This window comes from Chanodichthys erythropterus, chromosome 3 (assembly GCF_024489055.1).
Source record: "Chanodichthys erythropterus isolate Z2021 chromosome 3, ASM2448905v1, whole genome shotgun sequence".
Lineage (NCBI taxonomy): Eukaryota > Metazoa > Chordata > Actinopteri > Cypriniformes > Xenocyprididae > Chanodichthys > Chanodichthys erythropterus.
Genome location: NC_090223.1, coordinates 24,212,193 through 24,356,371, shown reverse-complemented (window position 1 = coordinate 24,356,371; position 144,179 = coordinate 24,212,193). Strand labels below are relative to the sequence as shown.

General features: G+C 37.7%; 2 protein-coding genes across 5 annotated transcripts; both read left to right on the top strand.

Annotated features, from left to right (window-relative positions):
• The first annotated feature begins 50,561 nt into the window (after positions 1–50,561).
• Positions 50,562–108,251, top strand: sdk2a (sidekick cell adhesion molecule 2a). The gene is made up of 46 exons (XM_067372292.1): positions 50,562–50,764; positions 54,176–54,282; positions 55,084–55,231; positions 56,337–56,470; positions 57,634–57,636; positions 59,869–59,980; positions 60,126–60,316; positions 61,991–62,074; positions 62,167–62,361; positions 65,296–65,412; positions 65,602–65,769; positions 67,152–67,254; positions 67,688–67,864; positions 68,605–68,741; positions 68,833–68,980; positions 75,149–75,289; positions 75,475–75,656; positions 76,863–76,978; positions 77,156–77,351; positions 77,455–77,553; positions 77,642–77,833; positions 80,147–80,268; positions 80,353–80,462; positions 80,547–80,697; positions 82,369–82,606; positions 83,346–83,461; positions 83,549–83,738; positions 83,825–83,923; positions 85,377–85,571; positions 85,656–85,857; positions 85,964–86,067; positions 86,337–86,407; positions 86,520–86,655; positions 87,490–87,546; positions 89,348–89,449; positions 89,631–89,746; positions 92,507–92,693; positions 94,309–94,446; positions 96,566–96,727; positions 96,831–96,956; positions 97,039–97,203; positions 97,296–97,440; positions 99,402–99,423; positions 100,176–100,276; positions 103,654–103,783; positions 107,850–108,251. Exons 1-46 carry the CDS (start codon positions 50,562–50,564, stop codon positions 108,249–108,251), a joined length of 6,540 nt encoding a protein of 2,179 aa, XP_067228393.1.
• An 8,121-nt stretch (positions 108,252–116,372) lies between these two features.
• Positions 116,373–141,716, top strand: cdc42ep4a (CDC42 effector protein (Rho GTPase binding) 4a). Of its 4 annotated transcripts, none has more exons than XM_067381440.1 (3): positions 116,373–116,539; positions 128,829–128,885; positions 138,145–141,716. In XM_067381440.1, the coding sequence occupies exon 3, from the start codon at positions 138,313–138,315 to the stop codon at positions 139,321–139,323; it is 1,011 nt and encodes a 336-aa protein (XP_067237541.1). In that variant the 5' UTR covers positions 116,373–116,539; positions 128,829–128,885; positions 138,145–138,312; the 3' UTR covers positions 139,324–141,716. The 4 variants fall into 4 exon arrangements, with proteins under 4 accessions (XP_067237541.1, XP_067237540.1, XP_067237539.1 ...); XM_067381439.1 differs by lacking the exon at positions 128,829–128,885 and adding an exon at positions 122,727–122,906; XM_067381438.1 differs by lacking the exon at positions 128,829–128,885.
• The last annotated feature ends 2,463 nt before the right edge of the window (positions 141,717–144,179 follow it).

Here is a 144,179-nt window from a genome sequence, read left to right as displayed (position 1 = left end):
ATACCCGCTGGAGGAAATAGAGGTGAGAAACAAGCAGACGAATTACATCGTGGTCCAGTTGTGGTGAAAGGTGCCGTGATGTTGTGATGGATCTGTGCCATGGATATCTGTTCATCTGTTCGTTGACTTACACCATATTATTGTTATCCCGCTAGATCATCCTAATCCCTTGGTTTTAGCCACCTAATGCGTATGACAATAACAGTAAGGGGGGGATGTTCGATTGCACTGCCCTTCAGAAGGGAACAGGGGGTCTCAATTTGTCATCAGAACAATGATGAAAAAGAAATTAGTATGGACAACATTTCTTGTCAAATATATCTGGCAATATAAAATTACAAAAATAACAGTGAATGTGCTCAATGTTTCAGCATGGTAATGGACTAATTTCAAAATCCCTTCTAGTCCTGTGACTTGTGAGTCTGATTGTGCTCTATTTTTTTTTTTTTTTTTTTTTTAAATTGCATCATTGTTTTAATGAAACCATTGTTAAAATGGTAAGTTTGATTTTTTTTTTTTTTTTTGGGAAGAAGAATTAATTAAAAAAATGTAAAAATTGATTTAGTGTTTCATTCCCTTGTGGAAAAGACGCCTATGTGAGCGCTTCGGCAGTCCAACTTTTTTTTTTTTAGTTGAGATGCTTTGCTTGCTTTGATATGGAATATCCACAGAAATGTTGCTAGTATCTCATTTCGCAGATAGTTTGTTTCTGTACTGTGTCTATATAAAAATGTCTATACAATGTAAAGTATTTGCTCTGACTCTTGTTTTAAATGATCTTGTTCCGTTATTGTGCTTGTTGTTGTCATCTGTTGGCGCTGTACAAGCAGAATGTAGCGGTTGGTCAGTGTTGTATTTGCCCTGCCCCTCCTCCACTGTGATTGGATGTTTTATCCAAAGTTGAACATTCTTCAAATCTTGGAGACTGGTAAAAAAAAAAAAAACGCAGAGTGTTCAGCGCTTGAGCATGAAAAAGATGCTCAGTACCTCGTTACGCTCCTGCCGTTTAAAAAAACGCGGTGCTCCTGTAACCCCTCACCCAGGTCCTCCTCGCCCCGCTCTGCGCGGGCCTCGAACCTGGGTCTCCGGCGTGGGAGTCAGACACTGTAACAAGGAGGCCAAAGGCTGCAACCTGTAGCATCAGTCGCTAGAGCATCTTTTGAGATCAGAGGAGTGAGGTTTACTCGCACAGCAACTACTGGCTGGCCTCCATTACACTCACCCCCCTAAACTTCACTCCCATCCGGGTCACGGCACCAATGTAACCCCTCACCCAGGTCCTACTCGCCCCGCTCTGTGCGGGCCTCGAACCTGGGAGTCAGACACTCTAACAAGGAGGCTAAAGGCTACAACCTCTAGCATCAGTCGCTAGAGCATCTCTTGAGATCAGAGTGAGGTTTACTCGCACAGAGACTACTGGCTGGCCTCCGTTACACTCCCACTGAAAGCAATTGGAAAAGTACGCTAGACGCTGGAAAAATGCTTTGGTGGACACACGGCCTAACTTGGTAAATAAGTATATTTCAGCAATCTTTTGTTGTGCTTTAAAGTGTAGCGTGTGTTCTGTTTTGGTTTAGTTTCATTGTGTTTTGGTTCCCAGTTCTGGTCTGCCTTTGTTCCCTAGTTAGTTTCCTTGGTTGTTAATTAGTTCTATGCACCTGTTTCATTGATTACTTCCCTTATATTTAAGCCCTCAGTTTCTTTTGTTCCATTGTCTGGTATTGTTTATGTTAAGCGTGGTTATGTCCTGAGCTTCTTCCCTGTGATTCTCCTACATGTTCCTGGTGGAATTTACTATTAAAGACTCCTTTTGTTATTATCCTTTGTGATCATGCACTTAATACAGCCTACACCTGACATAAAGAAGTATTTTGATGTGTTGACACATTTAAAGATGTCAACATATATTTAAATACATGAATTACAAGTTTCAGTAGAAATGACAAAGCATATTTTAGTTTACCATAAATGTATGTAAGTACATTCAGCAGTTTGACCAAATTTCAAAGACAATATAAGTAATTATGAAATTACATGTAAATATGTACTACTTAAGTGGGTCAAAACATTTTTATTCAGTTGCACAATAACCCCACCCCACTCATTTCCCATCTCTTTGCTCTTCTCAGACAGTTTTGAGCAGTTCTCCACATTTCTAAACTGCCAGAGGTGATCCTCCTAGCTCCCTCCTTTTTGTATTCGAAACTCCCAGCACACCTTTCCGTCTCACTCCATCCTCTCTGTTTTATTTTTACCATCCTGTCACTGGGGATCCGACTGGAGGCCTGCAGAGAGAAACAGGATCATCTAGTCCAACTGCTAAATGTCATCAAAATGATTTGCACAGTGCTCTCAAAGACGCTCTCGAAACTATTTAAATGGAGCTCCTCCTCTCAGACTCCAGAAGTGTTTTTAAATCAAAGTCATTTGTAATATTTTTCAAATAGGAGATGGGGACTCCACAGCCGGAACAGAGCACACATGGGCAGGGAATATAGAAGTGCAAATAATTCCCTCATGTGGAAAGTCTGCAATTAACTGGGGATGTCAGCCTTTGTAAAATGTAATTGAGTTCAGGAAGAAATGAATGTCTCTAATCCCAACGACAGAGCACTGTCAGTCAGAGTTTTCGGATTCCCGAACCCCAAGTGTCATGCTTGTTTATGCATTTCTGGCTGATATGAAGACTGCATTTCACTTGTGACAGTTCCATTCTGCCACATGGATGGCAATGTGTCTTTTTGAAGCCGTTCAGGGTCTATTTGCGCTAATAACGCTTCCTCAAACTGTAATTTGCCTCCTCTTTACAATAGCAGTACAGTTTATGTTACTTGAATTAAAAGCTACTCACGGTAATCGCATCAAATGGTTTGCTGTATTGGAAAATTTGCTTGATCAAGGCCTTTTAATTTTTTTGCAGAGCTGCACATTTTAATATACTATGTAGAGAGGTTGTGTGTTAGCATTGTGCCTCACCTCAATTCCAAGGGTCAGTAGCAATCATACTTTTACCTGAACGTCCAATCGATAGCCTCCTATTCTGATGTAAGAGGAGTGAATTACTCTTTAACCATCAGGCTTTTCACCGTGGCATCTCAAAGACTCGCCTTTGGAAATGTCAACAGCTAAAGGCACTCAAATATCTTCTGTCAACCGAACAAGAAAGAGCGGCAACCTCAAAGTGTCTCCTCATCTTTTCCACTTATGACACGATTGTTTTGTCCTCTCTAATTTCTCTTCATCCGTATCCTCTGGCCTCTGTTTAAACTTTGGGTTCTTGATTGTACCACTGTCATTGGTTGGTGAAGAGTGAGAGATCACGTCAGCCTTTGTGTAAAGCGTTCAGAAAGCTATTATGTGGTTTAATGTCTTGAGCACTCTCCAGGGGTCCTTAGGCTGTGTCCACATTAATCCATTTGAATTTAAAAACGCATCTTTATGTATTGAATTTTCATCCACACTGAGATGGTGTTTTTGTCTGATGAAAATTGCGCTTTTTAAAGACACTTACCAACATGGATACATTTGAAAATGCAGTAGTGTGGACTGTGGGTAACTGTGATTTTGCCAAGTAAGATGCATTCCTGGGTCAACATATTTTGTTGATCTTAGAACAACATTCCTGTCTGCAAATTTAGTCCTAAATCTATTCCTACCCCTAAACCTAACCCTATCCATAACTTATCCCTAAAATCAGAGGAAAATGGTAGGTGAATAACACTGAAGCACCTAACCCTGGTTGTAAGCCTAAACTTGACATAAACTGTAAACTCTAACCCTCAAATCTGATTGGTTGATTGGAATGTTGTTCCAGGATCAACAAATATGTTGATCCATATGGAAGCTTGTTTCCGCCATGAAATAAAGAATAAAAAAGGCGACTTTTTATCTTACAATTCTTACTTTTTTTTCTGAATTGCGAGATATAGCAAGATTATAAAGTCACGAGTTATAAAGTCTCGAATTATAAAGTCAGAATTGTGAGTTATAAAGTCATAATTGCGTGATATAAAGTCATAATCTCATGATATAAAGTCAGAATTAAGAGATATAAAGTCAGAATTGTGAATTATGAAGTCAGAATTGTGAATTATAAAGTCAGAATTGCAAATTATAAAGTCAGAATTGTGAGTTATAAAGTCAGAATTGTGAGATATACAGTCAGAATTGCGAGTAATAAAGTCAGAATTGCGAATTATAAAGTCAAAATTGTGAATTATAAAGTCAGAATTGTGAGTTATGAAGTCAGAATTGCGAATTAGAGTCAGAATTGCGAATTATAAAGTCAGAATTGTGAATTATAAAGTCAGAATTGCGAATTATAAAGTCAGAATTGCGAATTATAAAGTCAAAATTGCGAATTATAAAGTCAGAATTGTGAGATATAAAGTCAGAATTGTGAGATATACAGTCAGAATTGTGAGATATAAAGTCAGAATTGCGAGTAATAAAGTCAGAATTGTGAGATATAAAGTCAGAATTGCGAGTAATAAAGTCAGAATTGTGAGATATACAGTCAGAATTGTGAGTAATAAAGTCAGAATTGTGAGATATAAAGTCAGAATTGTGAGTAATAAAGTCAGAATTGTGAGATATAGAGTCAGAATTGCGAGTAATAAAGTCAGAATTGTGAATTATAAAGTCAGAATTGCGAATTATAAAGTCAGAATTGCGAATTATAAAGTCAAAATTGCGAATTATAAAGTCAGAATTGTGAGATATAAAGTCAGAATTGTGAGATATACAGTCAGAATTGTGAGATATAAAGTCAGAATTGCGAGTAATAAAGTCAGAATTGTGAGATATAAAGTCAGAATTGCGAGTAATAAAGTCAGAATTGTGAGATATACAGTCAGAATTGCGAGTAATAAAGTCAGAATTGTGAGATATAAAGTCAGAATTGTGAGTAATAAAGTCAGAATTGTGAGATATAGAGTCAGAATTGCGAGTAATAAAGTCAGAATTGTGAGATATAAAGTCAGAATTGCGAGTAATAAAGTCAGAATTGTGAGATATACAGTCAGAATTGCGAGTAATAAAGTCAGAATTGCGAGTAATAAAGTCAGAATTGCGAATTATAAAGTCAAAATTGCGAATTATAAAGTCAGAATTGTGAATTATAAAGTCAGAATTGCGAATTATAAAGTCAAAATTGCGAATTATAAAGTCAGAATTGTGAGTTATAAAGTCAGAATTGAGAGTTATAAAGTCAGAATTGTGAGTTATAAAGTCAGAATTGTGAGATATACAGTCAGAATTGCGAGTTATAAAGTCAGAATTGTGAGATATAAAGTCAGAATTGCGAGTTATAAAGTCAGAATTGTGAGTTATAAAGTCAGAATTGTGAGTTATAAAGTCAGAATTGTGAGTTATAAAGTCAGAATTGTGAGATATAAAGTCAGAATTGCGAGTTATAAAGTCAGAATTGTGAGATATACAGTCAGAATTGCGAGTAATAAAGTCAGAATTGTGAGATATAAAGTCAGAATTGCGAGTAATAAAGTCAGAATTGCGAATTATAAAGTCAAAATTGCAAATTATAAAGTCAGAATTGTGAGATATAAAGTCAGAATTGTGAGTTATAAAGTCAGAATTGTGAGTTATAAAGTCAGAATTGTGAGTTATAAAGTCAGAATTGTGAGTTATAAAGTCAGAATTGTGAGTTATAAAGTCAGAATTGTGAGATATAAAGTCAGAATTGCGAGTTATAAAGTCAGAATTGTGAGATATACAGTCAGAATTGCGAGTAATAAAGTCAGAATTGTGAGATATAAAGTCAGAATTGTGAGATATACAGTCAGAACTGCGAGTTATAAAGTCAGAATTGTGAGATATAAAGTCAGAATTGCGAGTTATAAAGTCAGAATTGTGAGTTATAAAGTCAGAATTGTGAGTTATAAAGTCAGAATTGTGAGTTATAAAGTCAGAATTGTGAGATATAAAGTCAGAATTGCGAGTTATAAAGTCAGAATTGTGAGATATAAAGTCAGAATTGCGAGTAATAAAGTCAGAATTGCGAATTATAAAGTCAAAATTGCAAATTATAAAGTCAGAATTGTGAGTTATAAAGTCAGAATTGCAAATTATAAAGTCAGAATTATGAGATATAAAGTCAGAATTGCGAATTATAAAGTCAGAATTGCTAATTATAAAGTCAGAATTGTGAATTATAAAGTCAGAATTGCAAATTATAAAGTCAGAATTATGAGATATAAAGTCAGAATTGTGAGTTATAAAGTCAGAATTATGAGATATAAAGTCAGAATTGCGAGTTATAAAGTCAGAATTGCAAATTATAAAGTCAGAATTATGAGTTATAAAGTCAGAATTGTGAGTTATAAAGTAAGAATTGTGTGTTATAAAGTCAGAATTGCATGATATAAAGTCAGAATTATGAGTTATAAAGTCAGAATTGTGAGTTATAAAGTCAGAATTATGAGATATAAAGTCAGAATTGCGAGTTATAGTCAGAATTGCAAATTATAAAGTCAGAATTATGAGTTATAAAGTCAGAATTGTGAGTTATAAAGTCAGAATTGCTAATTATAAAGTTAGAATTATGAGTTATAAAGTCAGAATTGTGAGTTATAAAGTCAGAATTGTGAGTTATAAAGTCAGAATTGTGAGTTATAAAGTCAGAATTGTGAGTTATAAAGTCAGAATTGTGAGTTATAAAGTCAGAATTATGAGATATAAAGTCAGAATTGCGAGTTATAAAGTCAGAATTGCAAATTATAAAGTCAGAATTATGAGTTATAAAGTCAGAATTGTGAGTTATAAAGTCAGAATTGTGAGTTATAAAGTCAGAATTGTGAGTTATAAAGTCAGAATTGTGAGTTATAATGTCAGAATTATGAGATATAAAGTCAGAATTGCGAGTTATAAAGTCAGAATTATGAGTTATAACGTCAGAATTGTGTTATAAAGTCAGAATTGTGAGTTATAAAGTCAGAATTATGAGATATAAAGTCAGAATTGTGAGTTATAAAGTCAGAATTATGAGATATAAAGTCAGAATTGCGAGTTATAAAGTCAGAATTGCAAATTATAAAGTCAGAATTATGAGTTATAAAGTCAGAATTGTGAGTTATAAAGTAAGAATTGTGTGTTATAAAGTCAGAATTGCATGATATAAAGTCAGAATTATGAGTTATAAAGTCAGAATTATGAGTTATAAAGTCAGAATTATGAGATATAAAGTCAGAATTGCGAGTTATAGTCAGAATTATGAGATATAAAGTCAGAATTGCGAGTTATAGTCAGAATTGCAAATTATAAAGTCAGAATTATGAGTTATAAAGTCAGAATTGTGAGTTATAAAGTCAGAATTGTGAGTTATAAAGTCAGAATTGCTAATTATAAAGTTAGAATTATGAGTTATAAAGTCAGAATTGTGAGTTATAAAGTCAGAATTGTGAGTTATAAAGTCAGAATTGTGAGTTATAAAGTCAGAATTATGAGATATAAAGTCAGAATTGCGAGTTATAAAGTCAGAATTGCAAATTATAAAGTCAGAATTATGAGTTATAAAGTCAGAATTGCAAATTATAAAGTCAGAATTATGAGTTATAAAGTCAGAATTGTGAGTTATAAAGTCAGAATTGTGAGTTATAAAGTCAGAATTGTGAGTTATAAAGTCAGAATTATGAGTTATAAAGTCAGAATTGTGAGTTATAAAGTCAGAATTATGAGTTATAAAGTCAGAATTGTGAGTTATAAAGTCAGAATTGTGAGTTATAAAGTCAGAATTGTGAGTTATAAAGTCAGAATTATGAGATATAAAGTCAGAATTGCGAGTTATAAAGTCAGAATTGCAAATTATAAAGTCAGAATTATGAGTTATAAAGTCAGAATTGTGAGTTATAAAGTCAGAATTGTGAGTTATAAAGTCAGAATTGTGAGTTATAAAGTCAGAATTGTGAGTTATAAAGTCAGAATTATGAGTTATAAAGTCAGAATTGTGAGTTATAAAGTCAGAATTGTGAGTTATAAAGTCAGAATTGTGAGTTATAAAGTCAGAATTGTGAGTTATAAAGTCAGAATTGTGAGTTATAAAGTCAGAATTGTGAGTTATAAAGTCAGAATTGCGAGTTATAAAGTCAGAATTATGAGTTATAACGTCAGAATTGTGTTATAAAGTCAGAATTGTGAGTTATAAAGTCAGAATTATGAGATATAAAGTCAGAATTGTGAGTTGTAAAGTCAGAATTATGAGATATAAAGTCAGAATTGCGAGTTATAAAGTCAGAATTGCAAATTATAAAGTCAGAATTATGAGTTATAAAGTCAGAATTGTGAGTTATAAAGTAAGAATTGTGTGTTATAAAGTCAGAATTGCATGATATAAAGTCAGAATTATGAGTTATAAAGTCAGAATTATGAGTTATAAAGTCAGAATTATGAGATATAAAGTCAGAATTGCGAGTTATAGTCAGAATTGCAAATTATAAAGTCAGAATTATGAGTTATAAAGTCAGAATTGTGAGTTATAAAGTCAGAATTGTGAGTTATAAAGTCAGAATTGCTAATTATAAAGTTAGAATTATGAGTTATAAAGTCAGAATTGTGAGTTATAAAGTCAGAATTGTGAGTTATAAAGTCAGAATTGTGAGTTATAAAGTCAGAATTATGAGATATAAAGTCAGAATTGCGAGTTATAAAGTCAGAATTGCAAATTATAAAGTCAGAATTATGAGTTATAAAGTCAGAATTGTGAGTTATAAAGTCAGAATTGTGAGTTATAAAGTCAGAATTGCAAATTATAAAGTCAGAATTATGAGTTATAAAGTCAGAATTGTGAGTTATAAAGTCAGAATTGTGAGTTATAAAGTCAGAATTGTGAGTTATAAAGTCAGAATTATGAGTTATAAAGTCAGAATTGTGAGTTATAAAGTCAGAATTGCAAATTATAAGGTCAGAATTGCGAATTAATGTTTTTTTAATGTTAGTTTTTTTTTTTTTTTCCTCCACCACATTTTTAATGCTCAACTAATGATAACTAATTGAACCTTATTTGGACCTAGCGATAAATGTTATTTTGTACAATCTTCATATTACATTCCTGCAAAGATGACAGAATATTTAGTTGCAGTTGTTGTCCTATGGCAAAACATGATGGCAGTTGCATATAAGACAGGGAATGGCGATTGAGTGCGACCTGCATCCGGATGAATGTGGACATAGCCTTAGAGGACACATGACCTGACATACAGAGACAGAGAGGGCTCACGTCACAGCTGATTAATGTCCTATTGTCTTGTTGTTTTATTCTCCACACTTAGTTTTAATCATACAATGGGATCATGCCATGGACAGTATGGCGGAGCAGGTTGCTACATTAGCTGCAGATTAATTGCACTGTTATCCCCTGGTGTGCACCCCTTATGACTCCTGGGTGACAAAGTCATTGCCACGGCAACTCACTCAGATATAGTGCCATGGTAATGGAATGAATAATCCTTCTTTGTTGAAATTCGCTGTTTTGTCAATGGACAAGCTTGCGGTAATTATGTTTATGTGCACAATGGTCGGCATTCTGCAGATGCCACGCTGATTTAATGGATGGACTCCTACATTGCCAGGCAACATCAATGTACATATGATGTGAATAAAGTAGTCAGATATCATAAATGGCCAAGGACAAGCTAGACTATGTTTATATGTGCAACAATGATTTTCCCCTGACATAACATTCAAGATTTACACAGATATTTATTTATAGATTTATTGATATTGATTGATTGATTGATTGATTGATTGATTGATTGATTGATTGATTGATTTATTGATAGAATCACTATCATGCCTTACCTGTCAAACTCCTATAAAGACACATTTTACTGGGGTGCCTAGCATTTTTTCTTGGAGATACTAAATGTGTAACTGCTGTATTTTTAAAATAGTGTAAGTGTATTTTTATCACCTGAGTTTGTTTTAGAATTTATGTATTGTATTAATCTTAAATGTCTTATGTTGTGTGTGTTTTTTTTTATATTGTTGCTGTTGATTGTACACCGAAAGACAATTTGTGTAGAATTTACTTTGAAACAATTTTCAGAAATCACTCTTGACTGAATAGCTTTTGTAACTTAAATAATCTTTATTTAACTATTCAAAGAAGTTTATATGCAGTGTTATTTTATATTTGATTACTTTATTCAATTTCTGTACCTGAAAGCTGTTAGATACCTGAAAAACCTGTAATGCATTGTTTATTTCATTTGTATCTTAGCTCTCATGTAATTATTTGTGCTGTTTCTTCTAGTTAGATTACATGTTTTTATTTTCTTTATCTTTATTTGACAATTGTCCTATTTTTTGCTGAACATAGCACATACCGAACTGTACTGAAACCGTGACCCTTCAACCGTGATACAAACCGAACCGTGAGAGATCTGAACCGTCCCACCCCTAATATATATATATATCTGTCAAATTCAGTTATTGCTTTAGTTTCATTTTTATGGACTTTTAGTTTCATGTTTCCTTCTGTTGTCAGGTTGCTAAGTATATTTTCTTTTGTTGTCATGATTACTCATTTTTTTCATTGATTCCACACACCTGATCCTTGTTTTGTTTATTTGTTTACTCTATATATAGGGGTTTTCGCACCCAATAGTTCTAGGAACTCAGTTATAGAAACTAGCCACTAGGATAATTTCTTTAATTTCGAACTATTTTCTCCCCTGGGGCATGTTCCTGGTTGCATACGCACCGGAAATAGGAACTCTGAAGTGGCCGACAATGGCGTCTTTAAGTGCGGCATTTACACACGGTTAAAAACCAGTGGATGGAGGATGCCGTGATCGGAGCTGTGTTTGTTGTGTGATGTGAGTTTCGTGATAATGAAGATGGAATGTAAACGCATAATTTACACGACTGAAACAGCAAAAAGTGGGACTAAAAGACGAAATCTACTATGATACCTTTTTTAGTATTACATATCATCGAGGCGGAGAAAAGAGCACAACCCTGCAGCCACCAGCTAAATGCTGTTATCGCTGTTTTCCATGTTCGTGAGGTAAATATTGAATTGGGTGAACTATCCTATTAAGAAGTCAGTAATAAAACTCACCATGAACGTCCAGTATTTTTGGATGACCATGCACATTGACCACTTAGACCAGCACCAGACAGGCATGAACCATCTTTTCAGCAAGGCCTTTCATTTCATTCCAGGTGAAACAGTGTGTGCATCTGTGTGTTTTTTCCAACTTTTCACACACTTGTTTGCACAGGTTGCACAGGTTCAATAATGAGGTCCACAATTCTGAAGGGCCAAGCGGGGTGCTAACGGTCCAGACTTTGAGGTCATCAGGTGCTTCAGGCGTGTGGTGCAGCTGCTGAGAACTTTGTAGCAAGATGAGTAAGAAGTGCAGAAAATCACAATTACACAGCATGGGTGAGCTTGCTTTATCCATCTCTCCTATTGACTAGCTGTTTTCTTTTAGTGCCCCAAAAACCTTGTTCTTGTTGTTCCTTCACACGGTCCACGAGGACAGCGTCATTATCAACCTGAGAGTCCACCTCAGCTGCAATAACATCATGACCCCCTTGAACAGAAAATTGACTCCCGTCCATCCCCACCAAGTTATCTTAATAAAAGCAGTGGCCTGATGCAGTCGAGCATGTACACAATTTCTGCAGACAACCATTTTGTGTGATTTTGCAATTACTTTCATCCACTAAATGCGGGTCTGTAGTGCCCGATTTACCTTCTGTAGCGGAAAAGAACCGGGAGAATGGTGTGATTCATAAACTTCCGTAGCTCTTTCACCTTAACACTCGCCCACTGTTCTCTTTAGAGCCTTAGCGATTCACAGTCCAGCATCTCATCCTATTGTCTCTGCGGCCTTGCACTCTCTGTCCTACTTGTCTGCAAGCATCGCTGCAGCAATTATGGAAGAGTGCCATATTCTCCTCATGACTTGATCCATCAGGCTGTGCCATTTAAGATGCTAATAATATTGGAAAGCTCCCAGTTTTCGTGTTTGCATACACACAGCAGAGTCTGTTTGTGCCGTGCTGGATTTCTTAGAGTGTGTGTGTGTGTGTGTGTGCGGTGGAGCTGTCCTGCAAGGAGCTGAGAGTAAGCTTCCAAGATCAAAAGAGAAATGATACACGACAGCAATCACTTTATATTCGCCCAGCAGGCCAGCTGGAGCGTGCTGTGCTGGTGATGGAGGACTGCAGAAACCACTCGAAATCTGACGGACTGCATTGAGCGGTTGGTGGGCTGTGATTCAACGGTGCTGTAAGCGATTTTGACGTTAAGCTAGTTTCTATGGTGTAGCCACTGAATTAGACTCCGCCCTCTTACTAAACCACATCCCCAAAGATGATGTCAGCCAGTTTGAAGTTTTCAGAACACCTATTTTAGTGATATCTGACAGGTGGTAGGAACATTTTATGTATTCCATTCCAAAATGAATACATACACACTACCATTCAGAGGTTTATTTTTGAAAGAAATGCATTTATTTGATCAAAATTACTGTAAAAACTGTAATACTGTGAAATATTACAATGTTAAATTTTTTTTTATTTTAATATTTTTTAAAATGTAATTTATTCTTGTGATAGTGTAACCCCTCCTTTTTGAGCCGCCCGCTCTAAGTGGGATTCGAACCCGGGTTGGGTGCTCTAACAAGGAGGCTAAAGACCACAGTCTGTAGTGTCAGTCTCTAGAGCACCTCTTGAGTTCAGGGGAGTGAGGTTTACACGCGCAGCTTTTACCAGTTTACGTCCCTTACACTCACCCCCCCTAAACCTCACTCCCATCCGGGTCATGGCACCAACGTAACCCCTCCTGTTTGAACCGCCCACTCTAAGCGGGACTCGAACCCAGTTCCGCCGGCATGGGAGTCGGGCACTCTAACAAGGTAAAGACCGCAGTCTCTAGTGTCAGTCGCTAGAGCGCCTCTTGAGATCAGGGGAGTGAGATGTACATGCACAGCTCTTATCAGCCTATGTCCATTACAATAGCAAAGCTGGATTTTCGGTAGCGCTTTATTTTACAGTCCTGTTTCGTATGTACATACTATATACTTATGGAAGCAAATGACCCTTAGCCAGGAGTTTGATTGATAGGTGATCTAACCAATCATTACGCCAATGATCATTTCATGAGCCTCTTGAACTGAGGCACTACAGCGACACATTAAAGAGCCACAAAACAGTACTTATTGTTTAAATTCCTTTAAAAATGAGAAAATTTGAGACTGTTTCATATCAAATGTTACCTGCTCTATCTTGTTTGCTGTCAATGTCCTCTAAGCTCAGCGACGCATTTTTCACTGAATATTTTTCAGCATCATTACTCCAATCTTCAGTGTCTCATGAAATCATTCTAATATGATGATCTGACGCTCAAGAAACATTTCCGATTATTATCAATGTTAGAGTTAGGGTTGGTAAAGTTCAAAAGGACAGCATTATTTGAAATAGAAAGCTTTTGTAACATTATAAATGTCTTTACTGTCACTTTTGATCAATTTAATGCATCCTTGCTGAACAAAAGCATGTATAATAGTATATAGTAGGTGTAGTTTTGTCTATGTTTGTGATGATCACAGATGTCTAGATTAACACACCACTACATTGTGGCACTCGTGGTTACTAGGTGGCTTGATGGTTTTATTAAGCCTTGTTAAATCGTAAATCTTCTTTTATTTAAATCAGATTATAATGGGCAGTGTGCATATGGCTTGAGTGCATTTTGGTTGGCGCTGATTTGTGGATTGTTGAAGAAGATACTTGGAAGATGTTCAAAAACATACATCTTACCTTTTTCATTTTGTTTATATAAAAAAATCTAACACATATAAATATAGTACATAACATCTTATAAAACTAAGCTGATTCACTAAAATAAATTAGACTACCTAACGCTATACTTGAGAGAGAAAGATAATATTAAAAAAGCATGAGTTTGATTATTCAATGAGCTAAAAAAAAAAAAAACTCTGTGTTTACCATATCCCAGATGAAAAAAAGTACACTTCCATAATGTACTTAAAGTGCTCTATTTTCGCACATTAATTTTGAACTTGTATTTAGTTACCACTTGTATTACACTTGAACCCATGTTAGTTACTAGTGGTAACTAAATATATATATATATATATTTCCGTCCGACTTACTCTCCAGCAAAGGAGGTGTGATTGCACTAGCACACATGCGGGCCTTTGATAGTGTCTGTACACACAATTCCACCAGGAAGTTGTTCATTATGACTTACAATACATATCTTTGCTTACTGGAACTATAGTTGTCTTTGAGAAGAGCAAATAGACTAAGTATGGTAAAAATCTGTCTCCCAAGAGGCTTAAATGGGAAGTGGCAGCACAACAATCTGAGGATTACATACTGGATTTGAGTGAGAAGCTCCGGATATTCCTCTTTATCCATTTATCACACCGAAGAGGGCAAGGTTCGGAGATGAAATTCAGTGACCACTTGTTTTTGAAAGTGGAAGTCTGGAAATCTCGATAAGGATGTGCAGGGGCTGAATTAAGGTTGCTTCAAAAATGGATTTCATTAAGTCCATATAGAAATATTAGGTTAGAAGAAAGCAAACGAGGCAAGAATGTTAAGTAGCGATACTTCAATTTTATGCTGCTAGTAAATTAAAAGCCATTTGCCTTTAAATGAACCCTGACTTGAGAGTCTGAAGAAAATGGCATTCCCTAGTCCTCGGGGAGCACTGACTCCAAGTAGTTTTTGTCTCTCTGGTTTTGTGTGTCAGTATTTTTTTAAGCAATTCCATAAGCCTGACTTAGGTCAGAGACAAAAGATACTATCCTTAAAGAACAGAGGGAAAAATTCTCTCCAGTGAAAAGATATGGAAGATAATTGAAGAACGTTCTTGAGCGTTTCTGTAGAGAGAAAGACTGAGAAGGCTGCCACAGTGATAACAGTAAACACCCATTCTGTCCTAGGAGACTTTATTCTGACCAGAGACAGCACAATTGAGACCCTGATGAGGAGCACATGCAATTACTCTCCCTTAATAAAATCTCATAGTTCCAATTATACCCCAGCACAATGGCCACCGCGCTTGGCTGCTGATTGAGTTCGGTTCACGTGGGACTTCGAATAGTGCTCTTCCCACTCCCTCCCCTGCTGTTTCTGTCAGCTGGATCCTTTTACGCTGCAAGTCTCTTCACCTTCTACTTTTTCTATAGCTTCATTAGATCTTTACAAAGGCTTGAATCCCAACCCACAGTCCATCCATTTGATCCAGTACAATCTAAGCATGATGCTCGAGCGCTTTGAAGAAGTATCTCTACCAGAGTCTCAGCCTCAGGTGGTTCGCCCACATACTGCCCATAGTACAGACTGCATGTTTCTTACACCTTGAAAACATCTGAATATTGTAAGTGTTTTTGGGTGTATTTAATATAAGTCATACCACTTTATCATAAAACGGTCAATTATTCAGGCATTTCAAAAGACTTCTTGACCTTGACAACAGTCAAGAAGCTTTGTAGGTGGTATTCTCGGTGATGTAACACAGAGACACGATGCGATAAGATTCCAGCGATGGGCATTTTGAGTGTCCACACTAGACAATGAGAAGCCATAAAATCAATCAAAAACCACAGCCAATCAGAAGAAAGTGTGGGCGGGCTCTCTTGGTAAGAGACAATGAAATGCAGACACAATGAAATAGGCAAGTACATAGTAAAATTCATTAATATTACATCATTTAAACATTATTTAATGTACATACAGTATGGAGTGACTGAACCAATCTTTGAATACACTTGTTTCTTCACATTGAGTTGACAGTTTAAACGTTCTTGTGCCCATTTATTTATTTTCAAGATCTGAGGTGAATTAGCCAGTGTTGTTTTCATTACAGCTAAAAAGCTGGGAACATAGAATGATATTCAAACTCACATTAGATGCTTTTAACATTAAATAAAGCACATAAACAGTACCTGAGATCATCATCGCCATACTTTGTATTGCTGTTCCAGCCGTGACATTTCGGAGAAACTGAAACCGTTTCTAAAATAGAAACTTTGCTTGTCGTCGCCGCGGCTGGTAAGGACAAAAACTCAGATTAACATGGAAAAGATACCTTTTATCACGTGTCGTGGCGTCGCATCGCGGCTGATTATGACACAGTGTAATTGTTTGGTTTGTTTTCTGCATGTTTCTGCATTTTGGTTGAATCTTGTGAAGTTTGTAGACATAAGTTTTTCAAATTTTAATAACCAGTGAAGAACCAGATTTCAGTGGAGAAGAACTCAAATACTAATCAATGAAAGTGCAAAAAAAAAAAAAGTGGTCACATGACCCAACATGTGTACATGTCACATGGCTCTGCATTTTCTCCAGTGAAAAGTGCATTTTTCACTTATTTGTGTCCAGTTAAAGGTGCTAAAGAGAATGTTTTGTTTTATACATTTTTGCAATATTACTTGAAACTGTCTTTACTAACTGACAAAAGACTATTTATTAGGTGCACTGAAAGGAATAATATTAATATACATCATCTGTGCACGAGGTAGGGCTTTAAAAACATCAGCCAATCGTTTACGCGATCATTGCATAAACGATTGGCCCTCTGGCTTGTCAATCACTGCCATTACGTTCCTTGTGAGAGACTTTCCACACTCCACAGGCGCCGCATGCAATGTTTTTGTCAGGAGACAGGAGTAACAACTGCAGATTATGAGTTACCTGCGGTGAGTCCCACATAATGAATCCACTAACACGATACAGCGAATGCCGGTGGTAAACACTCGTGTTCCAATACTCGTGCACAAGTTTTAGGAGGCGTTCCCTCGAAATGAGCTGTGAAGGAGGGGGGTTGTTCTTACGCATGTGCTCATTTCAAAAACTCACTAACAGTCTTTGGTTTCTCAGTTGATGAAAAGATCCTCTTTAGCACCTTTAATCACCGACAAAAATATGAGTTACCTCCGCTGGTAAGTAAAGAAGTATTTTCAAGAACTTTACATTTATATATCATCAAATGTTTTAGAGGATATTGGCTACAAGGCTACATTGTACCATAATGGAATCACATTACAAGGCCATACCAGGCATACTAGGTTTGAATACAAATAAATTGCGTTTGTAAGGAAAAGAGTTATAATTATCTATATATCATTTTTACATGGTTTTGTAATGCACTTATAAGAATGGTAATTCACATACTATATCTGCATATATTATGATCTGCACATTTCCTATTGGTATGGAATAGAAAAAGGTATAAAACAGGTGGCACTGCCAGTTGATGAGGGTGAGGATGAGGGGTCATACTGTGATGAAGAAGATGAGGTCACAGTGACAGTCCATCAGGGAGAGAATGAGGGTGAGAGCGAAGATGGAGATGGAGATAAAGATGAAGACGGATATGATAGCTTGATATGATAACATAATGATATGATGGTTTGGTAATACTTGTGTTCCTCGATGGTACAGTGTTGCCTGAGAGCAACAGCTGGATATGAAATGTTACTTTTTATTAAAAAGGAAATTTGTAATATGTTGAATACTGGATAAATTTGTTTGTTCAAGTGTCGGGTTAAAGACATTGATGTTTTCAATAAATGTATTTCTTTATTTTTTCTACATGAAAATATCAAATGTTTCACTTTGTTCATTGTGGTACAATGCTGCCTTGAGGCAACAAACTTTTAAAAAATAAATTAATGAAAATGTAAATCGATATTGTTAAAGTGTCCAGTTTTAAGCAGGCAAAACAACACAAATATTTTTTTATTTTTCCATCATTGATATTGATGTGTACCATAGAAGGTTAAATATTTTCCCCAGCCCTAATCGGTGAATAAATTAAGATGAATGGCTTGTCTTAACTAAGGTTAGGAGGGCAGTACTTAGAAGTTACCCTTGGGTGTGGTGTAATCTAGTGGTTAAAAATCTGAGCTATTAATGGGAAGGTTACAAACTGAAAGCCCACAAGTGGTTGGCGGTGAACTATTACCGTTGTTTCCTTGAGAAATCATGCTATCAAAGCATCAGATAATGACAAAGTAGAAAGAAACAGGAGAGGGCTGGTTTGAATAAACATGTGATGTCAAAGAATCCCAAAGGTGGGAGCAAGTCACAAGTAACCCAGCAGGGAACATTCTCAGGTCTGTCTGTCAAGGTTCGCTTAAAGATAGGAACATGTTCATGACATTTTTGTCATTACCATAAAAATAACCTGTAGCCCATCTGAATTATATAACAATTAGGCTATCGATCATCATAGTGAAAACCATGTAGCCTATGTGAGTGTGTAAGCAGTATGTATGCACGTTGTGCAGCCGCATATAGGCGCATATTACTAAAGCGCTCTTTAAATAACAAAACAAATATTGCGCCATTGACTTTAGACCAGGTTTCAGTTGCAGTCTATTTCAGTTGCCTCAAAATAGTAACGCACCAAAAATGCGCCTGAACACACTTCGTTTTCAGACCACAAATGGGCCCATCGTATTTCTTGGCACACTCGTTTTACGCGTATGTGGCGCCACCTGTTGTTGTGGGTGTATGTAAAAGTCTAGACCCTGAATACTATCAGCTTAACCTTTTTTTTTTTTCATGTGTATTTCTAGGAAAATGTAAGTTATTTAATGTATTTCTTATATTCAGAACAATATGGTATATACTTTGCTATTGTTTACTCATTCTTAGTCATAGTGCATGGCAGGGTCAAAGTGAATGCCCTTGAAAATACAAATTCTATTATCAGACTCTGAAGTGAAGGGCATATCTTTTGAGGTTCAACAGCAGTCAACAAGAGTTGCATTTTTTTCCCTGCTGTGGTGGTGCTGTCAGCACAGCCGATGGTACAGCAGCCAAATCCTATCACACACCTGCCCACAGCACAGAAAGCTGCAGCTCATTGTTGCCATTAATGAAAAACAAGAAGTATATGAGCATCCACAACATAATTAACTGGCACATTGCTAAACCTGCTCTTGGTCATTTGCTGTAACAGAGCTAAACGCTGTGAAAGCCCAATTTCCCCTACAGAGTCTCCACAAGCTGTCCTGGACCACCCTACTGAAAACATCAGCTTAGACTAGCTTGAATTAACATGCTGATCCAGGCTGGTTTATGCTGGTTTGGTGCTGGTCTAGCTGGTTGATTTGCATAGCTATGCTTCTCACCAGCAGAACTCACTGTGCAGTACATAAATAAATGTAATTTTAACAGTAAAGCATTATAAAAATGCTAGGACAAAAACCTGTTAAAGGGTTAGTTCACCCCCAAAAAATAAAAATAATAAAATAAAAAAATATATATATATTTTACAAAACTGCATCACTTCACTTCAGAAGGCCTTCACTAACCCCCCGGAGCCGTGTGGAGTATGCTATGGAGACACTTTCTTGAGCTCATACTTGTTGATCCCGCTCACTGCCATTATAAAGCTCAGATGCATCAGGATATTTATTAATATATCTCTGATTGTGTTCATCAGAAAGAAGAAAATCAAATACACCTAGGATGGCTTGAGTGTGAGTAAAGCTTGGGCTAATTTTCATTTGAAAGTGAATTAATCCTTTAATTAAATTTCATTTTTGAGTGAACTAACCCTTTAATTTGTTAACAATAAGTACCCTTATATACTGTATGGGGGAAACTGTAATAGATCTGACACAATAGTTCATGTAATTTTACAGTCAAATGCAGAACGTTTTCTCAGAAAACTTCTTCCAAAAATGTTTGGAAGTGAAAAAGAACAAGTCATCTTATAATTCACCGAGAAAAGAATTCACAGAGTTTCCCGTGTGACACTTCACATGTTTTTCATTTGAGTAATTCTCTCTTTATAGTAATACTTCTATGTATATCATGTATGTTACATCTTATGTTGTTAAATGAATGCTAATTGCATTATTTTAGTGTCATGTGTGCTATCATGATGGTGTTTTGTATTTGTGTGTATGACACCACACACCTTCTATATATTAGTATTTACTTCAGCTTGTGGAAATGATATCCATCCATCCATCCATCCATCCATCCAACCAACCAACCAACCAACCAACCAACCAACCAACCAACCAACCAACCATCCATCCATCCATCCATCCATCCAACCAACCAACCAACCAACCATCCATCCATCCATCCATCCATCCATCCATCCATCCATCCATCCATCCATCCATCCATCCATCCATCCATCTATCCAACCATTCATCCATCCATCCATCCATCCATCCATCCATCCATCCATCCATCCATCCATCCAACCATCCATCCAACCACCCATCCATCCATCCATCCATCCATCCATCCATCCATCCAACCGCCCGTCCATCCATCCATCCATCCATCCATCCATCCATCCATCCATCCAACCGCCCGTCCATCCATCCATCCATCCATCCATCCATCCATCCATCCATCCATCCATCCAACCGCCCGTCCATCCGTCTGACCGACCATTGTTAAAGTGTCAAGGTGTTTGGGATACAGAGTGTCTGAAACCTGAAATAATGCTGCAAATTCTGCCTATATCACACAAGCCTGTGTGTGCCTTTCAGCAGTTGGTGATAAGACTAAAAATGCGGCCTGATGGAACAGTTGAAAGAAGTAAATTAATTTATACTTTTTTCAATTCATGTTTGCTAATGTTCTGAGGAATAAGCATAACAGTCATTATATATCCACTTTGATATCTCTAAAGCTCATTTGAATTTGTTTTAGATCATTAAATGTGACCATTATGGTGCTTTCATCTAAGAACGCTGCCTGTTAAGTCATTGACTGTTTGGTGACCATCATTCAAAACACAGCATTTATTAGTCCTCTCAGCAGGACGTTGTTGGTTACAAGCTTTTCCACTGACCCGGGCCGACGGGAAGTTTTCTTGTCGAATTTATCATTGGCGCTCCGATATAGGTCAGAGGCGTCGTGTTCAGAAACTCTCTCCCCGAGTCTGCTGTCAGCTGATTATGTCAGATTAATTTCATATGGACCTTTGAACAGGCCCTCCTTTGATGTGCTTTGATTCACTTTGATTCACTGAGATTTATTTATTTGACTCAGTGCGCTCACTTCGCGTGGACCATGATAGCATGATGATAAAGGCCGAGCATTAGATCTGTCGGGTGCCATGCTGTATTTCCTCTTGACAAATCCAAAGAAGTTCCAGCCTCTCGGTCCTCTGCTTGGATGACAGCCTGAGCTCTCAGACAGAAGGGATGGACAGCTCACAATGCAGCTGCGGGAAGGACGGAGAGAGGGAGAGAAAAAGAAAGGGGGGGGGGGGGTGCGAAAGAGAAGGACAGAAGAGGGTACAGACAGCGAAAGAATGAAATAGGGGGAGAGAGGGAGAGACGGGCAGAGAGAGAGAGAGATTGATTACTTCAGGGCTTGACACAAGCTGGCACCCATCAGTAATCCTTCAGTGACACCCTTCCGCTGTCATGAGCTCAAAGTCTGGTGCGCTCTCTAAATCCTACACATACACTTTAACACTCTTAGGAATGGCAGTCTTTCTCTGTTCTCCTGGGCTTTCTGTGACTGACAAGTGAGAGAGGAGTGACTTTGAGGAGTTTAGGCTAAATATGATGAGCTTTTCAGCAGGACGCGTAGACGCTGTCACAGATGAGCAAAGTAGGAAATTGCAATGCATCTGTTGCTGTGTAGAGAGAAACTTCAGCTCTCTGCGATTAGGTATCCTGTGTGTCTGATCCAAGTAATCAAGATTTTGCTGGCTAGCATTGTCTGCTACACAACTATATGGTCTTGCAGCAAAAATCTGCTGTTTGTCCAAAAGTAACATCTGCATTCTCACAACATATACTTAAATAGTGTCCATATACGTGTTGGATTTGTGTTTGTGTGTGTGTGTATATATATATATATATATATATATAGTGCATATTTATATATATTTTTATATGATATATAATATACAGTTTACATTACAATTTGCATTTATAGTAGTTAGTATATGCATTTAATATATGTGACCCAGGACCACAAAACCAGTCTTACTGTATGTCGCACAGGTATAGTTGTAGCAATAGCCAAAAATACATTGTATGGGTCAAAATTATAATTAATAACCTGTATAATTAATTATAATTAAGATCATGTTCCATGAAGATATTGTGTAAATTTCCTACTGTAAATATATCAAAAAATATTTTTGTGAGTGGATATGCATTGCTAAGGACTTCATTTGGACAACTTTTAAAGGTGATTTTCTCAATATTTTGATTTTTTTTTTTTTTTTTTTTGCACTCTCAAATAGTTGTATCTCGGCCAAATATTGTCCTATCCTAACAAACATCCATACATCAATGGGAAGCTTATTTATTCAGCTTTCAGATGATGTATAAATCTCAATTTCAAAAAATTGACCCTTATGACTGGTTTTGTGGTCCAGGGTCACAGAAAAGCATTAATAATTAATGAATGCATGCACATACATATAATAATATACATTAGTCTAATTCTAATACATATCTCAAATATACACTGAGACAAGTGTAAATGATTATGGATAGTTAGACTGAGCTGAAATCTTATTTTTTCCAATATTTGTTTCTGCAATATTATCTCTTTTTATTATTTTTTTCAACTTTTTTTATATTATAATATAATTATGTATAATAATTTAAAATAAATGCCTTTTTAGTAAACTGGGAATGGTAATCAATAGCTTTTTCGAGGCTGAGATAGATTTTTTTTTTTTTACATTTTGCATATATTATGAATTTTATTGCTTTTTTCTGCTATAATATGTTCTAGACTGATTGTGAGCAGGAACTTAATCATCTCACTTGCACAAAAACATTCAAATCTGTTTTTGTGCAAGTGAGATGATTAAATTCCTTAAAATGAATAAAAATAGGGAAATGCAAACTCAGAATATTACACAAACCTGCAATAATTATATTTGTTTAATTACACAAATATACTTTATGTATTTAATCTCACTTTATTAAACAATATCTTTGCTTCTGACCTTTGATGATCCAAATTCAAGAATACCAGCATCACATTTGTGTTTCATTTGTTTTAATTACTAAAGTAAGAGTAATTAAACTAAAGTAATTAAAGTGTTGAACTTCAGAATGCAATCCAGAATGGCGGAACAGCTGAAAGGTTTTGAATTTGCATTTCCTTCAAGGCTTATTCTTTTCACATTTGGCATGTGAAAAGGTCTTTACATTTGCCAAAATAGAAGTTTTATTAAAAACAAACAAGCAAGCCCAGCCCAGGTGAGAAAAAGTAACACAAAAGTAATGTAACACATTACTTCACATAAAAAGTAACTAAGTTACACAATTAGTTACCTTTTTATTGAGTAACTCAATATTGTAATGCATTGCTTTTAAAAGACACTTTACCAACACCACTTTATATTCTATTTATATACATTATATATAATATAAATTTGCTGCAGCTGACCAATTGCCTTTGAGATAACTGGAAGTGCTAATAAATCACTTTTTTTTACTATAATATATTTATATTACATGTAATATATTACATTATGTTATAATATAAATGTACTGCAGCAGCTGGGCAATGGGAATGCTAACGGATAGCTTTCACAGGACCTCTTTGATGTGAGACTGATCCCCAAATCATCCCTCCTCTGCATCCCAAAGTCCTCCTCCTCATACGTCAAACATCCCTGGAACTTTATTTTATTTGCCGCAGCGTCTCTGGACAGTACTTTCTGTTAGCGCCCTAACTCTACCTTCAGCAACTCACATAACACATATACTCACTAGGCCAATAATGATCAGTGAGCCATCTTTCTATCCTCTCCTCCAGGACAGATCCTCACAGTGGAGCGGTTCAGATTGATTGGCTGGGTATTGATCAGAACATGTGCCGGGGCTAAAAGCGAAAGGGATGGTTCTGTGCACCCCACGGCTTAATGGAGAGGAGCCCAGTCTAGCCTGGCTCTTTTGATCCACAGAGGATTAGAGGAGATTGCTGTGTACGAAAGCAGGAAGATGCTGGTCCATCAGACAGCTCGTCCAGCAGACGTGAGCAGAATGAGTCAGGGTGTGGCGCCGGTTTGTGAACGTGTGAAGAGGTTTCAGTCTGGCATTCAGATGCAGATAAACACGCATAATGTTGCAGTGCTTTTATGAGTTTTAGAGCAGGCAGCCGTGTGACTTCCTCTACCTCATTTTAGAATTAATTACCCATTTGAACAGACAGCTGGAGGATCTGACCCGTGTGCTGTGTAAACACTCCTGGATTATTCGATATTCTGAGCATGGACATCCACTGAAGAGTATCAACTACACCCTGATGAGAGTTCGCTCGCTCTCTCGCTGGTGGAATCAGTCTGTTTTCTCAACTACTTCAGCATGCCTGATTAATATCCCGCTGCAGCGTGCAAGAAAATATCTGTCTTCCCATGTTTGTTGTGACCCAGCGACGATGACTCTCAAACAATACTGTTATTGCCAGCTCAATATATAACACAGATTAGTCATATCCAGGCTGAGGCAGAATGTGTGTATTCTGAGGGAAAATATGTGAAATCTGTAGAATAGATTAAAATGTGAGAAGTGGAGCTGAAAAATACAACACTCGAAAGAACACCTCTTTTGAGTCTTTTTTATTATTTATGTATTATTATTATTGGCGAATTCAGCTCATACAGTGTGATCAGTGTAGTTTGATTTCCAAAAGAATGACTTTATGAGTCAGTCTTTTTTAGTGAATCAAAAACATACAGCACAACCAGGGTAGTCTCAGGGTACATTTAAAAAATGGAAAAATGGAAAAGGTTTTCACTTGCGTATTTCACGTATAGACGACAGTGTTGTTAAAATGATCCCCGCTCACACAGATCCGCGGAAACTACTAAAAATGCTGTATTATTCATGCCAGGCCAGTAGTTGGCGATTTTGCTTTGTAAAAAAAAAAAAAAAACACTACGATCATATAGACTGAACATGTAATAAACATGCATATGACGTCACTGCTTTCACAAATTTGCATTTTTGTAGTTTACATGGAGACAATAACGGTATCGTTTTCAAAAACTTGCACTTTTGAAACACGTTTTCAAAAGTTTGTGTTTTCAGGAACTGTTTCTGAATGGTTAGTAAATCAATTTATGTAATTGTTGTGGCGTTAAGTTGATTCAACTCATTGACTATTGTAACGGACGTAGGCCGGTAAGAGCTGTCCATGTCAACATCACTCACACACTAGAGACTGCAGTCTTTAGCCTCTTTGTTAGAGTGCCTGACTCCCATGCAGGCGGACCAGGGTTCGAGTCCCACTTAGAGCGGGCAGTTCAAACAGGAGGAGTTACACAAGCATACCATCATGAAGCAGTTCAGTGTAAATTGATTTTCGTTTTTACTGACTTTCTTGCACATTTCCTTCATAAATTTTGCATAATAGCGCCCCTTAAAACGAAAATCAGAGATGTTGTCTTGGCAACTAACTAAATTTAGATAACATTTAGTTGAAGTAGGCTTTTATTGCTGAAATAAAAATAAATTTAAGTTAAATATTACAAAATTAAAACTAATGAAATATCCCACATAACAAACATGCTATGTGCACATAAAATTAGAATAAAAACTGAAAATATAAAAATAAAAGCTAATTAAAAATATTAATAAATATTAAATTAATATATAAATAATAAAAAAAATAACACTAATGAAATTAAAGGAGTAGTCCAATTTCAAATAAAATTTTCCTGATAATTTACTCACCCCCATGTCATTCAAGATGTTCATGTCTTTCTTTCTTCAGTCGAAAAGAAATGAAGGTTTTTGATGAAAACATTCCAGGATTATTCTCCTTATAGTGGACTTCAATGGCCTCCAAATGGTTGAAGGTCCAAATTACAGTTTCAGTGCAGCTTCAAAGGGCTTTAAACAATACCAGATGAGGAATGTCTTATCTGGAGAAACGATTGGTCATTTTCTATAAAAAATAAAAACTATATACATTTTAACCATAGATGCTCATTTTGAAGTAGTTCTCTTCTTCTTCTCTATTAGAATTCCAGCAGTGTAGACACTGCTAAGTGTATTACTGCCCTCCACTGGTCAAAGTTTGTTATATACTTGCACTAGCATATTGTATATGACAGTTTAGTTCAAACTTTGACCTCTGAAGGGCAGTTCTTCTTCTAATAGAGAAGAAGAAGAGAGCTAGTTCAAGATGAGAGTTTATGGTTAAAACATATATAATTTTTTTATTTTTTTTTTAGAAAATGACTGATTATTTCGCAAGATAAGACCTTTATTCCTCACCTGGATTCATATCATCAAAAACCTTAATTTCTTTTCGACTGAAGAAAAAAGGACATGAACATCTTGGATGACATGGGGGTGAGTAAATTATCAGGAGACTTTTATTTGAAAGTGGACTAATCCTTTAAATGAGCACATCATTTGAATTTCATTTTTTTAAATATTTCTTAAAAGAACTAAAGGAATAATTAATGAAGCTGTTAATGATTCTGACTCATTAAGAGAATAATAAAAAAGAGAAATATTTTATAACAAATGTAAATGTCAAGGGATGTGTTTAACTTTATGATTGACATGGGTGAGACTACCTGTTTGTCCAAGCAGTGATGGACAGAAAGAGTTTTTAAAATGTTTGTCTTTTGAAATTGTCATTATTTTGTGCCACTTGTGGTGCAGAATCTATGCTCTTCAACTTCAAATGTGTGTTTATTACAGTTATTTTGAAAAGGCGGGGATAAAGAAACTCTGATCAATAAGCTCAGATTGATATTCGCAACAGTCAGTCTGAGGGAAGTTGGTGCGAAACGGTGTTTAAAAAAAGTTGAGGCTGGCCTTTCAATAATTAAGACAGATTTGGGAAAGAAAACATCTCGGAAAGATAGGGTAAGAGCGAGCGCTTTGATAATATCCCGCTGATTCATAAAACATTCATACACTTTTCATTCTCAAACTTGTCAGTCAGATCTCGGCACCTTGTTCTCTTCTTTTGATATTCAGGTCTTTGAGGCTGTGTGGGCTCTACGAAGATCTATAATCACAGCTCTGAGCCCTTTTCTAAATCTATTTGATGAAAAAAATAAAATTCCATTTAGAAAATAAAGGATCAAACAGCCATTATTCAAAATCATGTGGTCGCCTTTAAATGCAAATGCAAAAGGTTATCCCTGCCCTTTGACTCGGAGAATATCCCACGGCATATTATTTTATGAAGTGCACTGATCCAGTGCAGAAAAGCTGGCTGTGCTATGGTAGACAGGGAGAGGAACCGCGGATTTAGCCGCAATCTGATTTACTTTCATCGTGTTGCACGCTGTGAGATAGGCACTTAAAGTGATGAAGCAGAGCGCCAGGTTTATGTTCCTTACGACACTCGCGTAAATGACTCGTGGCATGTGATCTACGCCACAACACCCTGTAAGGGGTGTAGCAGCATCTGATAGTCTCTCAGGCCTGATTAAGGAGCCGTACGACGTATCTGAATATCTTATGTAGAAAAAAAAAAGTCACGTTGGAGTAGTAGTAGTGTACAACAGGAACCATGGGAGACGAGTGGGTGGGGTTGCTGAAGGCAGAACAGTTCACAAACCTTCAACAGCTTCGGGCTAAAACAACTGTGTTCTTTACAGGAGTGCCAAGCATACGCTGCACACAGAAGTCAGCCTTGCGTGATCAGACTTCTCAGTTGGCTTGCGAGATAGAGCTCTGTGTGTCGGCACTCTTTTCTTTCCCTTGGAATGGTCTGGTTTTCATCAGCTTTTCCATCTATGAGATGGCCCAAAGAAAAGCTGTCATCTTTCAGCTGACAGGCCATACTCCATAGAAGCTCTGAGTGAAGAGGTGTGTCTGTCTCCTCCTGCTCCTTGTCAAAGTGGCAATGAAAAAGTGGAGGGAAACCTTGAGAATCTCTCCTGCCTGGATAAGTAGAAATATTTGCATTGTGTTGTTTACAGTATGTGAAGCAACACTGCTGGTCACCAACGTGTGTTAGGCCTTTTGGAAAAAGTATAGTACACTTTAGGATACTTTTAAAAAGTGTGCTTATGGAAATATAAAGAACTAAATGTAATGTTTTCGGACAATAATTGCATTTTATTTGCTCTTAAATGAAAATGGTTTATAGTTTAAATTTATATTAAATGCAGTTAGTTGAACTTGAACATTGATTTCTGAACTTGGAGTGGTCTCTTAATTTTTTCCATAGCTGTATATATATATATATATATATATATATATATATATATATATATATATATATATATATATATATATATATATATATATATATATATATATATATATATATATATATATATATATATATATATAAAGTAGGACCCATTTTTATTTATAATTTCATAATTCAGTTGTCTTTGAATGGTTAAAATTTACTGCTGAATGTACTGACAAGCATTTATGGTGAACTAAATTATACTTCAATGTAATTTCTATTGAAACGTATGGAAGCTTGTTTCCGCCATTAAATAAAAAATAAAAAAGGTAATTGTGACTTTTTATATAAACTCACAATTGCGAGTTATAAAGTCAGAATTGCATCATATAAACTCACAATTCTGAGAAAAAAAGTCATTATAATGCAATTGCGACTTAATATCACACAATTCTGACTTTATATGCTGCAATTCTGACTTAACTCACAACTGAGTTTATATCTTGGAAAAAAAAAGTAATAATTGTGATATATAAACTCGCAATTGCCAGAAAAAAAAAAAAAACAGAATTGTGAGTCACAATTACCTTTTTTTAATTTTTTTATTTCATGGCGGAAACAAGCTTCCATAGAATTCTGACTTTATAACTTGCAATTCTGCCTTTTTTTTCCTCAGAATTGTGAGATATAAACTCACAATTGTGAGTTATGAAGTCAGAATCGTATGATATAAACTCGTAATTTTGTCTTATAAAGTCAGAATTTTTATATATGTGAGTTTATAGTACAGTACTTATAGTATAGTACAGTAAATATATAAAATCTGAAGTACACTACAAGTTCACATTCAATACAATTAAGCACACTTCTTTTTCACAAGCGAGATGCTGGTCTCTTGCGTGGCATGCTGCTGTCCTGTCAAAAATTATAAACCAGCCATGAACCTAGTTCACCAGCCCTAGCTAGTATAGAAATTGATTGTAGTCAAGCTGGTCTTTTCAGCAAGGGCAGTTGATTGTAGGTGTTCTCAAAGACAAGTCAGTTCACTCGTTGGCCATCTTGGCAACATCCCTGGCCAGATATTTTCTTTATTCTTACCCCCTGGTTAACATTTGACTGATTAGATTTGGCAGTTATCCACTGCTAGAAATGCTAGATCTCCACCATTCTTTGGGTAAAAAGCACATTTCTCCTTTGATTTGTGTATTCTGACATTTTTGACATTGTGATATTTTCTTGTATGTTTATAGAGTGATTAGTCACATGGCATTAGCATAATACTCTTACTATTTCAGTCATTCTGATTTTAGAGGAGATATTTGGATAAGACAGAGGGGGATGGGATTGAAATGGACCAAAGGCCCGGACTCAGATTGGTGCTTGGAGCGCTGCCCACAAGGCTATGGCTTTGACCCAAAATTAGTTTTAATTAAAAAATGTAAAACATGCTCATCATAGAAGAGGTATATTCAAGGTATTGCATGTGTGAATTGCATTTTAATATGTTTATGAATAAATTAATAGTTTAGTCAAAAAAATAAAAAATAAATAAGCGTGACGTCATTTACCCGTTGGTCCGAAAGTGAAAGAGAAAGTAATATGACATTTTCCAGCGAGTGCATTTTATTTCTGATCACAATCACTTGAATGCACACTGTGTTTACGATTTTCAAACTCTTAAAGGAACACTCCACTTTTTTTTGAAAATAGGCTCATTTTCCAACTCTTCTAGAGTTAAACAGTTGAGTTTTACCCTTTTCGAATCCATTCAGCCGATCTCCGGGTCTGGCGGTACTACTTTTAGCATAGCTTAGCATAGTTAATTGAATCTGATTAGACCGTTAGCATCTCGCTCAAAAATGACCAAAGAGTTTTGATATTTTTCCTATTTAAAACTTGACACGTCTGTAGTTACATACATATTATGCAGCGTCTCTCACAAATGTCTCCATGGTTGCAAGGCACGACCATGGAGACATTTGTGAGAGATGCTGCGTAATATCATTGGGCCTGCTGCACCCATGGAACGGCAGCAAAGATCCTTGATTATTACACTAGAATGATAATATAGTTCCTAGCCATATCAGCCTAGAAAATCGCAACTTTTAATTTTCCGTCGGTCTTAGTACACAATGTAACTACAGACGTGTCAAGTTTTAAATAGGAAAAATATCAAAACTCTTTGGACATTTTTGAGCGAGATGCTAACGGTCTAATCAGATTCAATTTACTATGCTAAGCTATGCTAAAAGTGGTACCGCCAGATCGGCTGAATGGATTCGAAAACGGTAAAACTCAACTGTTTAGCTCTAGGGGAGTTGGAAAATCAGCATATTTTCAAAAAAAAGTGGAGTGTTCCTTTACGTAAGACTTCTCTGGAGGATGCAGAATGATTTTTCCATTCATATTTCAACAAGTGGTTCGTCTCCTCCTCCTTATACTTTCTTTGATTTTCTGCAACGTAGCCACAGCACTACCACAGATATCATGTGCCCAGAAACATGATCTCAGTGAAATCCTCCAAAGTTGTATAGATCACAATTGATCTCTCAGTGGGATTGACAGCATGGAAGTGTTTGTCAGACGTGCACATTCCACTTGTTCATTATGACCCTTGGGGTTTGGGGTCGGTAAGACTGCGACCTCCCTCTCAGCAGAAGCTGCTGGTCAATATTAAGACGTGTAACAGAGACTGACCGCATTCACCTCGCCTGTAATTACAATGTGCCATGCACGTGACAGAAGCGTCTCCACTCTAATTAGCCTCAGGTTCATGTCTCGTAGAAGTTTCTAGATTCACCTCAGAGTTTTCTGATTGTGCGTTCACAGCCGGTGCCCAGGTTGCGTCGACGTGCCGGGGTCCTGACCTCAGCCACTCTTTGTTCCGCCCATCCATTCGGTGGGTAACTGGCGTGCATGTGTGGGCGAATGTAGACGAAGAGTGGTGTTGAATCTTTAAAGACCCGGCGCCTGCCTTTCGTGTTTAGCACGCTGCTCATGAGCGGCAAGGTTCGGATATTTCAATTAAAAGCAAAGCTGAGAACTGTGGTTAAAAGCATGGAGGCAAGCTATGCGCCACTGCTCCCCCCTCTTCCCTACTCCGTTGTTGCAGAAACACAAAGGCTATTTTCGGAGAGCCAATGCACAGTGGGGCGAGCGGGCGGGCCGAGCTACTCGCCTAAAAGCACTCATGACTTTTTAATTGGAGGCTGAGGGGCTGTCGTCCGGCGGTCGCAGAGCAGACCTAAATGTCGGTGCAAAATAGAGGGATCAAATCCTCACCCGTCAAGTTGACTCTGTCAGAAAGCGAGAGAGGGCTGAGGAAAAGAGGGGAAGGCAGGGAAGCGAGGGTGGATGGAGTTGCGAGAAGGAGCGAAAGTGTTAGATTAGTGCATTTCAGAAGTTACTCGCGACGGGCTGATAAGGAGACTGTGAAATGGCCTACAAAGGAGGACAAAGGACAAGAGACTGACAGACAGAGATACTTTGCATCGTCTGACTGGTGAACAGAGAGAGAGACGCAGAGGACAAGATGAGGACGAGCCAGCCATCTCCAGAGAAAACAAAATGATATCTCTTCCAAAAAGAGCACGCTGGCAGACAGTCTCATGGGCGTCATTCGGTATTAGCCCATCTCTGTGTCTGATTCATCTCTGGCACCTGTTTCCTACAGTACATATGCATTCTTCCCACCGCAATAATACAAAACAAATAAATATGTTTATGCCGTTCGCGCCCTGTCTGTTTCAGTTATGGCATTTCAATTCAAAAAAAGATTTATTGAGTTTGAAAAGCGGTATTTCAAAAGTGATAGACAGAGAAGGCCTGATGAATTATGTATGCCTTACGTTGAACTCGCCCTATGAGAAGTGCAAAATGGTGTTAGTATTCGAAGGAGTGCGCATACAATGTCAGGGGTGAAAAGGTAATAGGCCGTTGATTCTGAGAGCCTACGAACAGCAGTTAGAAAAATGGGTTCTCTTTAAAATGGTTCTTTTATATATATATATATATATATATATATATATATATATATATATATATATATATATATATATATATATATATATGAAGCCGTATATGTATGGACTGATAATAATTTCAATTTTGTCTTGAGTCCTCATGAAAGTAAAGCTTCAGATTTGGACTCAATAAAGCATGCTTTCTGCCATAGTGACAGCTCTTATCTAAAATCAAAATGTAATTTAGTCTATCTGAGAAAATGCTCATAAATAAATCTGAATGTATTAATATAATCCTGTGCGTGAAGTATGCATGACTGTGTTTAAGTGATTCTAATAAAATTCTGAAGCGTTTAATGTCGGTTTAAATCACGGATGCCCTACTCACCACTGTGACGCCAATGTTCCCTAATGGGTTTCATTGAAATATGTTCATTTGCGATTTTCTCCACCAATTCATTTCTATCTCGGATATTGTAGATGGAGATTATCCCTGGGATTACATTGTTTGGGGGGGTGAGGCGGGGTAAAAAAGACACTCTCGATGTGTATTTACCCACAGCTTAGTGATGTAGATGTACAAAAAATGGGTCTCGCATATGCAAAATAAAACCTTGACAATATCAGCCCAGCGTTCCCCATCTGGCTTCCTGTCAGTTTGTCATTTGCTAATATTCATTTCCAAATGTGGAGAGCTAACAGACGTTTACGATGCAAATCGTGGACTATAACTCCTGTCAGTGTGGCAAGCAGCATTAATCCTCCAAATCACTCATCCCAGAGGGCGCCAGGAACATTAGAGCCACCCGACTCTGATGGTGGGACTCCATTGCGCTTTGTGATGCCCAGCTTTGTAAAGGCCAGTGCCGGGCAAGGTCCAATTCCCCTTTCCTCAACAAAGCCATTTCATTGGCTGAGACTAAAGATACTTTGGATACTGTGCCTGATTATAGAAAGGATAGTTTAGTGGTATATGTGGACTTGAAATTAATTATGTTTTATTAACGTAGTTCAGGAGGAACAAGTCAAATAAGCTACACAATCATTATGTCATCTCATTATGTCATCTCAACCAGCTGTCAACAATTTGTAATCAACATATCTACCCAATCGGCATGAGTTCAAGCCTATATATAATCACAATCAAAGTCACCCAAGGATCCTCGACAGTTTCCAGAATCCCTCCACCACCCCGTCTCCTCACACTCTCTGGGTTACTTCATATAATCTAAAAGGAGGAGGGGGGTACTCTGTGTTCGGGCCGATTACTGAGCTCGGAGCCCTCTCCCCGGACAGCACGCCAAATACGTTTACCAATTAATTTACCTGACTTATTTGTAAGTGTGAACTCGTGAAATATATGTTAATTGCTTTGTATCACATATCACATTCTATTACCAAAGTTAGCAAACTATTAGCTTTAGCCATCAGCTTATCTTGCACTTTCGAGTAGTTAGTACAGGATATTATGATCTCTGTGGATTTCATCAGACATTGAGAAAATGAGACAAGATTTTTTCGCGACAGCACTCCATCCTAACGGCGATGTAGACAGTCCCTTTAGGCCCTGCTGAGATGGTCTATAATAAATGAGTAGTTAACTCAAGGAAAATGCTAAATAGAAAATGTACAGTGGAAGTGAGAGGCACACTGTGACAAAACTGTCAGTCTAACTTTAATCAATGAACTGAACAAATGTAGTTGTTTTGTCATACTGCTCTGCTCATTGAATCTGAAATGACATTGAATCTACATTAACATTTATGCAGCTATATAGAGGGTGACTATTTTTAGCACTTTCTCTAGAAACAAAATAAACCACTTGTCACGTTGTTGCGCTAGCAGTGGTTGTAGGGATGTTTTTATTTTAAGACTATTTTTGCACTGGCGGGGCCCATTTTAATGATCTCGCTTAGGGCCTTCACAAAGGGCAGATTATGGTCCTGCTTGACTCCAGGGAACCTGCCTTTTTAATGTCCAAAAAAAGAAGAAAAAAAAAAAAAACATTACAAATGTAAGAAAGAAAGTTTCAGTTGAGTGAAACAAAGTTTTGAAATTGTAACTACCAGAATGAGCACATATATTGAAAACGAGACAAGACTACATTACACATCGAACAACCTGGTCTCATAGGAAAGATGTACCTGTGGGAACGAGTCGCCAAAATATGTACCAATGCGTACATATCACGTTACGTGATATGCGAACGCTAGGGGCAGTAAAACAGCAAATGCTTTTAATCAGATTATGGATTAATAAAGGCTAATTTTCACTTCTCTTTGTACAATATTATGTTATGACTTCAAAATGTTTTTTTTTTGTTTTTTTTTTACCAGAATGCACAATTTGTAAATGAATTTTTTTGGACTTTGCATGGCTTAACCAGCTCCATATGTTTTGCTTTTCTAACAAGCTTGTTCGGTAGCTCAGCTGATACAGAGTTTCACGTAAGATGAGGAAGCCTTGGGCACGAATCCCATGAAAGGCAAGTTACGGCAAAAGAGCTCAAAGAGAGATATAAACAAGCTAAAACGGCTTGCATAAAACGGATGCGTTTTATGTCACATTTGCTTTTAACACTATCGGGCAGGTTTAAGTGTAGTGTTGGTGGTACGTTATTTTAAAACGCAATGGAGTGCAAATTTCAAATCAGAACTGCGGTGATTCGTATAAAAAACAACGTCATAAAAACGTACCATATTCACATTTATCTGAACACGCTTTTAGCGCCACTTAGTGGACATTTCACATCGAAACTGGTGTGATATGTACGTGTTGGTACATATTTTGCGACTCGCGAAAACATTCCCACAGGTACGTTTTTCTAATGAAACTGGGTTGGCATCGAAGCTGCAATAAACTGCTCAGGGGATGGAATAAAACTTAATAACTTTTCTAACTTAAGAATATTTTGTATTTACCAAAACATTTCTAAAGTACGTTCTTATTCTTTTTCTTAAGATTGTTCTAAAGACAACATTTTGACAACTTACGTTATAACCATAATTAAACTAAACTATACCTTTTCTGTCTTCATGCAGCATATATTCTCTGGGCTCTGTAGGCATCTTACCACAGTTCCCACATGAGCGATTTATAGATTATCATGACAGAATGTGCTAATCAATGACTTTAAGATAGTTAGCTCCATATCAGCTACAAAATTTAACATTTAAATTAATCAACTAACCATTCAGAAACATCCTGTTGCATTCTACATGTTGTCACTTCTTCAAACATGAAACATAAAAATGTAAATCAGATATTTTATTGTAAATTTAAAAACTAATGCATTACTAGTTACTTGAAAAAAAGTAATCTGATTACGTAACTAGCGTTACTTATAATGCATTACCCCAACACTCAAAATAACATGCTCTTATGAAAACATTTCAAAACTTAAGAATTTCCCCCCAAAAATGCAACTTTGCAATTTATCATAAGATATTTCTGCACTTCTTTTGTGAATCTTTTGAGAATCTTCTTCAAAGACTTTCTTGAACCTGGCTCTAGAACTCACTGTTTGTGCTGAGGTGGGGCCATTTTTAATTTCTTAATTTATTATGCATAGTGGCAGTAGTCAGTGGTAAACATTTAAGTCTGCAGTGGTTTATTTCCAATTATTAGGCCTCCTCAAAGCTAGAGGTCCCTGATAGTCCCCAGGGTACAGGCCTCATTGGCCCTGGGTAAAAGGGTTTGACTCTGGGAGATTATTAACTCAACCTTCTGAATCCTCACAAACACATTTAAATAGTGAATGGTACAAGTGGAAAAATGAAACAGTTGTATTGTTAATTTTAATTTTGTTATTTCTGTCCCTCAGGAGAAAGCTGACATTGTGTGAGAAGTAGAATTGCTGTCTCTATAATTCCCTCGCTCACTCACTATTTATCTCTCTATTGCTTGCTCTTGTCTTTCTCTTTCTTTGTCTCACTCTACCTTTCTCGCTGTCTTTTAAGAGCTCCTGAATATTTATAAGAGTATGTCAAAAATAGAGCTAACCTTGATTTTACTTTCACAACTTCAACCCTGCATTGAACCTCTCAGGCTGCAGTTTCCAATACTCTTGCATATAAATTGGATTTGTTAGTAGGAGGTTGCCAGTGTGACATCTGGGTCGGGTGGAAAGTATTTTTCCCCCCTACAGCAAGGTTTTTTGATTCTCACCTTTGCTGCAGGAAAAAAGAGAGAGAGATTTCATATAAGTGGTGATTAAACATCTAATGTTTTGGAGTTTAGCCTGACAGACAGGGAGATATGTGAGTTTGCCCTGCAGAAAAGTTCTGTGTTGTTCACCTCAAGAAGAAGTATTATCTGTAATTCACAAAGTTTTGAATATTCCCAACCCTTTATGTATTTGCTTATTTAGTTTGGCTGATTTGATTCTACATTAAGCCAGTGGTTCTAATCTGGTTGGTTCTCCTGTCTGTTCAAGGATAGCGTAGAAAAACAATGCTAATAATAATAACTAATCGTATCTAGCTAAATAAATAGCTTTTAAATATACTCTGAAATATATCTACATATATCTTGTCATACAGTTTTGGAATGAGGGTGAGTAAATAATGACAATTTTCATTTCCAGGTGAACCCTTTAAAGGTGCACTATGGAGGAATTTTTGGGGGAAAAGTATAGGCTCATACAAAAATAACACCTCTCAATCATTATTTGTGGTCCACTAGAAATGTGTGTTGTGTCTACAGAGACACTTATTTTCTTCTTAAATTCCTGTGTTCAGGATGTTTCTGGGATGGAGTGTGTCGCCCCCAGCCAATAACTAAGTCTTCGTCTGTGTCTGAAGCTCGGGATGTGAAGCTCTTGACATGTACTAGCACAAAAACAGTTTGCTAATGTTGCTATTGCCTTATTGAGTGCTATCTGTAACCCAACAGATTACTAGGCATTGTAAAAACATTTTTATAATGACACTTAATTAGAGTTTGTTAATGAGCTAGACTGAAGATGGCTAAACTTGCTTTCAAATTACAGTCAGTCATCTAACTATTAGCATAACTGTTCTTTCAGATGAGGAGTTTCATGCAAAAACCTCTAAGTCCGTCTGACAAATGAGCATTTTTTTTTACCAGGCTCCTATGTTTATGTTCAGTAATTTCATTTTAATGGCAGTGAAAAGGTTATTGAAAAGCCTTATTTTCAAAAAAATTCACTTTAGTCAATTAATTTGTATTTAAAGGTGCAATATGTAAGATTTTTGCAGTAAAATATCCAAAAAAACACTAGATCAGTGTTATATATTTTGTTCACTTGAGTACTTACAATATCTAAAAAATGTTTCCAACTATTTGTAAATCGTGAGAAAATTGCAATTTTAATCAAGGCTCCATCATAATCAAGGCTTGCGTCATACCCGCGTTAACCCTCGGTTTCCGGTTTTATTTTGTAAAAACCATGGAAACACCAAAGACGCTTTAATATTAACTGTCACCGTCCCACAGGTGGGACGTTTGCCATTACATATTTAAAACAGTAATATTCTATACTAAACCTAAACTAATCTTGACAAACTATATATCATTTGAAAGCTTAGAATCTCTAGTTTACATATTTGGTGACTGATTTTCAAAAATTCAGAGGAGCAGTAATTTATCAATTTGCAACAAGCATATTTTCATACTCGGCATGTTCAGACCTTTATTTTGAAATAGCGATGAACAAGAAAAATCATTAAAGATTGAAACATGTTTTTTTTCATGCCAAGAGTTCAAAAGATAACATCCATTCAATTTTTTGAGAAAAAAAGGTCTGAAAATGTTTTTAATAGAAAAAAATAAATAAATACATTTATGATTGTGGCGGCGATCTATAACCCATATACATGTTATTTTTATGTTTATTAGAGGTTGAATTCATATCAAATTCTGCCAAACTTCCCATACTACTTCTATATAGGATGTCTACTTCATAAATTGTATGAAAATAATGGAAATATATGGTTCAGATCACTCAAACCATATATGGAAATGGAGGCGCCTTTATATGGTCAGCAATGGAGCTTGGTTGTCATCTAGTGAAAAAGTGTGGTACTGCACCGAAACAAAATCTTACTGAAAGCTCATTTTTTGAGATATCAAACTGAAATTTTGAACACAACTTTTTTTTTATTTTTGGCTTTGATTTCCTTGCAGCTTTAGAGTAAAACTTGTTTTCTTTTCAGTGGGGGTGACAGTTAAATGGTTAATAGGCAAGGGAACAACTGTTTGGTTACGTTTATAGACAGAAAATTAATTGTTGTTATATAGCGCAACACGTTTAGTCTTATTTTTTAAATCTAATTTTCTTTTTGCGAGCACCATGCCTCAGAGAAAAACACCTTTTTGTGAAGTAGCTAACATAGCATAATCAGATGCAGCTTTATTTTTAGTAACAGTAATACAGCATTTTCTCCATCATACAATACGTTTTAAAATTAATTGCATGTCATTTATCAACACAAGCCATCCAGCATTTAATATGATATTCTAAAATCGATCAATCTTACTGCAGTGTGTAACAGTGTCTCACAGCAGCTGCTGAGCGATTGCACAGAGTAACGTTATAACATAATTTTCAACACTCTCAAATGTATCTAATATGATAAACAGAGCTGCGTTACCTCATACTCATGACCAGAATAGCAGAAGCGGTGGCGGCGACTGTGTCATAATAAAAGTTCAGCTGCTCGTGAGGCGTGTGTTGCACAATCGCTCCAGCGGCCTCGTTCAGCTCCCACAACACTCGCCCTGCTCTGCTCCATACTACAGTAACGTTAATAATCACATCCATGAACATGATTTCTTTCCGAGTCCTATCCCGATTGTTTCCACCGGCTGTGAGGTGGAGACCACATGTCCCAAGATTCCATGCTCAAACAAAAGCGGACAGAAATCTTACATATCGCACCTTTAACAAGTTTGACTGTTGTGTTTACTTGCTACTCGCATAATTCTGTCATTGCCACTGTAACGATGGACAAAACATGATAAAAACTTGCAGTTTGGCATAAGCACACGTCATTTGTCTTGAAATCATGTGATTCAATTTGCATCTTCTGATTGGTTCTTCTGTGGAGTTAGAGGCTTTTGCTGACAAAGGGAAGTGGCGTTTCTGCCAACAAACCAATCTTTCTGAATGAGCTGATGCTGAGATTTAGCAGATTTGAAGTGAAATTATTTGATGGTGTTTAGTGGCTTTTGCATCTGAACTCTTCATTTACACAAAAATAACAATATGCATAAGAAACACAATATTTGAAAAATAATAATAATAATAATAATAATAAATTTGCAAAATAGCTCATCACTCTTCTTCCCTCAGCCATTTTCTTGAGTGGGTTGGTATTCCGCCCATGAGGTTTGAGGCCAGGTTTGAATTTTGTGTTTACAAACTAAATCCTGCAGTACCTTTAAACTACCAAAAGAAGTTTAGTTCTCTCAGGTCTCACTTTTTTTTTTTTTTTTTTAAGTCCATTCCAAAGAATTCCACTCATAAATGTCAGCAGATTCCATTTGGGCCTGATGTGAACTCAATCAGTGGGTTTCTCATTCTTCCTGGATTTCTATTGCCTGGATGGCATATATATATATATATATATATATATATAATATATATATATATATATATATATATATATATATAATATATATATAAATTTAATATCCTAGCAGCTGTGCACATATTCTTTTGCATGGTAGACAACGAAAGCACTCACTCATTTAAATAAATCTGTTAATGTGCCTATCACCACATATTTCCCTTGGCCAGACCCTAAACTGTGCTGTAGAAATCTATCCCTGTGACCAGGGCACATGAATTTAAACCACATTAGTCTGCAGTTCTTACAGCAAAATGCTGATCCCAAGCAGCCTGCACCACAGTTCTTGCCCTCTCCCATGTTTGTATAACCAGATGCTTATTTAGTCTATTTTTAAAGGTGTGGTCAGTCTTACTCAAACGCCAGAATTCCAGGAAGTTTATCTATATGGGTGCCATGTTAACCACAAGCACGGAGCAGATTCCAGCCGCTGCTGCTTTATGCTGACTACAGAGGTTAATTGCACCCGGCCTCACATGCAAGACCATCGCCGGCCACTATTGTGTCCTGGCAAACAGGATAATTAGTGTTCTGAAAAGAACTCCTCTCTCCTTTTGTTTCTGAGCAGTGCTTCTCCGCTACTGATGCACAATATCTGGGTAATTGAGAAGCAAGATGAGATTCAGCGAAATGACATGTAAGACGTGTGAGAACAATGTCATTAGCATAATGTCTGAGTGTTTGGATCCATATCTGTGGTGTGCTCTACCGTCCATCTTGGTCGACCTGCATCCCCATATGCCCACCGCTTCTAGACGGAGCCAGACATAGTTAGTCTAAACACAGCTACAGGGTTCTGGCTAGAATAGAACTCTTGGTATGACAGTGGTCAGGGGTCAGAGATGAGGTGTTTAGGGATGTGGAGTGCAGTGAATGGCGACTGCAGCTGGAAGTGAGGCCATAGGTGTCACAGGGGAGGTATAATTACACCATCTCTGAGAACACCAACAGCCCTATTAAGAAGAATGATGAGGGAAAATGGTGGTCAAAAAGGTCTGTAGGAAGTGTGTGTATGTGTGTAATGGAGTGCCATTATACACTGTAGACTATCAGCAGGCTGAGATTGGAAACTGCTGTTTGTCCGCTCAAATTGTTTTGTGTACGTTTTCAAACATAAAAGTTCTTGTTTGGTCACCCAGTCTCAACTCCCCATATGTCTTGCTTGTTCCGCTTACAAAATATATATATAATATATATATTTTTTCTACTTTTGTTACTGGCTTGTGCTCCCAGATGTACAGCCATTATTCTTATTCTAGCCTCAATATTGTTTTGTCCTCTATGAGGACACATTCTTTCTCTGTTTCCTAAACTCGGATGGAAAACCCAGAGTTTTGATACTTCTCCGTTTCAAGTTACTCTGATATAAAATATGTCTGGCATACCCTTGACAGCTCAGAGCTGCATCCTTTGCTGTCCCTCCCATCTGAATCACATGTGACTGATGTTCCTAATGCGAACCGTGTTCTACACCCTCATAACAAATAAATAAACCAGTGTCCAAGCTGAGCCCTGTCTGCTTTGGAACGCAGACCGCTATAAATGTAATGAAGGCGGATGGTAATTCTTCTTTCTGTCAAAGCCATGCAGCCATTAGCATTTACATCCAGCCCTGCCATTCACTCAGTCACCTCGCGGCGCTCTAGCCAGCACACGCGCAATGATAAGAATCACAATCAGCGGCCTTTCCGCATACATATATTACAATGCAAGCCTCCAGATACAATGCAGAGCTCCTGACTATTAACAAGTGTGCTATCTCTTCAACACAGGGGTTTCAGGTGTAGGGGAGGGGTTGGAAGAATGCGGGAGGAATCCGACAGCTTGTTCTGTGCTGTTGGAGTGTCAGTATCTCTAAGGCCCAGTGAAATGACTGCTTGAACAGATGGGGCCTAGACAGTCCTTTCCATTTGAAATTATTGCCTCGGATGCCATTTAGTCATGAAGAATGCAATGTGTGATTTCCTGTAGGGGAGCCTAAAAGGGCGTATCAGACCATAATTACACTGCATGTTTGTCATTTCTGTGTTTGTTTGTTTTTTTTTTTTAAATCCTTCTTTTGCAAGCCTGGCATTAAGTGAGTGAGGTTTTGGACAGTGCCATGTCATACGTCCAGGTGCTCCACCATAATGGAGCCAGTGAAATAATAATGTGTGGATGGAATGCTTTCCCACCACCCCATCAACTAATTAGGATCTAATTATCCAGGCAAGTGTAAACAATCGCAGCAGATGGCAGAATGCGCAGAATTAACTCTAATGACCCGGGGCTCTGTGGAATTCTCATTTCGATGCCTTTGTTTGTTATTTTCCTCCATTATTCTTTGCCCTACTTTCTAAATACAGTTCATAGCTGCCTGCTCGTGCCATGCTACAGTGCTTTCCTGCCTCCGATCTTTCTTCTTTCCACTTCGTTGAGGTGTTTGCACATCTTCAACTCACATGAGGTAATTTATCTTCTCACTAAGATCAAGTGAATTCGTAGCTTGTGCTCTCATTTTCTGGTTTTGTATACCACCTACTAGCATTAAATTAGACAGGAAGACAAGCCCTAAGATGCGGTACTCTCTAAGTAGACACATAATTACAGCACACATGCCATTAAAACTTCAGTGCTCCCTCTGCTTCACTCCGGAATTCACCACTCAAGTCCATCAAAAAAGTATCTGACTTCACAGAGTCCACTGGATGAAGAGAAAAACATGCAGTCGGGGCAACTGATTGGGATTCTCAGAGGCATTGACATAAGGGTGAAAAATAGATGTGGATGAAGTATGAGGGTGCACGGCATCTCATTAATTGATGGTTGGCGTGCACAGTTGCTTCTCCGTGTTGTGCCAAGCGCTCTGGTGCCTAATTAATCTCATGGATATCAGAGACACGTCCCAGAGCGCATGCATCCCCTGGTGTTGCGTCAGAGAGAGATTGAGAACCAGAGAAGGGGAAAGGAAGGTGAAAAAAGAGGGATTGAGAGTAGAGAGAGGTGGAGAAAGATGCAAACAGAGGTGAGTAAGAGAAGGTACAGAGGAAAATGCAAGGAGACAGCATATGCATAACGCCAGAGACTGTGACAAAGTGGCAGAGAAAGAAGAAGTGACAAAAGGTAAGAAAATAGATAGTTGTTGAAAGAAAGAGAGGGCGGGGGAAGAATGTGTGCTGGCATTGTGTCGATGCCGCCTTCAGGAGGCTGTGCTCAGATAATTCAATCTGCCGACCATTGACTGCCCCCCATTCTGTCTTCACTCCTAATTAAATCTCTATTTGATAGCTCAATGCCGCCTCTAATTGTGTTTGAGTTACGTCACTGGCTGCCCGCAGCCCCCTGGATCAAAATCTCAATGCCGTGCTACATTACACCTCAATTAATCGCATCAATTACACATCCATTAACCCGCGGCAACCTACTCATACAGCAGTCATAGACAGATGTGCTGAGAAAACCTGAGGAGCTAATGAAATTCAGAGCTATGAGAGATTGCAAATTACCCCACCGATTGAATTGAAACAGAAGTCAAACAAAGTAATTCCGAGTTCTTTTATTATTCTACGCCTCATTCAACAGACCTGTGGTGCTTTTCAAAGAAAGACAACAACAGTAAAATAAAAGCTTTGTCTTCTTTCTTGTTGCTATCACAATCTGCCTAAACAAAAGAACCCTTGGAGCTTCTGAAGCGTCCACCTATTGTGCCTCACTAACGTAATTTGCTAGTCATAAATACACAAGAAGACACTGTACACATTATCATGTGACCACACTGCTGTTGCATCTGCATTGGTCTTAATGTGGTAACATGGTTGTTTGGCCTGAAGGGTAACAGGGCTCTTCACGTTGCTTCCAGGGTGGAGGGCACTTTGCACGCTTTGAGAGTTGATGAAGTGTAAATCGGCAGGGTGCCGGTTGTCACGGTGACAACTGCTACTGACAGAGTGACGGATCAGGCTGACCTTCAGCAGGGACCACGAGCACAGAGTGGGATTGTTCCTGTGCCAGTCTCATACACCCACATGGACCAGCAGAGAAAGAAACATGCACATACACTGACTTCTCCAGTATAGCACTTTAAGGCTAGGGGCATGGCCATCATTACACCTACACGTAGTACAGGAAATGTTGTGCTTCTTTTTGGCTGGAGAATACAGAGGTGACCATTGCCCCAAGTTTCTATACTGATTTCAGAAAAAGTTTTAAAAGTTTTAAAGTGGTCATGAACTGCGTGTTATTGTTTTATAATGTTTGCTGGGGTGCACTTATAAATTTAGTATGCTTTTTGCATAAAATACTGTCATAATTTAGAAATAAAAGGCATTTTTCCTACCCTGATTTTAGCACTCTGATTTGAACGCTCTGATTTAAGGAGCGTGTCTGCTGTGAGACTTCAGTGTAAACGCCCACTGCTGTGATTGGCTAACATCTTTGCAATATGACATAACTAAGTATTACTCTCTCAAAAACTTTTAGCAAGTTTTTACTATTACATCTCTCAAGGTTAACTAATTGTGAAAAGTGTTGATTATAGCGGTACACTGAAATTTATGGCATTATATTTAGATTGTGGCATGAAAGGTAGCGTTTTTTGATCGCTTTCTATGTATAATTCAATCACCATTTAAATAACAGATTATTTTCATCCTACCAAGAGAAACAATGTGAAGTTGACCGTTTAGTCACTGATTTGATTTACTGACACATAGACAAAGAACACCTGAGTGTACATGAATCATTACACATCAGATCAGGCATTAGAATTAACACAGTTACTTACATGTTGTTGCATTACTGTCGAATCCATACCGTAAAATTCGGTTTGCAAAGCCTGCACCGAAATGCGATTGATTTACCAAAGAATCCACAGTGAAAAGTACCAAATACAAATAAATAAAGCTCAACTGAGACATTAAAAAAGCTTTTATTGGACTATCAAGGAAGTTTTCAGTTCTGAAACTAACAGAATATTCTTATAGTGACCGTCTACACTGAACGCGACAAACCGACTGTTGCAAAGCACTTGTTCTGTTTACTGTGGGCAACTTCTTGTGTCGCGTTGCGCCGTGCCACATCCAGTGTAGACAATATCGCTGATTATAAAGGGTTCTATTGTCTTTTATCGCAACGCACCACTCGCTTCTGGTGTAGACACAGTGTTATTTATCAAAAGCTCAAGGAAATTAATTGATTTCTCAATGCATGACCCCTTTAAGAGCCAGAGGTTGCTTAGACCTTGCATCCATCCTTTCTAAGCCTTTGTGATGAGAGGAGCAGGATTGGCTAATGTGGTTATGCACAGGTGCCAGAGGATTAAGCGGAAATGGACATGGCCCCTACTGTGTTGGAATAAGGGAGGGAACACCAGAACAAGTGTTCAGTCCGAGCCCCGAGAGTATGATTGCATGCCAGCGTGGTGCAGTGAAAGCTCTGAGGGGTATGCTTTATGGATCCCGGCTGGTGCCTGTGGCCTTTGTCTCAGAGCTATTAAAATTCTGTGTGTGCTGCAGCAGCAGCCTGAGTGGAGCGTTGCCATTCGAGGTTGGCTGTCAGGTTAGTGGAAGTGCCTCTTTGTTCGTTTCTAAGGTGGCCAGTGGTGGCAAGGTGGATAAGGGCACAGCAGAATGATGCTCTCAGCCCGACCAAGCATGAAGAGAACATTAAATACCTCCTGACTCAGGCCAGCTCAGCTTGCCCAGTGCAGGGCTCCTCCACCGCAGAGGAACCACCCCTGTAGGTTCTCCATCTGGACCAACAATCCATGCCACCCAACACCCACACACAAACACACAATGTATCAAAGGAACCTCAACATAGTACACTTAATTCCCCCAGCGTATGTTGGTATGCTTCCTATCTCCTGCCACCTCCCATGAAGACCAGCACAAAAAGAAACCATACTTCAGCTTTATCTTTTCCTTTTTCTTCTACTTTCCAAACCACAGGGATTCTGATGAGAAATGGCACCTGCGTTATGGCTCATTAAGGCTGAGTTTAGCATCATCCTGACCCGGGGTTTCTTGCTCTCTGTGGGCATGCTCTCCTGCGGACCTAGCCCGCCCACTCAGAGCAGGATTTTAGAGAGTGAGAAACAGAGCTGCTTAACCCTGCCTGAGCCCCAGCAGATCAAAGCCTGGTGCTCAAACAGTGAAGAGGCCACAGGCACTGACTGACATTCTCATTACAATATGGAGATCGCTCTCAGCACCAAGAAGCTTCCTGTGTGAGGACAATGTCAGACCTCTGCAAACTAGTCGTGCTCTGCCTCCATTTCATGCTAACTTAACCTTTCGTCTGACATAATGGGAACCCATGGGAGTGAAATTTTTACCACACTGTGTGTTCGGCCACAAAAGCCCTGTTCATTTCTTTGTATCTAAAACAACACAGCTGCTCCAACCCTTTTGGGATCTCTCGACCATAAAGTTTAACAATTTAGATAAACAGCATAACTTTCTTCAGAAGCAGTATAATAGGAAACATTATGGAGTTCTCAGTTTTGTTTGAAGTATCAACATTTTCTCAGATGTTTCTCCTAAAATTCCTTAGAAAAAAATATACACTCAGGACAATTCGTAACCTACAGTAAGACTATAGCGAAGAGGCATTAGCTGCTATTACCCACCAGCCCTTTCCCCAGTCTGTTTGGGAACTAATGATTTAAAGATTTTCACATATTTCACATAGACAGCCTTTCATATTCTGACTGTGTCAGTTACACTTTTTTCATAAGTTGAATATGGAAGGCAGTCTGGCAGAAGCTAGATATTTTACTTTATAACTTGTTAAATATGTGAAAATCTTTAAATGATTACTTCCCAAACAGAAAGGGCTGGTGGGTAATAGTGGCTAATGCCGCTAATGCTGCTTGTTAATAAAACTTGTTGAATATGGAGATTTTTCTTACACAAACTCATCGCTTCACTTCAGAAGAACTTTATTAATGGATACTATGGATGCATTTTCTTGATATTCATACTCCTTGGTCACAATAACTGCAATTATAATGCTTAGATGCTTCAGGATATTTGTTAATATGACTTGACTCGAATTGTGTTCATCAGAAAGAAGAGAGTCAAATACACCTAGGATGGCTTGAGGGTGAGTAGATCTTGGGGTAATTTTCATTTTAAAGTGAAGTAATCCTTTAATGAAAGGTTTGATAAGAAATATTTAAATTGAGTACATTATATTTGGTATATATTGAAATCTTGGTACCAAAATTGGTACCAAATTTTGGGGTATTTTGGGGCAGTATAATAGCCTGACTACGTCAGACTTCCTACTTCCCCTCAATTTCATTTCGCTTCTGTACTCAGTCTGATACAGCGTCAGAGCTTTCTGTTTGCCACCGGTCTGGAAACAGCCGGGCAAATCAACAAACAGAGGGCGGGCTGAGAGCCGTGATGTAGATGCTAAGCGCAGAGTTTTACATTGTAGGTTAGAGAAATCGAAAACCGAAACGACTGCGGAAATGGGAAACGAGACACGGGATGCAATTCGCTCTGTTATGGAGAACATTCAACTCTTTTTCAAACTGAAGCCAGAACAAGAAGAGTGTTTGATAAACATTTGTTTTATCATGTGTTTACAACAGGTTTACAGTGGAAGTTCAATCATAGATTTGAGTTCGATGCATGATGTCTGTGCTTCGATGCGGCTGTACAGGCGCATAACATACGTCATAACTAAACATATCTGATTGGCTTACGGGTAACCAATGATTTTAAACTTCAGACAAGCGCCCCCTAGCGAGAGAGAAAACACTTCTCTATTGTGCCATTCCAGACTCTGTCTACGAAGCAAAGTGAAGTAGCAGAGTCTGGTATTACTAGGCTAGCAGTATAATACTTTGTTGGGTGATCTCAGGAGAGAAATCTTAAGGGGAAAAAAAACTGGCTCAGTTTAATCAATTTAATTAGATTTTTGTCGATTGACATATCAAAGTCAGTCTCACTCGTGGTTTTTCTATGGGCAGTCGAGATGAGACTATAAGATGGTGCAAATAATGGTGCACAGCCAAGCCACACACGCATTTGCACACATATGCACAACCGTCCATCAGTCTGATTTTGCACCTGAGGTCTCTAATGGGGGTATGTTTATAGTGCGGCATTGCTAAGTGGATGTGCCTCTCCACTGGCTGTACTGAATGGCAGTGCATTTACTGGAGGATAAAATGACTGTGGTGGCACGGTTGGCGAGCGCTGTGCACTTAGGGTGGGGTGGGGGTGTTGTAGGAAATGACTGGCAGTCTATATGTGCTCACAGAGGAATTGTTTTCAAGAGCCTGTTATCCAATGGCAATGATTTGGAGGGTTGTACCAGAATTGATTAGGATGATAACAGTCCAGCTCCTTTAGATGAAAAGAATTACCCATTCTTTTGCAGGAGAGTATGTGGGTGGTGTGCGTGTATGATTGTTTTTATGGGTATTTATATGTTTGTGCAAGATCGTAGTGATATGGCTAGATTTAATAAATATTATTATTATGCCGCGCTTTCCACAGAGCCCCGGACAGCATTTACAGATGCCCTCACCTGACCACACTGTAAAAGTTAATGTGTATCATAAGTTAATATGTATCATTTACTTGTGTATTTTTAATTTGTGTGGCGTACCTCACAAATCCAAACTACATAATTATGTATATGCTTGATGGCACCCCCTAGAGGTGAGACTTCTCAACATGTCTCTCGGTGCACCTTGCAGCACAGAGAAATTAGCAGAATGTTTAACAACCCTGCAACGGAGCTCCAGGGCTCACTAGCTTATTGCCTCAATTAATACAAGCTTTAATTGGCTTTTCACAAACACAATGACAATCAGATCCATGTCACCTACAGAGAACGACTCGGTCACGATCGATAGGTCCCATCATCTGCTCCTCATGAGGGAAATGAAAGCACTTTGTCTCTTGGCTGAAGGCACCCGCATGCATGGCTTTGTGTTTGTCTGAGAGTCTGTATAATCCGGCTGTTTTAGAAAGACTGAAGATGAATGGATTCCTCAGCACACTATAGCTCATTCTGTCAGGTTTGCAGGCGGAGCGACTGCATCTTAAAGTTATCTTCAAAACCTTCCCTCACTTAGCCCGTCAGGCCCCTGAAATTCTCACCTCACCCTCCCTCTATCATGACTTCAGATGTCTCCTCTTTCAGTTACAGAGAGTCTCAGTGTCACAACAGACAAATTGTTTCTTAAATTGTCTTTTATATTTTAAGAGGCCAAATTGAGTTTGTCAAATCGTGTTTACTTTTCGATGCTAATGGCTTCTTTTGCCTTTGTTTCTGTCTCTCTGACGCTTAGCAAGATGTGATTCAGCGGTGAGAATGTCTCATCTTTCTTTGTTGGTAGTAAACAACACTCCTTTCAAACAATCATACCTAGTTGTTTACATGGCCTGGTGGGTAGTGCACAAGCTCTGACGTGTTTCCACTCTCTATATCATAATGCCAAAAAAAAAGAAGAGAAGAAACAGTCACAGCCCCAATACTAGCTGTAAGAATCTTCATATTTATTTCCTCTCATCCCATGCGGTCATTGGCCGAGCAATACCCGGTGGTGCCATCACAGCAAGGCCACTGTTTAAAACCTTCACACTCTTAGGTGAAATGAACTTCCAACCTTCACTCGTGCCGAACAACAGAGTCCATTGGAATCCTTAGAAAGTGGCTGAAGTCACACCTTTAATGGACTTACCAATAACTTAACATCTTCAGCAGCAACTATTAAAATCAAAAAAGCAAATACAAGTCAAAGGGCCCTATCATACACCCGCCGCAAGTATTTTTTCTAGTTTCAGCCCGACACAGTCATCATTTGCACGTCCAGCGCCATGTTGTTTAAATAGCAAATGCCTTTGCGCCCAGTTGTTCACTCATGGGCGTGCTGGTATGAAAACGAGTAGTATTCAGGTGCATTGTTGGTGCGTTGCTATTTTGTGTGCCATTGGCACACAAAAGCTTGCTTTTAACTCAATGGCGCAGTATTTTTGTTGTTGTTGTTATTTTAAGGGCACGTTAGTAATATGAACCTATAGGCGGGTGCACAACGCTATGCTTTTTACAAACACAGGGAAGCGCAGCAACACACAAACATGCCAAATATTAAAAATAATAGGATTACAATGTAAAAATGTATTATTGTGTACATAAAGATAATGTCATAATGGAAAGTCATTATATGTATCGGAATTACCTATTTGCAGTAATGACGAATGAAATTGGCAAATTATTTGACCAATACACACATGTATTTAAACTGACTCGTCAGGTTGAGGGTGTCTGTATTCTTCCACGTAAATACCAATCTGCCATGGTGCAAGCTCACCTGGCATTTAAAGGGAATGGGAGATGACACTCTGATTGGTTTATTGCCCAAAACACACCCATGACTCATTAAGAGACTAGTTACAACCCTTTTGGACCATGCGCCTTGTGCACCGACCATTTTTTCTGTCGTTAAACTAGCCAAAGCGTATTATGCACCTGCGCCGTGTGCTTCAGACCATGCACTTAGATCATTAAAATAGGATCCAAAGTGTTTTTTGTATGAATGTTAGAGGGACAATGGTGAGACATACACAAAAGACTTTTGAGAGAAGAGGTAGCCAATGTGCTGCACTATTCTAATGCTCAGTCGAAACAGTCTGCTACATGATAGCTCGACATGTATTGTTTTCTCCCTTGGATTAATCTGCTTGTATTATTCTGGTTTGTAAGTTGCTTTTGGATAAAAGCTTCTGCTAAAATGAATACATGCAAATGTAAATGTAACCTCAGCCTTAAGCCTGACTCTAAATCTCACCCTTATATCGGATTGGCTGGTAGAAATGTTGTCTTAGGAATAACAAGGATGTTGATCCAGGAACATGTCCTACTTGGGTGAAACATGCTAAGCCTCTTTCTTTCTGTCTTGCTCTCTCTCCCTCCAGATGATGTCCCACCTTACTTCAAGATGGAGCCGGTGGCAACCCAGATCCACCTGGAAGGAAACCGGGTGGTTCTCACTTGCATGGCTGAGGGCAGCTGGCCCCTGGAGTTCAAATGGCTTTACAATGGGACTGAGCTGACACGTTTCTCCCTGGAGTACAGGTGACACTTCCCATCTTCCCACTGCTGTATGAGTGTTTCTGCAACTTGTAGACATTTTTAAAATGCACTTTTCACACTAACACTTAGTCTAACAGTGAACATAAATGGATCAAATGTGTCTTTTTTTTTTTCTTTTTCTGAAAGCCATGAACATTCCCAGCACAATGTCACATCTCAAATATGTATTTGATTTGGTAACATTTGTGGTGGAAATAGTGATGGTGAAGGAAATGACATTTTAAATTTGACATTTACACAAAAGAGTTTGTCCGATTTACTCCAAAAATGACATTGTCGGAATAAATCAAACAGCTCTTTTGTGTTTTGCATTTTATAAAAAATGTTTTTCACAGTTTGACAAAATTACATCTGAAATATTCTGTTCAATATTTCCTTTATATTTCTTTATTTTCCTCTCAAACAATCCACTTCTACTGTTGTAATGATTAATATTTTTACAGTGAATTTTCATATTTTAAGATTGAATGTTTGGGTCTGGGAGAACAGAAAAACAATAAAAATCTATTCAGAATAGGCATTTAAAAAAAAAATAATAATTCCAAAACCATTTTGATATGACCTTCATATTACAAAGAGAAAAAAATGAAATCTTTTGGTTTGAATAAAAACTAACCCAGATCACCAAAGTTCCTGTAGTTGAAGAAACACTCATTTAGACAGCTTTTTCACCATCACAAATACAACAGTATTCATCACAGTTTCAAATGCAACATATTTTATTCAGTTTTTCTTGTATTTATATATCTTTATTTGTCTCCTTTCTTTTTGGTGAGTCAGGAGCATTTGTGGATTGTAATCCTCTTGAATTGTAGTGCCTCGTTCCCTCCACAGCCATGAAATCACTCTCATATTGCCTCTCAGCTCACATTAAATGAGAATGAGATGTATTTTTTGAGCGATCCCTGTCGTCCATGTTTTGTTTTATGTATTCCGCATAAATGTTGTATCAGTGGTGAAGGCAGTGTGGAATTATCAATCAAGAAAGAGCAGGTAGTCGAGTACCTTGTGAATTATTTTCAGTAGCTTTGAAAGCTATATGTAATATTTATACTAGAAAAAGCAAAGTGATTTTCTCTCTCTCTCTCTGGTCACAGTGAGGTGGCTGGTCTGTATTTTTTGCTCGCATTCTTTTTGCCTGCTGACCACAGGACTCCAGATGGACTCTTTCATATTTGTACTTTCTAATGGCTAAAGTCCGCAGTGCTTACTCTTAGTAATGGTTGAGTCAGACTTTTTCTGGCCTCTTGCTGAGGTTCCTGCTTTTCTGTCTGTCAGTCAAGACAATAGGAGCGGTTTCCAACGCAGTCCACAGAGCATTTCTAAAAGATCCCTGGTGACCGAAACTTCCCAGCAGTCTCCTACCTCTTAGACACTGTGTGTTTTTTCAATAAGTCAGGACCTGCTCACTCCTTTGTATTCCTCACATCCACCGCTCAAAGAAAAAGGTTTAATCCACTTCAGTAGGTTATACTATACCTGTGACTGGTAATGCAGGAAAACTAAAATATCGGAAAAGTAGCTGGCGCTGTAAAAATGAGGCAGCGTTGACTGCTTGAATAAAAGCACCACTGCCCACATGTTCGGCTCTCTTTTTATCACTCCATTTAACTAATAGGTCTTGTCACAGGCTCGTGACTGAGGCCTTGTGCGTAGGTGTAAAAATACACTTGCCTACTTTATGTTTTCATAATGACGCCTAGTTTTAAAAAAAATATATATATATTATTATGATTATTATTTCAGCAGCATACATGACTACGACTGCAGACATTCAAAGCAAATAAATAACCCATACCCATATTTGGATCAAAACCCTTTTCCTGCTTTAAGTGACAAGGGTGACTACATAACCTACAAAAGTCTGAAAGGGATAGTTCTGTCATTTACTCACCTTTATTTTGTTTTTAACCTGTTTGACTTTCTTTCAAAATATCTTACTGGAGAAAGAAAGTCAGACAGGTTCGGAACTATATGAGGGTGAGTAAAAGATGATAGAATTCATTTTCATTTTTGGGTGAACTATCCCTTTTAGAATTCAGATGTGGATTTTTGCTGTAATATGTTTTATTAATTAATTTATTTTTAATAGGAACCCAACTTTGACTTTAAAAAATAAAAAAGTGCCTATAAATTGTGTTGAAATGGAAGTAGCAATAGATTTTTTATTCCTTATTGTGGCTGAATTGGATTATAAAAAAAGAAAAAGAAATGTTGGGCGGCAACTTCTTTTCATCAGTTTTATCGGTTTCATCGGCAGATCTGAATGCAAGTTTGCAATCGATTGTAAGAGAGGGGCAGCATTTAAAACTACAGAGTACACTTCCATATTTTTGTATCCCCGACAGGAGAGTCAGATCGACAGGATTATTTACAGAACAGGTATTGTAAGAGGTTTATGACTGAAAATTGTATTGCACTTATACTCTTTAAACAGCATTATGGTAAAAGTGGAACACTATGGCAACAGCTTTCTTAACAGTGCATGGTGCCGTTTTGCCTCAGGGGTTTGGCGGAACTGATGGAACGGCAGTTTCTTTCAGTTTGTCCCCTCTAAAACACTGTGTTTGTGGTCATCCAATTTGTTTCTCTCCATATTTACAATATTTTGCAGCCTTTGGTCACTGCCTACAACAGGCTGGATGCTTCACTGGAAACCGAAAGTAACTCACCCTTGCTAAATTCTGAAAATGAATTCTTGCACCTGGGAACAAAACAAGTCAACACTATTATAACTAAAAGTTTGCTAAGAAGTATTACCTACTAAAGCAAGGCAGTATTTGACTCTGGTCAAGTGTATCCACACATAGCTGACTGGTAGGAGAGGCCTTGGACAGCAACATTCCCAGTGCATTATGGATGTTAATGTTTTCCTACCTATTTCTTATTCTATGCCGTAAGGGGACCCGGGTCCCCCAGTGGCCAACTAGTGGTCAGCTTGCACTGTATGCAAGCATACCCTCTGGTGTTCAGCTACCTTTGATGGTCGCAGGTCACACAGCCTGATCGAGTTCAAAGGTTCAAGGGCACTGGCCCCGTCCATAATCCAACCCACATCCACATAAATATTTCTCTCGTTTGTTCTATCTGAAGTGCCAATAGCCTCTCCTGTGTTTTGTTGTGATCACAGCATCAGGGCTGCCTGAGGACTCTTATCTATTGTTGATGAGGGTTCTTACTTCAACAGGTTACCCATGAACACCCTGAGCTAGCTGAGTGTTGTGCCCTGATCTACACTTGAGCAGAAGCTAGAACTGTATGATTAATTATGGACCGATAAATAGCTCTTTTGGATCAAAGGCCATTTGTTTTAGCCAGTGCTTTGGGCTAGCTGCAAGCTCACATGCTGAGTATGAAACTTAGCAAACAATGATTCTGATTTTCTTTCACCAGGTATGTAATTTCCTCACTGGATCGCTCCCATGCAGGCTTCTACAGATGCATTGTCAGGAACAGGGTGGGAGCTCTGATGCAGAGGAGTTCACAAGTCCAAGTCGCCTGTAAGTGTCACATCACATCCTAATACAGTACAAACAATAAATCCTAAAACTTTGTAAGTATGATCATTTAAGATGCAGGCAAAATTTCTGTTGACGATAGTGTAGCGATATATGAAACACCGTTCAGGGAAGTCGCTGTCTCTCAATAAATGTGAAAACAAAGTAACTAGCTTTACTTATTTAAAAAAGTCACTCAGATATTTTGTTGTAAATTGAAAAAGTAATGCGTTAACTCGTTACTTAAAAAAGTAATCTGATTACGTAACTCAAGTTACTTGTAATGCGTTACCCCAACACTGTTGGTCAATGTGGCCAATCTATGTGACCAACTTGAACCCTTTACGAAATCTGAGGAAATTTACTGGGAAACGCGAAAAATCCTGGGGAAATCCTTCTCCCTCATGTGCAAAATAACTGGATTTCACCCTGCAAAAATTTGTCAAACAACAGTAAATGTGACCACACTTATAGTCAAGGGATGGTGATTTGAGGAACCTTTAGTGCAAACAGTTTGGGATGATTAATGTAAAACGTAGGGTTTGGGATTCTAACAAAAATTTGATTGCCATTTTTGTTGCTTCATGCAGCATTTAGCTTTATTTAGAACAGATAAATTGGCATATAAAAAGCTGATGCTACAAATTTGTCACAAGTTAGGACTAAGTATTGCCAAGTCAGTCGTATCACAAGATTGGAGCTTTGTGTTTTCTTTCAAATGACTCACAATGTACCTGTTCTGGTTTTGTACTCTCACTTTCCTTTTTCTTCCTGATTTGTGCTCCCTCTTTCTTTGTTCCTCAGACATGGAAGGCTTTGTGGAGGGTGAACGGTCTCAGGTAGTGTCCCAAGGGGAGGCGGCATTGATCTCCCCGCCACAAATCCACAGCTTCCCGCGGCCTGGGATCACATGGTTTAGAGACGGACGCAAGATCCCCCCCAGCAGCCGCATGTAATCTTCTATTCATTTCCTCAGAGTCAACTTAATGGTCCCCGTTCTCACAGAAGGGCTTTTATACCTTACAGAAAGAGAGTTCAATTCTACTCCAGAACTTCCAGAAACACTGCAGGAGTATTTATTGCAGAAGCTCTCATTGATAAAATCTCTTATAATAAGAACCCCTGTTGACTTTAGACTAAATGTGATTGAAAGCTAGAGAGGAAGCCGGCAACACAGGAGCCAATTAGACAAAGTGGACAAAAGGTCTTTATTGATGACCTTGGATGATTGACAGACTTTGCACCCTGTATGTGTGAGTGTGTATGATAAACAGTCCGTGTTAGAAAGGTCTCAGTAATCACCTGAGATCAATTTACCTCATCCGCCAGCATGAGGCTCAACAAAAACAGCTGGCGTGTTTGATGATCTATAATTCATGCTGATCGTCCGGCATGTCACATGTGACGTGAGGGTTTTAGACACTTAGGATTGTGTTCCCCCACCGCACTGACTGGAGAACATTCAGACACTGTTTTTCAGCTGGAGTATATGAGGATTCCCCAATGAGACACTGAGCAGTGAGGCAGGGGTTATATAAACATCTGAGGCTCCAGCGGTGCTGCTCAGACCTTCATTCTTTCTTGCTCTCTTTCTCTGTGTCTCTCGAGCGGCAGTAATGGTCCTATATGATGGTGAGAGGGCCTGACAGCATACGATTTGTTTGCCGCTTGTTTGTTGCCCCTTCAATGCATTGATATTCCACTGCGCATTTGGTTTGGACTCTGTGAGAGCCCTCACTCTAATTGTGCTGGAGTCGGTTTAATCTGGACTGATCAGGCTTGTGCTGACAGATACACAGGCTCTAATCTCACTGCACTCCAAGTGTCGACTCTCATTTAACCACACACACTCACGCATGACCTGCATTTTAGCTCCAGCAATCCTAAAACACTTATCCACTCGAGTCGTCAATGCAAATAACATTACCATCCCAGCCTATTGGACGTAAACAGTTTTCCTCTGCGCTCTTGTGTGTTTGAGTTGTTTACTGACATGTTTGCCAGTTGCAGTTGTGCTTTCTAGTTTTGTGACTGCTTTTCTCTCTCAAACTTCTTAGAGCCATTACTCTGGACAACACCCTTGTCATCCTCTCCGCCGTAGCCCCAGATGCAGGTCGGTACTACGCCCAGGCCGTCAACGACAAGAATGGAGAGAATAAGACCAGCCAGCCCGTCATCCTGAATGTAGAAAGTGAGTTCTGATTAAAGAATTTACACAAGTTTGGTGATGTCCAGGCTAGTTGTCTTCAAAAAAGGTCACCGAACCCTTTACCTAAAATATTTAATTGTTCCCGCCTGAGATTTTAAGTTAAAAAGTTACACATTTGCATATTTGTTGTTCTCAGATGTTGGTTTATGGTCAGATGACATACAGGTAATCAAATAACATACACTGTGAAAAATTATTTTCATGATTTGTTATCACAAATTTTTTTTTCTTTTGTCAAATCAACTTAATTAAGATGGTTCGGATAACATAATATTTTGAGTTTATGTTGGTTAAACCAATCACCTTCATTGTATTAACTCAAACTTTGAATTTAAATAAACTCAAATTGGTTTGTTTTGGTTCATTTTGGTATTTTTTTTATTATTTATTTAAGGTGTTTACTTTGAAAAAATTGGTCTTTTCCCTCTTTTATTGATACAAATAGTTGAGAGAAAACAGATGCGAAAAGATGCTAGCTACCCTTACAAGCAACACTTCACAATGTGTCTGAGCATTTACACTAGCTGCTAGACAATCTTAATTATTTGCAAATGAGCTTTTCGCACTGTCCAACAGGTGAATTGACGTAAAGATCCCCATCGCCACCTAGTGGCTGTGCATGACACCAAATGTAGCACACATATTGGGCCAGTTTTTCAATAATCAATATTTCCCAACTCGCCACGCGGTAGATTGCGAGCATGTGCCGTGTGGTGAAGTTTCATCGAGCTTTGTATGATAGCTGTGGTCCTGCAGTGCCACAATGACAGGGTGATTAATCACCCTCATAAAAACAGCCCTTCTCTTTAATAGACCCCACAAAAAAGAGAGGCAGACCATAAAGACCTTCTGTGAGACCATGGCCTACTGTAACTCTTATCCAGGGGTCTAAGTATGGAAATTGAAGCAAATAAAGGTGAATCAGATCAAGATGGAAGAGAAGAGAGATCACTGATTGAGGGCAGAGAATCAATGGGCAGCAAAAGGTTTCCAGCGTGGCATTTAATCATGTCGACGGTGTCTCTCAATCAAGCCCCATTCTGCAGCATGGCACATTAGTGAAGGTATTACAATGCACTTACAGGAGAAGAGGGTGCAGACAATTACATATATAATACTAAGCACATAATGGAGAGGGCTGTGAGGAGGTGAACAAGTGCTCTGAGCTTTAAGATTAGCTTTATGTCTGCTTTCTTTCTTTACCTTTACCTCCATCACCACCCTTTGTTTCTCTCTCTTCCAAGAAGGAAATTTTATTGCTCACAGATTGCTTGTTCAAGTGGCTTCTCTGGTTCAAGGTTTCATGGGCACCCAAATGGCTCCAGTGGGGTCAGGGAAAGGCCATCCACTGAGAAGATCACACACTTTTACAGACAACATAATGTAAAAGTGTAAAGCTGTTAAATTCATGTTAATTATATAGCTCAGGTAATTTGGGCTTGGAAGAATCCAGAGAAACGTTCATGAGTTTATATTGAAATCTCTAGAGAGATTATTATTAAGGTGTTTTTCCTCAGAAGAAAAATCTCATAAGCTAAAGAATAAAGCAAACGTCTCCTTTTGCTCTCCATTTAAATTCTCTTTGAAATGCTTTTGGTAATCCATTTTACTTCTATAATTTCACATTGTGAGTGCAAAAACAGGATATTTAAACAGAAAGAAATGAAGGTTGGAGCTGGATTTTATCCATTGGCAATTGATTATGAAAAGTTTTTCACATAGGCTCATTTACATAGTTTAATAACATAGCCAATCAATCAATCTATCAATCAATCAATCAATCAATCAATCAATCAATCAATCTATCTATCTATCTATCTATCTATCTATCTATCTATCTATCTATCTATCTATCTATCTATCTATCTATCTATCTATCTATCTATCTATCTATCTATCTATCTATCTATCTATCATCTATCTATCTATCTATCTATCTATCTATCTATCTATCTATCTTCTGATAGACTGTATTGCCTTTGAAACTTAAAAACTACTTTAAACTTCAAACTACTTAAAACTGAAAAGCGTCAAATTTCAAGCTTTTAAAACTTTGTCAAACTTTCTGGTCTGGCTTTCTCAAACCAACTTCAAAGTTTGTTTACGAACTTTATTCATGTAGTTTATTCCTGTGATGGCAAAGCTGAATTTTCCAGTCTTCAGAGTCACATGATCCTTCAGAAATCATTTTAATATACTGATTTCGTGCTCAAATAACATTTCTAAGAGTTGTGCTACCTAGTATTTTTTTCAGGATACTTCTATGAATATAAAGTTCAAAAGAACAGCATTTATTGGAAATATATGAATCTTTTGTAACACTATAAGTGTATTTACTGTCACGTTTAATAAATAAATTGAATGCATCCTTGCTGAATAAAAGTATTAAAGGGTTAGTTCACCCAAAAATGAAAATTCTGTCATGTATTACTCACTCTCATGTCGTTTCACACCCGTAAGACGTTCTTTAATCTTCAGAACACAAATTAAGATATTTTAGTTGAAATCCGATGGCTCCGTGAGACCTTCATAGGGAGCAATGACATTTCCTCTCTCAAGATCCATAAAGGTGCTAAAAACATTTAAATTAGTTCATGTGAGTACAGTGGCTCAATATTAATATTATAAAGCGACGAGAATATTTTTGGTGCGTCAAAAAAAAAAAAAAAATGACTTACATAGTGATGGCCGATTTCAAAACACTGCTTCAGGAACTTCGGAGCAAAATGAATCAGCGTGTCGAAACAGTGGTTCAGAGCGCCAAAGTCACGTGATTTCAGCCGTTGGCAGTTTGACACACGATCCAAATCATGATTCGACACACTGATTCATAATGCTCCGAAGCTTCCTGAAGCAGTGTTTTGAAATCGGCCATCAATATATAAGTCGTTATTTTGTTTTTTTGGTGCACCAAAAATATTCTTGTCGCTTTATAATATTAATATTGAACCACTGTACTCACATGAACTGATTTAAACAGTTTTTAGTACATTAATGGATCTTGAGAGAGGAAATTTCATTGCTGGCTATGCAGGCCTCACTGAGCCATCGGATTTCAACAAAAATATCTTAATTTGTGTTCCGAAGATGATTGAAGGTTTTACGGGTGTGGAACGGCATGAGGGGGAGTAATAAATGACATTATTTTCAGTTTTGGGTGAACTAACCCTTTAATTTCTTTAAAAAAAAAAAAATCGTAATAAACTCCGCTATTTCTATTAATTTCTATTAAATATTCAGAATTTGAGTAGTCTGGAAGGCTAATTTACATCTTGTGTCGCATCTTGCACTATTTCAGGCAGCAAGCCGAACCAATTTAAGAGAAACTCTTGAGATCTCATTTGTGATTTTCTTGCCTATATGCTTCTGCTTCACTTTAGACATTGGCGGCCCAGCAGACCCCATCGCTCCATCTATTATAATCCCACCGAAAAACACCAGTGTGATGGTGGGCACATTTGAAGTCACTCTGGAGTGTGTGGCCAATGCAAGGTGTGTGTGTGTGTGTGCACAAGCACACAAAATGACCTCTATCAAACTATTAAAACTCAATTCTGTTTATTTGTTTCCTTCAGGCCAATCCTATCTCTCATTCCCGGTTGTGTTTATCCGTATTTCTCTCTCGCTTTACCTCCAGGCCTCTCATTAAGCTCAGCATTACATGGCGGAAAAATGGAGTGCTGGTAAACCGAGGCCTCCGGGACTTTGGCCGCCGTCTGACCATCAGTGGTCCGTTGGTCAGTGACAGTGGATACTATGAATGTGAAGCCTCCCTCCGGAGCAGTAGCGCCCCCTCTGTCAGCGCTGGAGCATATCTGCACGTGCTGGGTAACCTCACATTCCTCCTTCCTGTCAAACGTTATGTCAGAGATGTGTTTAAAATGTGCCTTGTACAGAAAGTATTCATCCTCTTTGCATCATTTTCTTCCTTTTAATCTTCAAAAATGTCAACACAGAGGCATGCGAAAAAATTCATTCATTTTTCCAAGATGAAAGACTCATTTATGGAAGTATTCATCTCTTAGGGTAAATACTGGCCCTCTTGCAGCAATTACAGCCTTGAGTATGTCTCTTCGAGACATGCACATTTACTTTGTTTCGTTTCTGCTCATTTACCATGCATATATGCTCCAACTCTACCGAGTTTCTGTGGAGTGCAATTTTGTTGAGTGCAAGTCATACACTAGATTTCAACTGGATTCAAGTCAAAGTTCTTGTTGGGTCATTGCAAAATATTAGCCTTGTTTTTAAAATCCTTGCCTGTTGTGTAATTTTGGGTCATTGTCCTGATAGAAAATACATCTTTGAACAAAACCTACATATCTGGCGGACTGAAAGAAGTTCTGCTTCTACTGATCAATGCATGATGGTAAGGATAGTATCACCAAGGTGTTGGACCAAAGCCAGCGCTTTCCTTTCATGACTCACATAGCTCAATTTTAGGCACAAGATGTACCTTCAAAAAAGGGATTTCTCAATCGGATTTTAACAAAATCTTGGTGAATCTTGGCATTGATTTTCCTTAGAAATGTCTTCCTTCTAGGAAGGTAATTCTGTGTGTTTTTATTTATGTCTGTTCAGTTTCTGCCACTTAGATCGACAAACTGTAGCTCTTTTCTGGTTACTACTCTACAGTGATTTTCTGACAGATATTCAGGTCCAGTTGCTGAATTTGTTGAGATAGCTCAATCCTAGTGCTGTCTGGGTTGTGCTCTGTTCATTCCCATTTGTTATGATGGGCTTCACAGTGCTCCAAGGAAGATTCTAAGCTTTTCAGTTTTTTTTATAAACTTATCCAGGTGTTTTCCAAACAGTAACTTCAAGTTTTACAAATGGCTTTTGGGTCTTTTAAGTCACTGTTCTTTGTTGCACTTTTCCATAAGAGTATGAATAAGTAATACGTTAGTAGTTCAGTGGTGAACATTTTGTTTAATGTCCAAAGGGAACCTGGGTTAATTTTTTTTTTTTTTTTAAATAAATGAATAGATAAATAATGTACTATAAAATTCTAAAACTTTTTAGTGGTCCTGTCATTACAAATTAATCTTTTGTAAAATTCTGGACTGACGTTGCAAACCACTTGCTTCAAACCGGTTTGTTTCTGCAAGGATCATGTAAGCAGTGTTGCCAAGTCCGTGGTTTTCCCGTGGAATTGGGCTACTTTTACACTGTTGCCGCGGGTTGTTTTTCATGTCCACAGGCTGAAGCGACCCCAAATAACATGATATTTAGCCACTGGAATGCTAATTTCAATAGAGGAACCCCGCCAAAAACATGGATTTTACCCCCCGGAATGCGATTTTTACCGTCTTTGAGTAGCAATTGGGCGGGTTTTGTTGTTAAAACCTGGCAACTGCACGTAAGGGACATATTTTGAATTTAAAAAGGATAATTTAGATTTAGAAAATACTTTATCTACAATAATTGTGTAAATTGTTGTTGCTTTATGAGTGTTTTAGTTCAGTCTGGTCAAGTACTCTAACCCAACTGATCTCTGTGCAGAACATCCTCAGTTTGTGAAGGAGCCCGACAGACATATTACTGCTGAGATGGAGAAGGTGGTAGACATCCCATGCCAAGCTCGCGGTGAGTTTTTGCGCCTGTCGGTGTGTATGTATGTGTATGCATGAGTGTGTGTGGATGTGTTAGATAACACTCCTCTTCCTATGCCCCTGCAGGTGTTCCTCAGCCAGATATAGTGTGGTATAAGGATGCTGTACCCATAAGCCCCGTGAAGACACCTCGTTACAGAGTCCTAGTGGGCGGCAGTCTGCAGATAAATGGACTGCTCCCGGACGACACCGGAATGTTCCAGTGTTTCGCTCGCAACTTAGCGGGAGAGATCCAGACGAACACGTACCTTGCTGTCACCAGTACGTCAAAGCACCATCTGGGCCTGTCAATAACTCTGTCTTCATTTATTACACATCTCCACTACATTCATCTTCTTCCTTATCTGCTGTCAGATGTGTCATTTTATAAAGTCTGTGACTTATCAGCAGCTTTTACTTTAAGAAAGAAGGAAAGATTCGAAAGAGTGATTATTCCAAGATTAAGAGTGCAGGATCGTAAGAATAATGGATTTTTTTGTCTGCACTGGACAGGTCTTTATTATGTCCACCACTTATTTAATGCTTAATAGACAGCTTAAAAAAGACATATTTGATTTGGTCAAGTTAGGGAGCAATAGCTTTTATGTTTTTGCATTTAGATCCTCTGGAATATGTGTGTGTGTGTGTGTGTGTGTGTGTGTGTGCCTGTGTGTGTGTGGTTCTTGTATTCCCTGCATTATGGGGATCAAATGTCCACGCAAGTTTAGTAATACCAGTAAATTTTGACCTTGTGGGGACATGTTTTGGTCCCCATGAGGAAACAAGCTTATAAATAATACAGAATGATCTTTTTTGAAAATCTAGAAGTGCAGAAGGTTTTCTGTGATGGGTAGGTTTAGTGGTAGAGGTGTGTTAGTTTAGAAACAATTTAAACAATTTAAACAATTTGTACAGTATAAAAATCATAATGTCTATGGAAAGTCCCCATAAAACATGGAAACCCCCAAAAAATTCAGTTATTGGTGGTTTTAAATCTATTCAATTATATTTTTTGTAATGTGAAATTTAAAAAGCTAAATGTTTTCTGTTAGGATTGGGGGACAGAATGTACAGGTCTGCTCATACGTTTGCAGAATATGCAAGAAGGTTATAATATTAAGAAAATAAGAGGGATCATAAAAATATCATGTTATTTTTTATGTTTCACATAACAGATGTTTCACATAACATAGTCCACAAGATAAAATAATAACTGAATTGCACAATTGAAAAATTAAAAATTAACATGCCATGGAATATTAATATTGCGTGTTGTTGCTGGATGATTAACGACTGTTTTTATGTTTTGATAGCTGTTCATGAGTCTCTTGTTTGTCCTGAGCAGTTAAACTGAGCACTTACTCAAGATACTCTAGGTTCCTCACATTCTTTGATTTTCTAACATCTTCTACATATTTTAACCCTTTTCAACAGTAACTGTATGATTTTGAGATCCATCTTCTAACACCGAAGACAATTGAGGGACTCATAGACAATCTGATGCTCAAGATGGCAACATTAACTCTTAAAAAAAAGCTACACATTGGTCCATAGAGGACAAAAATGCCCATGTCAAAAAACTGTCATAAAATTTGAGCTTGGAAGACTTAAGTTTGGTCTCATTTTGACCCTTGGCAAAATCTTGATGAAGTAAAAAAAAAAAAAGGTTATAGAGGTTTATGTTTATGAAAATTATTTATGGACATTATTTTATATACAATATATATATTATGAAACATGTTGAACTCTAGAAAGCTAGAAAATCAAAACCATAAATCTAAATAGGTTGTGTTCCAAATTTGAGGTTGATATCTCAAAAAATGAGCTTTCAGTAAGATTTTGTTTGGGCACAATACCAAATTTTCTCCATTAGATGCCAGCAAAACTCCACTGGTACACACAGTGGTTGGATTTGTGAATTGCAGTAGAGTTTTTCTCTCTCAAACATTACAAGCACACACACGTACACACACACACAATGTTTTATTACACGCATGCAAACTACACTCTGACATCCATACCAACACACTCACACAATTATAGCTGCATAATTGATCTAATTGGCTCTATAATATGCATAAGCAGAAAACAAGAATAAAGTGAGTATTTGCTTCATAGGCCAAACCTGAGAAAATGGCACCATCTGATAAAAAATAGTAAATATGTACATTTTGAAGCCTTGCCAACAAAATGAAAACCTACTACCAACTTTTTAATGGGTTTCAATGGGGACATTTTTTTCCAAAAGGTCCTGAGGGGAACTATTTTCTGTACAAAATAGATTTTTTTTTTTTAAAGGAAATGGGAGTGAAATAGTAAAGTTCCAATAAAAATACACACCTGTGCCAAAATGTATGCAGTTGGCATTAACACAAGCAAAATGATCAAAAAAGAAAGAAAAAAAAAAAAAATGTCCATAAGGTCGCACAAGGGTTAAGAGCCGTGGGTTGTAAATTTTCTTGCCCTTTAAAAACCACTTGAGATATTTTCATGTCCAATTCAATCATCCATTTCAAAAAGTTTACACCCACTGGCTCTTAATGCATGTTGTGCAAAGGGTATGTAATCTTATTAGCAGAACTGCATATTGCTGGGGGGCGGGGAATGCACACATGTATCAGATTCAAAACCCATCTGTGTTTACAACCTAACCAAGAAAAATGCTACTGTGTATCAGTGGATGTTTATTGGAAACAGGGCATATTTGGTTGCTTTATTTTGTCATTTACTGGAACAGAGAGCCGGCCACAGGAACGCAGCCCAAAAGAAAGAATTGATGCTTAATGTAATGAACTTAATGAAAAGTTGTTTTTTGAGTGATTACACTTGTTAAATAGAGACAGTATATGTCCAGGATGAACGTAAAACTGAACTGGAGCACACATGGATAGATTGGATTGAATCGGTGCCAGAATATGATTCCAGATCATTCCGTACCAATTTAATTTTCTCTATAAGGATAATAAATCAAGAAGTCGCCTGCAATTAGGAGCCAGCCATCAGTCCTCACAAAGAAAATGGATTTTATAAACATAATAAATGTCTTCAGGAATATCTAAAAATACAGAAGTGTCTGTTAGATTTAGGGGAAGATGTGGAGTTAGAAAATATAATTAGCTCAGCAAGACAACATTAGAAGTCAATGGAAAGTCTCCAGTGTGTGTGTTTGGGTGAATATGTTCATATGTGTCTTACCAGCCTCCGTCTCTGCTGCAGGTATCGCCCCAAACATCACGGCCGGCCCCTCTGACAGCGCCGTGATTGATGGCATGTCTATCATTTTACACTGTGAGACCTCAGGGGCCCCGCGGCCCGCAATCACATGGCAGAAAGGTCAGTCTCCAATCAGTCATCTCTCTCAGAGAAAGATATCTCGTGGACTTATGGATTTTAATGTATCTTAGGGATGTCGGCTAAATCAAGTGTCCAATCAACAGTCTTCTGATGAGCTGGGGACCGTCTTGTCTGTTTGATCTTCATTTTCATTTCTCTCTCCCTCACCATCCCTCCATCTTTGCACAGCTGAACGGGTTCTGGCAAGCGGCTCTGTGCAGTTGCCACGTTTCACTTTGCTGGAGTCTGGCAGTCTTCTCATCAGCCCTTCTCACCTGTCTGATGCTGGATCCTACACCTGCATGGCCAGTAACTCCCGTGGGATTGATGAAGCCTCGGCCGATCTGGTGGTGTGGGGTGAGTAAATGGCTCGTCTCACTCTTTAATGGCTTGAAATGACAAAAATGTCATATGTTAACCATCAAGTAAATTACGAAGTAATAATATTTTTCGTACAATTTGAGCTAACCTTGATTTGTCATAGAACATTTGTCATATTATCTGATATTTTAAGAGACTTGTTGGCCTTGACTCAGTTTTTATGTTTTGCTGTGTTTTATTTTATTTTGTTTAGTTTTACTTTGCGTTTTGTTGTGCTTTGCTTTGTTTCATTTTGTGTTTTAAAATTGTTTTGTCTTGTTTTGTTGTGATGTGCATTGTTTTTTGTTTTGCTTTGCTTTGCTTTGTTTCATTTTGTGTTTTGTTTTGTTTCTGCACGTTGAATTCACCACATAATTTTGATGATCACACCACATCAACTGACTTTTTTTCAAAATTTTATAATCAATATAGGGTTGTATAAGTTTTGTTCATTAAAAAAAAAAAAAAAAAAAATATATATATATATATATATATATATATATATATATATATATATATATATATATATATATATATATATATATATTGCAAGTTAAAAAGGTTTTCTTTTCAAGAAGAGTCCTTGAGTCTTCTTTTTAGAACAGTTTAGAACAGAACCACCACTACATTTTTGACTATATGCCCCAAAATAATATCAAATTAAATTTTAATTGGAGAATTAAAAACATGCTCATCATAGAAGAGGTCTTTTCAAGTCATTGTATGGACTGTATGAATACCGTTTTAATGTATTGTTGAATAAATTAATAGAGCAAAAAATGTCACATCCTTGACCCATAGCGGCATGTTTCTCTCTTCACAGCTTTTCAAGAGTAGATGTGTCGTCTAACCATTGTAGAAAAGTGTGCTTAATCATACTGAAAGTACGTCTTGTGTACTTCTCATCTTAAAAGTATAGTATATTTTTAAAAGAAAAAAAAAAAAAAAACTTGCAGATAATGTAAAATTAATGAAATAAAAGATTAGAGAGATGAGAAAAATGCATTCATCACAATGTTTCTTTTAAAAAGTGCAATTTTTAATAATTATCAAATGAAAGTTTTTACTTTTAAATTTAAACCATTTTGTTTTAATGACCTTTTGCTTTAAAGAAGTACACTAATTTTGATATGTTGACTAACATACTAAAGCACATATAATGTACTTTGCACACTTTTTAATGCCACATTTTGTAATATTTGCATTGTTTTATTTTTGTAATATGGATTATTTTCTAATCTAATTTTTTGAGGAGCCACTGCCTCCTCAGTGGAAACGCCCCAAGTATATAAGGGACGGCTTTTATATGTCAAACATAAATTGGAGGGAAAAATCAATGTGATCGATTAAGGGTACTACACTGTAATTTGTGTGTTCAGCTCGAACGCGAATCACTAATCCACCCCAGGACCAGAGTGTGATCAAGGGCACCAAAGCAGCCATGACCTGCGGGGTGACCCATGACCCCAGCGTTACAGTCAGGTATGACCTCCACCCTCCTCTCCATGTCTAAATATCTACTGTCTCTCTCGCTCTCCCCCTGCCTTATCTCAGACTCCATCTTTGATCAACACTAGCTTGTTCCTTCACTTCCTGTCCTGTGTGTTTATTACATTCAGTCTCATAAGACTTGATTTAACTGTCACCTGCTGGGCTGTTGTTATTCATTTGATCAGGGAAAATGGATGAATATGTAAACAAAGCAATAACTTAGATGGAGACTTTAATTAAACACAAGACAGATGAGATTAAATGGGAAACGATGTGGTTGCAATTAAGAAGTGTTGGTGTGTATGTGTGCGTGCATATGTGTGAAGTCCACTGTGATATGTATGTGTGTGTGTTCATTAAGTAAATAGCTTTTCCATGTATTTTTGCTGTGAACAAGAATTAAACAGGCCTCCGTTGTTTATAGGCACATCTGGGAAAAAGGAGGAACGGCTATTGACGTGAAGTCGAGTCCCCGCTTGCGTCTTGACTCCAACGGCACCCTGCACATATCTCAGACCTGGTCGGGGGACATTGGGACCTACACCTGTAAGGTCACATCTGTGGGAGGCAACGATTCTCGCAGCGCTCACCTAAGAGTCAGGTACATGCCAAATACGCTGCCATCCAGCCAATTACCCACTCTTGGTGTCCTTCGCCTTAAAGATTTACATTCAGCTACCGGTTTTCACTGCCTCTTGGACATCATTTTGGATTGTATCTGTGAGCTTCTGTTTTTCTATTGGGATTTAAAGAACTGAGGAAATAGGTTGTTGGGACTGCACAATGAATAGTAAACATAACATCCAAACATTGCTCTCTTTCTTTCTCTCTCTCTCTTTTTTATCAATGTTTCATTGTTTCAAGTACAGAAGTGGATTGTGTTTTATCTGCATGATAAATAATGGTGCATTGGCAAAGCAGTTGAGGCAACATTTATGTAAACAACAGAGACAATGTTTATTATAAAAACTGTTTATCTCTCACACAACATCAGTTTGGTCTGCTTTATTGACATAACAAACAATTGTACATTTGTGTTGGCAAATCATTTGCAGATTAGCAAAGTAGTTTAAAAATAAGTTACATAAAGTGAAACTATTAAACGGTTATCGTGTATGCTACCATCAGAAGTTTGGGGTGAGTACATTTTTTTTTTAAAGAAATTATTACAATTATTCAGCAAGGAACACGGCAAGGAAAACATCTTACCAACCCCCAAAATTGTAATGGTAGTGTATATTATAAACTGAAAGGAAATGCTGAGTAAATTGTTATGTAAAATGTGTGAATTATTAATGATCATTTTTTGTTACTTTGCTCTTGCTGTTTCTCTGTCTGCAGGCAGTTGCCTCATGCTCCAGAGAACCTCATCGCCACCCTCAGCAGCTCTGAGAGAAGAACCATCAACCTGACCTGGGCCCAGGCCTTTGATGGGAACAGCCCGCTCATTCGTTACATCCTGGAGGTGTCAGAGAACAGTGAGTTTTCTAGCCTGCTGTATTTGTGTCATCACGTCTTCACTCATCGTTCAGCTCTAGAGTCCACTCTCAATGTTTTTGTTGGTGACAGACGCACCTTGGACTGTGCTCTTGGCCAACATCGATCCAGAAGCCGCCAGCGTGATCGTGGGGGGCCTCATCCCGGCACGTTCTTATCAGTTCCGCCTGTGTGCCGTCAACGATGTGGGGAAGGGCCAGTTCAGCAGAGAGACGGCACGGTGAGTGTGGGAGACATAAAAGCGAGAAACTTTAGATCACCTTTTCTGTTATCATAGTTAAGCCTGAAGCTTAGAATATCATACTGTGAGATTTAATGTTAACAAAATGATTGGTTTCATAAGGGCCTAAACATATTTAAAGAACAAGGTGTTATTATAGCCGATTTTTGACTATGGCATGAAGTTTGGTCTTCATTACAGCTTATTCGGGTCAAGAACTGCCAACTTTGATAGAAAGAGACGATCTGACTGACATGAAAAGTGACCAGTCAAAGCTCAGTTTTATATTACATGTCATGTAGGAGCAAGTTTTTTTTAATGAAATATACAATAATAGGCTGATTTGTATTTAAATAATGGCGCGTTAATTTGTAATACCATGTCATTATAATCAGTGATGCTGTCTACACTAGTTTCGATGCGGCACAACATAACGTGACAAATTGCCAATGGTAAACTAGCGGCCAGTTATATTTCTGACATACTTCAAGCACTCGTGGTACTTCTGATACCACATAAGATCAAATGGATTTGCAATGGTCAATTTGTCATGTTTGGTGTGGACAGATTTTAGCTGTTGTAACATGACACAGCAACAGTTGCTTCCGGTGTAGACACGGTATAAGAATACTTCAGTTTTGTCATGAACGCTAAAACCATGTCTACACCAGGCCATGACCCGACTAAAGCAAATGGAACCCATTATAATCAGTGATGCTGTCTACACTAGATCTGGCACGGCACAACGCGTCACGACAAATTCCCGATGATAAACTAAAGCCTTGTTCTATTTCTGACATACTTCAAGCACTCGCAGTACTTCTGATATGAAGATCAAATGGATTTGCAATGGTCAATTTGTCATGTCTGGTGTGGACATATTTTTTGCTGATGCAAAGCGACATGAGTATAGACACGGTATAAGTATACTTCAGTTTTGTCGCGAACGCTAAAACAGTGTCTACACCAGGCCATGACCCGACTAAAGCAAATAGAACCCATTATAATCAGTGATGCTGTCTACACTAGATCTGGCATGGCACAACGCGACACGACAAATTCCTGATGGTAAACTAATGCCCCATTCTATTTCTGATATGAAGATCAGATGGATTTGGAATGGTTAATTTGTCATGTCCATTGTGGACAGCCTTTAGCTGTTGCGACATGACAACAGTCACTTCAGGTGTAGACATGTTATAAATATACTTCAGTTTTGTTGCGAACGGTAACACTGTGTCTACACCAGACGCAAACAGCTTAGCGCAACAAAAGCAAAAAGAAACCATTATAATCAGTGATGCTATCTACACTGGATGCGGTGCGGCATGACTTGACACGGCAAATTCCTGACAGTGAACTGATGCCTCATTCTATTTCTGACATATTTCAAGCACTCGTGCTACTTCTGGCACGTAGAACAAATTAATTTGCAATGCTAGCTTTGTTGCATCCAGTGTAGACAGCCTCAAGCTGTTACAGCCTCAAGCTATTGCAACCTAAACTATTGCATCTGGTGTAGACATAATAATTATAATAATAATAATTCATTATTGGTGGAGAGGAGACCGAGTGATCAAGCAAATCAGTATAGGGATGATTAGGAGGCCATGATGATGGACAGAGGCCAATGGGCAAATTTGGCCAGGGTTAAACCGCTACTCTTATATGGTATAAGTGTATGCTTACTGCCAAATACATAGCCTTTCAAAGTATACTCCATTTTATAGCTTGCGTGAACAACAAGTTTTGTCTTTGTCCAGTGTCTGAACTTTTTCTCTCCAGAAGTTATGCACAATTAAATGCCCCTGTACTTGTTTAATCTATACTTGCATGTACCTTGTAACGCTCATCAACATGACCGTCTATTGTTGTTGTGTCTCCAGCAGTTTTATTTTGTTGTTGTTCAGACACAAGTGTCACCACCTTGTGGACATGGGTTAGGTTATGCACAGGTTTGGTGATAGGTTTAAGGGTGGGTTAAGTTGTAAGGGAAGGGTCAACAGTGTAATTAATGATGTAATTACATGCAGGTATTATTTTTTTTAAATATAAATACAGTGCTAATACAGGTAGGTACATAATAAGTGCATTGAATCAGATTATCATTGTAAAAGTTAGTACATACCTGTAGTAGTTTAATGCACTTAATATAAAGTGGGACCAATAGATTTGCTGCCCCTTACCTTTGGGAAATACAGTGCTGTTCCTCATTTCTCAGACAAACTGCTAAGAAAACTGTTGTTCCCTTACTTCCAGAAGTGAATTATACAGCCAATCACATTGAAGCTAGTGATTTTTCAGTACAACGCTTTCCATCCTACGGTCAGAGAACAGGGTTTCCTGTGGTGTCCTGAGGACTAGCACAGACATGTCCATAGGAATTGCACTTAAATGTTGAAGAATAGCCACAAAAGCCTGGCAAAAGCTGTTAGACTTTCTTCTCCCAGACCTACGGCCCTAGTGAGGAGGGAGGTAGTGCATTATTCAGCTGAATCACAGTCTGCAGCCCGCAGTGCTGTGAGGAATGGAACCATGCACTGAGAGTTTTTTAGCAGCTTTTGTACAGCCGCTCTCAACTCCGTCTCTTACAGAATTACAAAGAGCGCCAAATGACTCGCGCCTTCAAACGTGCTCCGATCCCACAGGAACGCCTGTGACGTCTGAGATGCATGCGCATGTAACACCCTGACTCAAAGATGCCCCAAAAAATGAGAAAATGCTAAACAACATTTCTGCATGCATATGATGTTTGCGCATTGATATTCGTATGTGGTTGTGTCTTAAGGGATCCTGCTATGAAGGAAGCAGTCGTTCACAGGTATTTGATTGTTGTAATCTGATAGAACAGTTACATTTGGAGTTTCTTCGGATCAGCTGGAGAGTGAAGCGTTTATGCTGCATTACAGCGGGAGGGAAACTGATTGAAAATGGAAAAGTCAAGCTCAAATCAATGTTTGAGGATGAGATCTGAAAGCATGTGGGAAGTAAACATTCTTTGCCCGTCTGCAACTTCCTGCGCATGCACAGCTGTGGTAAATCAATAATCTGCCGCCCAGGATACCAAAGTCCTCAACAGACTTAAAAGAAACAGACTGGGAAAATATTAGAAAAAAAAACATGTAGCTGATGCAATACCCTGTCAAGAGCTAACATCCCTGAGGGCGAAAATGAATAACACACTAATATGAGAAAGCCATATTGTTCTCGAACACACTTAACAGTGGTCGAAGTGGTGATCTTCGTGGAGGTTTCATAATTTGACATCTAATTTATCATTTAGCATATGCAAAACAGGTGCTCAAGGTTTAGCTGCTTAGCATTGCTGGTAGATGATGTAACCAAACACTCTGCAGGTGTTTTTCCCCATTGACAGCCTTTAAAAAATTAGCATTTTATCTGGATTAATGTCTGCTAACTGTTTGCTAACTTTAATGGGACTGTATGTGTTTTTGTGGTGCCATCAGCCAATCAGCATCATCATGGTGCTGTTTTCCTTCTACATTTCAAAAGTTTGTGGTCAAGATTTTTTTAAGAAGTTTTTGAAAGAAGTCTCTTATGCTCACTAAGGCTGCATTAATTTGATCAAAATACAGTAAAACAGTCATATTGTGAAATATTTAAAATAACTGTTTTCTGTTGAAATATAATGTAATTTATTCCAAAACTAATGTGTGTATATATATCTTCAGCCATGATTTATTTATTCACTAGCCTTGAGTACCTTATTTTTTTTATAAAACAGTTACCAAACAGTACAAATATTAAAGCCAAAAATATGTATCAATGCAACTTTCATGAAGTTTCACCAAAAGCCTTCCTTCCGCCCGAAAAAGTAGTCCCTGCCCTTGAGCAGCAACAGAAGTTACATTATTACACCATTAGATGGCAGCAAAGACTGTCTTTATGAGTGTGTCAGTCAGTAGCGAAGACTTTTACATTGAAAAGACTGAATTGTTGTGAACACAGAACAAGATGCAACTAACAAATGCTTTGACTAACGCTGTCAGTCACGGGAAAACCCCTTAACTGTTAAAAGGACAGGATAATACATCTGACTTTTAAACACATTTTTTTTATTATGAACATAGTACTGACCTGAAAGAAAATGCTAAATCTGAATGCAGGTAATAAACTCGCTTTTTCTCACATTACTCTTCTATACAATACAGTAAGCCTCAATGAACAATATCAATTGAGAACATACAGTTTTTGTTGCTAAGAGTGGTTGCTAAGGGTGTTGTGTAGTGATACACAGAACTGTTGGGTGTGAATAAAACACCAATTAGAAGTCCACATTTACGTATTTACGCTCCACAAGATGTGTTATTATACAATCTGGATGCTCAAAATTGAATGGAAAGATGTTTTAAACAGCTTATTTTACAATTAAGTTAATTGCCACTCTAAACTAACGTGTTTTGCGCTGTAATGCACATACATACAGTAGGGGAGAGTGGGATAAGATGAGCCAGTGGGTAAGTTGACCCACCTCCTATATCTTGGCAACAGTACACTTTTATTGTCATGTGACCATATATTTTGGAACCACCCGTCATTTCTGCCAGACTGTGAAAAGGAGGAGTGGAAGTCGCTTATTTACTTTACTTGTCCAGGTCTAAAAATATTTATGATGCATATTGGTGATTTAGCAATGTATAAACCATGCAAGTAATTTAGCTAAATATTAGCCTGAATTCATAGACTCGTACATCATGCGCAGATAAAATTAGCTAATGAAATCAACTTTCATCACAAAAAATGGCGATTTTACAAAATCTGAAGTCATTTAACCCCTAATTTATATATGTGTCAATGACAGATCAAAGTAACTATCTCTAAATTTAGGTTAAACCGAATGACTTTTTTGGTGACAAATTCTGTCCATCATGTAAAAAAATGACAAATGCAGTGTTAACTGATTATAAAACCACATAATCTCATTGTTAACACTTAATAAATCTTCAAAATGAATTATATCTCCATCTATTATTGTTTTACACTTTTAAAAACCTTATTCGTCAATGACCCATGAGTCATAAATGTATATATCACGAAAACCTTTGCTCAGATTCATTCACTGATTTGTTCAAATTACATATTTACTCCAGTAGTTGGTAATAAAGAAGCATGTTATGGGTGATTTATTGAATTGATCTGAACTGAACTCCCTTGAAACAAAGATGACAGATATACAAATCATGTATTATCAGAGCAAGCAGCTGGCAGTGAGATGAATGGGAATGCTAACAGGTATTATTATAAACCTCCCTGACAAACGCACTGCAAACTTACGCACTGATGCAAAAACGTACCATCCGTTCATTCCCCCAGATTCTGAGCTCATCTCACACCAGATCTATTCTCCCATCTAACAACTTCCACTCGTTTTGCAACTTGCACGCACGCAGATCAGAAGACATTCTCTCTTAGCGCTTTCAGACGGGAGAACCCGCAGAGGTGGGGGTGACATAACAGCCCCGCGCCGCTCAAGGATCCGCGCCTATTTCTTTGATCCTAAAACACTGAGCTTTATCTCAGCCACAGAACTGCGGCTCTCACGCAGGAGATATCAAGATGTCAAGTTAAATAGATTTAAGAGGAGTCTTGCAGGATTTTTTTTACTCTGTGGCATTAGCCAATTTTGGCTGTGGCGTCTTTGATCATCTCACGCCGAGAGAAAGCACGTATCTCCAGGGCCCCTGCTCGAAATGCAGTCAGCGCTCAGATGGCTTCCGAGATGGAAAATCAAAGTTCTTAATTGTTATTCGTCGGGAACTGGTGCATTACAATGATACACGGATACAGTAAGCACATATGTGGTCAGTGTCACAAATGTGTTTATATTTAGGCTAGGAATGGTATAGATCAGGTTCAGATTCTTCAAAATCAGCTTGGCTTAAAATATTGATAATACAAAAGTAAACTCACATTTTCAATGTGGTCTCAGACAGATAGACCTTGTCGTATGTAATATTAATCTTCCAGTGATTCCTTTCTCTCCATCTTTCTTTTAAATTATACATTTTGGATTTTTGCCTCTGTATTAGATGGTACACTAAAACAGGGAAATGATTAGGTAGAGAGAAAGTGAACTGAATCAAACCTGTCCCATTTCAGTTTCTCTTTTAATCTTTTTTGCTCTTTCTCCCAATTCCCTGTTTTTAGAGTACCATTACCCGAGGAGCCCCCCAGCGCCCCTCCTCAGACAGTGATAGCCAGTGGCCGAACCAACCAGTCCATCATGATCCAATGGCAGCCGCCCCCTGAGAGCCACCAGAACGGGCCGCTTCAAGGCTACATCATCAGGTGATTTCTGGGACTGTTCTTTATACAATCAAGCTGCACTCAGCGGCACTTAATCTTCTAGAGAAGACCGGGTCTTGTCTGGTTCACGTCCCATTGGAACCCCACTCAGTGAGAACTCTGAGTCTCAAAAGTCATGGGACAGATGCTTTTTCCATGTCTCATAGTATTCCCACCATGCCGCACAGGTACTGTCTGTCTGGATTACCGGTGGACTGTCAGATGAAGAACATCACCAACCCAGACCAAACAAATCTTCTGCTGGAGGACCTCATCATTTGGACCAACTACGAGATTGAGGTTGCTGCTTATAACGGGGCAGGCCAGGGTGTCTACAGCCCCAAAGTCACAGAATGGACCCTACAAGGCGGTGAGGACCTTGAGAGTATTTTAGTATTTAGTATTCTAATTTAGTATTAGATTTTTTTTAAGGTTTAATGTTTGTCATAAATGAAAGAAAATTATTTATTGATCATTCCTTCTTATAGTAACAGGGTTGAATAGTTAACCTTAACAAATGCCATTAGTACATTTTGTGTAAAAAAGAAGAGAATGTAATGAGATATTTGTAATGAGATTTTTTCTTCCTGTCCTGCTAAAGAAAAGGGTGCAAATGATGACACTTCCTGTGTGTCATAAGTGTAAGGAATATTATTTATTTATTTATTTATTTATTTATTTATTTATTTATTTTTGTAATGGGGAAAGAATCATGTGGGTCAGAGTTAAATATATGTGTTTATTGTTAAAATTAGTTAATAATTAAATATCAATATGATTTCAACAGATGTAATATTTAACTTAGTTAAATATATATATATATATATATAAATAAATAAATAAATAAATAAATAAATATATATATATATATATATATATATATATATATATATATATATATATATATATATGCAGTATAATGCAGTTATAGGTTTTGGTCCTAAATGTGTTTTGGTCATAAAAAATAGTTAATTAAATATTTATATGATTTTAACGGGTGTAATATTTCATTTAATATTAGATACATTAATATCATTTAATATTTTTGATCAGTTTTTCTTACGGTAACTTGGGTAACAGGGTTGAATAGTTAAGCCATCACCATTACAGTTTATGTTAAAATTGATCAAATGAATAAAAGGATTTATCGCTGAGAAAATGGTTTAGTTGATGTCACTTCTTGTTTGTCTCAATTTTAAGGAATATTGAATTGTTTGTAATGGGGAAAAATCATGCATTTACAGGGTTTCACACAACATGGCGGTTCTCAGCTAAATATATATGTTTTTGGTCATGAAATCATATTCGTATAATAATTATGTCAAAATTATGACACTGCTGTGTAATTGTGATGGTTGGATACAGACCTGTGAGGTGTGACATATCATGATCAAAACCACCAATTTAAAATAGCTGCTTTTCATGCTAGATCAATTTTTATGAGAGATAACAGTTTATATGCCATGTCTAATATTTCTCACAAAACGAAAAGGAAGGAATTATTGCCAGTGTCTCTTTTTTCAGTCAATCTTTGATTTCCCTCACATTCTCATCTCTCAAATCTTTTCTTTTCAAGTGCCCACGGTCCCACCTGGGAATGTCCAGGCGGAGGCTGTCAACTCCACCACAGTCCGTTTCACATGGAGCGCCCCGAGTCCACAGTTCATCAATGGCATCAACCAGGGATACAAGGTGAGCATCCATCCACTGCCCTCTAGTGGTCAAACACAGGACTGCAGGGCTCTTTTTATTATAATGGTTTCATTACTTCCAATATATGTCATGCTGAGACAGCAGCAGGATTCACATTGGCTTGTGCTAAGCGATAGTGGTCACATCTGTCCGTTTTTTTTTTCGTTTTTTTTTCAGCTGTTGGCATGGGAACCAGGCCACGAGGAAGATGTTACCTTGGTTACTGTGAGACCTAATTTTCAAGACAGCGTTCATGTAGGTTACATTACCGGACTGAAAAAGTTCACCGAGTACTTCACCTGCGTGCTGTGCTTCACTACGCCAGGAGATGGTCCTCGCAGCACTCCGCAGCGCATACGCACCCACGAAGACAGTGAGTGGCCTTTATATGTATTCATCTCTACCCATAACGATGCTCTCTTCAGGCCTGCAAGTGTCTGTTTGAAAAGACTTAATGTGGGTGTCTGTATGCGCAGCCCCTGGACCTGTAGGTCACCTGAGCTTCACAGAAATCCTGGACACATCTCTCAAAGTGAGCTGGAAAGATCCGCCTGAGAAGAACGGCATCCTCACAGGTACCCCTACCACCTTCCAAAATGGCAGTTTCTGTTTGTTCTTCTGGAGTGACTGTATGCTCAACCGCTTCCTGTCTTGTGCCTACAGGGTATCGCATTTCCTGGGAGGAATTCAACAGGACAAACACGCGAGTCACGCATTACCTGCCTAACATGACGCAGGAGTACCGGGTCACCGGTTTGACTGCACTCACTACCTACACCATTCAGGTGGCCGGTATGACCTCCAAAGGTCAAGGTCAGCTGTCATCCTCCACCATTTCCTCTGGTGTGCCACCAGGTCAGTTTCTACTCATTCAAAATCATGTTTTCTTTCACTCCAAGACTGTGTTGGTATGTCATGTCATGTAAATTAGAATTTTATTGTCCTTATATAATTTAAAATAATAATAGTAACAATAATAACAAAAATAAATGTACAAAATGTAAACATTTTACAGTTAGAAAAATAATAAATATAAAGTTGCACTACTGTTCAAAAGTTGTTTTTTGAGAAATATTTGACAATAAAGATATTTGTAGTTACAAAATATTTCTATTAAAATTAATACTGTTCTTTTGAACTTTTTATTCATTAAAGTATCCTGATATGTATCATAGTTCCACAAAAATATTAAGCAGCACAACTGTTTTTAACAGACAATAATCAGAATTTTTTCTTAATCATCAAATCAGTATGGAAGCTGGTGATATAAAGTCAGAATTAGGAGTTACTAAGTCAGAATTCTGAGATATAAAGTCAGAATTGCGAGTTATAAAGTCAGAATTACCAGATATAAAGTCAGAATTGGGAGTTATAAAGTCAGAATTACGACATATAAAGTCAGAATTGTGAGTTATAAAGTCAGAATTACGAGATATAAAGTCAGAATTGGGAGTTATAAAGTCAGAATTACGACATATAAAGTCAGAATTGTGAGTTATAAAGTCAGAATTACCAGATATAAAGTCAGAATTGGGAGTTATAAAGTCAGAATTACGACATATAAAGTCAGAATTGCGAGTTATAAAGTCAGAATTACGAGATATAAAGTCAGAATTGCGAGTTATAAAGTCAGAATTGCGAGTTATAAAGTCAGAATTACGAGATATAAAGTCAGAATTACGAGACATAAAGTCAGAATTACGAGATATAAAGTCAGAATTGTGAGTTATAAAGTCAGAATTACGAGATATAAAGTCAGAATTGTGAGTTATAAAGTCAGAATTACGAGATATAAAGTCAGAATTGCGAGTTATAAAGTCAGAATTGCGAGTTATAAAGTCAGAATTACGAGATATAAAGTCAGAATTACGAGACATAAAGTCAGAATTACGAGATATAAAGTCAGAATTGCGAGTTATAAAGTCAGAATTACGAGATATAAAGTCAGATTTTTGAGTTATAAAGTCAGAATTACGAGATATAAAGTCAGAATTACGAGATATAAAGTCAGAATTACGAGACATAAAGTCAGAATTACGAGATATAAAGTCAGAATTGCGAGTTATAAAGTCAGAATTACGAGATATAAAGTCAGATTTTTGAGTTATAAAGTCAGAATTACGAGATATAAAGTCAGAATTACGAGATATAAAGTCAGATTTTTGAGTTATAAAGTAAGAATTGTGAGTTATAAAGTCAGAATTACGAGATATAAAGTCAGAATTGCGAGTTATATAGTCAGAATTACGAGATATAAAGTCAGAATTGCAAGATATAAACTCAAGATATAAATATAAAAATATTTCATGATATTACCATTTTTACTGTTTTTTAATCAAATAAATGCTGCCTTAGTAAACATAAGAGACATAAGAGAAACACGAAGAAAATCTTTATGACCTTTTGAATGGTAGTGTATACATTTAAATTCACCATCATGTGTTCTTAAGATTTAATTTTTCTGTGTGAGTGTGTTTGTTGGGCCAGTATAGAAATATGAGCAACTGGGCAAGCAGAAAAAAATCCTTACTGTTGAGCCCTGATGTCAATGTAAGAGCTTAAAAGACAACCGGGTTGCACATTCCTTAGTATGTTAACTTTAAACTGTGTGGCCTTATTAACCTTACTCTTGTTATCAGAGTTAATGAAGGCACGCTGAATATGATGGCATTGTGTATTAATATTCATAATCTTCAGCCACCCCTTAGACACAAGCAGGGACTAAATACAGTGAGACAAGACACCGTGAAAAGATGCTTTGAAGTTGTCCTCCATCGATGCTCATAATGAAGCATCGGTATGCTGGATGGATCACACTGTTTTAAAATCAAACCTATCTTGTCTCACTTTTGTTCCCCATGATGCTAATTTGCAAGTTTCTGCTTCTACATGCAAAAATTAACTGATGGCAGACAGAAATGTGTCATGCAAATAAGAACAATGTGCACCTCTCTTTGATTCTGAATGCATAACGCAAGGTAGATAAGAGAGGAGGAATGTAAAAGTCTTTTGTATATTGTTCAGTATGGTTTGGCTTGCTTCATTTTTTAATTCAGCAGGAGGTATTGTGAGTGAATGGCAATAATATTGTTCCAAGGTCTTTTATTTTTTCCCACTGAGCCATTTCTACCATTCATCTTGCATTTTTCCTTGCTCCCGTTCCCATAGAGATGCCTGGACCTCCTACCAACATCGCCATCTCTAACATCAGCCCTCGTTCGGTTACCCTGCAGTTCAAACCGGGCTATGATGGCAAAACATCCATCTCACGCTGGCTGGTAGAGGCTCAGGTAGTACAGAACAAATTCTCCAGAAGCTGTCACCTTTTTTATTAGCCGTCATTGATCTCTCTCTCCTCTTTGTTGCATGTTCAGATCGGTGTTATTGGAGAAAATGAGGAGTGGGTCATGGTCCATCAGCTGGCCAATGAGCCTGATGCACGATCCCTTGAGGTCCAGGGCCTGAACCCCTACACGTACTACAGGTCCATCCACTGTGTCATTGAATTTTGGAATATATTTATATTCAGTGCCTGTAAGCTATGTTATAACTTGCCATTTGATTGTAGGTTTCGAATGAGGCAGGTGAATATAGTAGGCACAAGCCCACCCAGCCAACCATCCAGGAAGATCCAGACCCTACAGGCTCCTCCTGACATCGCCCCAGCCAACATCACTCTCCGCACTGCCAGTGAGACCAGCCTGTGGCTCAGATGGGTGGTACGTATGCGATCAATATGCTTAAGAGGGAAAAGATTGTGTGTTTGTTTTATTTTATGTAGTCTGTAGATTGCATTTTCACCCATAGGAAAATTGTATTGCTCAGTGTTTGCTTGTTCATATAGCTTGGGAGACTTAATATTGGTCCCAGTCTCATGTTTTATTTACAGTAAGTAGCAACTTATGTCAATGTTTCTTATTGCTTCTTATTCCCAATTCCTTAAGAGAAATTTAAGTAAACACATATGAGACTATGTTATTAATTTGGAAAGTTCTGATGATTAGATCTTGGAAGAAATGAATGAGTACTCTTATAGTATCTCAGCTTTAAGTTGGCAGCTTTGAGAATGTTTTCAGACATTGGGTCTCAATCACAAACTATGTATATGCACACATTTGTGCATGAGATCTGCGTGTGAATGTTTTCAAAAACAAATCATGATTCATCAGTAACTTTTGTTTCCTTGCTTTATCAAATCATGGACATGTGGTATTAAAATGTTAGTTCAACCAAAAATGAAAATTCTGTCATTTATTACTTACCCTCATGTCGTTCCACACCCGTAAGACCTTCGTTCATCTTCGGAACACAAATTAAGATATTTTAGTTGAAATCCGATGGCTCCGTGAGACCTTCATAAGGAGCAATGACATTTCCTCTCTCAAGATCCATAAAGATTCTAAAAACATATTTAAATCAGTTCATGTGAGTACAGTGGTACAATATTAATATTATAAAGCGACAAGAATAATTTTGGAGTGCCAAAAAAAACAAAATAACAACTTATTTAGTGATGGCCGATTTCAAAACACTGCTTCAGGAAGCATCGGAGCATAATGAATCAGTGTGTCGAATCTGATTTCAGCCGTTGGCAGTTTGACACGCGATCTGAATCATGATTCGATACACTGATTCATTATGCTCCGAAGCTTCATGAAGCAGTGTTTTGAAATCGGCCATCACTAAATAAGTCGTTATTTTGTTTTTTTGATGCACCAAAAATATTCTTGTCGCTTTATAATATTAATATTGAACCACTGTACTCATATGAACCGATTTATATATGTTTTTAGTACATTGACGGATCTTGAGAGAAGACATGTCATTGCTGGCTATATATATAAATATTTGTTTGCATGTCATGTGTGGGGCTCCATACCTTATAAACATGTTAAGATTACATTTTATACATTATTCTCAAGTATCTTGCTGCATGTGCATCATATACAGTATTTGCTGAGAGTCACAAAAGGCTGTAAATGAAAGGTGTAGAAAGCCCTTATATGGTGATGGTTTGGGCGTGTTTTATGCAAATTTCTAACCTCAGGCATGTTATCACTCATTTAGAATACTCCAAATTCATTAACATTAGAATGAGGTTAAAATTAAATGAATGTTTGTATGTGTGTTTTGAAAATACACAGATAATCACGCAATTATTAGTGAATGAGACCCATTGTCACTTCTGAAGAGGAATATGTGAGATTCTTGTGAGGTTCTTCTTAAGCAGAAGTCTCCATTTGCCTCTTATTGTTTTGGGAGAAACAGTTGGGGTATTGGAGAGATTTCATTTATGATTTTATTTTCCTAACGGTGATAAGACCTGGTTGAGTGGTGATAAATAAGACGCAAAGATTTCTAATCTAAGTTAAAGTGTGTCTGTATTATAGCCGCTGCCAGAGTGGGAATACAATGGCAATCCAGAGTTGGTGGGCTACAGGGTGCAGTACTCACGCCTGGGTTCAAAGGTTGGGGTCCTGTCCCACATCATTCCTGACAGGCAAGAGAGAGAGTTTACCATTGAGGACCTGGAGGAGTGGACAGAATACGACGTCAAAGTGCAGGCGTTTAATGGCATCGGGCCAGGACCGTGGAGCCAGCCGGTTCACGGGAGAACCAGAGAGTCAGGTGAGAAATCTGCTGTGCTTCTTTCCTCCGTCTCTTGTACTTTTCCTCTCTTGTACCTTCCCAGATGCTTTTACAACAATGCTGACCTTTGAATTAATTATGATGGCTGCCCACAGGAACACTTTATTGCATTAAGACTCCTTTATTGCCCAAGAGTCTTAATGGAGTTTGCATTTATGATTCAATTAACTTTGTATCTCCTAAACTTTCTTGTGAGAAATAAAAATAGATGAGACCATTTTTGGCATACAGTGAGAGAATATGCATATAAAATAACTGTGTATAACATAACTCAGATAATTAATGAGACATATTTGTGTTCAACTTTTGATTCCAGACTTTAGTTTCCTAGCAAATCAAAGTTTGTAAGATTGTTGAGATCTCATCCAAAACTTCAGAGGATGTGAGATTCCCTGGGGTCTTTTTCTTCACTTGCTCTCCATTTCTTAGACCATTAAAAAGTTATTTGTTTCATGCAAGTATTGAAAAAAAAAAAAAAATGAATTTATTTTCTCATCAGTCAAACTGTCTGTCATTCACAGTTTTATTAACAGCTGGCAGCACAGTCGGCAACAAGTTTTTACCATCATGTACAGAATTGTAACCAGACTTCATTGGCATATGTTTTATCTTGTAAACATGTGACAGGTATAATGAATGACAAAATTCATGCTGTTTGAAACTCTGATCGCTCTTACAGTTATTAATTGCAGGTTTTCTTGTTTTCTCCATTTGTTAGTCCCCTCCAGTGGCCCTGCAAATGTTTCAGCTTTTGCTACCACCTCCAGCAGCATCCTGGTCCGCTGGGGTGACGTGCCAGAAACTGACCGCAATGGACTAATTCTGGGCTATAAGGTACATTGAAACTGACTTCAAACTAGATTTACTGACCTTGAGTTCATTGTAGTTTTGAAGAGATACATCTATTCCTTCTCATATCAGGTGGTGTACAAGGAGAAGGATGCAGAGTCGGCTCTGCACTTCTGGATGGTGGAGGGAAATACAACTTACAGTGTCCAGCTCACTGGTCTTGGGAAGTATGTGCTTTATGAGATCCAGGTTCTAGCCTTTACCCGTATAGGAGATGGCATGCCGAGTTCTCCACCCATCTTTGAGCGCACACTTGATGATGGTAAGAGTCTAAACCAAAATTAACAACCATGATAAGTTATTAATCTTGCTCATGTTGTGCCAGTTACATTTATATTTTTTTAACAGTACCTGGGCCTCCGGTCGGGATACTTTTCCCTGAAGTAAGGACTTCCTCAGTGAGACTGATCTGGCAGCCCCCTTCCCTGCCAAATGGCATCATCCTTGGTAAGTTGGGTTCACTCCATATGATTTTAGCATTCATTTACTGTTGTTACTTGTCAGAATGAACCATGATCCCTGTATGACTATGAGTAAAATCTATGGCAGGGGTGTTCAATTAAAGTTCCAAGAGGTCCGGTCTCTATATTTCCTTTCCAGCAGAGGTCCGGACAATATCCAGTTTTTTGGATCAATTATTTCCATCAGGGCAGCCATAGTACTTTTTAAATGAAAAAAATCTTAAACACTCAAAATAGTCATCAAAGATGAGAATCTTTGGCCCCTGAGAGCCAAAGCAGTGATGCCTAAGAATTTTTACCAATATTTGCCTAAAAAAGTAATTTCTCCCAACTGGATATGAGATTAGATCAGATTTTTTAGCAGGCTATTTTTATGTATGTATTTATTTATTTATTTTTATATTTAGACTTGTGTATGGCACAGAGAAGGCCTTGGGACTGAGAAGAGGGTTTACCTCTTATGAAAAATATGGGCCATTTTTATATTTTGCTCAAAGTAATAAACCACTAAATACAACATGCATAATCTAATAAGCGAAACTCTCAACAAGAGCACAGAATAAAGTTAACTAGAAGTTTCAGATTTTGTTTTCTTCCCTTGCCACCTCTAGATAATTTTTCAATTAATTCGCAATTATGTCCCGGAACCGGACCGCGGTCCGATATTTATATACCACTGATCTATGGCATGCTGGGCCACAGTCTTTCATGTAAGATTGGTCTGATACACAGACAAAACTTTGGGCCCAATCATCCCATTGACATCTTGTTGGATGTCTAAGGACGTCTAGGATTTCTAAGATTTACCACAATTAATCAGCTGTCAGTGAACATGTCCGACTAGCTAATCAAATATTAGTAACAAGACTTGCTCTGTAACAAGAGCAAACTTGTAGAATTTTAGTGCATCCACCTTTTATTCTGGTTCTCACGGACACCAGATAATCAGTGCAGGTAGTTTTATTGGTGCCGTGACCCGGATGGGAATGAGTGTAATGAAAGTTAGCTTATAGAGATACCTTTGCTGGCAACCTCACTTCCCGGGCCTCAAAAGGTGCACTAGCAATTGATACTAGAGGCTGTGGTCTTTAGTGTCCTTGTCAGTATGTCCACGTCCCATTCCGGTTGATGCTGGCTCAAATCCCACCCGGAACAGTGCAAGTACGACTAGTTTTATTGGTGTCGTGACCCGGATGGGAATGAGTGTAATGAAAGCTAGCTGACAGAAATACCTGTGCAGGCAACCTCACTTCCCTGGACTCAAGAGGTGTACTACCTACTGACACTAGAGGCTGTGGTCTTTAGTGTTCTTGTAAGTGTGTCTGCATCGCATTCTGGTTGACGTGGGTTTGAATCCCGTTTCAAGAGGTGCGTGTAGGACCAGTTACATGATAATCAAATTCAGAATCCACTGACTGTAACATGTTTCTCTCATCTAGCCTATCAGATTGCTTACCGGAGAAACTCCTCCAGTATTACCTCCGCCATCGTCGATGTGCTCAACCCAAGTGCGCGACAGTATACAGCAACTGGACTGAAACCAGAGAGTGTTTATGTGTTCCGACTCACAGCCCAGACCCGAAAGGGCTGGGGAGAAGCAGCTGAAGCGCTGGTGGTCACTACAGAAAAGAGAGGTACTGCTTCACTTCTCTTTACAAGGTCAGGTGCTGTGTACTACATGTCATTGATTAAACTCAACTCATCTAATCTCCCCTCAGCACGCCCACAGCCCACAAGTCGTCCTGTGGTGCCTCAGGAGGAGGTCCAGGCCCGCAGTGTGCTGTTGTCATGGGAACCAGGCAGCGACGGTCTGTCGCCCATTCGATACTACACCGTCCAGTACAGAGAGCTACCCGACAGCAACTGGACTGTCCACTCAGCATCAGTCAACCATGAGGCCACCTCTTACATCATAAACAGGTAAGCCTGAAATAAGCCTTTGTCGAACTTTATAACTTTTCCAGGTCATAGAGGACAAAACTGGTAGCACCTCAGTAGTCCTACTGAGCTTTTTTCCTATTCGCAGGCTCAAACCTTTCACTTCCTACCAGTTCAGAGTGAAAGCTACTAATGATATTGGAGACAGCGAGTACAGCGAGGAAAGCGAGGCAATCACCACTCTACAGGACGGTAGGGGCAAATGCGAAATGCTTTAATGCTGTCGGGGAACAAGTACCCGAGGCCTGAGGTGAATCCTAATGTAGCCAAAATTGCACACAGCCAGTGAAGGGGAAAAACTGCTGGGTTACCTCATGCTTAACTTTTGGCGTGTAACCAGAACGCTGCAAGCAGTTACACCACTATTAGCTGGTTTCCACTCATGGTTGTTCCACTCTTATCAGGATCTTTGCAGCTCCACAGTCATTAACTGAACAAACTGTCTGTTTATGTTCCATTAGCTCCCGACAAAGCTCCAACAATCCTCTCTGTGACGCCACACACCACCACATCTGTGCTAGTCCGCTGGAAGGTGAGGTCCGATTTATCACGCTGTTCTGAGAGGGAACACGGGTGTTTATCTGTTGTTGAACGTTGTGTTTACAAATGGGAGATAATGACATAATCTGTTCAAACCCATCCAGCCACCCCCCGAGGAGGAGATCAATGGCATTTTGCTTGGTTTTCGAGTACGCTACAGAGAACTGCGTTATGACCGCCTACGCAGCTTCACAGTGCGCACAGTGAACAGCCCATCAGCCAACTGGGCTGAGCTCACAGGTGAGTCTCAAATCAACTTACTAAAGTCTAAATTAGTATTTGGCTATCCAACCCTTTTATCTACAAAATTTAGAGTGGCAACCATAGCCTTATAAAAGATGGTTTGTACCATGGTACAGTCATGGTTTGATATGACGACTTGATTATGATATTCATGTACCGTGGTATTTCTACCATGTACATCAAAGAGTAAAAATGCATAGTATATTAACGCAATTGCTAAACACTTTTATTCTGAGTGTCTTACATTTACATTTTATTAGTTCTTTCCCTGGGAATTGACCTTGGTGTTGTTAGTACAATACTCTACTCTTTGAGCAACAGAAAAAAACAAGAAACTACAGTACCATTATGGTACTTTGTCCAGAAAACATGATACTACTAAGGAACTTTGTTAATGTGTATACAATGTTTGATAAAAACAACTAGTAACTAAGCTATTTTGGCATTAAACCGTGTTTTTGTATGGGAAGTGTCTGTGCTGCTCAAAAAGTACTTGCATCACAATCATATGTATATACGAACATGGAAAGATAAGCTAATTCGGCAAAATGCTAACTCATCTGTTTTGTGTTTCCCTATAACTGCACATTCTATAGTGGCTGATCTCATTAACATCCATGTAATGAAAGCTTTACAGTGTATGAGGGCTGTTAATTGTCTCCTGAGCAGTTAGTTTCTCTCTCAAAGTCTGTAGAGCTGCCAGCCTTTCTGCTAGCATGAGCTAATGCGCTAATCCTGCTCTTGTTTCTCTCTCTTTCTCTTAATCTCTCTCCCTCTTTACCTTTGGTCTTCCTCGCTGCCATCCTCTCCCCTCCACTCAACCGTCCTCAGCCCCCTACAGTGTGAGGAACCTGACCGAATCCTCACTTACCCAATACGAGCTGGACAGTAAGTCCTGAGATTCGCTCTCGTTCTTTCATCAGTGTTTCTATCGTCATTATTAATACCAGTGTTGGGGAAGCTACTTTAAGCTGTTCATAATTTAAGTAGTTTAACTGCACTCAAGCCATCCTATAAACTCTTAGGTAAACTAAAAATAAAACTGCAATGAAGCTATAAATAACCGTTTCAAAGGTTTTTTTTTTTTAATAAATTAAAGCCAGGATGCATTAAATTGATCAAAAGTGACAGTAAAGTAAAATTCAGCTTTAAATTACGATCAGGAATAAATGACATTTTAAATAATAAATAATCACGTTTTGAATTAATTGTATTACAATACCATTTTAAATTGTATTAATAATTCACATTAATAATTCACTGTTTTTAATGTTTTTTTATGCAATAAATGCAGTCTTTTTTCAGAAACGTTAAACAGAACAAGTTAAACTAAGTAATTAATTTAAAATAAATAGTTGACAAGCATTTAATAATATATTATTATTTTCTTAATTAAGTTCTTATTAATATTAATTATAATATTATTATTTATGAATATTTCTTCTTACATTCTTATTAAATATTAATTTATGTTATTGTTAATATTTAAATAATAATTAATAATTTAAATATCAATTTATATTGTTAATAATTAATATTATTAATTATATTTTTCTGTATATCAATACAAATAAAGATATACACACAGGGACTGTCAATCACATCTGTCAGTCATTTTATTTTTTGCACCTGTTCTTATAAATGAAATGTCTGAATGAACCAATTCACTAAGATGAATCAGAAGAGAGTAGCTTAAATACTGGAAAAGTTACTCTAATTATCCTGAAGAACATAGTTAAAGGATTAGTCCACTTTCAAATAAAATTTTCTTGATAATTTACTCACCCCCATTTCATCTAAAATGTCCATGTCTTTCTTTCGTTATTCGAAAATAAATTCTTTTCACAAATTATCACCCTTGCACGTGCTTCCGCTTTACATATTCTTCAAAAAGCTTACGCTGTATGTCCTACGCCTTCCCTATTCTACTTACGGAAAAAAATGAAACTGGCGCCGCGTTCGTTCCGTAAGTAGAATAGGGAAGGTGTAGGACATACAGCGTAAGCTTTTTGAAGAATACGTAAAGCGGAAGCACGTGCAAGGCGATAATTTGTGTTTATATAAAGCATATACAGTTGTATTTTTTTTAGAAAATGACAAATCGTTTCTCTAGATAAGACCCTTATTCGTCGTCTGGTATCGTTTAAAACTCTTTGAAGCTGCACTGAAACTGTAATTTTGACCTTCAACCGTTTGGAAGCCATTGAAATCCACTATAAGGAGAATAATTCTGGACTGTTTTCATCAAAAACCTTCATTTCTTTTCAACTGACGAAAGAAAGACATGAACATCTTGGATGACATGGGGGTGAGTAAATTATCAGGAAAATGTTATTTAAAAGTGGACTAATCCTTTAAGTTAGCAGCATCGTTAATTTTTGTTAGTTAGTCCCCAACACTGCTTTCCAGTCATTCATTCCCTCATCCTGCCAAACTCAATCTCTGAACTCCAGTAACGACTCTTTCTCACACCTCGTTTATTTGCTCACACGAGAGCCCAGTCTCATTTGTCTCTCTTCTCACGTCTGGTCTTCTCTGACTGTGCCCATTTCTCTCCACATTGTCATTGACTTTTCCTCACAATATCTCCCTTCATTGGAACGGGATCATTATGTTTTAGCACCACTTAAGGTTTATAATGCAATATTGAATAGAGTGTGTATGTGTGCACATTTTCTCCATTGTTCAGATCTGAATAAACACAAACGCTACGAGATCAGACTAAGTGTGTATAATGCGGTAGGGGAGGGGCCCACCAGCTCGCCACAGGAAGTGTTCGTGGGAGAGGCGGGTAAGAACACAAATACTCCTCCTTGGTGCTCTTAGTCAATATTGTTGATTTCACAGTCCAATAAAAACATGCAGTAGTGCTGTCAGTCAGTATAAAGTCTAATAAATCAGTTCAAACTGCCTAGGTGTTGCTGGAGTCTGTCTGGTTTGATTACTTCTCTCTCTCTATCTGTCCTCATCAGTGCCCACCGCTCCACCTCAGAATGTCGCTATCCAGTCTTCAACAGCGACTCAGCTTGATGTCACATGGGACCCTCCTCCAGTGGAGGCACAAAATGGAGATATTCAAGGCTATAAGGTACGACACTTCGAAAATTGAAAGACTATAAACTAAAACAGTGGTTCTTTGATCGCCCCCTGATGGTGTGCAAATGCTGTCAGTTACCAGAGAAACTAATTCCGAATCGTCCCTCAGACTGAAAAAGCAAACAAATAACGTAACAGCTCTTATTGTTTATTTGAGCTAGTCAACATAGTAACATCAGCTAAGCCAATAGCATGAGTTTAGAGAGGGATGAAAGATGAGATATGCTGTTAAGGCCCATTCACACAGAACGATAACTATATAAGCGCCCTCCCCCGCACGCAATATCATTCTGCATGCGCTGCAGTTTGTCGTCTCCCACTTAAAATGCTCTTGCTCTTTAAAGCAGGACGGATTCTGATTGGCTGTCAATGTTTTCATAGTTCATCAGCTGGAAGAAATGGTTGAGAAAATGAATCATATTGTTCCTCTGTGCCTTTATCATTATAGTTATTATCTCTGCTATTCTTTTACATTTAGAATGATTTTTAAAACTATACATTTATCATTATAGTTATCGTCCTTGTTGTGAATGGGCCTTTATTGTGTAATCTTGGGGTTAGTGGGGTTTCTTTTTCAAAAATAGCTAACCTGAGACCAAAATTTGTAAACGTAATGTGTCTCCCCAAGCTCTGACAACCATTCAGAAGCTTTAGCAACTGCTTAGCAATGCTCTAGCAATCAGCTAGAACACCATAGCAAGCCCTAGCAACCACCCAGCGCACCCTAGAAACCGCCTAAAACCTTAGTAGCCACCCAGCAAAGCTTCTACTCCAATTAAAGATCTGTTCCAAATTCCAAATACACAAGACTTATGTAACCTTCAAGCTTAAAACCTTTCTTCAGGCTGTCCAAGTATTCAAACTACAAAAGGCTTATATAACCTTCCAACATCAAACCAATCTTCAAACAGTTTTTTTTTTTATTTCAGGTGAGGCTTTGTCAAGCCAACATTCAAAGTTCGTATTCGCAAACTTTACCTTTTAAGTTGTTTTTGCAATTAGTTTTAATGTCACTAGTGTTGCATAAATTACACACCGCAATTTTAAATGTTGTGACTACTGTAACTACTCATATATACAGAGAGAGAGAGTTTTACTTTTTTGAAACTGCAACATTTCTTTAAATCAGTGGTTCTCAAACGTGGGCTCCAATAAACTTCCAATGGGGTCTCAAGATCAAGATGACTTAGTGATTTAAAATAAGACAAAACAAAGCATGAAAATAAGCTGAAACAACTAAAAATCAAGATCTATCTCATTATTTGGTTATCTCTATGTCAAATATACATCTTTCTAGCTATGCCAAGCTCTAAAATACTTTGTCGGGTAGAAATGTGAGTGAGGGAGGGATTTCAGCTATTGTTGTGGACAATGGGGGGCCTTGAACTAAAGTACTAAAATTATAAATTCTTTGTTTCTTGTTATAATTTAAATAAGTATCAGTGTATCTGTCTAATTAGATGCTCTAAATGCCCGTTCACACCAAGGAAAATACCTATAAATGATAATTATAACTAAGTTTCTAATCATTCTAATTCAGTGAGAATAGGAAAGTCCGTTTTTCCCCCCAGCTGATTAATGAAAAGAAACAAGAAAAAACACTCACAGCCAATCAGAATACACCAGACTTTAAAGGATTAGTTCACTTCAGAATTAAAATTTCCTGATAATTTACTCAACCCCATGTCATCCAAGACGTTTACATCTTTCTTTCTAAGAAGTAAAGGTTTTTGAGGAAAATATTCCAGGATTTTTCTCCATATAGTGGACTTCAGTGGGGTTCAACGGGTTGAAGGTCCAAATTACAGTTTCAGTGCAGCTTCAAAAGTATCTGCATGATCCCAGACGAGGAATAAGGGTCTTGTCTAGTGAAACAATCAGTCATATTTTAGGGAAAAAAAAAAAAAAAAAAAATTATATCATATACTTTTTAACCAAAAATGCTCAGCTTGCACTAGCTCTGCAATGCTAATGGTAGTGCTACGTCACATGTAACCTTTCCAATGTGATTACTAGCGAAACGATGGGTCATTTAAAAATAAAAACTGAAACTTTTTAAGCACAAATGCTTGTCTTGCACTAGCTCTGCGATGCACCATGCATTTCGTAATCACATTGGAAAGGTCACTCGCGCAAGCCAAGCATTTTTGGTTAAAAAGTATATGATGTAATTTTTTATTTTTTTCTAGAAAACGGCTGATTGTTTCACTAGATAAGACTCTTATTCCTCGTCTGGGATCATGCAGAGCCCTTTAAAGCTGCATTGAAACTGCAATTTGGACCTTCAACCCGTTGGTAGCCTTTGAAGTTCACTATATGGAGAAAAATCCTGGAATGTTTTCCTCAAAAACCTTAATTTCTTTCAACTGAAGAAAGACATGAACATCTTGGACGACATGGGGGTGAGTAAATCATCAGAGAGTTTTAATTCTGAAGTGAACTAATCTTTTATCGGGCTCAAGGTCATAATAAACAATGTTATTGTACATTGGTGTGGACACTAATAATTATCATTATCTTTTATAGTTAGTGTTCTTGGTGTGAGCAGACCTTAAGACCCACATTCTTGGCTTCTATTCTATTATAATAATGACTAGGTGACTAAGTGGTACTTAGTCTGATAGACTGATTTAATCAGACATGGTGCTTGGTCTGAAAGTTTGAAAAGACTGCTGCTCTAAAATATTAAGCTTAATAGTCCATCAGATTTACATCTTCTGAAGTTATTCATTTGTGCAATTTGTCTTGTTAGATTTATTATTGGGAGTTTCAGCTGCAGAATGAGACTGAGCGACTCCGCACTCTCTTCCTGCCGGAGCTAAGCGTGAAGCTGAAGAACTTGACCGGCTACACCACTTACATGATCAGCGTGGCTGCCTTCAACGCGGCAGGGGACGGCCCGCGCTCACTGCCCACCAGAGGGCGCACTCAGCAAGCAGGTGGGACTCGAGTCAATGCAAAATACATCAATCAACAACCAGTGCCTTTAATGCTAAACCCACTTTGGGGGAATGTTCTAGACGTTTGATCCCACTATTTTCCCAAAGCTCCCTGCTGGAAAGGTTATTAATTTTCAATTGGATGGATCACATCATATGGATTGCATGAGGGCTATGGTGTTAGATTATGAAGGAGATGGGTTGTCTCTGAATATTGGGGGGTATTCTGTAGGAACGGAAGCTCATGACAGTTCGTCTACGACAGGGAGCTGGGAACTGGGTTGAAGAAAATGGACCACATATTGAGGAAGTGCTTTTTGGCAGGTCAGCATACGAAGAATTGTGTTCCAAGCGATTGAGAAAAGTTAATTCAGCCTTTTTCCGCTCCCTTAAAGACTGTGACAGTGTAGTGAGGAAGTAACAATGAGAACAGTACAAGCGAGAGTGATTCTTGGCTCAGCTTCACTAAGACACTGGGAGATGAGCCAACACAAGGCCCTGTGCCAATCTTCCGGAGGGCAAAACTAACTCCTTACATTACTGCAACATTACCCTGACCTCTCACAGCAGAGAGTGCTTAAATATTTGTGCTGAAAATTGCTTTTTTAAAACATTTTTTAATCTAGATGTGTCCTGGGTCAAGAATATCTTTTGCCACATCTGCCAAATAGTGGGTGAATTGAGAAAGAAATGATAAATTGTAAAAACGTAATAGTAATTTTAAAAAATAAAATAAAAATAAATACATATTTCTTACATGCATTATTAAATACAATTTTCATAAATAAATAAATAATACTTTAATTGAGCAAGGAGGCATTAAATTAATCAAAAATTACTATAAAGACATTTATAATGATAAAGATTTCAAATATATTTCAAATAAATACTGAAAAAATGTGTATGTTTTAATATTAGAATGATTTCTGAAGGATCATGTGACACAGAAGACTGGAGTAATGATGCTGAAAATTCAGCTTTGATCACAGGAATAAATTATATTTTTAAAAATATATTCAAAAAGAAAATGGGTAATTTAAATTCTAATATTTCACAACATTACTGTTTTGCTGTGTTCTTAATCATATAAATGCAGCCTTGGTGAGAACAAGAACTTTGAAAATCATAGACTAATCCCAATCCAAAACTTTTGAATGCTAGTGTAGTGTATGATAACGGAATTACTTTTTTTAATTTTTTTTTTTTTCTTAAATATGTATGACAAACTGCAACATCATACATCATATACAGGCTAATGTCAGTTTCTGTGTGCAATTGCATCTGTTAAATAACGTCTGTTTTACGCTTTTTCTGTGGTAAAACCTATTAAAAGACATGCAACAGATTTCGACTCGCGTCACTTACTTCAGCAAGATTCAGATTATTGTTCTTACAAATTGATTTATTCCATGTATTTTGCTCCAGTTCTTAATAAAGTTACCAACCACCTGCAAGTAACTGTTTTATTTACTCACCAAGGTCAATTTTTACTCGCGTTTAGTACATTGCAGGCGTTATTTGTGAACCCTGACTAAATCTAATGAAATCAATCAATCATAATGCACTTTCATGAATTCATGTTGGATGTGTAATGAGAGCTTATTTTACTCCACAGCTCCAAGCGCTCCCAGTTTTATCCACTTTAGTGAACTCACCACTACCTCGGTCAACATGTCCTGGGGTGAGCCCAAGCAGCCGAATGGCATCGTGGAGGGATACCGCGTGGTCTACGAGCCCTGTACGCCTGTGGATGGTGAGAAACTACACCACACTAAAAGCTTTGACTGAGCAAATTATTGAGGGAGCTTCCAGTCAGCAGCTGATTTACACCCTTTTAGGCCTGTCATGCTTTTTTAAACTTACAAATGTCTGAAATTTGCTCTCCAAATGTGTTCAAGATGAGGTTTCTTTATGGCATGTAATGAATGGCATTCCTCTCTGAAGTTTCCCTGTTATTGAGTAAGGCATGGTTAAAAAATTGCCAAGTGTGGTGCATTGGCCAAATTCCACCATAATTTGGATCAGAGAGGGAATTTCTGTGGTCCCATAATGGCTCCAAAGTGGTCAAGCATTTCGGGGGAAACCAGATGTGCTGGGCTGCTGTTTACCAAGGGCCCATATCTCAGAATCTGGAGGTCCAACTTTCTTTATTAGTTTAACCCTTAGAGCATAACCTCGTGCAGTTTTCACATGTATGTGAATTTGAGTGTAAAACTCTGAAAGCAAAGCCAGTGATTGCAAAACAACAAAAGAATAGTGTTAAAGTGTCATTTAAGCTTAGGTTTTAGTCTTTACTTCTATGTAAATTAAATGCTGCATTAGAGACACTTTACCATTTTGTGAACGGGTCAATGACGTGGCGCATCATTTTTTTTGTCCGAAGTCCTTAATAATAATAAAAAACAAAGATATGACATCCAAAGTATGTAAGGTAGTACAACTAGATCTCTTTTAATGAATTCAAAAGGTTTTAATTATATTTTGCTACATATAAAGGTATTTTAAAGATTTTGAAGTGTCAAAAGGTCATTTGGTTTAACCGTCCAAAAGCCAATACAGCCAGTTCATTTATGATTAAAATATCTTAAAATGTAATAAATGTACATATTTTTTATTCTGGCATGATTTTATAACATCATTTATCAACATAGTGCAAAATGGTATTAAAATTATGTGTAGAAGTTGTTGCTTTGTTAAGAGAAAGAATGTCCGGAAAAATTAATTTCATTGATGTCATTTGGAGTAACCGATATAAAGGGACCATTTTGGAACAAGTCATGCGGTCAGTATCATGTGACAGGATGTGACATCATTCAGACACCTGCAAAGGACCACATGGTCATGAAGCAAACTCTTTTATCTATTTGAATAATTCATGTTTTCACTTACTCATACACATGTCCTGAAACATCAAGTGATTCGGTACAACTGCTATAAAACATGAAAAATGTTGTAATATTGTAAAAATTTGTACTAAGTATAAAATGTTTGATTGTCCTTTTGCTAGCTAGATATCAGCCTATTAGCATTGTTTGAAAATATCGTCATTTGGTATAACCAAAAGTGTCATTCGGTAAAACTGAAATTTTGGTTAAACCGAATGACTTTTTTGGTGACAAATTTTATCCATCTTGTAAAAAATGACAAAAGCAGTGTTCATTGATTATAAAAACCACATAATCTCATTGTTAACACTTAATAACTTCAAAATGAATTATATCTCCATAATGGTTTTTTTACACTTTTAAAAACCTTATTCGTAAATGATCCATACACACTGAATACAGTAAACACTGTAGCTGCCTGCTTTTAGCAAATGTAGAAGATAAACCATGTGTGCTATGCATACATAAAATATGGATACTACTGCATAAATTTGCTCAGTATTCAAAACGTAGCTATATTCACTGTTCAACATGAGGGTGAACAGACATGAAAACTGACAGAACGTTTAAACAGAAGACAAGACCTGTCACAAGTTAGTGTGCAAATGGATATAAGAAAAAAAAATCAATATGCAAACATTAAGATGAAGTCATGGCTGTCAAAAAGACGAAAGCTTAACTTTCTATCAATGTAAGCCAATGGAACATTTTCAAACCTTAATTTTATGGTCTTAAAAAGTATAACATTTCTGAAAAATATAAAAAAATACAAAATATGCAATTCTGTTAATACACACTACCATTGAAAGGTTTGGGGTCAGAAAGATTTTTAATGTTTTTGAAAAAAAGTCTTTAAAAAAAAAGATTTTGAATGGTCAATACAGTGCATAAGCTAATCATTTTTGTTTGTATGTGCCATTGTTAGTGTTTAGCATGGTATCTAGAGTTTGAGTGTTTCCTCTACAGACTCCTCTCCTCACACTTCAGGTGTCAGTAAGATTGTCACAGTGGATGTGAAGGGCAGCGCCCCCTTGTGGATGAAAATCAAGGATCTGTCAGATGGAGTGACGTACAACTTCCGCATCCGTGCTAAAACACTTACCTATGGACCAGAGGTCGAGGCCAACATCACCACTGGCCCCGGAGAAGGTCTTGTCTCACATTTAGCCATATTTGCTATTTTGTAACACCAATAAATCTAAAGCTGAAGTCTATAATTTCTGCACCACTATTGCCCTATTTTGTGGTATAGGTGCTCCAGGGCCTCCGGGGGAGCCGTTTATTTCTCGTTACGGCTCGGCACTCACTCTCCACTGGTCCAGCGGTGACCCCGGCCGTGCTCCCATCACACGCTATGTTATAGAGGCACGACCATCTGGTGAGTTGAAAAACAGGAATTGTTTAGAAACGCAGCATTTAAATTCGTTACAGAGGGAATAATGGCATCTTACCACCAACAGATGAAGGACTGTGGGATATTCTAATCAAAGACATCCCTAAAGAGGTGACGTCGTACACTCTTAACCTGGATACCCTCAGAGAAGGGGTCACCTATGACTTCCGTGTCATTGCTGTGAATGATTATGGCTACGGTTCTCCGAGTGCCCCTTCTCCTTCAATATCAGGTGAGTAAACTTGAAAACACATGCAAGAAAGCCCAAAAGGTTTTGTGTTTCATAATGAAACCCATTTTTCTGCTTCTTTTCTCTTTTACCAGCCCAAAAGATCTCCCCTTTTTATGAGGAATGGTGGTTTCTGGTGGTTATTGCTCTCGTGGGCCTAATTTTCATCCTTCTGCTCATCTTCATCCTCATCATACGAGGTCAGAGCAAAAAATACACCAAGAAAACAGACTCAGGTGGGTGGATAAGCCAAAAACACTCAGAACAGATCTATAATGTCTCTCAATTACCCTGATTGCCATGTCTCTTTCTGCTGACTCGCATGACTAAAGTGAGATGGACTCAAATTTAGTTCTATTTTCCCATCACTGGTGGGTAACACCATGGTGCTCTGGGAAAATGTGATTTTCCACTTGAGAGAGACTCAAACAATCAATAGCAGCGTGTGTTTGCTTCATTTGGTTGTGGTCATTACTATCAAAATGATTGCTGACTCATTTTGCTGCCTCAGAGGGGGGTTGTGCTGCTTCGAGCAAAATTACATCACTCATCATCTTATGTCTTCTCTCAGCTTGGGAAAGAAGGTGACCGTCTGGTCTTTTCTCACTATTTTTGAGGTAGTTCCAAACAAAACTCGTACAAACTGGACCGCAAAGGATTAGTTCAGTTCAGAATTCAGATTTCCTGATAATTTACTCACCCCCATGTCATCCAAGATGTTTATGTCTTTCTTTCTTCAGTCGAAAAGAAATTAATGTTTTTGAGGAAAACATTTCAGGATTTTTCTCCATATAGTGGACTTCACTGGGGTTCAATGGGTTGAAGGTCCAAATTGCAGTTTCAGTGCAGCTTCAAAGGGCTCTACATTATCCCAGCTGAGGAATAAGGGTCTTATCTAGAAAAACAAAATAATTTTAGGGTCTTATCTAGAAAAAAAAAATAATTTTAACCACAAATGCTCATCTTACACTAGCTCTGCAATGCGCAACGCATTACGTAATCATGTTGGAAAGGTCACGCATGATGGAAGTACCAATCCAGTGTCTTCAAAGCGAACGTGCAAAAACAAAGTCCTAAGTGACCTTTCAAACGTGGTTACGTAATGCGTGAAGTCGTGGACGAGTATTTGTGGATTTTTTTGACTGATCGTTTCACTAGATAAGACCCTTATTTCTCGGCTGGGATCATGTAGAGCCATTGTACCCCAGTGAAGTCCACTATATGGAGAAAAATCCTGGATTTAAATCCTTAATTTCTTTTGACTTTTAGATGCAGCCTAGGATTGCAGATATACAGTACAAAGTGCTTTCTTACCATTTTTACTGTAAATCATGTCGATTAGTTGGTCTTTACATTCTTCATTCCAGATGGCCGTGTTGTTATGAAAATAAGTGCTTATTGGATTGCTCAGATAAGATGAAGATGTAACATGTAAAGAGCCATCTGTGTGTGTGCCTTGACTGTTTGCTTGCTTTCATCACTTCAGTTTTTCTTCTTGTGCACTGGTTCACTAAGCTGAACAGCCAATCAGAGTGATCTCTCTCACAGACAACTCAACGTAGATTCAACATGCTCAATTGAAAAGCCACTGACGGCGTCCAATTGGTTTTGACGTGTAGAACACAACACAAAAACTGAGCTGACAGACGCTCGACATCTGCCCAACCGTTTATTTCCATTTGGATTGATACAAAAACATGTGCTTTTATTCCCAGAATTTACATAAAGCCAAACCAGTTAGGTTAGAGCTAGTCAGATCGAGAAAGTTCTTTCTAGTTTTGTCTGCAACATGCATGAGGTGGTTACGGACTGTGGACTTCATGCATGTTGCATATTTCATCCTAGAGTTCTGGGGAGGTCGAGTTGCGTTCTGATCTGTGAGTGTGGGAGGGATTCTCACATGGCTGCCTCTGAGCTCGGTCAGCGTTTAGTGCTGTACCAGGGCCAACAGGGTTGTGGATGTGTGAGTAGCACAAGGGAAGTGTTTGTGTAGGACACAAAGGGCTTCTCTCAAGATACTCCCCACCCGCCTGGCTCCGTTCGGTCCTGATCTATTGGTGCCGGTTTGTTTAACTGAAGTCCAGTGAGGCCAGAAGTTCTGCAAGGTGGGAGATCACACTGTCCATCTAGGCAGAGAGGTCACTGCTCTCCTCACATCCCTGAAATCACACTTAAGTTAGACTCTGAGCCTTTGAGATCAGAGGTCTTCTCACTTTAGAAGATGTGTGCTGGATGACCTAGTGAGATTTGACTTGCCTTGCTGCAATGGTCACATACGTACACAACAAGGCCAAACCCAGAGCCATGCCACTAGAGATTAGTTATTTGAGATTTAGGCTGGTAGGCCCTTAAGGTTGTTGAATCAAGTGAGATACAGTATGTATTTGCATAAAAATACAGTTACGTTTTTTTTTTCCTGACTATGTGCAGTTATATGGTTAGTTGAATTTAAAATGGATGGATGGATGGATGGATGCGTGGATGGATGGACGGGTGGAATGAACGGATGGATGGATGGATGGATGGATGGATGGATGGATGGATGGATGGATGGATGGATGGATGGATGGAATGGATGGATGGGTGGGTGGGTGGATGGATGGACAGACAGACAGATGGATGGATGGATGGATGGATGGATGGATGGATGGATGGATGGATGGATGGATGGATGGATGGATGGATGGATGGATGGATAGATGGATGGGTGGGTGGGTGGAATGGATGGGTGGGTGTGTCAGTGGATGGATGGATGGATGGACGGATGGATGGATGGATGGATGGATGGATGGATGGATGGATGGATGGATGGACGGATGGATGGATGGATGGATGGATGGATGGATGGATAGATAGATGGATATTATATGATGTGATTGCTGCCACAGTTGTCATGATCCTCATAGTTTGTCTTCTTATCTCTGTCTGTAGGTGCCCACTCAAACTGCACATCTCTGCCCCTATCCCATGGAGAGATGGTGCGGTTGGATGAAGGACGCTTCCCTGCCCTGGAGCTCAACAACCGTCGACTCTCTGTCAAAAATTCCTTCTGTCGTAAGAATGGAATCTACACCCGGTTAGTATAAATGCATGAAACAATGATTTCCATTCATTATATACATATATAGTGATATCATTTCACAGAGAGCCTAGATCAGTATGTATTGGAATAGTTTGCTCTGCTAATGTAATGTTTTTTCTAGAAATTTCCTTTGGGGTAAACATTGTCAGTATGCTGTTCAGGACATTATTCGCACAATGGGTTTAATTCCCAAATGGCTACAAACAAAGAGCCAGAGCGGAATGCATTCTGTCCACACACAGAGCTTTGGCCGAGCCGTTGATTTAAATTCTACTTTCAGGCATCCTTTAAATGGATTGAGTTGGCATGGATTTTAATGACAGTCGCTCTTTTCAAATCTCCAACTGCAATCTGTCAGCTGAAAGAACACACCAGACTGTGAATGTTAGACCACTCAGACCTCCCTCCTTTGTGTCTTATTGACATTCAAAGTGCATTCTGTAGAAATTGACTATTTATGTAAGGTTCTTCAACAAAGCTCTCACATGCTCTTTTGCTTAGATCAAACCATATTCATGATAGCCATACCGTGTCCCTAGTTTCTTAAGGACTAAGAAAAAGATCTTAAGGATATGTTCATAGGTAATTTTCTGGGGACATTTTTTTTTTTTTTTTTTTTTTTTTTCAGAGGCTTTCTACAGGCAACTCAAAATATCTTTTATCAATTCTAGCCCGTTTAGCCAAATTTCTGCCAAAAGTCCTTATTTTTTGTGATATCTACAATAAATTGACTTTTAGTGGCAGTATGTAGGTTTTGTCAGTGTATTGTCTGATATGGATCATAACACTGTGTTTTAACCAGTTACGATTTAAAAAGTTTTTACACTGTAAGCCAATAAAAGCATATTTGGTGTTTAGTTTGGAATTATGGGGAACACGATTTTGGACCAATGAGATTTCATGGTGGGTGGAGCTACACAGTGTGACGCTTGCAGAAAGAGAAATTGTGATTACGGTTGCTATAATTATCTCATTGGACGAATGTGACCAGGTTGCATATTTTCACTAACGTCAAACATTGTTTGAAAACTTTTATTGTAATATGTAGAACTAAATCAGTTTAGTACATGTATTAGGGCTGCACGATTAATCGGACGATTAGAAAAAAATCTTAAACAATTTGGCTTAGTGCGATTTTGAAATCGCAAAGCTGCGATTATTTTTGTTATGCACAGCTTGTCAATGAACTATGTCTCCAAATGCTAATCCATCTGAAAGCACTGCAAGTTTGAGTCGCTTATAATGTACATTTAAAAAAGCAACACACGTCAAACATTTTCCCAGACATGAGAAGCAACATTTTATCATCTTGTCCAACAAAAGACAACATTTAATATGTTTTTACTCCAAACTCAGTTCATAACGACAGTTGAGCATCCTTCTGTGAGATGATGTGGCTTCTTACTTTCCTGGAATGACATGTGTTCTACTTCGGCAGCAGGGCATATTAGCAGTTTCTGCACAAGAGCGCCATCTGGCTTTCAGATGAAGAAGCATTTACTACTGATCACAGAGCCGTACAGCTCCGACAAGCTGCGCATAAAATAATTTCAGCCTTTGCCAAATCACGTGCGATAAAATTGCGATAAATCGTGCAGCCCTAACATGTATCTCATGCTTTGAAGGCGTTCAAGTCTTAATTGGTGGGACCAGACCTCCCTCAAACCTTTCTGTAGTTCACACCCTGTTTCAGGACTTCTGCAGACACTTTGGATTTGGACATATCTGCGTGAACAGTGTATAACAATGGTCTACAGCATTCTCGTCATTCTAATGAACTAAAGTTTCTTTACATAGGAGTTTGAAGGCTACTTAATGTCATTGGATGAGGGGATGGGTCTGCTTCAAGCTTCCTCTGGTGGTAATTGGAGAAGCCGCTCTGCGCCCATTATACTGGAATGTGCTGGGGGGTTTGTGCTGGTTCTCTGCCCAGATGCAGAGGCCCAGGGTTGGGATCAAAGAGCCTGGGCAGTGAAGAACTTCCACTTTGGATGCAGTCCTGCTAATGAGCTCCCATCAAGATTGAGCCACGAGAGATATCTTTGATGGAGGTAGAAAAGGAAAGGGTTTGGTACGGGACGGGAAGAGATAGAGGCGGGAGATGAGGGTGGATAAGAAGAATGGAAGACCTCGGCACTCGTGAATAATTGAAGCCCCTCTCTGGCTTCTGAGGGGTGTTGGGGGCTGTTTGACGTGGCTCCGCCTCTCTGCTTTCTCAAACCTCAGCCTCCTCTGAATTTTAAGCAGATACAATGTCATAACCCTCCCCTCCCCCTCGGTCTCTTGCTTTATTCCCAGAGGCCCGATTTTTGTTGGGACAACCCTTCCACCACCAAGGGTTTCCATTAGTATACAGCTCGCGCATGGTCCTCTTGTTCATTTTCAGGTTGAACAAAGCTTTATATGTTTCGCCATTGATGCTATCAGCTGGTGGATGCCATGTTTTTCACAAACCCTCTTGCATATCAGATATTCCTTTTACTCATTAGTTCCCCGCATGGTTCTTTAAAGCCTTTTCCCCGTGTGTGTTATTTCAGCGTGATTTATAAGCCAACTGAAGTAAAGGGAAGCTTAGCAGCCTCAGTTCAAAAGCTAACGTCTCCAGTGACCTTGGCTTTGAGCATATCAGACCTCATTATGGCAAATCAAGTAAACCCATCCTGCTATGCGCCGATCCTTCTACCTTCCATTTTAACGAGCACAACCCCTTTTAACAGTCCAACCCCAGCAGCAGCCAGTGAGTGGATGAATACCTGATCCGTTCCCTTCAGAAGACTCATCATCCATTGTTTCTCCTGGACTCTATAGACTGCTCTATGAGTGTATTCATCCAATCAAATTCCGCTTTGATCCATGAGGATGCTGCATGATTGGGTCTTTATGAGTTCCTTGTGATGTCTTTAAAACTCCTGCATAGTCCAGTCTGTATTAAACTGATTATTTACAGTCTGTTTCAAAGAAAAAGCCCCATGAAAGTGGCCCGTATGATTTGTGAAGAACAGGGTGAAATGACTTGATTTTGGGCTGTTGCAAATTAGTGGTATAACTGCAGTGAGCTACTACTGCCGCACAAAATTCACTCTACCCATGCAAAAAAGTTTGGATTTGGTAAAAAAAAAAGACAAGGTGTTAGAAACCCTAGTTTGCAGGAAGAGCAGGTCAACAGGTCACCGTGATTTTGTCAAGAAAGTCATGTTCCTGGATTATTTTGTTGATCCTGGAACAACATTCCTGTCTGAAAATTTAGTCCTACCCGTAAACCTAACCCTACTCATGACTTAATAAATCAGGTAAAGGAGGAAAACATTTTAATTTTAGGTGTATTATTTCTGTGAATTAGTAAAGCATTTCTCTGCGTTTTGGTCCTCCAGATCTCCACCACGACCCAGTCCCGGCAGCCTGCACTACTCTGATGAAGATGTCAGCATCAAGTACAATGACTTGGTCCCAGCTGAGAGTAGCAGCCTGACCGAGAAGCCTTCAGAAGTGTCTGACTCACAGGTGATTCACCCCAAAAAGGCAAATGATTTTTTTTAAGAATAATTTGTTTTCTGGAATCAGAATTGACCCTGTCTACTTTCTTAAAACATGCTGCTGATCTTATTTTCTTTGATTCATCAGTCCATGTTGTTCCATTTCGGCTGACATCACAAATCCCTCTTATTTGTCAACCCCTCCCCCAATCGCATGACTCCATTCTGGTATAAAATGCCCACTGTTTCCAATTCAGTTAATTGCTAAAGGATAAAATGAGGTCCTGCCTTACATCTTTCTCCTTGAATACCCTATTTCACTCCTAAATACACATCGATTCATTTCACTGTATTATTTATCATTCACATGTTTTCTTTTGTCAGTGGGCTTGTGGATGTCATTTAACATTGTAAATGAAGTGTTGAACACACAAAACACTACAAACCATCCCCCACAGGGAAGAAAAACCACAGAAGGGGTCTTTTTAACATCTGAATTGTTTTTTCTTGGAGATGTTTGCTTAGTCTTCTGCCTCTTGGGCTTGAGTCCTGAGTAAAAGATCTCACCTGTATCCTCTAGAGTTCTCAAGAATATCACTCTTACTGTACATCCACAATTGTCTCATTTGTCTACATTTTTTGAGGAAATATTAGAGACAATGTTCATACTTAAAAGAAAAAAACAGAGAACTTTGTTAAATATCTTGAAAGAGAAATTAAAAGGAGAAAATGGCATTCTTTTAAGCTGAACCATTATTTCTGCAAACACATTAAATGAATGATGATAAGAATGACCTTTATTTTACAAACTGCTCATCTAATTCCAGATCATAGTCTCATTTATATGCATCGCCTTGAAAGTAAGGGGAAAATGGCTTAAATTATTTGAAATTTCCCCATCAGAACGAACAGGGTTACTTTTTATGCAACAGGAATTGTAAAATACTATAATCTCTTATCTTAATGTTTACAGTATTTGACTTAATAACTATGAAACTAGGGCTTCAGGGGCCATGGTGAATCATTTGGCCCAAGCTGTGAGAAAGTAGGGGGCACTCCTCTCGCTTAAGCATTTGTCTGTCCTCCCACAATCCCACTGGGAGCTATTTGCCTGTTCATCAGGTACCCATACTATCATAACATTCCTTCTTTAAAGAAACCCTCCCACCATACCACACTTTCGCATAATAATGTCATCATAAACAAGCGATATGGGTTTTAATACAGACCCTCGCTGACAGCAGTCATTGAGCTGGTGGACATGTACAGCATTTCTGAGAACGATCTGTCATCGTTAAACATTCTGATTATGATTTGTCATCTGTGAGGGTCTGTAAATAATGATTTTGCTCTTTCAGGAGGCGCTTATGTTTTCATATATGATCACTGCTCCTCTGAGTTTTGGGTGAGGCCGTAGTTTGTGTCTAGTAGTCTAGTAGAGCAGTGCTAGTCTAATAAATGTAGTGTAGTTCTTGCAGCTTAGTCCATAGTGAGTGGGGTATATATATATATAATATATATATATACAACAGTTCTTTCTGGTCCTTGAATCTGATTGGCTGAGAGCCATGTGATATTCTAGTGATAACAGCACTCTTACTTTTTCACCACTTGTATCACTCCATTTGAAGCGACTGTCATGGCGGCCGAGCAAAACCTCCGTATTTTTTTTACAAATACTGCACTTGTTGTACCACAAACTGTAGTTTTAAGAGGTTTTTAGGCGCGAATGTAGTTCAGACCTAAAATATGTGACTCATATTTAATCATCGCGCCTATTTTACAATGTGTTCCACATAAAAGTAATAGCAGTTTTTAAAAATCATGAACGTAAGTTAAAAAAAAAAAGAAAAAGGAAAAAGAAATACAATTCTCATTTTGGGTAAATTATTCCTTAATTTAAAAGAAATTAAGGAATACAGATTTTTGTTGTTGTTTTATTCATTTTATTCATCTTTACAGCTTCTTTTATGATGATTTCCTTTTTCTACATGAACACTACCATTCAAAAGTTTGAGATCTGTAAGATGTTTAATGTTTTTGAAAGACTCTTATGTTCACCAAGGCTACATATATTATTTTGATCAATACAGTAAAGCAATAATATTGTGAAATATTATAATAATATTTATAATCTTCAGTGTCACATGATCCTTCAGAAATCAGTGTGACATTCTGATTTGATGCTCAAAAAACATTTCTTATCAATGTTGAAATCAGTTGTGCTGCTAATAGTTTTTAAATAGAAAACTTTTGTAACAATGTTAATGTCTTTACTGTCACTTTTGATCAATTTAAAGAGATAGTTCACCCAAAAATAAAAATTATCTCAGGATTTACTCACCCTCAAGCCATCCTAGGTGTGTATAACTGTCTTCTTTCAGATGAACACAATCAGAGTTATATTTAAAAAAATATCCTCAGTCATAATGGTTGTGAATGGGTGGGCAAATTTTGAAGACAAAAAAATGCATCCAGGGGGATAATAAAGGCCTTCTGAAGCGAATCGATGCGCTTGTGAAAGACAAATATCTTTATTTAAAACTTATACTTTACCTATATAAAGTATTATAAAGCAACATAGTGCACAATGCCTTGACGTACTACGCTATAGCGCGTAGTATGTCATGGCGTAGTGTAGAACGTCATGGCACTGTGTACTACGTTGCGGAAGTTAAAGGTGCCCTAGAATTAAAAATTTAATTTACCTTGGCATAGTTAAATAACAAGAGTTCAGTACATGGAAATGACATACAGTGAGTCTGAAACTCCATTGTTTCCTCCTTCTTATATAAATCTCATTTGTTTAAAAGACCTACGAAGAACAGGCGAATCTCAACATAACACCGTCTGTTACGTAACAGTCGGGATCATTAATATGTACACCCCCAATATTTGCATATGTCAGCTCATGTTCAAGGCATTACACAAGGGCAGCCAGTATTAACATCTGGATCTGTGCACAGCTGAATCATCAGACTAGGTAAGCAAGCAAGAACAATAGCGAAAAATGGCAGATGGAGCGATAATAACTGACATGATCCATGATAACATGATATTTTTAGTGATATTTGTAAATTGTCTTTCTAAATGTTTCGTTAGCATGTTGCTAATGTACTGTTAAATGTGGTTAAAGTTACCATCGTTTCTTACTGTATTCATGGAGACAAGAGCCGTCGCTATTTTCATTTTTAAACACTTGCAGTCTGTATAATTCATAAACACAACTTCATTCTTTATAAATCTCTCCAACAATGTGTAATGTTAGCCATTAGCCACAGAGCACTATCAAACTCATTCAGAATCAAATTTAAACATCCAAATAAAGACTATACTCACATGATCCGATGTATGCATGATGAACACTTTGTAAAGATCCATTTTGTTTATGTAATGATAGAGTCTAGAGCTCGGGAGGGAGCGGAGAGCGTGAGCAATTAAAGGGGCCGCAGCCTGAATCGGAGCATAGTTAATGATGCCCCTAAATAGGCAGTTAAAAAATTAATTTAAAAAAATCTATGGGGTATTTTGAGCTGAAACTTCACAGACACATTCATGGGACACCTTAGACTTATATTACATCTTGTAAAAAAACATTCGATGGCACCTTTTTTTGGATGTACGTTGAGCACGTATGGCTGTCGCACCGGAAGCTCGTTATTTTACTTTCCAAAGGTTTAAGTAAGGATATTTGTGTTACAAGAACACATCAATTCGCTTTAGAAGGACTTTATTAACCCTCTGGAGTCATATGGATTAATTTTTTTATGGATGGATGCATTTTTTTGTCTTCAAAATCAAAACCTTGGAGGACTAAGGATATTTTTCAATACAATTATATAATTAATCTCCAATTATACTTGTCTAAAAGAAGATAGTCCTATACACCTATGATGGCTTGAGGGTGAGTAAATCATGGGATAATTTTCATTTTTGGGTGAACTATCCCTTTAATGCATCCTTGAGGATCTTTTAGCTGAGGCTTTTATCCAAATTAAAAAGTGCTACAATGCACAGCTCCAAAACTGGTTAAAGTACAAGCTATTACAAAAAGTGAAGGTTTAACAGATTATTTCTTTCTCATTCAATTACAGGGCAGTGACAGCGAGTACGAGTTGGATCCAAACCGGCAGAAGACCCACTCTTTCGTCAACCACTACATCAGTGACCCCACCTACTATAATTCCTGGCGCCGGCAACAGAAGGGCGTCTCTCGGCCTCCGGCGTATGGCTACGCCCAACCCGACACGGTGGCGGAACAGGAGTCCCGCCCCCACCCGCCTCCGCTGCCACCGTTACCTCCTCTGCTACCCCACAGCAATCCCTCCCCGCAGCCTCAGGGTCAGGGCACCTTGTTCAGGCCCAAGGGGAGCCGGACTCCCACCCCGTCACTGCTGTCCTCTGACAACCACAGCCAGCACACCCTGTACAGGCCCCCTAGCAGCCTGGGCACCTCCGCCCAGGTCCCGGCCACAGGGTTCTCCTCATTTGTTTGATACAAGACTCTCATTCCAATGACAACACACCTGGGAGGGACTCCTGCAGTATTATTGGTCTGTTCTGTATTTTTTCTCCCTTGCTGCACCTTGTCGGACATCAAGAGCTGCTTTTGGATTTTATTGGCCGGGTGTGCAGGTGTATTGTGGGTTTATATGTGCGTGCAAGAGCATTGAAACACAGACAATCATTCTGAAGGGAATCGGTTTGTTGATTGTATATTTTAAAATATATTCACTTCATCCTTCACTAAAAAAAAAAAAAAAAGAAAAAAAGAAATGTCCGGAAAAAAAAAAATATATATATAAATATATATATATATATATTATATATATATAAAAACTGACTGCATATACAGTGGATTCCAAAATTCTGAGACCATCTGGAGTTTTCTTTTTGTAATTTTTCAAGTTTCATTTAAGTTTTAGTATTTTGAAATATTTAAGGCAAAGAAAAGACAACGCTAGTCAACTCAGACTGTTGGACCCTTGTAAATGTTTTAAAGTGATGAGAACAAACTGCATTTCACAAAACACAGCAGATTTTGTGATATCGCTCTGATGTCATTGACACAGAAATCAATGACAATATTTCTAAAAAGAAAAACAGTGTGAGCTTGTAGCAGTGTCAGTCTCTTGAAACTGAAGCAAAAGAGAACATTCTGCTTAGACAACAAACTTTGAGAAGGGAAAAGTGTGGAATTTCTGTATGATTCATATGGTACAATTTTTATTTATTTATTTTTTGCTTTTACATCCAACCAAGGAGATGTTGTAAAGGAAGAGGCGCTACAATCTTATCATGATTTTTATCCAATGGTGATACATTTTGGATGGAAATGTGGTTCATTAGATTAATAATTCACTTTATTCTGCATTATTTATTGTTAGTATTGTAAGTTTTTGTATCGTTTGTTGAGGATCACATACATAATTTGGCACTACCCCATCTAACAGTGAACTTTCCCAGAACTTTGTCTAATGTTCTGGCAAGGTTTTCTCAAAGTTATGAAAAAACTTTCTTCCAGTAACATTAGTGGAATGTTTGTTTAAAGTTATCTGGTCTTTAATAATGTTCTCAAAACATTATTTATACATCATTCATGGAATGTTCCCGACGGTTTAGTTGGATGTTGGTCTAACATTTTTTAAATGTTACTACTTGTTTCAGAATATTCAGAGAACATTCAAAAGTAACGTTTCCATAATGTTTCAAAATTATAACAAGGAATGTTTCTTTAACATTCACATAATCAAGAAAAAAACATTATTATAACGTTTAAAAAACTGAACTTTTTGAACATTCAGAAGTAGCATTTTTTCTTAACTTAATGTGAACAGTAACAATCTTGAGAACATATTTTTTCTTTAAGCCCATGGTTGAATAAGGAAGGGTCACTTCCTGACACCATATTTGGATATAATCAAATAATGCAAAATATATTAATGTATTAATCATGCATTTGCATTACACAAATTATAACAACTGTGAATTTGTCAGCCTTTGTGGGAGTTTTTTTTTTTTTTTATGCTTCTTAGGTGGCGTTTAAACGACATTGTTTTCAACTAAAAATGGAAAAAAAAGGTTTTTTTTTTTTTTTTTTTTTTTTTTTTTTGACACGACAACAGTGTTTTGGGGGCCTGAAAACACAAACTTGAAAAGGGGTTTAAAGTACAAATTTTTGAAAACGATACCATTATTGAGTCCATGCAAACTGCAAAATTGCAAATTCCGTCAAACGCATGCGAATTACGTGTTCAATCTATAGATGCGTAGAGTTTCTTTACAAAGTGACATCGCCATCTACTGGCCTGGCATGAATAACGCAGCATTTTTAGTCAGTTTCGCTGATTCGTGTGAATGGGGATCATTTTGACAATGCTGTCATCTGTGTGCGAAAAATGCAAAAGAAAAAAACATTCAGTTTCTAGTACATCGTTGTTGTGTAAAAATACCCTTTAGACCAACTGAACTTTAACACTAAGGAGCAGAAACTAAATTTATAATGAAATAATAATATTTCTAAAGGATTCAATACAAGACCAGTTGCGTTTATGTTAGCAAAGAATGCCACACCTATAATGAGGGTATAATAAGGTTTTTGGAAAAAGAAAAGAAAATAATCTTAACATTAATACTCATGCGGTCAAGAGCGACTGCTCAAAATGTCTGTGCACATGCAAATCTGTATGCGGCAGTGTAAAGATACCGTGTGGATCAACATCTTCCATAGGTAGTGCACATTAAACACTCATCATTAACAAATGAGCTTCATGGACTGACATCACACTGTGTCAGTTGAGTCACAAACATCGAGTCAGTCTCACGCTCGGGGTCTGTTGCTCAGAGGCTGTCTGCTCTTTCAAATGACATTGTATGTATTTCTCTGAATATATTGTAGAACGTGTTTTTACGGTTCACAGTTTGACATAGTGTACACATACAGTATGCTTACGTGTATGTCAGCTGATATGCTTTATTTATAATCGATTGGTTTTATACTCTAACTTAAGAACAACAGCAGTCTTATGTGGAAACTGTTTTAAAGGACTTGAAAATTACGACGATCATGATTCACATTATCTCCTGTCTTGTTCTCTGTGAGGTGACTATCACTGTACAAAACTTGATGAATTATATTGGACCAAGGCATGGTTCATATCTAAAATAAATTGCTCTATTTTTCAGTGTTTTTGTTCATGTCTTGCTTTGGCTTTTGAAAGTTCATTTTTGACCACACACACTGTAAAATGTTCAATTTATTGGAAAAATTATGTACAAATACTATGGTAAAACCATTAACTGTGGTTCGTGGAAATGCCAGGTCATTTGAATATACAGTGCTCAACGTAAATGAGTACACCCCCTTTGAAAAGTAACATTTTAAACAATATCTCAATGAACACAAAAACAATTTCCAAAATGTTGACAAGACATCTGTTTAACTTATAACATGAAAGTAGGGTTAATAATATAACTTAGATTACTCATTTTTCAGTTTTACAGTAAATTTAACAAATATTTTTGGCTATTCTAGTACTAGTCATTACCAGAATTTGTTTTAGTCTCATTAAATGTGTGACTCTGCTTGTTTCGTGAGGAAGCGAGACATTCGAGCAGCTTTTGCCTAATTTCCCTGAAGCTACAGTGGAGATAGATTTGGGCCAGATGAGAATGGGTAAGTGAGCACTGAATCATTCAGCATCCCAAGAAACTGAGCTTAGATGTGGGAGAGTTCGCCTGGAGATAATCTCTTTATTCCAGGCCGGAAAGCATCGATCTGGACATCGGGGGGTAAGAGCGGAGATGTCACAAGAGAGATGAGAAATAATAACCCAGTAAGGAGGAGAGGCCAAGCTTACAGTGTGGTGGCCTACACACGGACAAAACCCATGTATAATCATACCTACAAACATTAAAAGTATGCCTTTTCTATATATGAAAATAAATCAACACACATACACAATGTTAAGGAGAGTAATTGCATGATTCAAGCTGCATCTCAGACAGTTGATGGATCAATGAATCCTGGGAATACAGCCAAATGGGGAAATGACTTTTAATTGTGACTAAAAGACTTCCTCAATGTACTGTTTGTCACACTGTTAATCTAATTATGACCATGATTGTGAGTAATAATGTGCCCTATTCACATCATTTAAGCCATCATGGCTGCATCTTTTATTATATACTCTACTGAGCAGTGTTGAGGGTAATGCATTACAAGTAACGTGAGTTATGTAATCAGATTACTAGTAAAGTGCATTACTTTTAAATTTACATCAAAACATTTGACTTTTTTCAAATATGTAACGCAAGTTACTTTGTTTTCCTATGATATGATTGACTAGCTCTGAGAAATTGTGAGTAAGTGCTTACTTAGTAAGTAAGTAAATTGTGAGTAAGTAAGTTGTATGTTGTGTGAACATGGCTATTGTACACTGTAAAAAATCAAAAGTTGAGAAAACTTAAAAGTTTAAGGCAACAAACTTCAGCAGATTTTTGAGTTTTCTCAACTTTTTATTGTATAAACTGAATAGTTTGTTTGCCTTAAACTTTTAAATTTTCTCAACTTTTGATTTTTTACAGTGTGGTTCTAGATTAAATGTGAGCAGTTACTCATCCCACATGCACAAAAAGATTCGGTATTCCTCAAAATTAATAAAAATTGTGAAATGTTAAATGACACAATCATACTTTATGTGTTTAATCTCACTTTATTAACCACTAGGGCTTTTCACACTGCGCTTAAGCCCGGGTTATCGTCATTGTAAACATCGCTTTTAACCCAGGGTAAAGGAACGTTTCACAGTTGTAATTTAGAAGCGGGGTTGGCACTGCTTTTGCTGCGTTAACCACGTGTTGCGGTGCCAGACTTGTACAGTGTGAAACAATGCAGTGTTAGAACCCCACAGCTAGACACTAAGCAACAGGCAACCAATAGGGGTTATGCGCAATCTAACTTCCATTTTCTGTAAAACAGGTTTAAGTCTTTTGTATGTGCTTAGTGAAAAATTAGCTGTTTTATTCAAGATAACTGAGCGAGCAAAGATGAACATAACTGATATTAAAAAATCGTTTTTTTACAAGATGTAATATAAGTCTAAGGTGTCCCCTGAATGTGTCTGTGAGGTTTCAGCTCAAAATACCCCATTGATTTTTTTGTATTAATTTTTTTAACTGTCTATTTTGGGGCATAATTAGAAATGCGCCGATTCATGCTGCGGCCCCTTTAAATCTCACGCTCCCCACCCACGGAGCTCGCGCTTGCCTCAAACTGCATAAATAAAGTTTACACTGCTAATATAATCCTCAAAATGGATCTTTACAAAGTGTTCGTCATGCATACTCAAGCATGCGTCGGATTATTTGAGTATAGTATTTATTTGGATGTTTACATTTGATTCTGAATGAGTTTGAGGCTGTGATCCATGGCTAATGGCTAATGCTACACTGTTGGAGAGATTTATAAAGAATGAAGTTGTGTTTATGAATTATACAAACTGCAAGTGTTTAATAATGAAAATAACGACGGCTCTTGTCTCCGTGAATACAATAAGAAACAATGGTAACTTTAACCACATTTAACAGTACATTAGCAACGTGCTAACGAAACATTTAGAAAGACAGTTTACAAATATCACTAAAAATATCATGATATCATGGATCATGTAAGTTATTATCGCTCCATCTGCCATTTTTCGCTATTGTCCTTGCTTGCTTATCTAGTCTGATGATTCAGCTGTGCACAGATCCAGACATTAATACTGGCTTGTCTAATGCTTTGAACATGGACTGGCATATGCAAATATTGGGGGAGTACATATTAATGATCCCGACTGTTACGTAACAGTCGGTGTTATGTTGAGATTCGCCTGTTCTTCAGAGGTCTTTTAAACAAATGAGATTTACATAAGAAGGAGGAAACAATGGAGTTTGAGAGTCACTGTATGTCATTTCCATGTACTGAACTCTTGTTATTCAACTATGCCACGGTAAATTCAATTTTTAATTCTAGGGCACCTTTCATTATTACCTTTATAGTTTCAAATGTCCATTCAGTACAAACTCGATAGTACAGTCGGCAATACGAGGATGCGCAATGCTAGAGTTATGTAAACACAACGTTAACCCAGGGTTTAGGAGTGTACAGTATGAAATGTCATTTTATGAATATCCAGGATTAATTGTTAACCCCAGATAAATTATGCTCAGTGTGAAACGTGAAGCAAGATAACCCAGGATTCCATTTACCCGGGGTTTATAATGAACCAGGGTAACTATTTTAAAGGTGCCCTACAATTAAAAATTGAATTTACCTCGGCATAGTTGAATAACAAGAGTTCAGTACATGGAAATGACATACAGTGAGTCTCAAACTCCATTGTTTCCTCCTTCTTATATAAATCTCATTTGTTTAAAAGACCTCCGAAAAACAGGCGAATCTAAACATAACACGACTGTTACGTAACAGTCGGGATCATTAATATGTATAATATTATATTCATTAATATTTGCATATGCCAGCTCATGTTCAAGGCATTAGACAAGGGTAGCCAGTATTAACGTCTGGATCTGTGCACAGCTGAATCATCAGACTAGGTAAACAAGCAAGAACAATAGCGAAAAATGGCAGATGGAGCGATAATAACTGACATGATCCATGATAACATGATATTTTTATTGATATTTGTAAATTGTCTTACATGTTTCGTTAGCATGTTGCTAATGTACTGTTAAATGTGGTTAAAGTTACCATTGTTTATTACTGTATTACTGTCGCTATTTTCATTTTTAAACACTTGCAGTCTGTATAATGCACAAACACAACATCATTATTTATAAATCTCTCCAACAGTGTGTAATGTTAGCTTTAGCCACGGAGCACCATCAAACTCATTCAGAATCAAATGTAAACATCCAAATAAATACTCACATGATCCGATGCATTCATGAAGTATGCATGACGAACATTTTGTAAAGATCCATTTGAGGGTTATATTAGGTGTGTGAACTTTGTAAATGCACTGTATTATAGTCGAGCGGGGGCAGGGAGCGTGCGATTTAAAGGGGCCGCAGCCTGAATCGGTGCATAGTTAATGATGCCCCAAAATAGGCAGTTAAAAAATTTATAAAAAAAAAAATCTATGGGGTATTTTGAGCTGAAACTTCACAGACACATTCAGGGGACACCTTAGACTTATATTACATCTTGTAAAAACTGGTTCTAGGGCACCTTTAAGTGTGAAAAGCCCTATATAGCTGCTGACCTTCGATGATCCAATTCAACCATACTAATAAGCACAAATGATTTTAGATAAACATCACGTGTTTCTTTTTTCTTCTTTGTTTTTATTTGCTTATGTGAGAGTGTTTAACTTTCTTCTCCTGCATCCTATTCCAGAAAGATTTGTTTGAGCTGTGCCCTCTACTATTCCTTTACATTTGTCAAAATATAACTTTTTTTGCTATTAAAAACAAACAAGCAAGCCCAGCCCAGGTGAGAAAAAGTAATGCAGAAGTAATGTAACACGTTCCTCTCCACAAAAGTAATGCAATAGTTACTTTTTTAGCGAGTAACTTGATATTGCAATGCAACACTTTTAAAACTTTTCCCAACAATATAAAAAAAATATAACTCCATGTTATTTATGGTTCTGGTTGTGGGGCCATCTTCACAAAAAAAAAAAAGAAAAAAAAAAAAGTAAAAACTGATGTATGACCACACTGTTTAACTGTTGGGTGCAGATAGTGATCTCACTGTTCAAACATGCCTTTCTTCTGTACACACAGTGCCAAAGGCCCTGAACTGCAAGAGGATACTCCTCTTTAGGCGCATGTCAGAGGTGCAAATTACACATAATGGCCTTTTGCAAATTGATTTATGTGAATATACAAACAACAGTTAAACCCTGCGGGTACTGACTAGACCTTCAATGGCACAATGACTAACAATTGTTCCCCACAAGATCCCTATCAAGTTAACTGCATTTCAAAGAGACATCCAAAGACAAAGGGAGTGCCACTGGGAGGGCAGGCACAGTATCTCCCTTTTTGCACGCAATACAAACTGTTTTGGGATTAAAAAAATCAATCCAGCACTGCAGAAAAAAAAAAAGAAAAGAAAAAAAAGCAACAAAAAACTGAACAGGATGTTTATCTTTTTGGCTTCACTAAAGACCAATCTAAAATAAAAGCAATGTTCCAGTTTGATAATATGGTGATTATCACGTCCAGGTCGAGGTCACATATCACACCATAAAAATGATTTTCATTAGATTACCAAACCTGAAGTAAATGATTTTTATGTATTTATTTACTCAGATCGAGGAAAATGCAATACATGTTAATGGTCCAAAAATATGCTTCCCTTTCTTCAAAACATAATTTCATATTTCTTTATTTGATTTAGCATGTGTTCTTGTAAAGTTCACCAAAATTGTTAAGTTTGAAGTGACAAACAGCAAGTCTCCAGTACGCCCGAAGCATAAATTGCGCTGTGTCTTTAAGCGTAGGGGCGTGTTTAATGTTAATGGAGGGCGTGTCTGTGGAAAAGGGGCGGTGTTGAATGAATTATTGCACAGAGCGGTGCGTTTAGAGCAGAGCCTGACACAGGAAGGATGCGGGCGGCTGTCTGTGGACTCAGAGCTCAATTGAGAGATACATGTATTACCTATCTAAACAAACAACAGAACGGAGCACGAGGAAATATTTAGCTTAAACAGCAAACCACCCGCTGGATAAAACCATAAGCTGCACAGTGTATGGATCACAGCATTTAAATACAGTAAGTTTTTAATCCTATTTTAAGGAGAGTGTGATTTTACACAATTAAAACATGCATGAATAACGCTTATTTGAACATTCTTGTGAGCGTAAATTTGTCTTATACTAATAACAGTCCATATTTGCCATTATTTATTAGGCTAGGTGGTATTGGGTTAGGTCAAAGTTGTTGTTTAGTTTGTTGAGGAAAACCATTCATTAGTTTACACTAACACTAACACGAGACCTCCATCAGTCCTCAAAGCCATGGTCGAATAAGGGAGGGTCTCTCCCTGGAAAGCTGTATATCATTTTTGGAATATTGTTATGTTCCCAATTCAGAATTAAATAATACAGCCGTTAAACATTTCCATGCATTTGCATAAAAATATGTCCTTTCCGCTTATAGAAGCGCTTTCTGCGTGTTCATTGTTTATTTCTATGAGGATCCATCATCATCATCACTGCTCCACATGGTCAGCTGGATCATTGTTCTTGATGTGCTCGTGCGTTTCACGCAACACCCACGAGTCAAACGCTCTTAAATATTGATTTGCACCCTCTTCTTCCCGATCAAGAGGTCAAATTTGCTCAATCAACATACGTCATGTGTGTTGCGACACGGTCGCTTCCCGGTCATTGTGATGGTGATGTCCATGTGCTGACTGGTATGAAATATTACCGGTGTAGTAATTGGGGCACAGCATGTGCAACATAACATTTCTTTGTTGTGAATTAAATGAGGGTTTAGAAACAGAACTGAGAGACGAAAGATCTAGTGCAATGAGACTGACTGGCAATGGGTGAACTTGAATGTCCTGACCTACTTTGTAAAACCAAAGTCTTATTTATATTTATATATATTTATATTTATATATATATACCTTAAGAAAAAATGTGCTTTTCACTACTCTCAAAGTGTATGATTGCAGGAAAAATATATATTTAATATTAAAAAAAATGTATATGTTTAATGTCTACATTACTACTTGTTGGAAAGAATCACTAATTAGCAATGTTTGTACTATTTTCTGTTTATTTTGATAGATAAAATAATTATTTGTTGTTCAATAAATATACTGTCATTAAAATAGGCCTATGTTAATATAAAAATATATTTTAAAAATACAGATTCTGAAAGCATTGAAGGAGATCCCATAATATTTAATATAGATTTACAGTAGTAGCAATAAATATTTTATTATGATATGATAAATATAATATTTTGAAATATGGTTGTTTCATTATAAATATGGGTATTATCTCTAAGATGGATACCCAATTTGATCTATGATATTTGCTGTGAATCTAACCATGTCATATCAACAAATGGAAAAGTCAGCCAGCTATTCATTATCATGTTAAAGGGTTAGTTCACGCAGAAATGAAAATTCTGTCATTAATGACTCTCCCTCATGTCGTTCCAAACCCGTAAGACCTCCGTTCACCTTCGTAACACAGTTTAAGATATTTTAGATTTAGTCAGAGAGCTTTCTGTCCCTCCATTGAAAATGTATGTACGGTAGACTGTCCAGAAAGGTAATAAAAACATCATCAAAGTAGTCCATGTGACATCAGAGGGTTAGGTAGACGTTTTTGAAGCATCGAAAATACATTTTGGTCCAAAAATAACAAAAACTACGACTTTATTCAGCATTGTCTTCTCTTCTGGGTCTGTTGTATATCTGCTTTCACTCCACAGTGATGCTGCTTCATCTTCTTCTTCTGTTTTACGGCGGTTGGCATCCAGCTTATTGGTGCATCACCGCCCCCTTCTGCTCCGGACAGTGACGCTGCTGACATGTTATGTAGTGTACCCGAGCTTCGTTTACAGTCTGAGGGAGACGCACGCTGTATTCAAGCTATTCTACATTGTTTGTATTTTGGTATTGCTATATTTTTTAAAATGGTGCGTAGGTGTGCATGTCGCGGATGTCCTAATCGCCTCACTGTCCGTAATGATCCAAAATCAATTTTTGAGCAAGCACATAACCAGCCAGTGTTCAAAACTATCTCCTTACCTGAGCTCGATTCGCAACGTTAAGCTTGTAATAATTTTTTATAATAATATTGGTACAGGTGGGTTTCTGCGGGAAATTCAAACCGCCATTCGTCTTTACATCATTACGTCACATCTGTTTACATAAAGAATGAGTTCAGCTAGTAGGCTAAATCACATGTGAAGATGCTGCAGGTGACGGATCATTTATAGCCTTTTCCTCACAGCAGCTGCAATAATTAAACTTATCATTTTGATGGCGAATTGTAATCCTGAAAGGCCCAAATGACAATCATCAGTGACAGCTGGAGATTCACCTGTAGTCAAAAGCAAAAGACTTCGAACTGCGGAGTGGCTACAGAAATTGAAATCTACAGTTAACGCTAATACACACTAAATACACAGTCACGCAATGCTGATGTTGTTAACATTAACAGCAAACATTAGATTCATCTGCGATGAGGAACCGTGCCGATGCACAACCCACGTAAAGATGATAATTCCACAAATAACTGCAATTGCAGGTTTCAAACAGAGATTCAAACCGAGAATGCAGCTTTAAAAATACAGTATTTGGATGCTTTCTGGTTTTTAAACATTAGGGTACGTTTACATGACAATGATGTACTAAAGCCAGAACACATCTTTTCTTGTACAGATGACAATGTTGTCAAAATGAAACCCGTTTTCAAAAGTTTGCATTTTCAGGCCCCCCAAAACACAGTTGTTGTTTAAATGAATCGACAAAATCAAACAAGGTGTTCAGTTTTTAGTTGAAAACACCATTAATAGCCCTTAGTGGATCATGTTAATAGTTGATGTTCTTTCTTTTTCATATACAGACTAACAGACTAAATAACTTGGTTAAAATTTAGTACTTTTAAAAGTTAGTTTGTTTAAAGATTCCATTTTCATAATTTGATAATTACTTTTGGTAATGAAACATATAAATCATAAAATAAAAAATTCATAAATCTTTCTGTGCTGCTGAATGAGATCCCATATTCATCTTTCACATTAGTAACAAACCACAATAGCTGTAGTTTGTCAATGGTAACTGTTGTTGCTATGGTACATTATTGTAAGGAGCCTAATCAGCATATGAATTCATGTTTGACTTTGGCGATGGCATATGGAGCGACACTCAAGTGCATCTGAAGGTCTGTGTTTACACACGTGTGTCCACCAGTTGATAAATGTTCCTCGTGTTTGTTTAGTTACAGAAGTTCAGCACCTGCTGGTCATCCTGGTACCCAGGTTAATGGGTTTCCCATTTTCACGTCCATCACTCCCCCACAGTAAACAGACCGCCAGAAAGCAGATGTACAAGTTTATGTACTCACCGCTCTCATGTTTTCCTCTGTTAGTCTACTTGAAATGTTTTCCGCTTATCTTGAATTTGTTGAGAAGATCTCTTCCTCAGTTAAGGAGAAAGATATCTCATTTTCTCCTGCATTCTTGTCAGAATAAGCAGTAGTGGGTTTTTTCCTCTGGAAGTCGGTGCTGTTGGTACTGTTAGCGTTTTAGCTTTCTCATTTGCACTTGACTAGTGTGCCATGAACCTCATTACTGTAAAGCTGCCTTGGGCCTTTTTCAAAGTGTCTTAATTATGAGACTTTTGTCAGCCTCAGTGAATTTAAATGCATGCACATCTTCAGTTCATTATTTTAATCACTTTTTAGTGATTATATTTTTAAAAACCTAATGGGTCATTCTGTGTCAGATCAACCAATTTTGGAAACTTCCCCCGGCTACATTTTTTGATTTTGTTATTCATTTTCTGAATAAAAACAAACATTAATAGTGACGAAAGCCAAAATTATTAAGTGTCATGGATGTATATTTACTGAAAGGGGTCAAACTTACACTTTTCAACTAAGATTTGGAATCAAATTACAGGTGGGTGAAAATGACTAATAATTGGTTGTCTTGAGCAATGCTTGTTCCATTATATGCCAATGGTGAAAAAAATGGTAAAAAGCACTTTTCGTGTTTTTTCCTCTAAAGATTGCATGCCTATATCTCAAGAAGTGGCTATTACAGATATCTTAATATCCTTTTAGATTTTGGTTCTTAAACATTTTTTTTTTGGTGTATTCAGCCCTATATAATCCCAGAGATATGGGGATTTCAATGTGGCTTCATGAGTAAATTGTTAAATTGTACACATTTTCAGTGGTCAAAAACCAAATATGAGCCACTTAACATGCAGTTGATACTCTTTTAAAGAGGAATATGTGAAGAACAAATATTGTTGAAACTAGAAATGAATCTTGTTTCTTTATATCAAAATGATAGCATAGAACATACCTGTCCAAAAATATTCTTTTTCTAAAGTTTGTGTGCCTGTAACTCAAGAAGTATTAAAGGTATCTCAATATCTTTTTAGATTCTGGCTCTTAATACATTTTTCTTATAGTATGTTCAAGTTCAAGTCCCTATATGTTTTATTCCCAGAGATATGGGGATCTCAGTGCAGCTCCATGTGCAAACTGTTGAACTTTTACCCATTTTCAAAGGTCGAAAACCAAATGTGGAACCCAAACTTATTGTGTTTAAAGTGGATTGTCTGAAGAATGTCTGCATTAATATTTTGGCTTTCATTACTATTTTTGTTTCTTCAGAAAAAAAATATTAACAAAATTAAACATTTGAGCTCTGGTTGAGTTGACATGAAATGACCATAGTGTAATTGATTCAATTTATGATTTTGTAGCACACAACACCCTGTTTTTTTTTTTTTTTTTTTTTATGGACTGATGTCCTGGAGAGTGTTTTTGAGCATATGTTTTATTTCTGTCTATTTCCTAATGGTAAAATAAGAAGAACTGGTGTTAAAAGGATGATATTATTTCCCCAGTATAAGCCCCAGTAATATAAAGAGAAGTCCACGTTATGATTTTGACATTGGTATTTATCTCTGATAGAGTGCTGTGTGAGCATGTCCTCGACCTCGACGGTTGTGGCTCAGTGTGTGTCCAGCCTTTTCATGTTCCAGGAAATTCCACATAAACTGTATTTTCCCCTAGAACAGGGCAGTGAAAGCTATGTCAAGTGCCAGAGGCTGAAAAATGTCTAAAAGAGCCATAAGTATGTTGCATGAAATCACACAAATACAGATGCTAACATGAATAAGATTAGGTAAAATGAATGACATGCTTGATGAAACCAATCGCAAATGGAGATATCACATGAGATTTATTTGACATGATACATTGGGCAGGGTAAAGTTATGTGAATTCAACCTCGTCCAAACCCATAATTGCTCTCTCTGATCCACTGCCAATTCACTGACCACTTTCAACTTTATGTAACCTCTCCAAATGAACCCTGAAACATCAGAATGTTGCACTTACTGTTTAATTCGTGGCATTTGCTAGAGCAAGCATCAGTATTACTTAATAATTTACCTTAAATATTAAACTTCGCTTTGTCACTTTTCCTACGCCATTTGTGCTATGGACATGATACCTCAAATTGTATGACTTGAGGAAACCACTCCTGTATGTTACATTTAAGGATTCCATAAGTTTTTCTTCCTGCTCTTTTTAACCAATTAATTTGCATGGGCTATATTTCCAAAGAAATGTGAATCCTCGTTCTTCAAAGAAAAAGGGTGAATTAAAAATAGAAATGTAATTTTGGTAACACTATAGTATGGGGAACAATTCTCACTTTTAACTAGTTGCTTATTAGCTTACATATTGGCTGTTTATTAGTACTTATAAAACACATATTAATGCCTTTTTTTGTATTACCATATTCTACATCCCTTAATAATCATCGGATTTCAACAAAAACATCTTAATTTGTGTTCTGAAATTTAATGAAGGTCTTACGGGTATGGAACGGCATGAGGGTGAGTAATAAATGACATTATTTTCATTTTTGGGTGAACTAACCCTTTAAGTTATCTTGAGGCCCCCTTGTGGGCTCTGTCCCCCTGGTAGAGAATGACTGTAGAGACATGGACCAGTAAGAAATAATTCAGAACACCTTTTGTAACACTGTATTGGCTTTTATGTCAATTTTATTCAATATCAGAATATTTGATGGTAGGGAAGGGCATTGTGTCTTTTACTAGGTATTTATGGAGTCATTTCTTTGTTGTTACACAATGAAACTTTCCCTGGAAGTATAATGTCTATATCTGGCTTTGTCACTCTTTCTCTTTTCTTTTCTTTTTTTCCATGACGCATCAACATAAAAGCAAACAACCCCAGATCACCTCTCTTGAGTGTCGACACAGCATCTCAGCTATTTAAAATGAAGCGTTTCATGGATCCCATCACTGGAAACATTCCAGGCATGTTTTTGACTGCAGACCGTGTGTTTTTAAAGATACTTGTTGGCCCTGCTGCTTCTTGATTCTGCAGAAACATCACACCTGGTGAGGATGAGAGTGGTTGTAATGTTCACAGCTGGGTGTCAAACCTGCCTTTAGGTGGAATAGACTTCCATTAAAGTGAGAGGAGCAACACTCTTAAAAATAAAGGCTCTTTATTAGCATCAATAGTTCCATGAAGAAACTTTAACATCCATGGAACCTTTCCTTTACACAAAAGGTTCTTTATAATGGAAAATGGTTCTTTTAGATTATTAAAATGCTCTTTATGCGCACACAAAAATTGCTCTTTTAATAACTGTTTGCTGAAAGGTTCTTTAATGGAAGCCAAAATGGTTCTTCTATGACATCACTGCAAGGTTCCTTTTGGAACCTAAAAATAATTCTATGAAACTGAAAGGATTCTTTAACATTTGCATTAAATAAAGCCTCTAAAGTTGTACATACCGTAAAAGGATTGACGTTCTATATGTTGATTTTGTACGCATCACGTTTTTTGAGAATTAAGTGTTCTAAACTTTGATTTGTTGTAAATTTACAGTGTTTAAAATGTTTTCTTTACAATTAAATCTGTATGGAAACAGTCTAAATACATGAAGTTGTGTGAAGTTCATCGTAAACATCACTTGAATGGCAATAACAGTCAAGTTTATGGAGGCTTACTGTGCTGTTTGCTTGTTTAGTGCGATGGAGGATTGAGTTTATGTTGTGTTTACACTCCTGCGGAAGGGCAGGGAGTTGATTTTGTTGGGATGGGAGGGAGTGGACACTCTGCCCTTCCTGTCCAAAACCCTAGTTTACAAATTCTGTCCAATTCACGTCATTCTGTCTGTGATGCTGCATCAGGAATGAAAAGTATTTCACTTGATAGACCAGACTTAATGTTCTGGTTTTAAAGACTTGTTTATTGGTTAAGTCAATATTCATGGATTGTTTTACTCACAAGTCCTAAAGTTTAATGACTTACTTGTTTAGTAAGTGTCAATTTAAGATGACTTGATGCCTGTTCACACCAAGAACAATAACTATAACGATAACTATATTAGTGTCCACAGCAACGGACAATAAAGTTCTGTTTATTATGAGCTGATGCTGCAGTTTTGCCATCTGCCACTTTAAATGCTCAAACTTATTAAAGGGTGGATTCTGATTTGCTGATTTTTCCGTTCATCAGATGGAAAAGCCATTCAGAAAGTGATTTCAAAAAATTGTTCCTCTGTTGTTATTGTTGAAGCTATCGTGTTAAGGCTCGTTCACACCAAGAACGATAATTATAAAGATATCAATTAAAGATATAGTTCTAAAAATTGTTCTGAATATAAAAGAATAGCTCACACCACAGCTATAATGATTAACCATTGAGAAGTATTAATGATAAGATCATTGTCAGGGTAGCAAACTGTGTAACATAAAATTACCTCAGGAATCCAGCGCTAGTTTCCACAATGTTGGCTTGCTTCCTTTTGAAGTTGCAGTGAAAAAGACTATGTGTTGTTTTTATTCCACTATATTGACTTCATCAGCTAAATTCACTGTTAGATCAGATCGATTACACTAGCTATTCACTCAAAACAACATGATGAGGACATCTGCTGGTTAAAGCTGTGTAAGTGCAACAAGAACAGTAAAAAAATGTTGTACACACTTGGAAACCACCGAATAAGCTTAGAATAAACAGACCGCTATCATCCGTTGGTGTGGACGCAAATATAGTTATCATAGTTATCTTTATAGTTACCCTTCTTGGTGTGAACGGACCTTTATCGTTAAAGCTGTGGTGTGGACTTCACTATTCTCATAGAATTATAATGATTATTAAAACTTTATAGTTATAGTTATCGTTCTTGGTGTGAACTGGCCTCTATGTTCAACAGCTGTGTATATGGATTGAAATATAGCTCTTATGGTGTCTAAATACATTCACTTTCTGACTTTAATGCCAGTATTTGACACATTCGGCTTTGTGATCTCGCATTTTTTCGCTGTCATTAGTCAGAGTCTGTTCACTGGCCGTGTATCAAAACATTGATATTTAAGCAACAAGTATCAAAGAAAAATCACATTTTCAAGGCTGATTCAATGACTGTTTTTGAGGAAGAAGTTGGTGACGTCAGTTTTTACTCATAGAGACACTTAGCATGTAAAATGTATATATCTGTGATCTATAAGCACAACTGTTTACTCTGCAAATTAGTTTGTAAAATGATCAGTACAGAAATGTTTTCAATGTTTTCTGTACAGCTGTCCATTTGAATTCTTTTCCCACACACTGGTCTGCTGTTGTGGTATCATCTAGTTTTGATAAATACATCCCAAATTTGCATGTAAATACAAAACAAACTATGGTTGTCTCTTTACAAGTCACTCAGATGGTCACTTCCTGTGTAAGTGAGTGGTTCATGCTAGTCAGACTAGTTCTTACAGTCGGTTGTTGTGTTAGCAATGTGTTTGTCTCACTGTCGTCTGTCTGTCGACAACATCGCTGGGGTTTTTGGAGCAGTGTGCTGTCCTCTAAATATGCAGCTTTGAAAATATTTTGCTTTGGAGCAGAATGAATATAGATGTGCTGACGTGATTAGTCCCGCCAGTAACAATGGATTGAGTGTGTAAATGCCAACATTTCTACTGTGTGAATAATCCTGTACATGGCTTTACTGTTTGCTCAAAAACAACAATGTCCATAAAAAATATTGTGCAGTTAAGTACAATGAAAATCCTTGCATAGTTATTTCAGGATCCAACCTTCACATCAAGTACTCATCTGTTTGAATACAATTTAAATGAAAGTGCAGAGAAAGAAAATATAAATTAGATGTAAAATAATTGCATACATATAAATACCCATAAAACCACAGATGTGGATCTATATAAAATATAAATAAATAATATTACAAATTATGATTTTTAAATTAATATGTGTAATATAAAAATAATTGTATAAAAAAAAAAATATATATATATAAAGAAAATATAAATAAATATAAACATATTATATAAAAGTTTAAATTAATATCTAAATATATAATATAATACCATCATAATTTATAATATTAAATATAGTACTATTAAAAGATTTAATAGCATGTAAATAGTTTGATAGTTTAAGTACCCAATTATAAAATTTTAAAATTTGATTCATTATTTTAATTAGTTCATTACAAATTTTTCATAAATGAAATCTTAAAGATGGTTTAGTCACACAGTCTTTATTTATAACCAGTATAAAGGCCTATTCACACCAAGAACCATAACTATGGCAAACATTAAAAATTGTTTATAAAAAATAGTCCTATAATGACAACGACGCAGATTCTGACAAATATTTTTTTTTTTTTTTTTTTTCTCCAGCTGATCAGAATCCATCCTGCTTCATATGGTTTGAGTATTTAAAGTGGCAGATGACAAAACTGCAGCAAACACTTAGAATAATGTTATTGTGATTGGTGTGGGCAATCGTTCTTGGAGTGAACGGGATTTAACTTCATAAACAGTCACTTCCTTTCAGTCAAACAGTCTTTTATAACCAGTATAACTTCATGAAATGAGTGACAACTGCCTTCATTCTCAAAGCCTAGACAACATCTTTGCATTGCACTCATTTTGTCAGACAGAGCGATATTCAGTCGACTTCTGTGCCTGAAGTCCCATCACTCTTGCTGTTCTCCCACAGTCACAATTGCTGCTGGTCTTCTCCATGAGATATAACTACAGCTGACATCTTTCATTCTGACTGGGGCACATTTATAAGGCTAGATGGCAAGGCGAGGTGACACCATTTTTAGATGTTTACTCCATCTAAATCAACACAAAGCAATCAAGATATTGACACCCAAGATAATGGCTGCTTGAATCTTTAGACCTGTCTATCTGACCCATCCTGACTATTGTCATGCTTACTCTGCTCTGTGTAAGAGGTGTGCCACGTTCAGCCCAATAGCCTTTTGTGAGCAAATGCAGATGACACCTAGGGGAAGGAGGTGTCACGCTGAGGTGTTATGCAATGTGTGACGAAAGGAAGAGAGGTTAACGAGGGACCATGGTGTGAAGATTATCTTATCTCAGGTGAATAATATTTACTCGCCCATCCCCTCATCCTTTCTGCATGCAGCTTCTGATCTTCACAAAGAATGGCAGGCTTAGCATTATCTGAGGTTCGTTTGAGCAGCAGTACTAGATTAGCTTGCTTCTCAGAGCTGCCCTGATTTGGTTTTTAGGGTTATCAGCATCTGTGAGATCAAATGGGCTGGGAAGATGCTGTATGTGCTTAGTCACTCTGCCACAGAGAGGGTGCATTATGGGTAATTGAATTGTATCTGGTCAGTGTCTGCTCTCCGAAATCAAATATTTAGCCTATTTCTGGCAAAGCAGATGTAAGATGTTTCACGAGTGGTTGACGCCTACGTCACCATCCGTAGTTGTGCTACTATAAAAAGCAATGGCCAAAAGCAGACGTTGTATTTTTTTTTTTTTTTTACACACTCTCTTTAAAGGCTTGTTTACATCACAGGACACTAGATGGGACACTAGGACAGCAGCACATCAGTTAAATGGCTGGTGAATTCTTGGCTATATTGCTTTAAAGTAGGGATGCACGATACCATTTTATTAAGGGCCGAGTACCGAGATATATTTTTTTTCTGGTACTCACCGATACCGATGCCTATACATTTATTAATTTCTCTCTCTTTTTTGTTTTTTTTGGTGATGTTGCAGTTTTCCAAGCACAACACAGTGAGACTAATGAATGTAGGACAGCTTCTTTATTATTACTCTAATGAAAAAAGTAATACATTTTCATGTGCTTGTCAGAAACTTAAAGAACAAAAATTTCAACAAAACAAAAAAAGGGCATATATATATATATATATATATATATATATATATATATATATATATATATATATATATATATATATATATATATATTATATTTTATATTTTAGATATATTTTTATATTTTAGATATATTTTTATATTTTAGATATATTTTTATATTTTATAATAATATAATTTGTTATATAAAAAGAAATTTACAAACAAATTACAAACAATGCAACAAATACTAAAGAGATACATTCAGATACAGTAGGTTTATATACCATGTATATCATGTATACATTTATTTAACATCTTTTGTTTTATTATCATTAATGACAAATATTTAATTAGGCTACAGTCCCTGTAAGACCAAATCCATGTTTACTTACACATATCCTGTTTTCACCCAAATGTTTACGTCCACTTAAGCCATAACCTACTGTATTTACGTGAGATACTCCAAACGATGGACATTTTGACAACTATGTGTGCATTTGACCATTCAGGCACAAGGAGAACTGATCGCGCGCTGTCTGAGAGAATTCGGCGATTCCGCCTATCCCACCTTCACTAATCGATAACGAAAGCATACAGTTCGCTATGTGTGTGTTGTCATCATTAATTTTGAAGTATTTCCACACCCCAGAGGCTGACATTTTTCTGCTGCTGCCACCGGTGTCTCTGTGCACGTACAGTTCTGTCAGTTACATCACGTGAGGTATAGGTCTTCTAGGTATTTTTACGAGTACAAGTACATGAGCTTGGTATTGGCCCGATACCAGGGCTGGATTGGGACTCATTTTCAGCCCGGGAGTTTCATGCCTTAGACCCTTAGACCGGCCCACTTTAATTTACGACAGTATATAAGTCTGCAATAGTGCACTGTTCTCTACAGCCTTGTAATTAATTGTATTTTTCAAAAATATCTTCAAATTATAGTACAAAAAATGCTAAAATTTGATATAGAGTCATTTTTATTGTTATAATAATGATTTTATAATGTGAACCATTGATTAATTCTCTAGCCATCTAGTGGCTGCAGTTAAAAATGCATGTTTTTTTAATTTTAATTTAATTAAGTGTTTGCTTTCCAGTAGATGGCAGCAATCATCCACTAAACCCAGGCACATTTTTCATGTCTATCACCAGGGCTGGACATTAACACCCGCCAACCCGCCAAATGCGGGTAGATTTCAGCTGTGGCGGGTAAGACAGCCACTCCCACTAGCCACTTTGGCGGGTTGAATATAATTTCAGCCTACAGCCAAATGAAAAATAGCCAAGCTCGTCGTATCACAAAATAACAATTCAGTCACAATTCTTTATTGATTAACTTGCGGTTAGTGAAGGCGGGATGACGGAATCGCGATGAATGACACAACAGAAATGCTCGCGTGCGCGCTCTCTCTGTCGGGCGATCACTTCTTCTTGCGCCTGAATACACGCACACACAGATGTCAAAATGCATCTTGTGGAGTATCTCGCGTGAATACAGTCGGCTATGGCTTACGGCTAATTGGGTAAAAACTGGATATGTGTTAGTATATGACGTCCATGCATTCAGCAGCCCCCAAATAAATACCTGTCTGTCATTAATGTTAATCAAACATCAAAAAATGTTAAATAAATGTATACATGTATGCTAAATAAACATATGTATCTGAAAAAAATATATATATTTTTTAAATTACTATTTGAAAATTCTTTGTTCTTTTTATATAGCCTAACAAAAATAACTATACATACCTGATATATGCAATAGTCTTTATTTGGGTGGTCAATCCGCATTTGTAAGTTTGAAAGGGTTTTAAATCTTATAAATCAAGTAAAATGACTCAAAATCAAGTAATTTAAGCATGCCAGAGTCAACTTTAATCATATAAAATGTAATTTCCCCACAGCAAAATTGTGGCCAGTGAAAATGCTGAGTGGCTAGTAACTCTGGAAAACCACTAGCCACATTGGCTGGTGAGCAAAAAAGTTAATGTCAAGCCCTGTCTATCACTATGAATGAAATTGAGAAATGTAGATCTTTATTAAAGTCGATTTAACAAATTTTGCTATTTTATATAAATGTATATACTTAATTTATTACAAATTGAGGCAAATAAATAACACAAAATACCATAAATCCCCCCCCAATTGCACAAGTTTACAGTAAAATATGAAAGTATTATGTTTGTTTAAAAAAGTTACAGTATGTTACAAAATCACATTTTACTGTCTGGTTATGTACGCTAGCTGGACAGAAAAATTAATATTGTTGGCAAATGTGTAATAGCATAGCTAGAAACATAACATAAGTGATAGGCCCTATATTTTATTATTTGCCTACTATTATTACAATATGATTAATAGCTGCTTTATCTTTTGCATGTTTTCCCTCTTCCTTTTTATTTATTTACATTACTTAAATCGGCCTCCGGTGGCTTAGACCTTTTGTTGTACCATAATTTAGTGTTGATTTAGAACTTGTCTGTCCCTACAGACGTCACCTCATCCCTTCTTCTCGTATACTTTTGAGTGAGTTGTCTTCTCCGGGCGAGTCCCCCAGGTTAATTTACCCATAGAGTGACATGATATCATTGATGTTACGTACAAATGAGCGGTAAAAACCCGACCGTGCATTAGTTACTTAGTTTTTTTTTCTTGCACGGGCGCCCCATGCCCCCCTGGCAAGATGCCGCCCTGGGCCATTGCCCATGTCGTCCAGGCCTAAATCCGTCACTGACTGGTTTTAAGGAAAAATTTAGGCTACTCAGTTTCTAGAGCATCCATATTTCAACCCAGTGCCATGACAACACCGGCCCTCGCGGCCAAGTAAACAGACCGGCCCACCGGGAATTCTCCCGGTGCTCCCGATTAGCCAATCTGGGCCTGCCCAATACCGATACTGGTATTGGTGCATCCCTACTTTAAAGCAAGTGTAATTTGTTTTTGTCAGGTGGGGTTTTACTTTTTTCTTTGATAGATGCTTTTATTCAATGTGGCTTACATTTGTATTCAAGGAATACATTTTGGATTATTGGTATCAGTGTTATTTTACTATTAGTAATATATGATTAGATTATAATTAGATTTTATTTGTATATTTTTTAGTTTTAAAGGTTTAGTTCACCCAAAAATGAAAATTCTGTCAATAATTACTCTCCCTCATGCCGTTCCACACCAGTAAAACCTTTGTTCATCTTCGGAACACAAATTAACATATTTTGGATCAAATCCAAGAGCTATATGACTCGTCTATAGACAACAATTTAACCACCACTTTCAAGGTCCAAAAAGGTACTAAAGACATCATTAAAATAGTCGACGTGACTAAAGTGGTTCAACCTTAATTTTATGAAGCGATTAGAATACTTTTTGTGAGCAAAAACAAAACAAAAATAATGAATTTATTCAGTAATATGAGATGCTGCTATGCATCTGGTCTGCTAGTTAGTCCAGTTATCCAATCACAAAGTCACATGAGTTTGTTGTTGCACATTGTGGGATTTATTCTGTAAATGTGTTTCCATCGTAGTTTGTTCATGTCTTACCAGAAAAAAAAAAAAGTATCCGCCTCAATTGAGCGCATGCGTGCATTCTTAGAAATGATTCGCATCTTGCCGTTTTCATCTGGCGTTGTTTTTATTAATGCAATCTCAAAATGCACATAAAAATAAGTGGATGAAAACAGCTAATAACAACCATGATTGTATGTTGCATGAAAGCATGTAAAGTTTCTGGAATTTAGGCTCTTGTGTAACCAGATCTTAGAACTTTGTCTTCAATCATTTTCATTTAGTTCTTGGTGCAAATAGGCATTTATTACATGTCCTTGTTACACGTTACATGTGCTTAATATAATTATAACACTAAATTGTCATAATTGCAAGCAACTAACTAAGCCAAACCCTAATTCTAACCTTATAGCAAGTAAATGCATACCTGACTCAGTACTTAATTGTAAAATCACACTATAACAAGGACACCTTAAGATAAGTGTAACCATTCGTTTCTTTACCAGTCTTGCTGTCTCCTGCTGTGTAATGATCTGTCATAATGTAAGTAGGATTGTACCATATGGGTCTCTGTGTGTGCAGCCCTGGGGTCATGTGGACCTCCATCCAGGTCACTGGCTCCTAATGAACCCAGCCAGACGGATTTGTCCCAGCTGGTGCACACACCTCATCACATCACATCACATTGCTGCTGACAGATTTATGTCCAGTAGGAATCACTACTCATTTTTAGAAATCTATTCACTCAATAATTTATGAACTGAGCGGCTTCCAGTTAATTCACTTTGCTACAGCAAGGTGATGCAAGCAAATAAGTCTTTCAAGTTGCAGGCTTTTCACAGCATTTTAGCATTATAATTGAATTAAAGGAAGGTGCCTTTTTCAGCTTCAGCTTTAGTCTTTCTTTTAGATGATTTTAGGACTCTGGTATTGAGCAGAACGCATGTGATAAATTATTTATGGTTGAGACGTATAATAAGAGAACACTGCTCCAGGGGCTTCTTCTCAGACAGGCAAAGAAAAACTTCCACAGATCAACAGCAGATCATTCACTGTCTGAGTGCTAGGATGCACTCAGCACTTTTGTTTGATTCACAGAGAGACTCTTGTTCACAAAGAGTGGGCTTACTGTTCGTCTACTGTGAGGACCAAAGATGACTTGAAGTGCATGTGACATGCCAGTGTGCTTCAGACATAAACGGCATGTTTCAGTCAGTGTCTTAGCGTTGTCATTAAATGAGACTGATTTACTTCATGTTTAAAGGTCGTCCGATGCCCAAAGGGGGTCAGAGTTTTGCTTTATGTTATGTTATGTTATGTTATGTAATGTATGTTATGTGTTTTATGTTATATGTGTTGTGTTGTGTTGTGTTGTGTTGTGTTTTATAAGCATTATAATATAATACCTGCAACCCTCCATAGGACAAGCATATAAAATAAACCATAACAAATAAAATAACATAAAGACAAACATATAAATTAAACCATAACATATAACAAATAATATAATGTATAACAAATAACATAAGGACAAACATATAAAAATAAACCATAACATAACATAACAGCAGCCCTGCATAGGACAAGCATTTATGTTATGTTTATGTTATGTTTATGTTATATGTTATGTTTATGTTATGTATATGTTATGTTTATGTTATGTATATGTTATGTTTATGTTATGTTTATGTTATGTTATGGGACAAGCACTATAATATAATACCTGCAACCCTACATAGGACAAGCATATAAAATAAACCATAACATATCACAAATAACATAACATATAACAAATAACATAAGGACAAACATATAAAAATAAACCATAACATAACATAACATAACATAACAGCAGCCCTGCATAGGACAAGCTGTTATGTTATGTTATGTTATGTTATGTTATGTTATGTTATGTTATGTTATGTTATGTTATGTTATGTTATGTTATGTTATGTTATGTTATGTTATGTTATGTTATGTTATGTTATAAGCACTATACTACCCGCAACCCTACATAGGACAAGCATATAAAATAAACCATAACAATTAACATAACATAAAAATAACATATAAAATAAACCATAACATATAGCAAATAACATAACATATAACAAATAACATAAGGACAAACATAAAAATAAACCATAATATAACATAACATAACAGCTTGTCCTATGCAGGGCTGCTGTTATGTTTATGTTTATGTTTATGTTATGTAGTTGACAAGCATTATAATATAATATCTGCAAGCCATAACATAACAGTGGCCCCACATAGGACAAGCATATGTTATGTCATGTTATCCACAACCCTACATTATCTGCACAAACAGATAATACAAAAAAAAAATATTTGGTTACTAACATAACTTGTTTGAAAACAATTATTTTTGCATTTTTGTTGTGCTGCTAGTGGGGCAGAAATACACACTTCACTCATGTTATGTAAATGGACAATTTTTGAGACAGTATTTAAACCGTCTCTGGATTATGATTTAAAAATCAGCATTTGTGGCTCCCTCAGAGATGCTCTTTGAAACTGGAGGCACCCGAAGTGCATTATATGTGTGTGTGTCTGATGCATGTATGTTTTGCTATGAGATTTGCTAAACCTCCTAAACTCACACAGGGATCAGAGGTTAGTATGTATAGGGTCACAGGGATGTAGAAAAGGAGGAGCGGATAGTGGGAGCGAGGGAGGTGTGTTTAGTCTGTACAGAGGAAGTCCAACTGCTCCCTACGAACTGTGTCGCTATCATAGACGTTGTGAAAGGGTATTTGGAAAGTCACTCACCCCTTCAGGGGCCTGTTTCCCACGCTGCCTTCCCATGCTCCCCAGTCTTACTTCATATTTGCACGTCTATAAATAAAACTCCTTCTGACAAGAAGCGCTTGATAACTGGTCCAGAGATGCACATGAACCACTATTAACCGAAGGTTGTTAGCCTTTCCCGCAATATGTGCTAATAGAGCATGGGAGGGCTTTAGATACAGATTGCAGTGTCTATATAAAATGACTGTGCCAGAAACACTTTTCTCAAGTACACAAATCAGATTGTGCATGAAACGTGCAGTACTGTACGTAATGTGTAAAAACCTAATCTTATATATATAAAAAATAATTCGCAAAGTTGAGTTTGCTTATAACATGAAGCGCACATGTTCACATTCGCAAAGAGTATGCTTGGGGCATTGGTGTATGTGGGACAGGGCAGAAATGCAGCGGAACTGTGTGTCTAGGGGATTTAGGGCTTTATATCTTTCATCTACTGCTTGTTTTTCTTCCAGCTCATGCCACCCAGTAGAAACACCTCATATAAACACTGCTGTCATTGTCTGGAATGCTGTGAACTGTTGTTCTGCATTGTAATTTGTGTCACTAACTGAATAATTTTGCATATTGATTTCTCGCTGTCCTCTCTTTGGGCTTCTATTTGTGCCCTTTTTATGAGAAGTAATTTGTTTGTATCATTACACTTCCATTTTTTATTTATACATTTCTGAAAATTCTATTTAGATAATTTTCAAATTATAGGGGGGGGGAATGGATTCCCCCCTTTTGGGAAATTAAAATCACTTGTTTTTCTTAGTTGTGGTGCAAAAAAAAAAAAAAAGTGACTGAATGCATAAAACAGCAACTTCAAGCAGAAGTTAACCACTAACGCGCATGTGGTAAGTTACTGTACCTGTACTTATGTGTTCGGATCAGACAAACGTTATGTCAGCTAATTATGTAATATTGATTAGCCAAGGTTTATTATGATTATTTTTGTTGTGATCTATATCTAAACAAAAACTGAAATGATGGTCTGTAGGGTTTTTAATACTTTTGTTCAGCAAGGATGCATTAAATTGATCAAAAGAGACAGTAAAGAATTTTGAATTGTTACAAAGAAATATTTAAAATAAATTCTTTATCTTTAAATACCTATTCATCAAAGATTTATGAAATTTTATATATATATATATAAAATATCGCAGTTACCACAAGACTGTTTTCAGCATCGATAATAATAATAATAAATGTTTCTTGAGCATCAAATCAGCATATTAACATGATTTCTGAAGGATCATGCGACACTAAATACTGGAGTAATGATGCTGAAAATTCAGCTTTGATCACAGGAATAAATTACATTTTACGATATATTGCAATAGAAAGCAGTTATTTTAAAGTGTAATAATACTTCACAATATTACTTTTTTTTTTTTACTGTATTTTGATAAATAAATGTTGTCTTAGTGAGCATAAAAGACCTCTTTCAACATCAAACTTTTGAATGGTAGTGAATAGAAGTGTAACGGTACGTGTATTCGTCCCGAACCGTCACAATTCAGACGTCACGGTTCGGTGCATACAGGCAGACTACGAATACAGTCAGTCAGAGGTGATCCACACTCCAATACAGAAGGGGGAGCATGTGGTATTGCAACACTGTTGGCTAACTGCTACAATCTATACATATTTTTTTATTTTTTTAAGATGTAGAAGTTTGTTAACCCCCCAGAGCCGTGTGGAGTACATTTATGATGAATGGATGCACTTTCTTTGTTGAGCTTCATACTCGTTGGTCCCGTTCACTGCAAAGCTTGGATGCATCAGGATAGTTATTAATATATCTCCGATTGCGTTCATCAGAAATAAGTCAAATACACCTAGGATGGGTTGAGGGTGAGTAAAGCTTGGGCTAATTTTCATTTTAAAGTGTACTAATCCTTTAAATGGCTAAATGTAATTAAGAAGTTAAATAAGGCATCAACTTGATGAGTGTACAGTAGAAACAACACTAATATTGATTGATTCTGATATTGTCACCAATATATAATGCTTCCCTGGGCATCATTTTGGAGGCTGTGCAAGGGCTTGCTTTGATTTCAGGTGGGCTAGTCATCATGAAATGATGTCATGGAAATGGGTGTGTGCAGCGCAGAGCTGCAGGACGCCATCACTCATTGGCTGAGCCTTATTCTCGCTCTCTCTTGCCTTCAGGGAGGTGCTGGCTGCATGTATTCAGTCACTCTCTAACAGAAGACACAATAGAAGACGCTCATTATCTTTTATTTAAACAGTGATTTCTGATATTCAGTGGTTCGGAGATATGGTATGTAATTTTTTGTGCTGTATAATTAATCTTTAATACCAAAGAGAGTCATAATTCTATTCTAGTCAATGATTTTGTGCATAATTCATGAAATCCACTGTGGATAATTTAGGTTTTTAATTTAGTCAATGACTAAGCAGATACATTTTGATTAGTGAACTGTATAGTGTGAAGGAAACGTTTTGGTTAATGCCAGAAGTAGAAAAAAAATGCATGCTGACAGGAAACGCTAACATCTGTGTGCAAAGGGGTGTTGCTATAGAGACGCAGGCAGGTAAGGGCATTATCAGGAAGTGTAGACAAAGCTAGTAGAGGAAGACTGAGCCAGAAAGAGGTCATGAGTTGGTTGGGCACCTTAGTGAAATTTACTCTCGCTGTTGTTGTTTTTCAAAGCCAAGACTTCATGAATATTACAGCAGATCCGTGACAGGAAAAACTTGTTGCCTGCCAAGCATTTGGCCTGTTTCTCTTAGTGTTAATTTACAGACATAGGAATAATGGCACAGCACTCTACAGTGAGGGTAAGCATTTTATTCATTCAGAGCGTCAGACATTGTTGTGGTGTTTTGAGTCGGAGGTTTGCACTTGCTTGTCTGTCTGTAAATGTGCTTGTTTAATTTGATGTTAATCGTGGTTGTCCCTGATGAGCTACTTAGTTCAGAGCATAGAGGTTGCGTTTAGAGGCCCCGAGCCATCAATAGGGTCATGGCTTACCATGTTCCACTGTCTCTGCCATTTATACAGTCATGGCTAATTACAAAGGAAGTCGCTTTCACTTGCAGAGTCTTATCTGTACTGCAGGGCAATGGTGTTTGATGAGATGATATTGCAGACAAGTATCATTGGCAGCTGGTCTGTGATGTTGTCCTTGTACTTGTGTACTATACAATTCTCAGTATGAATAATCAATTATTGTACAGAGGGAAATTTGAGCGGGAAATGTGCCTAAAGGCCCCGATATACTTCAAATGAAATCGGAGACTGAACTGATGTGATGGCATTTCGAACAAAATCAGGCCAAAACAAACTTTGTTTTGTTCGTTTTGGAAATTCGAAATGGCTTTCCATTCAAAATGTCTTGCTTCAGCAAAACACCTTTATTCTACTATTGCTTTTCTTATGCTTTCTATAAAAAATGCTTGCCGTTTTCTTATTTTTGTCGTTTATTTTGTTACTGAGAGGAAAGCGCACAGCACATATTTACATATTCGTCTAAACATCGCTCTCATCAGGGTGGGCGGCGTCAGATGCTCGATAACAGTATATATTGCTGCTTATGTATTTCGAAAAAGAACTTCGCCTTAATTGTCGTGAAAATTAAAATCACATTGATGCTAACAATATGCTTCATTATCTTTAAAGAGAAATTGTTTCCCTTTTTATTATTTTGGGCTAAAATATGGTTTGTAGCTGGTTTCATTAAATTTACCCTATAAGGATATTACTATTGACACCATAAGTATTTCACTAAGTAGTTAAACTCTCCACTAAGTGCTTTCATCAGTCTCTGCTTATCTTATTAATGATTGAAACTCAGCCTGACTGTAAGAATCCTGACACTTACCTCATCTGAATGCCAGAAACGCTTCTGCCGACTAGCTCGGGGAAAAGAATGACACTGCAGCTTTAGCTGGTATTCTGGCCAGACTCATTGATAAGACATCCTTGAACTGCCTGTGTTCTGCCTGGACTGCCAATTTCTTCTGACTGTATTGATCTTGCACCCAGAAAGTCAAACAACACAGTGTTATAATTAACTTAACTTCTTGGCTTTGCACTGTGGTTTTGCTTGGAGTCAAGATGTTGTCTCCAGTTAACTATGAAATTTGATTTTTCAATCTTGTTTGTTCCCAAATTACAGATTATCTCCTGTCTGGCAGCTGAAGTGGCAGCCTTCAAGACTGGACAGAACTGGGCTGAGCAGAATCTGGTTGAACCAGGAACCTTTTAGGACTTGTTGACTTAATTGTGAAACCACAACTCCACCAGTCAAACGCAATTACAGAATTTGTCAGTTGTGCAAACCAAGATGCCTATCTTAAAACAGCTGGTATCCGGGTCTCAGACCAAACGGCGCTCCCGTATGGACCTTACTACCGAGATGATCAGCGCCCCCTTAGGTGACTTTCGACACACCATGCATGTAGGGCGCAGTGGGGAAGCTTTTGGGGACACCTCTTTCCTCAGCACTCGATCCGGAGAGCCATCCCAAGAGGGACACACCTATCCTCGCTCCCCCAAACCGGGACTGCTGTCTCGTACCTTCCGGAGCAGCAAGCGCTCTCAGTCCGTCACCAGAGTAGACCAGCGAGACAACACCTTCCTTCCTCCTAGTGGGTCACCTACCTTTGTGAAGAATGCCATGTCCTTGCCTTTTTTGAACAATGAAGAAGGACAGGATGGAGACAGTAGGGTGCTCAAGAGCTTGACTTCTAGCTCCTCAAATGGGGCCTCTGCTAACGCATTGGACCTGGAGCTCCATGAGAAGCACTTTGGGGTGTTGACGGACCTGCGGCCTTCCCCATCCTACTACAATGGGGGAGGAATGAAGAAGGCTGAATCTGTAATGTCATTCCATGTTGACCTTGGGCCCTCGATGCTGGGGGAAATCCTGGGGGTCATGGAGAAGGAAGATGATGATCAGGGGTTTGAGGAAGGCAAGAGCAGTGAGGGGCATGCTTCTCCTCTTCCCTGCAACCAGGGAGGTGTGGAAATGGATGAGGAAATGAGGGAGGTTGTTGAGAAGGAAGAGGAACCAGAGGGATTAGTCGCTCGCGACGAGGGTCCCATGAGGGCGCCCAGCTCTGTCGACTTGGAAATCCAGAGCGAAGGCACCAGCACTCCAGAACCACACCACAAACATCTGCATCACCTCGACAGCTGCTCAGTTTCCAGCTCAGGTTCAGCCGCCATGGAGGAGAAGCCAACCAGTGAGCCTTATGAGGAAGATATTGGGGTTACCGACAACACCTGCAACCCAGACAATGAACCAGCCTTCTCCTCCTTCATGGAAGATGAGGATGATGAGATCCGAGTATGAAACCCTACAATCAGTAAACCTTTCTGCGGATGGAGAGATAAATATCCAGAACTTGGCATTGTGTAAAGAGGAGAAATGCGAAGACATAAGCTCGTCAAAGCTGGACAGATGCCTCAGGTTCCTGTGTCCCTGTAGAGATAAGTTGAGGAGACTGCTTTAGCTCAGACACCAAAGCCATCTGTCACACTACTGACCCATGCTAAAGATGAACAGCTAGATGTGTTTACATTCTCAGACCGAATATCAGTTCAAAAGGGACCTGCTACAAGTTCCACTGATAGCTTTGCCGAAGGAAAGGTGTCCGGTGATACATGCGTGACAAACTTTAAACTTCACTTGCTCAAGCAGATGCCGTTTTAAGCCATTCTCCCATTGTCCCATGCAGGGTTCCCAGAGTCATAAGCTGGAAAATCAGGGATTTTCTAAAAATGTTATTTTCAGAAATTGAACGGTCATGATTTTTTTCTAGTTATGCTCTGCTCTAAAATGTTTCATCTGTGAAAAAATACATTTTGTGTTTGCAATCTCTATAAAAAAAAAAGTTTTCAAAATCCTCATCCGGTAATCATGAGTGGCTAGAACATCATGTAAATTCATTGGTCAAAAGATTTGGGAACCCTGCCTATGACTTGGTGCCTAAAGATAATGGTTGTTTTGATTTGCAGCACTAGTGTAATAAAGTAAATTATATAATCTGTGGCCCTGTGCATAAAGGTACTGTATATTTTCAAAGTTAAAATCAGCACTCTGCTATTTCCAGAAAAGCAACGTTGTGTGTGGAGGGAGCTTTTACGTGATGATCCAAAATGCTAAGTTCTGTTTTACCATACACATTCTTGGGGTTGTCAAAGCCCTACAAATAATTTATCTCTCAATTGCATATAATTCAGTCATCCATCCGGTGACATGGCATCAGTTTGAGAGCTACTGTGGTTCAGAAGCTCAGGAAATGTCCTTGTAAAGCTGATTACAAAAACTGCAGAGCTCAAATGGAGATGATTTGAAGGTGGCAGATGTTTGAGAACTTCTACATCCTCCACGAAATTATTAAAGTCATCTTTTGGGAAGAATGGCAACAGGTGTCCCTCCATCAGATCTCATTTTTTTTCAGTCTGTACATGTTTTGCATAGTAGTTGTTTGCTCAGTATCTTGCATATCTCACCACTTCCTTCCTGCTCTTCATGGCGTGTGAGGGGAACTACTGCTGTTTATTGCTGGATTTTTTTTTTTTTTTTTTTTTTTTTTTTTATCAGTTTGGTTTTTGCTGTCATCGAAACATTAAACCATCGGTTAAACAATATGTGCTATGTCAAGCAAAACTAAGAAGTCAGTTGTGTTATGTCATTTCTTCTAGTAAACATGAACATGACAGTTGAATTAATTGTGCTAACTCACATTAGCAAATTATGGCACTGGTATTGCTCTTTAGGAAATTCACTGGGACGCTTTAATACACTGTTAATACACAGAGACACTAAGATTCATTGATTCCGTTTGCATCATAGATATTTTCATTGTGTACATATAGGTCTACATATTGCAGATGACCATGAGTAAACTAAAATGAGGCCTTTATTACTGCAGACCTTTATGTGAGAATTAACTGCAGTAGTCTGCAAGCTCTGTCTCTGAATTAAAAATCAGCCAGTCTTGTGAAGTCTTTCAACATTAGGACTACAGCAGTAAGACGAGATTTACAGGGAATCCTCAGCTGCTTCACACTTGGGGTCATGTCAGCCTTAAGCAGAAAAGTGCCAAATCTAATCTAGCATGTACTGCCTAGTAAGCCTGACTTTTGAGTATCATTTAACATGAATGAATTAGGCTTTGCCTTAATCTGCTATTTCAGATATGGTCTGAACAATCCATATTCATTTGATTACTGTGGACGGAAATGCTAAGCAAGAATTTACCCAATTTGCTTCAAGATGAACCTCAGGGAGAAAAAAACACATGAGGTTGGCGATTCAGATTTATTTGCATAGCCTTGTGCTAGCAGTCAATTTTAAATTTGGGAAGATAAGAGAGAAGTCTGTTTATATCTGAAACTGTGTGGCTGTGTGTGAGGTGGATTTAGCGAAGTTTATCTTCGTCTTTTCCCTTTTTTGTGATAATAGTGCTCTTTGTCTTGCTTTGCTACAATTTCTCTGTTGTATATATTCATGCTTGCCAGCCTTTTCGAAAGGCTATAACTGCTATATTTTTTAAATAAAAGTTGTCCACAAATGTTCTATTCTTCATTTCAGATTTTTTTCTGTAAGATTATTATTTCATTATAGTTTTGTATTGTGCAAGTGGCTTAAATTTGATTTTATCATTTAGAAAATACAAACATGAAGTCATTTGGTTCATGAGACTGACAATAAAAAAGCCTTTTGATTGTGGTTTATTTTACTGTGTGCCAGTTATTGGATGAGTGAAATATTAAAGGGGTCATGACTTGGAAAAGAACATAAAAAAAAAAAAAAAAAAAAAAAATTGCTGTGATCTTTTGACATATAGCCTAAGAGATATTTGTCCCATTAAAACATCTTACAAGTTTCATAGCTTAAAATGTCCTACAAAGTATTTAATCAAGCTCCAAAAACATCTAATTAATTTTTATTTTTTTGTATTTGTGACCTGTGACGTCACAAATACATTTGCATAACTGACTCCAGAGCAAGACCGACGAATAGTTATACCTGAGATCGTATTATTATAGTCTGCATCTCTTACCATTGGAGAAAGCGTAACGGCTAACTTAATCACGTGCAACATCTCTCAGCCTATTGTGTAATGGCAGTGACATCAGTGCCCGCCGTTCAAAACTCCTTCCCTGTGTACCGCCACAGCTGGAGCGTTAGCATTAGCAGTTATGCTTTTTTGGCTAAAGGTTGCAGGCTTGCCTTCCAGTGGCTTTTACCAAAGACTATAGAATAATACAAGACGTGTCACTGGTATTGTTTTGAACAATGGGGTCTGGCTGCAGATGTCACGCGTTTTTAGGCCAAAACATATTGTCACATACAGCTAACATCTCCTCACTATCCGCTAGCTGCCTGTCCCCTGAACACGGTAAAAAACGCGGTCTCTGTAGTCGCCACAAGCTCCAAAAACGGCAATAAAAACAAACTGGTGCAACCTGGACCACAAAACATAAGCACGCTCCAGCCAATAACGAACAAGAATGATTTTAAATGCGTGTTCATGACTGTTTCAGGAAGCACAGAGGGGAAGGGGGAGGGAGGGTCTAGCTAGCCTCTGTTTTGTTTGACAACACTTCCAACATCAACAGGAAGTTACTCCACCAAGGATCGCTTAGTGCCAGTTCGGAGTTGGTTCAACTAACGAGCCTTCTAAGAACCGGTTTGCCTTTCCACGGGCTTGAGAGCCAGTACAGAGCCAGGTCTTACGTCATTGTATACGTCTCATATTTCACAGCAAAGCTAGCGCTGCAGCGCCAAACCATGCGGCAAACACAAACACACCAAGCTTGTTTGAGATGCATCGGCTTTTCGCATTGATCGGCGCATGACATCAAAGCTTCACGAGAATGATCCAAAAGCACAAGGAGTCGTATACTCTACAAATGCTCCGGCGGATCCGCGGCACCCGCCGAATCGGTCCGCGCTTCTCCGATGCATCTCGAAGTCTTTTATCAACAATCGCGGATGTTTCACTACTGTTGATGCTCATGGCTTTGCGAACCTACATCAGCATCCAAACACGGCTTGCCGTAATTTGTATATAGACGGAGATTACAATTGATCTGCTATTAGCTCGATTAGCTGCTATTTCAAAAATGGCGGTCACAAGTTTCTTGTTGGTCATGGTAACCCTGACGCAAGCGGTTCTTACTTCTAGCCCAGCAATGTTTTGGTGCTACTTACGAACCACTTTTCCTGGTTCGGAGCAGGTGCTTTGTGTGTCGAAAGACAAAGAACTGATTTGAAACTAGGCTCTGGCTCCGAACTAGCACTCAAACTGCCTTGGTGAAAAGTGGGTATTAGAGAACCTTTAAGGGACGAGTGGAGGTCCACTCTTGAACAGGAAATATGTGACCTCCATTTTGCAGGTGGAGGTGACGTATTTCCTGTTCGAGAGTGGCGCTCCATTTGCCCATGGTCTGCAGCCAGACCCTTCTCGTTTTGAATGGGAGAACGTGCAATATGGCAGAATAAGTCCTGCCTTCTAAATAAGAGCCAATCACCGACTGGTAAAGTCATCGTGTCACTACAGCGGCCGTTGGAAGCTCCGGTTTTTATAGAAACAGTCAGACTCGTGCCTCCGAAATGAGGTACATGAGACACGCATTTAGGTCTGCGCATAAGCTTGATCCAGCCTAAAAAGTACAGGTTTTTTTTGTCATGATTCAGGCGTTTGGAGAAAAAAAATTAATATGCAACAGTTGTTGTCAGATTTCATTGGTGATTACAAATATGAAATTTAATGGAAAGCTTGGTAAACAGCTTTGGAGAATTTGATGTTTCCCCATTCAAAGAGATACGAGCTGCACTTGAATGCCCGAGAGGTGATTCAAAGATGGCCGCAGAGTGAAATGACTTGTCATAAAGGGACTTTGCTTTTACACAACATCTATTGTTCTATCTATTAAACAGCAATGTGGCACATTTGCTGTTGTAATGCAGTAAATGAGTCCTACATGTCGCAACAGTATGCCTTCTCTTAAAAAAAATACATTTTTATAATGCTAAAATCTACATTTAGTTCCCAACAAAAGTATTGTTTAGTGTAAAACATGCTAAAGATCAGTGAACAGGCTGTCGATTAATTAAATGATTAGCTATTTCCCCACAAAAGCTGTTTGATTAGCATAGTGTAGCCTCTCATCCATTGACATCCATTCAAAAAA

What these genes read in the sequence shown, in the direction of transcription:
- sdk2a (XM_067372292.1), top strand. Translation starts at nt 50,562, where the DNA reads ATGCTAAGCCTCTTTCTTTCTGTCTTGCTCTCTCTCCCTCCAGATGAT. An exon ending in TTCACAAGTCCAAGTCGCCT is followed by an intron (nt 54,283 to 55,083) that starts GTAAGTGTCACA and finishes TTTGTTCCTCAG; the next exon opens with ACATGGAAGGCTTTGTGGAG. An exon ending in CAACTGGGCTGAGCTCACAG is followed by an intron (nt 86,656 to 87,489) that starts GTGAGTCTCAAA and finishes AACCGTCCTCAG; the next exon opens with CCCCCTACAGTGTGAGGAAC.
- cdc42ep4a (XM_067381438.1), top strand. Translation starts at nt 138,313, where the DNA reads ATGCCTATCTTAAAACAGCTGGTATCCGGGTCTCAGACCAAACGGCGC.